Source organism: Mytilus galloprovincialis, chromosome 5, assembly GCF_965363235.1.
Source record: "Mytilus galloprovincialis chromosome 5, xbMytGall1.hap1.1, whole genome shotgun sequence".
Taxonomy (NCBI): Eukaryota; Metazoa; Mollusca; class Bivalvia; order Mytilida; family Mytilidae; genus Mytilus; species Mytilus galloprovincialis.
The window spans coordinates 49,147,789-49,250,129 of record NC_134842.1 but is presented as its reverse complement, the minus strand read 5'-3'; the positions used below and the strand labels follow the sequence as shown (position 1 = coordinate 49,250,129).

At 32.3% G+C, this 102,341-nt stretch overlaps 2 protein-coding genes across 3 annotated transcripts; both read right to left on the bottom strand.

Annotated features, from left to right (window-relative positions):
* Positions 1-3,542: 3,542 nt before the first annotated feature.
* On the bottom strand, positions 3,543-20,099 carry LOC143075960 (uncharacterized). 2 transcript variants are annotated; one of them, XM_076251566.1, is made up of 6 exons: positions 20,047-20,099; positions 17,692-17,771; positions 15,251-16,966; positions 14,170-14,297; positions 11,713-12,217; positions 3,543-11,164 (listed from the first exon to the last, which is right to left on the bottom strand). In XM_076251566.1, exons 2-6 carry the CDS (start codon positions 17,723-17,725, stop codon positions 10,731-10,733), a joined length of 2,817 nt encoding a protein of 938 aa, XP_076107681.1. In that variant the 5' UTR covers positions 17,726-17,771; positions 20,047-20,099; the 3' UTR covers positions 3,543-10,730. The 2 variants fall into 2 exon arrangements, with proteins under 2 accessions (XP_076107681.1, XP_076107682.1); XM_076251567.1 differs by having other exon boundaries at positions 17,696-17,771.
* Positions 20,100-28,672: 8,573 nt separating this feature from the next.
* Positions 28,673-70,772, bottom strand: LOC143074060 (collagen alpha-4(VI) chain-like). Its single transcript, XM_076249609.1, has 28 exons — positions 70,643-70,772; positions 64,874-65,089; positions 64,597-64,626; positions 64,135-64,161; positions 63,220-63,789; positions 62,200-62,241; positions 59,540-60,100; positions 58,513-58,542; positions 57,006-57,116; positions 56,401-56,433; positions 50,794-50,862; positions 47,401-47,625; positions 46,488-46,517; positions 45,348-45,374; positions 44,712-44,723; positions 43,544-44,104; positions 42,036-42,089; positions 41,094-41,198; positions 39,787-40,356; positions 38,637-38,663; positions 36,640-36,693; positions 35,654-35,701; positions 33,325-33,360; positions 32,158-32,223; positions 31,393-31,446; positions 30,591-30,707; positions 29,396-29,533; positions 28,673-28,791 (listed from the first exon to the last, which is right to left on the bottom strand). Exons 1-28 carry the CDS (start codon positions 70,701-70,703, stop codon positions 28,724-28,726), a joined length of 3,942 nt encoding a protein of 1,313 aa, XP_076105724.1. The 5' UTR covers positions 70,704-70,772; the 3' UTR covers positions 28,673-28,723.
* Positions 70,773-102,341: the final 31,569 nt, after the last annotated feature.

The window sequence follows — 102,341 nt, the reverse complement described above, 5'->3', positions numbered from 1 at the left end:
TTAGCCATAATGTTGCAATTTTGGTTGGTGATATATTTTATATTTCTAACAACAAACTAACAAAATTGGTCAAAAGAATTACTCTTTAATATTTTAATTTCGTTAATTGATTTATTTGTAGGTCTTATTTTGTTATGAATGTTTTCGTTCTACCTATCGTTGGTTCAAAAAAAAACCTAAAACTAATATTGTGCATTTAGACTAATTAATGGTGTAGTTAAAGCACACACATTGAAATTAATTTAATCTACAACATAAGGAAAGAAGAAATACATAAAGCTAAACACACGTTTCGATTAATTCTTGATGAATGATATGTCTGTGAACCTTTGTACAAAGTCTCAACCAATATTGTTCTTACTATTCGAGATAAAACAAATTTGTAACCCAACTGTATCACACTTAAGTGTACACAAAATGGCATTAGATAAAAAAAAAAAAACCCCCAGCTTAATCGCCTATGTTACCTTTTTTCAAGTGAGTTTCTATCTTCGTTTTTTTCACATTGCATTTATTTTTCAAAGGGTTGTCATCTCACTTAACTTACGACAAAAGCGTAGTCATAGGCATGCATGCTTCGGCCTAATGTAAACAAGTCTTTTAAATCTAGATAGCCTTCTAGGAGCTTTGATGATCTTCTTTCACATCTTCATCATCTACTAGGGTTACAGTGCATTAGAACTATTCTTTTTTCACAGCCTGTTAATTTTCTCAAATGTTTCAGAGATTATACACTGGACAAAGGAGGTATCAATACATGTTTTCCCATTTACAGACTTGTCAGTATAATTTGTCATGTAGATCTTTTCCGTCTTTTCAAACCAATAAGATCGGAACCTTTACATGAGGAAAACAGGAAATTCCTTCTTTTTCACTTTACCAATAGAAGAATTGATGCAATCAAATTATGCAACGTTCTACATCACAAAGAGGTAACATCTAAAACTCATATTTATTTTCAAAATCAGTCTGTTCCTACAGTTTCACCAAAACCATAGTACCTAAATTATTTAATTATAAGCAAGCGTTAAGGGACTTTGACTTAGAGCAATACCTGAAAAACCCTGACATGTGACTGTTTCCAATCGCCTTATAATTCTGGCTATTTCATTACTAGGGATCTTAGCATAATTCTACATGAAGCTCTCCGAAAGTTGATTACTCATGGTCCTAAGTTAAGAGAACACCAACAAATCAATTGGAACCATGACTTCAAAATAACTATGGAAACGAGAAAAGGCTAAACTGGACACTTTGTCAGAATGGGTCAAAACAATCAGGTCTAATAAAACGTCGCATTCATAAGTTGAAAAACTGTGTGAATGATTGACCAATGTCCGTCACCAGCCTCCTTTCTCTGGGTGATTCAAATTTACTATCTACAACCAATAGGCTTGAAGTTTTATTATACACCTCACCGTACAGACAAATGTATTAAACGAAAGTCCATTTTGAAAGCAATCAACGTTAAAACTATGTACCTGCAAAATATTATATTTTTCATTGAATGAAATCAAAATTTTTCTCTACCCGACTAAATAATGAATGATTTAAATTTTAAAACCAATCCTTCTATACAAATTATAAACAAAAAAATTCTGCATGATCAGATATTAACTATATATTATTGTTTTGTAGTAAGTAGACATTTACTCTCATTTAACCACGATTTCCGATGTTTAGCCATAATGTTGCAATTTTGGTTGGTGATTTATCTTATATTTCTGACAACAAACTAACAAATTTGGTCAAAAGAATTACTCTTTAATATTTTAATTTCGTTAATTGATTTATTTGTAGGTCTTATTTTGCTATGAATGTTTTCGTTCTACCTATCGTTGGTTCAGAAAAAAAACTAAAACTAATATTGTGCATTTAGACTAATTAATGGTGTAGCTAAAGTACACACACATTGAAATTAATTTAATCTACAACATAAGGAAAGAAGAAATACATAAAGCTAAACACATGTTTCGATTAATTTTTGATGAATGATATGTCTGTAAACCTTTGTACAAAGTCGCAATCAATATTGTTCTTACTATTCGAGATAAAACAAATTTGTAACCCAACTGTATCACACTTAAGTGTACACAAAATGGCATTAGATAGAAAAAAAAACAGCTTAATCGCCTATGTTACCTTTTTTCAAGTGAGTTTCTATCTTCGTTTTTTTCACATTGCATTTATTTTTCAAAGGGTTGTCATCTCACTTAACTTACGACAAAAGCGTAGTCATAGGCATGCATGCTTCGGCCTAATGTAAACAAGTCTTTTAAATCTAGATAGCCTTCTAGGAGCTTTGATGATCTTCTTTCACATCTTCATCATCTTCTAGGGTTACAGTGCATTAGAACTATTCTTTTTTCACAGCCTGTTTATTTTCTCAAATGTTTGAGAGATTATACACTGGACAAAGTATGTATCAATACATTTTTTCCTGTTTACAGACTTGTCAGTATAATTTGTGATGTAGCTCTTTTCCGTCTTTTCAAACCAATAAGATCGGAACCTTTACATGAGGAAAACAGGAAATTCCTTCTTTTTCACTTACCAATAGAAGAATTGATGCAATCAAATTATGCAACGTTCTACATCACAAAGAGGTAACATCTAAAACTCATATTTATTTTCAAAATCAGTCTGTTCCTACAGTTTCACCAAAACCATAGCACCTAAATTATTTAGTTTTAAGCAAGCGTTAAGGGACTTTGACTTAGAGCAATACCTGAAAAACCCTGACATGTGACTGTTTCCAATCGCCTTATAATTCTGGCTATTTCATTACTAGGGATCTTAACATAATTCTACATGAAGCTCTCCGAAAGTTGATTACTCATGGTCCTAAGTTAAGAGAACCCCAACAAATCAATTGGAACCATGACTTCAAAATAACTATGGAAACGAGAAAAGGCTAAACTGGATACTTTGTCAGATTGGGTCAAAACAATCAGGTCTCTAATAAAACGTCGCATTCATAAGTTGAAAAACTGTGTGAATGATTGACCAATGTCCGTTTTCAGAGACAAAGAGGTCTTGAAATGTCTATCATTTCTTCATGATCAGTATGTTGTTGTTCCAGTGGACAAAGCTTCAAATAATATTGTCTTTGTTTGAAACTCGTATTACTTTGAATGTCTTGTAAAAGAATTAGGAATAATTCAAATGAGCACTCAGGTAATCCAACATACAAAGACATATCGTTTGACAAGGATGAAATTTTCAAAGAACATTACACTGAACAACAAATCGGAGATTTTACCTTGTTTGTATTGGATACATAAGATTCACAAAGTTCTGTACAAACAATTTATAAAAGTAAACCATTAGAGGTCAAGGTGGTATGATTAACAATGAGACAACTTGGACTCCACAAGAGACCAAAATGAAACAGAAACTAACAACTTAATGACAACATATGGCCTTTTACATGAGCAAAGTCCATACTACTGCCCTTTTGATATGTAAGACATATTTGAATTATCAAACATATATAAAGCTGATTTAGTTTTTAAGACTGATAAAAAAACAGTTGGCAGCACTCTTATTAAAATACTTTATTCTATTCTAAATTATTGTAAAAATATCAATGTGCAATATGTAATGCTTTCAACTGACAATATATAAAAATATGTTTGAACACATTTTAAAAAAATACTATTTGTACTGCCTGCCAACAAATTATTTTTTTTATTTAAAGAGATTTTACAAAAATGTCTGTTTATATTTCATTGAGTTTTGTATAAAACTTTGAGATCAATTAATATATTATTCCTTATTATCTGGACAAACAATTTTCCCAAAATATGTATTCTGGAATGCGACATTTGAATGTGAATTATGTTCTAGAACTTGAAACAAAACTACTGTGGATTCAGTCACTTTCATGGGTACCAATTCTCGTGGATTAAGGAAAACTTACATGTATGTTCCGGGATGTTTAATTTCATGGTTTTGCTGATGTCTGCATACAAGCCTATAGAAAAAATCTTATTTGTTGAACAATTAATTTTGTGGTTAATCTGTACCCACAAAATCCACAAAGATTGGTATCCACAAATTATAGTGAACCTACTGTATATTTTGGTCATCTTATGAGGAGAGATTGTTTCTGTTCGAATATCAACATACAAAAGTTGGGTGTACACAGGAAGTAGTGGATGAATGAGTCTTAAAAAACATTTAATTATTCACAGAATATTTAAAGAGGTAGACCTTTGTTAAGGGAAATAACTCTTAAAATTTTCAGTATGTTTATGTTAACCATTTTCATAAGTATATTCTAAGCTTCTAGGTTACATAGATTATTTCCAATCTGTTTCAGGTAAATGCTTAAAATATATTGATGAAACTTGACTTAAACAAACGCATTACTGATTTAAATAGTTATCACCCTGAAATAAGGTCTACACCTTTAATAAGGGAGAAAAGTTGTGTTTTACGAATAATTCACATGGGAGACAACTCTATAAATGTCAGCAATTGTATCAATAAAAAGGAAATTATGTTACTTACAAAGTCTTGAGCTTAATAATAAGTAGTATTAAACTACTTGCTCATCATTGCATAGACATACATAAAAGCAATACTTGAACGAAAATAAATAAACAATACATGTATATGAGATTTGGAAAGAAATCAAACATATGTGCATAAATATCAATACATCTGTTAACTTATTTCAAGATAAAAAATCTCTATCTAAAGTTTGTAATTGTTTGAAAGTTCAGTTAAGATGGTACCCAACACCTTTACTAAAATTAATTTGGCTAGTTTAATTTTCTTAAAATTTTGACAAAGTATTTACTTTGACCCTTTGACAAAAATATAAAAAAATTTTAAAAATTGAACCAATCGTTTAATCAGAAAAATTACACTGGTTATATAGCAGTCTGACAAACACCAATTTTGATCATTGAGAAGCTTAATATTCCTTTTACAACACAATGTAATTAAAATGTTTAGCTGACTTTACAGAGTTGTCTCCCTGTAGTGTTAGGTACCACCTTAATATAAGGAATCATAACAAAAACTTAAATTCATCTATTGTTTCTTATTTTAATGTTCCAAAATCTATCAAAGTTTTGTGAACTATTCTAGTTTACTGTTCATTTAATGATATGTATACCTCTGTGAAAACAAATATTGTATAAATTTAGTGTTTTTCAGTTTATATCACAAAGTAAAATATATTGTTTATTCAATCACATGTTTTTAGTACACTTAATGTTTTCTCTTTTTTGCTAAAAGCCAAATAAATGCAATTTTAGAATGAAACTTTTCTTCAAAATGCATAAATTTAAACATTCTATTCAGACACACATGCATATTTCCCACAAACATAGCCATATTTTACATCTAGATGCAAATATAGAAAATTAATTATCAGTGTATGATTTTATAATGGGCTTCAGAATTATATGATTTTACCTTCAGATAGTTATGTAAATTTGACAGTAAAATATATATATTTCATTGCATTTTTTCAAAACATATGAATACAATATGTAAAATTATTAAAAAAAATATATATAAAATGGAAAATAAACATGTAAAATGTAACAGCTGTCATATAAAATGTACTTCTTCAAAGAAAATATATATGTTTTTCTATTACTGGTACCTCTTGGTTTGGCATCTAACTTGGTCTCAGTCACATAGCATATAAATCATACTCCTTTTTTAAATATATATACATGTGAAGATTTTAATATTATGCATAGTCAAAACAAAATGATAATACGATACATACAGTCAGCTTAACATGATGGCTAATTATTCCATTGAGTATGAGCTGTCTGTCAAATATTTTCTCTGACAAATTACATTTATTCAACATGGTGTCATTGTGTTATATAGTTAAACAAAAACAAAAAGAACAGAGTTCAAATGTCTACCAGGTTGCACATGTTTTATCTATCTAAGGGCAAAAAAATAAAAAATCTTTATTTGTTTTCCTTATAACTATTAACAAATATTTTGGATGCAATTACAGTGCAATTTCTAAAATAATTAATATTTCCGAGGAGCATTTTATTAAAAATATTTTGATTGGCTCTGATAAAATTTTGATACAAATGAATACAAGAATTATATACATTACAGTGCTAACAATTCAATTTTTCATATAAATAATATTTCCAAGGGACATTATGACAATTCTTTTGAAAATAATTGAATGTTACTGATTTTCTAACTTGTTTGAAACATTTCTGGTGTATACCTATGATTAAAGTTTTATAAAAATCTATACCTATGAGTAAAGTTTTATAAAAATCTATACCTATGATTAAAGTTTTATAAAAATCTATCAGGATTTGTACAGGTGGGTGCGCTAACAAGAACTGAGGGACAGAAACCCAGAATTTCTATGTCCCAAATAATGTGTTCCATGGAGGCTTAAATTGTCAGACACACATCTTCAGCAAAAAATGGCTAAACCAAACTGATTCTTTGTGTATTGAAAGGTTGGGTTCACATGTTATGATTATCACCTGAATAGTGTATCTTGTCTTGACTTTTGATTGATTGATCAGTATTGACTGTCACTTTCCAGCTGCAATGTTCTGCCATTTCCTGGCACTTAATTAATATTGGTTGAGAAAGCTGGGGTGCCTGGAAAGAACAATCAACCTACATTTCCACTTAGTCAAGAGGAAAATATATCTTTCAAATAAAATCTAGAGTGGTTACTGTATTTATAGTGGGTTATATTGGCTGGTTAAAAATGTTCGTGGATAGAACAAAATCGCAAAAATAAATTCGGCCAATTTAAAAGTGCAAATGAAAAGGTATTGATAAAAGTTTTGAATCCACTAAAACAATAACTGCCAAAATAGTTTGTATACCTTATTCAATGAAAATCTTCAAATTTTACACACGCAAAAATAACTTGCTATACAGTAATATATGAATTTTAATATTAAGTTAGTGTTGTTCCAAAAAAACACACACATGATTATTTATAGTTAATAACTATAATGCCATTTGGTCTCTGGTGGAGAGTTGTGTAATAGGCACCCATACCACATCTTCTTATTTTCACATGGAACGCAGGAAGCCACTTTGAAATCTCCAATACGGGTACATGGGAGACACAAAAAGTGTAAATTTAAGAGAAATTCGGGCTTAAGACTCTTTAAGATTACCCCTTTTTGAAGGTTCTTCATGTTTGAATGGAATAGCTCTAAGTATATTTTATGATATATAGTTTTTATACAAAATACTGAATTTAAATCAAATATAACACTATTTACATATGAGAAGTTCAGATTCAAGTAAAAGTGGATGATACAATTCAAATAAGTCATTTTGAAATTAAAAGTAAAAAATAAAGAAAAATATTTAAAAAACAGCACCACATAATATCTATCATTAATTATTTTTTGTGAAAAACTTAATATTTCTATTGCATAGTTGTTTTATAAATATATAAACAAAATAATGGTTCACAAATGACTTCTTCAATTACAATCATAGTTTTAAAATTCAAACAAATGCAATCTTCAAAAAAAAATATTTATAAAAATTATGTATTTATTGAAGAACAGTATAAAATATAATACTATATGGTCATGATGGTAACTTTCATCAAAAATAAAAATAGATCAAATCTTTGTAATTGTGAACAACAGCAATCAAACTGACTGCAACATGAACAGCACAATAGACAACATTTTAAGCATATGAATATTTTATCGGTATAAATAGATTTAGATTGAACATATTTAGCAAGATCTGGAATATAGTTGCCATGTTGGAGGTATAAGTACACAAAATCCTTCATAAATCAGCTGAACGCACAGACCACTAGACTTAAAGGTTTTTCTATACAATATATTAGCCTTGCCTAATTCATTACAACTTCATGTATCCAGTAAGGATCTCTATAAGAATTGTGTATTACAGTTTAAATTTGGTTAATCAAATGATTATCCATTCAAAATGGCACTCAAGGGAATTAACCCAAGCGCAAATTACATCATTAAAAGTCTATTAATTGACGATTCATATGTAAAGATTCATGTAAACTATGTAATCTTAAAGATCATAAATATTTATTATTGTTGTTAAGACTGACTTAAAAAATAAAGTCTGAATAAAACTGGAATGTAAGAGTAACACTCTTCATTTGCAATCGTTCATTTTGTTTAATGCTAATTTTCTTATTATTTATATTTTGTGCCTACTTTGATTAATGAATTATATTTTAGAAACTGATTATTTTCTTTTCTTTATTATATCCCCCCCCCCCCCCATTGTTTTCCATTCTATTGTTTTTTCTTCCATTATTCTTTAATTGGTTAAACCAATTCAGATCCCAAAGATCCTTTATTTCAAAATAAACAATCTTTTTTAGATGTTGTAGCATAAAGTAAATAGCCTTTATTAAAATTCAAAAATTTCTCTTACAACTACGTTTGACATAGTTGCATGTAACATTTGGAGGTAACAAGTGCATCAATTTTGATTTACTACTCTTCATTTTATAAATGTAAGGACTAAAGTTAAACCAGCATATTTGAGGCAATCACGAAGGCTTAATTATACAAATTATCATAATTTATACAGGTTTATGGTTTATATATTTAGTTATGTCAAATGGTTAGACATGAGACATCTACCAAATTGAATCACAGTTGATACAAGCAGCAATAGCTTGTCATATCAAGATGAGAATTTTTCTATAATCTGTAAACCTTGATCATGATAAATGTCAGGTGTCGATTTTACAAAAAAAACTTACGACTAAGATTGATCGTAAGTATACTGATTTGTTCATATCTTAAGACTAATCTTAGTCTTAATTTTTTTTTTGTGAAATTGGCTCCAGGTGTGTAATATACAAGAACAAAATAGCACTTATTTGCCTATGGCACAGAGAGAAAACAAAAATCTGACAATTTTTCTGTTGTCAAAGAAAAACAAGAATAAAAAACACCACTGCTAACAGATATTTGAAGATAAAAACTAACATAACAAACAAACTCTATTACAAAAGTGTAATAAAAAAAAACACTTTTTTCACCATACATAAATATATCATACATATACATATACTGGCATTTCTATGATTTCAAAAAATAATATGATATATTTGAAATAAGTATAAACAATATATTTATCTACATAGAAACAGATAATAACAGTAATAAACAAATATCTCTCACATTGCAATATCTAAAATATACTGACCTTGATAAATTGTGAAAAAAGTGAAAACTGGATGTAATATTATGTCACATAGTTCTGATTACCACATTATTTGTAATAAATTTACCTTATCAATAATTTATTACAATGAGCAAGTTAATTCTATGAGCTTTTTTATTGGCTTGATTTGCCAAAATAATCTAGACCCGTGATTTGACTCACAAAATATAAGAATATTGAAGAAAATACATTGAATTATCTCCCCTTGAACATGTAAAACTTGGAATCCATAAAAGTAGATATAGGTTACATGTACTAGTTAATGAGACAGCAACCAATTAATACAACAAATCAAAAGATTCTAAAGGGTAACATACAATCTTCAGCAAGAGACAAATGTCTAAACAAAAGGCATAGCTCTAAATTTTATTCTAAAGGAATGTCTCTTACAATTATAGGAAACAATACTTTTCTGAAACTTATTTGTAAATATTTATCTAATTTTATGGATACAAATACTGGCATTCAAAATAGCTAGAAAATTTTTCATTATTTTCAAAAGAAAATAAATCTTTTCAAAAAGAGGGAAAACAGCTGATGTCAAATACAAATTGACCACAGTGACTACAATTTTATACAAAAGTCATGTACATGCCACAGCTAAAAACATAAGGGCATATAAACATCACTTTTTAACTTTCCTCTTAACTGCAGGATTGATTTATTTTCCTTGATATTACTATCTGGGATTAAGGAAGCTGGCTTGTCATGTTTTGGATTTTTTGTCAGATTTTCGGAATTCTCTGGTTTTATCCATTTGAATGCCTTGAAAAAATTTGCCCAGTGACCCCCATTTTTCTTTTTGTAAATCTTTTACATGTATCATGATAAGCCATCTGTAAAAGTCTTATAAAATTTTGATTATTTTTTTTATAGTTTTTGAGAACTTAAACTTGTCAATGATAAAGCTATGAAAAGTCAAGAGAGAATATTTTCCCGCCAGAATTTCAATGGCTAATATCTCGAAAACAATCACAGTGACCTATATATTTTTTTTGCTCTTTGGATTCCTTTATTGATCCCCTATCAATATAAACTAATGTTTTGAAAAGTTAATTACTTTGAAACTGAGAAGCCAACTCCCTTAAATAAGGATTAGTTTTATGTTTGTTGATACTTGTTTTCGATGTTTTGACTAGGTCTGCATAAATGCCAATTAAAAGTGTACTTTTAAGTGAATTCATGGTTAACCTTTACCCATAAAATTTAATATCTGTCCAAAACAAGAATGTGTCCTCAGTACACGGTTGCCCCATTCGCACAATTATTTTCTATGTTCAATGGACTGCGAAATTTAGGTCAACACTCTTATTTGGCATTGAAATTAGAAAGATCATATAATAGGGAACATGTGTACTAAGTTAAAGTTGTTCGGACTTCAACTTCATCAAAAACTACCTTGACCAAAAACTTAAACACGAAACATGACAGACGGACGAACGAATGAAAGTATATACATTATATGGACATTATTAACCTTTCTACTTTTCCCCTGACCTCTTAAGCTTCATACAGATTTAATTAAACATTTTTAACTCCAGTCCTGAACTTGCATCGATCCCATCAGTTTCCAAGTCGGTAATATCTTGTACATCTGGTGTCATGTCAAACATTTCTAACCCCTCCCTTGAACTGTCATCGACCCCATCAGTTTCGATGTCAGTAATATCTTGTACATATGGTGTGATATCAAACTCCTCCACAATTTCTGCAACCCTCTTCAGTTCACAATTTTCTAAGGCTTTAATCAGCTTCTCCTTTGTGGCATCTTGACCTTTGGACTCTTGCCACTTTGTTAACATAGAGTAAGCTTTTTCTTTGACATCTTGATGGTTCTGATCGATAATACTTATATTGCCTTCTCCTAATTCTAGATGTCTCCCAACATTTTTCCAGTAGCTGATTATTTCATGGGAAACCTGAAGGAACAGCTTATTCCATGGACTATTTCCTACAAAAATTCAAACTTTAAAGACTTATTTCTTTTTTTTAAAATATCAATTAAACAGATTTTTTATTATTTGTTTATTTCAGAGCCTGTGAATTATGTGGTTGTCGTTTATTGTTGTTTCTCATATGTGTTTATTGTTTATTGTTTTGTATAGTTTGTTCTTGTGTTGTGGCTTCAATTAACTAGTTTACCACCACCACACTCTGTATGTGCCTTTTCAAAGTAAGGGACCTGTTTTTTTTTCGTTCATTTTTTCAAACATAAATTCCACCATTAGTTTTCTAGTTTGACTTGTTTTATATCTGTTATTTCAGGGCCATTTTAAGCTGACTATGCAGGATAGGGTTTGCTTATTGTTGAATGCTGCACTGTGACCTAAAGTTGTTTATTTATGTATCTTTTGGTCTCTTTGTAGAGAGTTGTCTCATTGGCAATAAAAGCACTTCACTTTATACTTCTGAGAGCTTGTTGTCAGATCAAAAAAAATATTATTTTTAATTTGGAAGTGTAGCCAGCAGCTGCTTTAGGAAAATAAATAGTTAATTTACCATTAGGCTGTTCCAAGGCATCTCTCATTTTGGTGAATGATGCAGATGATCCAATTATACTAGGAATATTTGGCAGGTTGCCCTCTGACCCAAACACAGTTAAGCTATATCCTACTTGACCAGAAAAATTGTTCCCTCTTTTGTCAGATAAACTAGAAAGGTTATTTGAGGAAACTGGTGGAGTTACACAAAGATAAAATTTCTCCTGTTCTGGCGAAGGGGAATTGCTCCGAATATCTAGGTTCAATTTTGGTGTAGGTGGTCTGTTGTTAGGTTCCTGGTTATATAATGGTGTGCTTGTTTTTAAATGTGAGCCATTTGGTCCTGGTGTAGACCTTAACTGGTGATATTCATGGTGTGTAAAGTTATAATGAGTGTCCAGTTGACTTTCTGATGATGATGCATTTGCTGCGTGCTTCTGTCTAAGTAAATCAGTATCAGATTTGTATCCATCCAACACATCAACTGTATGTGAAGATCTTGAGGATTTTATGGGCACTGATATCTGTAAAATGTTATAAAAACATAATTAGTCAGTGTGATACAAAATTTATCCCCTTGAGACATTTTAATTTTCCAAATTTAAAACGCGAGCTCAACAAGTGATTTAAATATTTAGAATTTAACTATCAAGTGTGGTTAAATATTGTAAAGCACAAAATTTGGTGGTAGAATCAGTTTCTCTAATCATGCTAACGGTTTTAACATAATATGCAGACAAATTTAATCCTTCTTTTGGAAAGTTCTGAAAAAATATGTGTTCTTTCTAAATGACATCATCAGGCCTGCATGGTTGCCTTTTCCAGAGGAAAGCAAGAAATAGGAATTTCAGAGGAAAGCAAGAAAATTTTTATGTCGTAATTGAATATTGACAAATGAACAATTGAGATCCCAGGAACCACACAGTGATTAAATAAAAATAATCAACAGGTCAGGAAATAGATAAATCGGGGAGGGATAAGATAGATCTGTATACCAAGTATATTCATGGATTGTTATTATTGTTGTAATATGATTATATTTATATATTTGGTATTTTAAACACATTTACATGTGTGAATAAAGTATATATCTACTATACATGCTATATATATATATATTACGGATTACAAATGTGTCGAGGTTTGTGATTGGATAACAACACAGAGATGTCAGTATATATTCAGGAAACTGCCGGGGTATATACGACGTTTTTATCCCCAATTGGAACCTCAAAAACGTCATCATAACACTGGTTACTATGTGACGTAGTCAAAAGCTATCAGACTGTCAGAGGCTCACAGAGGGAAAATAATAACGTGCTTCAGTCAATAATACATGTTTGATACAAAATCAGGAATTTACGCTTTTAATACTTAAATTTAATGTTAAAAGTGTTTTTATAAATTATTACATACACGATAAAATTATGTTCACAGGAAATTAGAAAATCCTTCACGTATGCCGAACATATCAGTTTGGGGTTTTTAATATATGTGTTGTCAACAAATACCTGCACTAAAAAATAACATTAAGTCAGGGGTAATCCGTAATATATGTGTAATTCAGGTCTCAGAAAGGGTATATACTGTGACATTCCCGGCTTAGAGCTTATATCCCCTTCGCCTTCGGCTCAGGGGATATAAACTCTAAGCCGGGAATGTCACAGTATATACCCTGTCTGAGGCCTGAATAACATATAATATTTATTATATACTTAGTGGTAAATACAGATAAATTGTATGTGTAATACAATCAATGGCAAGCGTGCTGTATCAGCCACCCGTGATGATATCGATATCAGCACGGTTGCAAAAGCTTTATCACACCTTTAATCTGTATGACGTCACGTCATCGATTGCAGTCACTGTTCAAATCCCTAATCTGTATGACGTCATGTCAAACAGACTCAAACCTATATTCTGTATGACGTCATTTCAAAACTCCTTATCTCCTTGGTGTAAATGTATATAATAAAGTGTATATGATATGGATTTTTCAATATCACACACCGTATCAACCCTCAACCAATATAATCCCTCGAGCAGAGCTCTTGGGATTATATTGGTGTCTCAGGTTGATACGGATGCGATATTGAAAAAGCCATATGATATTCTCTATATATCATCATTGACAAGACATTTTTATTTTTAAAAAAATCATTTGACTGAATTAATGATATAATGTATTAAATATTGAAGCCAAAAAACAATATCCTGATATCTATGGATTTTCTCATTGACAAATATATGCCAAATGGCTATAAATTCACTAGCTGTACATGATACCCTTGCTCTTTTGGTCCATGTGATATTTTTTTTATCATAAATCTAAATGTAAAAATTTCCTTGTGATCTGTTCGGTGAATTTTCAAAACCACTAGGTCAAGTATCCACGCAAATATTCTTTTTTCCATCAATTCACATAAACTGGTATTTACAAGCATGACACCTATAAATGCATCTAAAGCTAACATACCATTCTATTGAATATTTTCCTGTTATGTGCATCTCTAGAGATAATCTTAAACTTTGGATCCTTCTTACTGTGCTGCAGTTCTAGTTTTTTCAATTTCATTTGTAATGCTGCCATTGAAAGTTCCGTTACTAGAAAAATCATTAAATACAGACATTTAATATCATGATTATGGTTATAGACAATATAAGAATTTAAATTGGATTTATATTCAACAAGTGACATTAATTCTCTATTTTATAAATGTGTAACACTGTTGATCATGAGTAATGAGTTGGTTATTTAATTTCCATATTTTAATACTTCTATTATATTTCAAAATAACAAGATTTTTACGACCGTTTTTAAATCATAGTATAAAAATAAAAGAATGAAAAAAGTAGAAAAATAAAGGGTCTGTGTGCTTGTTTACGAGATATAAGCAATGGAAAATTTGTTAGGAAATGATTCTCTCTAGATTTTTTCAGACTTTAATCATCGGTTACTTTTTTGTTGCAAAACTATCATACTATGAAAAAATAACAAAAATTTTAAAAGATTTTCATCCATGGCTTTTTTTTAAAACTAGTCTATCCAAATTATTTTAGAAAAGAATTCCACTCAAGCCAGTGCTAGGGGTTGTCATAACCTTGCAGTGAGGTGACAGTTTTTTGGCTCCATGTTGAAGGCCTCACTGTGATTTTGAGATGAAGAAAAGCAATAAAAGTGCTGTTCCTTTGCTTTTGTGTGTTTTGTTGTTGATCATGTACTAATTTTGTGTCATGGACCCCATATCCTCATGTTTTTCCATTGTGTCATAAAATAATGAAAATAAAAGTCGGGGTTAGCAGACAAACTTTTTTTAATGACAATACATCATGTACATGGTTAAAAGATATGAAGATTATGAAAATTTGGCAAAAATTTAAAAACAAAGAGGAGCTTAATTATTCAATTAAGACTTTTAACGTTTAATTGTAAATTAAGAATAAGAATCAGCTAAAAAAAAATCTAGCGTGTTGTTTGGTGTAAACATGATAATGCCATTGACAATGCCTTGACAAACCAAATATTCCACAATGTTCCAGAGATGTAAAATACTTACCTTTTTCAACTGATCCTGTAGATGATGCCTGGAAAACAGTTTCCATGGTACCAGTCTGTGAGCCAGGACCTTTGGTAGGATTTTCACAATGACATAAGCAGAGGATCGACCCATCTATGACATTTACATCTTTGTAAGACCTGTGTTTTTCTACATAAAATCCTTTATGTACTAAATGAAGTTCACTTTCTTCCATCCTCAGTTTTTCAGCAAAAGAAGAAGTGATTTCTCCTATTTGATCATCTGGGTTATCAACTTTGACATGAATAAAATTTTCATTCAATTCATTATCTGTCCTATGTGGTAATGTTTTGTGGAGATATAGACGGAATATAATCCTACTTTCATTAAAAAGCATCTCTAAATTTGCTTTCTTTTCGATAATATCTTCTAAAAGAATAGATTCTTCTAAAGCTTTGTTCTTGTAGAGCAAGTCAAACTGCTTTGGCACTATATCACATCTTTTAGAGATCTTGTTCTTTAACTCTTCAACTGAACACATTGGATATTCTTGCAAGGTAAAACTGTCCATATCAGGTAACCCGGATTTAATTGTCAAGACTATTTTCTTAGTTCTACGAACAGTGAGCACAGAATTTGAGCTAATTTTTATGGGCAGGTTTCGTATATTTTCAACTTCGTCAATGACATTTGAACTACTAGGAAGGAAAACTTCAAAAGATTTTGGGTTCCAATGACAATGTTTTGAGATCTCATGCCTAAGTTCGACTGTTGAGCAATCAGATCTAACAAACACAGTGAATGGATGCATGTGTCCTCTATCTTCACCAATAATTCGGACCCTTAACTGAATATAAGAACATGGCTTAGGAGTAAAATGAACAATAAATGTTGGGTAAGAATGATCAATATTGGTGTCTCTCATTAACTGTTTTTCATTGAAGAGTAAACAAATGATGGCCTTCATATTGTAATCAACTCTTTTTCCCATGTCATCTGTGACAGAAAAATTTGCAATGTCTTTACCACGAAATTCCTTCACTTCTTTAGCTGCTCTCTTTAAATAAGCTTTAAAAAACTGCTCGATAGTATCTGTTGATAACTGCTCTATATGTAAAACTAAAGAAGACTGGTAGGATTGGTGGTAGGAAAATTTTACTATGTTTGTTTTAATTTTCACTACATCAAAATAGAAAGCATTTCTCTGTATCTGGTTCAAAATTTCTATTTTCAATGTGGTTTCTCCATTTTCATTGTCATAGCACAGTTGAAGTAATTCTTCTGATAACTGTTGCTTAAGGAACTGAATGTTGTCCAGTGTGATTGGCTTAGGAAGTGATACACAAAAAAAGGGAACTGGACTTTCTAAAAGCATTGCATCGTTGCTCACATGAATTGGTGTGTTTGCAAAACTTTTAGAAATGAAAAATGTTAATTGTTTTGTTCTTTCATTCGGAAGCAATACAAAGATAGATTGAATAGAAGAAAGGAAATCTTTATGGTTGGTACCAAAAATTTCAGGATATCTGTCATTGTTGAGAACATTTGAAAATGGTCTGCCATGTTTAAGAATTATGTCTCGCTGGACCAGCTCAAGGTTCAACCTAGCATTTACTGGTACGATAACAATTTTGCCAGGCACAAGGAAACAACTGGTTGAATCACAATCAAAGATCAAGAAACGATATACTGGCTTATCTGATGACAATGAATACCTTTTATAACTGTTACTGCCTTCCTCAGAGTTCAGTGACTCTGAAAAACATATAAAATCATGAAATGTAATTGTAACATGTGTAATGTTTGCATAAATTTTAATTAGTAAACAATGGTAAAACATTAAAATAAATCATCCTTGAAAAAAATGTTGATGCACCTCATTATTTATTTATTTTTTTATTTTGTTTTTTTGGGGGGGGGGTAAAATAAGGACTTAGAAAACATCACATCTTCTAATTTTCTTTTTGACAATGACAAGGCAGGAACCCAGCTTGGTATATTTCCTTAATCTGCTGGAAAGCTTATTAATTCTGTATCAAAGTTGAGATCTATTTTCCCATGATTGATTGATCTATGCTTTAAACCTCTTTCTGCCAGTATTTTTTAAAGGTTTAATTTGTGTGCCAAAAAATATGACAGTTGACTGTGTGTGATCATTGATGTCATATGCCCAACAATGACATTTTTGATATATGATGACACGCCATAATGACTGTTACAATGTACATGTTTAAGCCATTGGTGAATAATATACCCAGTTCATCTTAAGTTTTTTAATTTGAAAGAGATACTGCAATGATGAGAAGCTTGCGTAAATCAAAACATGGACATATGTGTACATCTGACATAGCTGGTGTGTACACATGTGTATCTCCATCAGCAAGAGGGTTTATGTCCAATGATAAATATTCTAAGCATGATCTGGATGATGTGTATTACCAAATTTATGATGTTTTTTTTAAATAATAAATATAACCTACCTACATCTGCGTCAGTACTGTTATAAGATGCCATTCTAAGACCTCAATTTATGTTTTCTCATGTCTTTAAGTTTTATAATCTGTAATGAAAAAATGTATACACATATGACAATATTCCTATTATAACAGACAATCTGTACTTTAACCTATAATGCCGTACTTTAACCTATAAAGCCGTACTTTAACCTATAATGGTTTACTTTTTAAATTGTTATTTGTATGGAGAGTTGTCTCATTGGCACTCACACCACATCTTCCTATATCTAATCACTTGTTAACCCCACACCAGACATTTAATGCCTTTAATGATATGGTTATTTGTGTATATTTGTATGTGTAGACTTTCTTCTTATGTCTGGTGTTGTGTATACTAGAAGATATAGCATTGAAACTAAAGAGTTTTGTTATGGGCAGTCATGGCATTACAGTGACTGAGCATGCCTGAAAGCCTATAAGACACGAACAGATGACAGCTGAAAAAAGGAGGGGGTGGGGAGGGGGACTTTCAATGTAATGAGTTGAAGGGATAAGCTGCTCGAATAGGTAACATTTTAATACTTCACGATATACAGAATTATATGAAAAGGAGAGAAATTCAGATTAATTATATATCAATACATGTATAAATCATACCATTTTTTACATTTGCACCTAATTAATATTCAATGATTTGTATACATGAAACATGATAACAATTTTTAAAAGAAATTCCTTAGTGTTAGCAATTACATGTATTAAAAGTTGGAACCTCAATGTAACTTTTTATCAGTATTTCAATCTCTTAACTAACATGAATAATGGACATGATGTACCAGAAGATGAAAAATATCAAAATCTTTTTATAGGTCTGTTTTTTGATAATTAATATACATATATATATTTGAAAGTAAATATTTTTTTATGAACAAAATATATCAAAAGGGTGGGGGTACTTGATGTCTCAGCTGCTGATCACCAATACAAAAAAAAAGGTTGAAAGTGCCCCCGAGAATTAAACATTCTCTGAAATGGAATAGTTTCTCATAAATTGATGTATTCTTTGGAAAAAAAAACAAATTAACTAAGTACAAAACACTAAATCTATAGTTATCTATATTACAAATCTTTTATGATTTTGAATATTTACATACCATGCATTATACATGACAGAGGAGTTGCTGCTCAATGTTAATTTAATTGATGAATGATTGATTGTTGTTTGCTTTTCAGTGCATTAGTACCAAAAAGCTATATCGCAGCTTTGCAGATGAAATCTGTCTCTTTATTTAGTTAGTATAGATTTATAATGTATCTAGTTTTCAAAAGCTCTACACCTGTGTTGTATCATTTGTTTAACTTTTTCTGTTTTATTATTTGAAATCCCAATGTCAAATTCGAATTAAGAATTCCCTGATCTTTGAAATCCCTAGCTTAAAAACACTCATTCCCCATGTCCCGAAAAATGTCCTGCATCCTCTTTATATCCATAACCACATGATAACAGGTAAACCTCATCTTCATGTCGATGTGTACATACAGAATAAACAAAGGACAAACTTGGCACCCTAAGGCCTTAGACATGTTAGAAGGTTGTGATAAAACTAATATTTTAAGATAGGACTTCATTTAATCAAAATGCTTTTAACACCATTAAAACAAAATTTACAATAATTTGTGCTATAAATCATATTCAATTTCCAATTATATCATGTATATTATCTATTGGCCCCACAAGATTTATCTTATCGCCTGCTATTATTCATTTTTTATACCTAGATATACATACATAAATGTCGGTTAAAACGACTACAGAGTTTATGTTCCATTTGTATATACCGTTTGGCTTTAAACCTGAGAATAGTGTGAGTTTAACTGTTTAAACCAATAATCAGGTTCATCTGTTCAGACCGTGCCATTCCAGTAAAAACAGCTGATTGCATATTTTTTTCCTATTCTAACTCTGTTACTATTTATTTTTTTAAATTCTAACCAGCAATAACACCTTTTTAAAAATAGACAAATTTTTAAATGCGCTGACCCTGCAAATAGGGTGGACTTCCTGTATAAACATCAACATTTTCCATCAGTCTTCACGCCGAGTGACAGCCCAGACAGCCCAGGCTGGTAAAATTGGTCTCGGGCCTGTAAAAATTAGACCTACAGGCCAACAGAATCTAACTAAAAATTTTCAAAAATTGAGCTGCGGGCCTGTAGATTTAGCAGTTCAGCGTGAAGACTGTTCCATGTGTACATACAGAATAAACGAATGACAAACTTGACAACCTAATGAGATGGTGAAAAATTAAGATTCTAAGAGAGAAATTCATTCAAATCACTACAAAAATAACTTTCAACACCATTTGAAACACGATTTACCCAAAACTTGAAAAGAAATTCGTCACAAAACAGAACACTTGTTGATTTCCGGATTAAGTGCGTGTGTAATCAAAGACCAATACCGGAGGCAATTCTGTAAGAATTGACGGATAGTTTATCAGAATATTTGAGGGTCTGAATGCATAGGGGTTTTTCAATTTTGTAGTCTTTTTAAAATTATGAAGCTATAGTTCTTTTTCTTTCTGATTTCATTACTCTCAAAGTTTTTACTTGTATTAATGGTACATGTAGAAATATTTTATGAAATGTCGGACATAATTATATATACTCGGAGTATGCATGTATAGTTAAAGTAACATGTACACATGATTGTATGTATGTATGGAAATGTACACCTTTTGAGTTTTGTCGTGACACTCAAACATATATATAATTTGGCACATGCTTAATATAAAGTGCTAGAGTTAAATTCATGGAAGACACAAGAGAAATTTGAAATAAAGTATTTGTCTAGAACAGGATCGCTTATATATTTAACTGTTTAAGATATAGTCTAGAACCCGGGTCTAGAACTGCATCTATTTTACACGGTCTAGAACAGGGTATACATTTTCTGAGCGTGTATAGCCGACAGGGTATGATTTTCAATATTTTTGTCAGAACGGGGTATGTTTTTCAATGTTTTCTTGTTAGAACAGGGTATGATTTGGCAAGTGCTGTCGGCACAGTTATATCCGAAAGGATAGTCAGAACCCCCCCCCCCCCCCCCCCCCCCGGGCCTTAGTCCTGTTTCTAAACTGAGCTCATACAAATATGATCAAATATTTTATATTTTCCGATAAGGGGACGGCCATTTGATATTCTGGGGGAAGGAGGACTTTGAAAATAAATAACTCAGCCTTGATAATAACAAAAAAAAAATCGGTTTGTTCTAGGGTAGTTTGAAAAAAAAAATAACCTGACGATGTATTGAAAATAAATAACTTGGCAGGTTTTTTTAAGCAATGTCATAATACCGGTAAGTGGCTATAATTCTTAAGTATGAGACATTCAGCAGACCCAAATCCCTAAAACTATTTTTTTAGGCAATGGCTTTTTGACCGGCACCGGCAAAATATCAAATTTGCTATTTAGACGGCTCTGATTAAAGGGGCAATAGCTACGAGATGTATAAAAATTTGAAGTATGATTGGTTTTTGTTCATTCAATAATGGGAGTGAAATAGTGAAATAATAATTCACGTTTAGCAGCCAAAAAGGTTCAATTTTGTCAAATAAAGCTAAATAATATTGATAATGAATTATTCACTTGCAAGTGAATAAATCGACCTCATTAAATCCGTATTCATGTGAACTTCAATTTAATCCCTTTACTAGAGATGGACAACGCATGCTTAGTACGTGTACTGTTTATTTAAAGAAAAGGAATGTCAACATTGAAAGTGAAACAAAGGTAAATTATTTGATGACTGATTCGATCCACTAAAAATCTTTCTTCTACATGTAAAAACGATGAGAAACATACATGTATTTTTAATCTATAAAATAAAATTAAACCGACCTATAAAAATCCAACTGCACGTGTTGGCTAAATCTATTTATATTTAATCATTAGTATATGTATGTTTACATCGCATATGGTCATCTGAGGTCAACTCGATATTTAATTAGATGGAGTCTAGACTAAAATACACACGAAACGAAACTACATATTATTGACCCTATGCTCTGTAAACTGTTTACTTCACACTTCTGATAGTTTGGATAAATGTTTTCAGGGGCGGATGCAGGAATTTTCGAAAGGGGGGGTGCTAACCCAGGGCACCCAGGGCAAAGGGGGGGGGTGCAAAACATATGTCCCGATACAAATGCATTGATCGGCAAAAATAAAGGGGGGTGCGCACCCCCGGACCCCCCCCCCTGGATCCGCCACTGGTTTTACATTGTTATAAATAAAATATGAGAATTTGAGTCAGATCGGTGACCATGAATTTGACAGCTAAGTGCCCCTGTAAATTATATCACATTGGAATTAAAATTTAAGAATACTAATTAAATATAATTTTTTTTTATTTAAAAACGTTTGTTATTGTTGCTCATATAAACACTTAAACTTCTTATCTAAAAAAAATTTAAAAAGACTATGTTGCGGACACATCTAAAATTTGACAAAAATAAAAATATGGTGAACACGGTGAAGTGAAGTACAATGTAATAAGATAAATCAAAAAGTAAAATACAAATATGATAATAGTCTTTTTGTAGCTATACAACATTCCGGAAACCAGTATACTCTTTTCATTTACGGAACCAGCATTTTGTATATATTTAGTTTCAAAAGTTGATTTTTAACTGCTGAAAAAATGATTTTGTGAGGTCATGTTAATCAGTTAATTAAGTCCCAGGAAATTGCGAAAATGCAGGATTTTTCACTATTAACACCAGAGCTTCTGGGGACCTTAATTGAGCGGCCCCAAGACCCGGCTTTGAGTACACAACGTTTTGGCCTAGCTACACCCCTGTCTATAAGTTAAAGCGTATAGAAAGAGAAGTAAAAGAACCCTATCTACATATGTAACATCATCACACATGATGTGGATTCAAAGGAAGCCAGTGTAATGTGTAGTTCCTGTTTCGAGTGGCAACATTTATCTTGTTCAATTACTTTTGTTTTAGTGGATCTCTATACTTTTTTACCAGAAGGTTCAATACCACTAAAGGAAGATTGGGATTGATTTTTTGGGGGGTTATGGTCACAATAGTTTAGGAATTAGTGCGCCAAAAAGGGGGCCCAAAATAAGCATTTTTGTAGTTTTCAAACAATAACTTGTGTTTAAGTGTATGCATCTCTTTGAAATTTTACCACAAGTTTCCATATCATGAAGGGATGGTTAGTATTGACTTTGTGGATTATCGCTCAACATTGTTTAGAATTAGGAGCAAAAGGACCAAAAAAAGGGAAAAAACTAGGTTTTTCTGGTCAATGTACAATTAAGACAATTTAAAAGCAGTGCTAAATTGGTAACTCAAAAACATTTAACATTACAATGTTGGGTATGTTCTGATTTACCTCCTTTACACTTCTTGTAAATTGTGTATAAAGAAATGTCAAGTTTTGGACTAATTGCAAAAAAAAAAGGGGAGGGGTAGTTTTTTTTCAAATTTTTACCCAAATTTCTCAAATTCCAAATTTTTGAAAAGTTTGAAGAAGAAATCTTCAATTGCACAATATTGCACAATCCAAATTCAGAGCTGTATCAAGCTTAAATGTTGTGTACATACTTGCCCTAACTGTTCTGGGTTCGACCTCTGCGGTCGTATCATATAATGCTGCGCCCTGCGGTGCACCTGGTTATCACTGGCAGGATATTTAAACCATAGATTTTACACAGATCAGATTTGAAAATCAGCTTTATTATAAATCTTTAGAAAAAAACATATATTTGATTATGTATTTACAAATGTGCTTTCGTGCTTTTAATTAATACTATAAAGTTATAAATTATTTATTTTTGAAAATCTTCCAATATTTTATTTTTGATTTGATTTATTAATGCTTGATATTGTGATAAAATGGTTTTGAATTATAATTATTTAAGCTTTTTTTTATTCTCTACAGTAACTAATCGCATCAATGAACAGTTAACTTTTAATCAGTGCCGGCTAAATAGCAAATTTGCTATTTTGCCGGTGCCGGTCAAATAGCCACTGCCTTTTTTTTTTATATGTTTGAAATTACTTTTAAAAGAGGCTTTTTAAAATACCTTATATTTGTATATATATGCAATATCTCATACTTGAAAATAACATTTATTATAAGTATCTCATACTTAAGATGCTTCCAAATTTCCTGGGTTTTTTTCTCCTCATATTATATTGCTTAAGGTAAATTGTCTCAGGAACAGTTACCTCCCTTTTATTACTGTAACTACATTATTAATAAGATAAACGCCTCATGCAGGAAATTTCATTAACAAAAGCCTGTCTTCATATCAAATTGTTTTCAATGCAAGTGTCTTGCAAGAAACAAGTTTTGTTCACCCTATGACATGGACCCTGTTTTTCGGGATCCATACTAGTTATTAGTTTTCAGTGTTATTCATCTATAATTGTTTGTTGTTAGTTGTTTTGTGTTTTATTTGTTCCCAGGTTTGTTTTTTGTTCGTTGATTGGCCTCCGTTATTCACTTAGTTTTGCGTTCCATTTGGAATTTAGTAATTATATGTTTTCAGTTTGATTTTATACATTCTTTAAAAGAACTTTTTATTTAATTTTACAAACTTTTCTAAACTGTATCCCAGTTATGAACTACATCAAGTTATTAAAAAGTGTTATAAAACTTACCTGACATAGATGTTCTCAATAAAGGTAGTCGGGAATCTGATGTATATTAGTTGTCGTCTGTTGATGTAGTTCATACGTGTTTCTCCTTTTTATATAGATTAGACCGTTGGTTTTCCCGTTTGAATTGTTTTACACCAGTAATTTTTGGACCCCTTAATAGCTTGCTGTTCGATGTGAGCCAAGGCTCCGTGTTGAAGGCCGTACCTTGATCTATAATTGTTTACTTTTATAAATTGTTATTTGGAATGAGAGTTGTCTCATTGGCACTCATACCATATCTTCCTATATCTATAGATCCAGAAAAGCCATTAGAATGCACGAAATTTCTAAAGTAATATTTCATTTTATAGCATATATAGGATAGGAATATATCTATGTATGCACATCTTATAGGCACTTGACTTGGAAATTTGTTTCTCTATATACCTGATCATGAATATAACATTATATATTAAGGTGTATAGGAAAAAAATCCGAGACAAGTGCAAATATCTTCTACTTTCCGAATCCTTCTTATACCGAGAGGTCGGCTAATCTTATAAAAGTATACTGTTCAATTGTACATTATAATAGTTATATACATGTGTAGGTCCTACACTGATTCATAATATAATTGGCGTAATGCCTGTTGGATTTTACAAAGATATAACGAAATATTCAAATCAAATTAGTATATATGTTCCGGACCATATGAGTATTTGGACCATACGCGTATGGTCATGACCATATGGGTATATACTCATATTGTCTGACCATACGCGTATGGTCGGGGTAATTAACACGTTTACTGTTAAGACTTTACTTTTAATAAGGTATGATCCTTCTATAGCTAGTACTATAGTAAACACATTTTATACCAGTCCTATGGTCATTACCGATTTATTATTACAAGTGAATGGGAATATGTCGTCTTGGGAAGATAACTTTCAAATATATCTGAATAAATTTTTACAAAAGAGGTCAACTGTTTTACTAACTAATGAAAAGGTTGAAAGAATAAAGAATCTTATAATTGACAATAAAGACGGACAGAAAACAGATACACCCAGATTTCGACAATATGTGAAAGACAAAGGATATCAACTTGTAACTTGTGCCGTTTTAGGTTTAGAGAATGAGCTGTGTGTTCCAACAAAGGAGGTTAGAATTCTACATATTATGGCTTTGCTTAATTTTTAATCTTTATATTAATCAGCATTAGCAGGCATGTAGGCAGTTGCCTCCTATTGCAGGTTGACAAAAAAAATTAAATAAAAAAAAATGGTTTACATCATGCTTTATTGTAAAAGCACTGGTTGTTATAGTTTAACCAACAAGGTGATTAATCATAATGACAGGGTGAGTTCGATATATAAAACTGGTAAATATCTCTAAACGGTAATCAACTCCTCTGCACACGTAGTTCTATCCAAATATAAAACAAATACTATTGCTTATGTTAGCCTTGTCAGTTGTGTCTTGCAGTTGTGAGATATCGTTTTCTGCGCTACGTCGACTTTAAACATAGCAGAGGTCAACAATAACGAAGTTGAAATAGCTCGATTTGGACTGCCAAAAAGCAGGATAAATCACAAAAAAAAAGATCAACTTCAGGGGGCCTTTCATTTTAAGTTCGCAAATTGTTTCCAACTAAGTAAAAATAGCTTGACGTGAAGAGTCATAAAGCAGGAAAAAGCGTAAAAAAATCTTACTTTAACGGCACACCCAATCTAATATAAATAAAAAAGAAGATGTGGTATAATAGCCAATGAGACAACTCTTCAAAAGAGACAAAATGACAAAGAAATTAACAACTATAGGTCACCGTACGGCCTTCAACAATGAACAAAGCCCATACCGCATATATAGTCAATTATAAAAGGCCCCGAAATGAGAAATGTAAAACAATTCAAACAGGAAAACTAACCAGCCTAATTTATGTGCAAAAAAATGAACGAAAAACAAATATGTTACACATCACCAAATCAAAACAACTGAATTACAGGCTCCTGACTTGGGACAGGCACATAGATGCATAATGTGGTGCGGTTAAACATATTAGCGGGATTCCAACCCTCCCCTAACTCTGCTTTATAACTGTATTCAATATTTTCCAGGTGCTTATTTATGAAATGTAACAAAAATCTAACAAGTGGTGGATTCTGTGGAGGTACATTGCATACAGGGAAAATGCCCGAAAAAATATCATTTTCTACATAAAATGGGTCAAAAAAAAAATTTAATTGTTTTCAATACAAATAGCATAAAGAACTTCAGGGTTAATATGGCTATCCTTCGAATTCTCCCGGCCTCTCTCAAAATGCTCAATACAACCATTGCTCAAATGGGGAATCTGTCTGACAGTGTTGGATGTATAAACACACACCCATGTTCAGTCGGAATGGGATCGTTATATTTGATATCTTGTGTTGAGCTAGTGTCACGTTTTTGCACATTACGAACCACTTTCAACAACTCTGAAAGGTCCATAGGTGACCTGTTGCTGAGTAAAAGATCTTCCCTTTTCCAAAATGTTCTCATTTCCAGAGGTCGGCTTATCTTATAGAAGTTATACGCATTATAGTTATAGGTCCTACACTGATTCATAATAATACAATTGGTGTAAAACGTGTTAATTTTTTAGCAGATGTAATGAAACATCAAAATTGATATAATAGAAAAACAAAGAATATGGGATATCCATCCATGACACAAAATCATTACATGCACAACAACAAAAAACATACAAAAAGCAAAGTAACAGCGCTTATATTGCTGTTCTTCATCTAAAAGTCACAGTGAGGTCTTCAACACGGAGAAAAAAAACTCTGCCCTCACTGCAAGTTTAAGACGGCCCCTAGCACCGGCTTGAGCGGAATTCTTTGCAAAAATAATTTGGATATACTTTGTAAGATGTAACACTACCTAATCGGGGTCGGTAAAAAAAACATACAGGAAAGTAGTACATACATTTGTATTTAAAACAAAATAGTTTCTACGCACAGCTGTAAAACTTAAAACCATGTAGCATACATTTTAGTAATTAAGGTATTAAATGAAAGGCGAAGGACTGGTGATCCTTGTAGAGCACCCAATTCACTAATAATTCTGAATAATACAAAAATGTCTGAATGAATTCTAAAATTGAGGGCATATATAGCCTGTTTCTCGGAAATGCATGAAGTGCTTGGTTTTAGTGTATCCAAAATTCCGGTAACCAGTGCAGTACGGTTTAATGTATAAATACATATATATGCTCTTTGGTCGGGTTATTGTCTCTTTGACACATTGCCCTTTCCGTTCTCAAGTTTTATGGTCAATTTCAGATTAAATTGTTCACAAAACCATGTTAAGTGTTCTTCCACGTTCTCTAAATGGTTTTTGCATTCTTTCCATTTTTAGTGGCTACTGTGTCATAGCTTTTGACTATAATTGTAATGTCAATGTTGACTTACGGAAGATGATCTAGAGATCTAGTAAACATGTATTTGTATGAGGCTTAGAAACGGGGGAAATGCGAGGTTCTACCGAGCATTTCCACTGTTTCGTGCCGAATACAAATAAATGTCATATTTCAAGACACTATACGTATATTGTTTTTTTTACTGAAATCGATAAAAAAAATTTCAAAAAATACAAAAAATATGTAACAAATATTGATAAAAAAAAAGTGTTTGGAATTTCCCTCTTGGGGTACCATTTTGGGATATATCCCTATGACCGTAGTCCAGGCGGTAAGACATTGACATTGTAATGAATTATACAGGGAAAATGAACTTTATTAATAACATTTAATAAACATGGTATATAAATTACCAATTTGAAGACATATAACAAGTTTTAAATTCATAAAAGTTTGACCATTGTTACTACACGTTGTCATGGTTGTGATGTGACTTTGTTGATGAAATACAGTAGTTCTGGTAAGTAGGGGGTAAAGGGGGGGGGGGGGGGCTTAAAGGTTAGTTGAGGTCATTGACGTATAAAGCTTACGTTTATACGTGTGGCTTTATCTGTATAGTAAAATAGCTGATTGCAGTATAAATATTGATATATACCGTGCCAAAATACTCTCTAGATTAGAAGTGGCATTGCTTAAATAAATTAGGATCTCTCGCGATCGGCTGTATTCAATGCAACTCTATTGGTCCTTATTATATTTTTTTTATTTGTACGGACATCTTTGGTCCGCAAATTGTCGAAAAATATCACAAAGACCAAGAGTACGGTTCTGTAGCTACACCGTTGTAACCACTATTCTCTTAACATGGTAAAAGTTTCAAAATTTTTGACCGAGAATTTATTTTTAGAAGTATGTGATTATGGCTTGCATTCAGACAATATTATGTTAATTCGAATTCTTTATTTACTATTAGCTAAATATTAGGTCAGCATCAAAGAAAAAAAATGTCTTTTTCTTCATCGTCTCGTCTGTTTGGTGGTGGTGGTGAAGCACCCGCATCTATAAAAAAAACAAAAACAAAATATATAATAAAATTATCGAATATATTCACATTAACATGTTTAGATAGTAAATTAGGTTGCTACGCTACCGTTCGGTATTTTTTTTTGAATAATTTGAAATTTTCTGAAGTCTTCTAATTAAATCGATGGCATTTATTATGTACACACCAAAGTCGGGAGCCTCTGCATGGCCTTTGTTAGTCTTGTATGATTTTTCATTTTAGTTTCTTGTGTATAATTCGGAGTTTAGTACATTGTATGACGTCCATTATCACTGTACTAGTATACATATTTTAGGGGCCAGCTGAAGGACACCTACGGGTGCGGGAATTCTCGCTACATTGAAGACCCATTGGTGGCCTTCGGCTGTTGTCTGCTCTATGGTCGGGTTGTTGTCGCTTTGACACATTCCCCATTTCCTTTCTCAATTTTACGTATACAAAAATGAAAATACACAAAACTAATAAAACGTCAGAAATCATATTTTCACATTTGATACTCTGACTTTCCGGGGAATAATCGAGAAAATACGCGTCGGCATCCCGAATAATAACAGAACAATTAGTTTGCCCTGAGTAAAGATATAATTATTATAATCTTACCTGCTGTTTTGCAAAGTCCACAAAACAGTTGACAATTGTCTTCTCTAAAGAGCCTGTATAATGGGTTTGTGCAAAGATCTGCATCATACTCATTACAGTTAGATATTTTGTTGACGCATGGTGGTGGTACTGTATTGACTGAAATATATATCAAGTCCTTATTATAATACATTTGTATATTTTGCATAAATATTTTTCCTTAGTATACAGCGTGCTCTTCACTCTTTTATTATATCACTCGATCCTTTAACAACATGTATTTTTTTTATCTTAAGATTTTATTTCTTGAGAAATAAAAGGTGATTTGACTTAAGACAGACGAAAAACCCCAGTACAATTAAACCCAACACAATATAAGCTATTACCCGAGTCTAGAAAAACCAATAATAGATATAACCAAAACACAAGCACAATCAAGATAGACAATAATAAAAAACGAACAAAATCATGTTCGCTGTTATTGAAACCAAGATCAAAGTATACATTGTATACTACTTTGTTTACTCATGCTGTCTGATATCTGTACACAATTTCAACACAATGAATATAAAAAATGCAAGTCTTGTTTCAAACTATAAATAGGAAATTGATGTGCATCCTCCTTATACATGTATATCAAAGTCTCTATAACTGAGCAATACGCTTAATTACTTGTAAGGGACGACATAAAAAGATCGATGTAGGATAAAAAAAAAACTTAAATCAAATAGTTTGGGGGTGGGGGAAGGGGGTGGGTTAAAATTCTGCAAGTTTTGTATATCTAAAATCTATTTTTACATATATCCCTATTGGTAAATAATTTTTTTCCCAAATTAAGTTAAGAGGAGGGGGGTGGGGGTCAGTGAAAAAACTATGTGAATTCAGTTTTTTATCCTACATTGAACTTTTGATGTCGTCCCTAACCTTGACCATGTATTCTTTTAAGCCAAATAGATTACAAGGATACATTCATGACATGGATGGAGAGTTGTCTCATTGGTACTCATACCACATCTTCTTATATCTATAGTTATAACTTTAAATCAATAATATTAAAACAGCAGTATCTCTTGCATAAAAATCGACAAGGGGTTTAATTTGTTGACCTTCAACCAAATCAATTGCTCGTGTTTTGTCTGTTTTCTTTCTTGTTTTGTTGTAATACGTCCGACCACGGTAGTGTTATTTCTATTGCTAATTTATACTGATAACTTACCAATGCAAATGCCACAATACGCCCTGCATCTAACATTTGCCCATGGAAAATAACTACTATTGGTTGGGCAAATCCTTTCTCTTGGATACGGGCGACAGTTGATTAAATCTCTACAATCTAAAACATGGAAACAGGGTTTAAAGTAAGTGCATGAATAATTCTAGAAGTGCACTGATTTCAATAAGACAATCCATCAATTAAGATAATAAAAACACTTCGAGCGGGGCAACATGCAGTATTAAACAGGAGACGGATGCCTATACAAAATTCCAATCTTGAGCAGGATGATCCTGAGTCTGTAAAAATTGAGATTTTTAAATTAGTCAGCACAGCGTTCTAAATGGGTTACCAGCAAAACGAGAAAAGTCCAGGTGGTCAGATAACTAAATGCTCTCTTTCAGAAGCCCCTTTATTCACTTCGTTATTGAATGGGGTTATCGTTGTTCAATCGATAGATTAATATTTCTGTGGAGTTAATGATTGTGTCGAAAGTGCATAATAATATTTTCTTGTGTTTGTAGCCGTTTCTTATCTGTCAGTCATTTGATTTGTCTATAGCTCTTTGGAAACTTTGTTGTTAGTGTATAATAACAATAGCAATATTACGTTAATTTTTCAGTTTTTGACATCGTACATCTACTTTCTTTTGCTTAGTTTATCCTGACTTTATTATACGTAAATTGTCATCCTGCTTTTTTTTTGGTAAAGTTGCTCATCCTTTTTTTTTACTCAAAACTCCTGTCCTGCATTTTGTTCACCCCCCTTTTTTACACAAATAATAGCTCCCTTTAAAATTACATACCTGTATGATTATAATCTGTGAAATTGTCTGGTGTTAATGTGTCGGGTGTTAATCCTAAAAAATAACAGATGGAAATAAGACATTATTAAAGCAATTATTTAATAACAGTAATACAAACTTGCAGTTTATATTATATAGGTTTTTTTTCAAAGTGAAATTACTTTTTTCTATTATCTTTGATAAAGTATTTTGTTAATCAAAACCAGAAGTGTTTAAGGAGCGTCTGGATGTTTTGTTCTATATTTATTGGGTTTTTTTTGGGGGGGGGGGGGGTGGCAATTTCTTTCTTTTTTTATTTTCACCAACTATTTTCTTTTCTGTGAACCACTATATAGACTCTTATGTAAGGATCTTCATGTCTCGCACAAAAAGCAGCATCGGAAAGATTTTTGCCATGAGGCGTATACCCCATTGCAAAGCACACCAATATGAAGCATTTTGGCGGAATAAAAGCAATAATAAATAAAAAAAAACAACGTTTTACCATTTTCATTTTTTCTAGTCATATCAATTTCATGAATTGACGAAGCCATTTGCAATTAAAGCTTAATAAAGATCAAAGCTTATAAAAGCACGATGAAATATTACCTTTCTGCTATCTTTAAATGGTAGAAATATCATCTGCAAAGTTAATCCAGTGAGCAAAACTCACTGATAAGTGTAATATGAATTATGTTTAAAAATAAGTACAATGAATGATATTACAAATACAATGTATGCAGTATGCATTTTATAACATAGAATAGCTAAGCATTTATGATTTACCAGCTTGGGGAAGAGGAGTTTTACCTCCAGTTGTGGCAGTTACCGGAATGCTAGTAGATCCAGAACCTGGAAAGTAAAATATTTAAACTTTTAACAATACCTATTTATTGAATTATTATACGGAACAGTGGCGGATTCAGGTGGATGTTCTGGGGGTTAAAACCCTCCCTTTTTTCATCAACGCATTTGAATGGGGACATATGGTTGAACCATGAAGATCGTATATCTGTTTTGTGGAGGTTATTCCTTTTCATGTGTTTTCATTAAAATATAATTATATATGTTATTTATCGTTATTCGTCGACAAACTACTTTTTTTCTCCCGAATTGCGACACAATTGAATGAGACATATCACTCATAAATTCATTTATGTTAATGCATTGAACAACAAGATGGTTGCCACTGCTGGAGCATGAACAGCTTTTCCTTGGTATTATAAAGTCAACTCCTTTTAAAAGGGGTTCTTCGTGTTGCTTTTCTATAGTTTTCAGATTTTAATTCCGAGCAATATTTTTATCCAATGTATGTATTGTTTTAACGGGTACAGTCTTCTCTATCCTTTGTGCTTTTTAAACATTAATATTCTGTCAAAATTTAGGGTCAGAGAGTCTACATTTATCGATCGTTGATGGACTTGGCAATTCCTTAAGTTAGACAAGAGGCATTTGCCAATTAACTACCGTTAATGTGTTATCACATGAAATTACTCATTAACATAACATTTTTAAAACGGCGGGTGTCACTTGTGAACCAGAAATAATTGCTGACCTTTAAAGAGCGATTGACTGGGGTTTTTTTTGGGGGGGGGGGGGGGGGAGGGGGGACGGAGGGAGGTCCTTGTTGCTATCATTTTCATGACTGACGAACGTTTGTTTTTTTCTTTGTTAATCGATACTCGTATTTGACTACTATGTTATTGGTTAATCCTTGTTTTAAACCTCAGCCTAATTTCCAATTTTTGTTTATTGAAATAAATAAAAAAATATTTAATACCACAATTTTTTTTTTTTAAAGGTTTGAAAATTTTTTTTAAAAGAATTTAAGTAATGATAAACAGTGGAAAATTGGAAGATACATGTACCAAGCGGTGAATCAAAATCCTGAAGTCGAAAAAAACAAACAGACCATAGTGGTGCTCTTCATTTGTAATATTAGATAATATTTACCTGCTGTACCTGCTGTACTTCCGCCATTTGAAGGACCTACAAAAAATAATATAAAAAACAGGGGTTCTACGGGTGATAAGTCCATTGGCGAATCCAGGGGCGGGGGGGGGGGGTCCGGGGAATTGGAACCCCCTTTTTTGGCAGATCAATGCATTTGAATGGGGACATACAGTTGGAAACCCCCCCCCCCCTTTTTGTCCTGGGTTGGGACCCCCCTTTTTAAATTGGCTGGATCCGCCCCTGGTGTCGCTAAACGTTTTTTATTCGAGCGTTACTGATGAATCTTGCAGACGAATTGCGTGTCTTGTGTATAAAATTTTGGTATCTACAATTAGTTTATACACTCACCTTTGCTTTGTGAATGTGCCTATTACACAACGAAAAAACTAGAATAATTGATGACTAAGATGTCGTTTTTGTTGAAAATATCTTGCTGATCATCTTTGCTGTTTATCGTTATCTACTATTATAGTTCTGGTTAAACATGACAAAAAATTGTAAACTATGGCAAGCCGTTCTCGTCAAAACTATGTTTAAACCCTTTTTCCGAAAAAATTACAAAATGCGAATTAAAAAACACACACTGAGATTTAAAAACCTAAAATAACACACTGAGAAATCGAAATTACACACTGAGATTTTAAAAAGACACACTGTGAATAATATGCAAATTACTAATGAATATTCCTGAGATGAATAATTCAACAGATTAATATCTTGATCTCCCGAACTATTGTCATTATAAAGAAATACGATTCCTTCAACCAGCATTCGTAATAAATTTCAAGACTTAATATAACATCGTTTTTTGCTAACTCATATTCATGAAAGAGGGACGAAAGATACCAAAGGGACAGTCAAACTCATAAATCTAAAACAAACCGACAACGCCATGGCTAAAAAATGAAAAAGACAAACAAACAACAGCACACACGACACAAAATAGAAAACTAAAGAATAAACAACACGACCCCACCAAAAAACTAGGGGTGATCTCAGGTGTGTGTTCCCTCTTATTCAAATTATTACTACCAGTGTATCGTTTTTTTTTTTTTTGTTTTTTTTTTTTGTTTTTTTTTGTTTTTTGTTTTTTTTTGTTTTTTTTTTTATCTTTAAACAGTTTAAGCAAAACCCTTTTCAAAAGTCTTCCAACTGTTTAATACCCTGATTTTGCAAGGTAATCTTTTATATTTTTGTTACTTTTATATGCTATAATAGACACTTGAGTAAAAATTCCAATGCATTGTTTATCTTATTGCAGATTGTTCCAATGTTTTCTTATTATTTTGATAAAGTTTTTCACCATTTGGTTATATTTTGTAATATTAAAGAGCAAGTGGGTATTTTTCTTGTTCTTGTTTCTTAAGTTTTTTATAAATAATTTGGAACCAAATCAAAGGACTAACGAGTTCTGTCCCCTAGTTGTTTTCAGCTTGTCAAAGATTCAAATTAAGTATGCTAGTTAGATATGTGCGCATAAAAAGTGCGCACAAATCTTAGTGTGTAATTATATATTCTCAGTGTGTAATTTCAAATTCTCAGTGTGTGTTTTTCAGTTTATTTAATCTCAGTGGGTAATTTTCAATTCTAAGTGTGCAATTTTCAATTCTCAGTGTGTGTTTTTCATTTTTTGTAATCTCAGTGCATCTTTATGAAATCGCAGTGTGTAATTTTTATTTCTCAGTGTGTATTTTTAAGTTTTTTAATCTCAGTGTGTAAATTTTTCGGAAAATGGTTTAAGCATAGTTTTGACGAGAACAGCTTGCCATAGTAAACATTGTCATTTAGGGACCAGAATACCTACATGTATAGGGAGTCGACTGACAATTTCAGGCACTTTGATAAAATTTAAGATCATGTTCTGTTGATCATTTATCCTGTTTGTAAAAATAATAATTTAAGGACATGCAAGACCTACGATTTCTTATACTCGACTGATTTGTAGATCTTGTCTTGCTGAAAATATTTCTTCATTCAACGTTGTTATCTATCTTTTATAGTTTTCAAGATATTTAACATAAAATGCAACAAATTGGAGCCAAATAAAAACCCATAATTTAAGGACAATTACGCATATAAGAAGTGGATTGCTAAACGCCATACTTTAGATTTGCGTTTCGTCTAAGGTCTACAAAAGACTCATGAGTGTAGCAAAAACAAAAAAGTTATTTTACCAAATAAAATGCTTTGTTGAAGAGCACCGAGGACCCAACATCCTAAAAGGTTTGCCAAATACAGCTAAGGGAATCTATTCCGATTAGATAGGACTTGTATCGTACTCTATTCTGGGGAAGACAATAATTAAAATACCCATAATGCTTATACTCACCACCACCGGTTCCAGTACCAGTTCCGGAAGAAACGCCACCAGAGACACCTACAATGAAATTTTTTTTTCATATGAATGAAAACAGACAAGCGTCAAACATCGACAACAACAACAACCAATACTTTTGTAGATAGTTCATTACCAGTTCTATTTAAACTATGAAAACAAAAAATGACGAAAGTAAAATAATGAATTCGGATTGTCAATTTGAACTTTTGGAGAAATTCTTTGCGAATCAGGAACTGTACTTTTGTCTGTGTGCTGATCGCGTTTAATGGATTCGTACAGAAATGTTTTTTTATAAAAGAAAACAGTAACTCTGTTCTATTTTCTGAATTCGTCTTTGAAAACTGTTCCATTTGAGATTATATTGTTTCATTGCACAGATGTTTTACATTGGCAAATTAAGAATTAAAGCTACAGTATTTACAAAAACCCAAGGAACATAAACATGCATTATTACGGATAACATGTAAGAGTTTCATTTGCAATTTGATATGTTTTCGATGAAGTTTGGAAATGATGGAAGGTACCCATTTTGTAAATATACTTTTATATGTGGTGTACCTGGTCGTTGATTTCAACTATGGAAAATATACATAGGAAATCAAATGACTGAAACACATGTTTACGATCAAATTACCGGCGATGTTCGTTTACACATTACTTCAACTGAGTTCAAAGCCTGATTGTTGTTTAAGTTATTGTGTTAATACATTGAATCTGGTTAAAACATCTATCGGAAACACAGAAAATAAATAATTTGGCTCTTTTAACCAATGTATATGCTCTCGTGTACTTTTTTAACGTTTTTAAACAACAATACGTCAGCAATGAAACCATAGAGACATAATAAAGGTGTTCTGTTGGCGTCACAGCATACAGGAGACGTGTGAATTGAGTGAAACACTAGATATTGGCATTTACCAACGAATCATTAGTAATTTATGGTTATAGTTTTCTGATTAATAACTGGTTAAATTTACCCCCACTTGAAGAAGTTGTACCAGCGCCGCTGGGTTTAGCAGTTGTAACTTTGCCTAGAAATAAAACAACAAAGAATGATCCGACATACACAACATATGCAAATATTTTACAACATTACCTTTAATTTCCCGTTCATAAAGCATTATTCAGATGTATACGTAACATCTTGTTTGATCAATCGCATTCACAAACATACTATGATCGTTTTTATAAATTTCCTGATACAAAACTTTAAATTATTCGAAAAACTAAGGATTTTCTTGTCTAAGGAATAGATTGCCCTAGCCGTATTTGGCGCAACTTTTTGGAATTTTGGATCCTCTTTGCTCTTCAACTTTGTATTGTTTGGCTTTATAACTATTATGATATGAGCGTCTGGCTTTATCATACCTAACGTCGACTTCTTGTGAACTTTTTTTCATGCATACATTTGATTTTTTATAGAATATTTTTTAGCACTGTTCAGTTAATTTTAGAGAAGAAAAAAACAATATATAGTGATCATATCAATTTATGATACCCATAGTCGGAGAATGTTAGAATAAGAGAGTATTCGTTTTTTAAATGAGGATTACAACAACTGACATATAACAACTATACAATATGCTTTTTTTTTAATCGATATCATTCCGTGAAACTATGTGTTTTTATGCTCAATTGGTTTTCCTCATTATTGCGTTTGTTGAACATAAAATGAATGTCACTTTCATGACCAACGGGATAGACACCTTAAGTATAATATAACGCGTGTTTTACCCTTCCGGAGCACCTGAGATCACCCCTAGTTTTTGGTGGGGTTCGTCTTGTTTATTCTTTAGTTTTCTATGTTGGTTCATGTGTGCTGTTTTTTGTTTGTCTTTTTAATTTTTAGCTATGGCGTTGTCAGTTTGTTTTAGATTTATGAGTTTGACTGTCCCTTTGGTATCTTTCGCCCCCCCCCCCATTATTGATGATATTGACATGAAATAGACTGGTAGTGTACAACATTTATGAGTTGTTGTAGATGATAATTGAAACAAGTTCCATCATTAAAAAAAACATTTGAATTTTCAAGCGTGAATATAGCTTTTCTCGACAAAATTAGATGTGTAAAAAAAAAACAACAACAAAACACGGGGTCATGCCAATTGATATCAACACAAAGAAACGTCCCGCAATGGCATCTTGTTAAACATGACTGTTCCTGAAAATAATGTTTTCATATCCTCATGTCAATTCTTATCGTCGATCCAAACATCTCAAAGACATATTTGTTACATCTAAAATAACAAAAAAAGAAATCTCTGAAATCGGGAGTTACCGGCACAGTAAGAACGCAGCGATACAACATTTATGTAACATCTAATTGTAAAACGGAAAATAGTCATTATATTCTTACTTGTTGAATTTGCAAGATGCAATATGTTGGCTAAACAGAAACAAAATTCAACATCATACTTTTTAGTCATCGGTCATTTTATACTAAAGAATGAAACTGTGCAATCAATGGACACCTCTTAAGAACAGAACATACTTTTACTTTTGAAAATATCACCTTTCAAATAATAGAAGTCAACCAAAATTGGGACACCGAACGTAGAAAGCAGAGAGAGAGAGAGAGAGATGTTACATCAATTACGTACTCATGAACCTGATGGGCTGAATGGGATAGATGAAAATTAGTTTATCAAGGAATACATTATGAATTTTATGCTCTTTCACTAACACAATAAAATTGTTGATGTAATAATCGCAATGCACATTAAGCTGCTTTGAAGGACATGTACAATTAACTGCAGAAATTTCTTAACATCATTTAAATTTTTACCTGGATGGCTGCAAGCACCCGAAGAAGCTTATTTGTTTAGCGAAATTTCGAGACTATATAAAACAACAAATATTTTATAACACTCAATAGCGTGTTAAAGTTACATTTAATTTCTTAGGCATCCATATTTATTTATTAATACCAGTTTTGCCGGATGCTATATTATTAGTTTGAAAATTTAGTACATACCAACTGAAGATCCTGTTCCGGCACCAACTGAAGTAAAATGTTATAATTGGCCTCAATGTAATAACCGTAGTAAACATGCGTCAAGTACTTTATGTTTATTTATATGTCGGAATACATTCACATAAAATGATGGGTTGACAGAGAATCAAAAAATATTGTACAAATAATTGCACACAATGGTGTAAAAGAGACAGTCCATACGGAAAAAAACGAAATATGTTAGCATCTTATAATCATAATCATATAAATTATGTTATATTAGATTTTCGTATTTGTTTATTATTTTTGTCTTGTTGATTTAAACTATTGTTCTGATTAGAAAAAAAAACATAGATTCTGACTTTTGACATAAAGGAAAGAAATTTGACTACCTATATCTTTTTCATTTTCTCGTTTAACCAGAAAGTCAAGTCATCCTTATCATGTTAAAGCAAATGAGTATTATTTGATACTTTACTTTAGATAGCATAATTTAGTTTTATGATTATTAGGTTCTTATTTCAATTTGTTTATCGATATCGAAGTAATTCGCCGTTTCAGAATCTATTGCATTCTGGGTAATATTTTCAAAAATGTACACCGAAACGTCGTGATTGGTTGAAAACGTCCAAAACAATGGAAATTCAACCAATGTCGTGACGTTATTTTCATTTTGGGGTACGAACAATGAAATTACCCATAGTCCTTTAGATTCTGAAACGGCTAATTGCTTTTGAAACGAAACTTGACTTTGCATGTTCAAACGATGTTGCCTCTGTTTATTGTCTCACCTGTGAATGTAAGGGTTTACAATACATTTCATCAGACGATGTATTTTTAGGAATTTTGGATATCAATGATTTTCAGCTTCGTACTTTATAATGCCTTTTTAACTTTTTGGATTCGTGCGTCACAAATGAGTCTTTTATAGACGAAACGCGCGTCTGGCGTAAATACAAAATTTAATTCTAATATCTATGATGAGTTTATTTGTAGACTTTCCACGTATTTCGTATATAAAGTTAAACTGCGGAACTTTCTTTTACTTTTCAATGTCTATGTGTTACATATTATGTTATAAAGCATGCAAATATTTAGATAGCGCAGACAGACCAAAGCAAACACATATACATAAAATATATATCAACGTTATAGTGAATTTTATACTTACCATTATTAATAATTTTACATGCCAATTCGTGAACTGAACCATAAATCTTTCTCAATGCATCGAAATCATCAACATTTAAGACGTATTGAGGATCAGATGCAATAACATTGAGCTCATTCTTATCCACTCCGCTTCCTATGCCTACCGCTATGACAGATATATTCGTCCCATGTAGTGTTTTAGCCTCCTTGATAGTTTGTGCAGGATCAGTTGATTTTCCATCAGTAATTACAACCAATACATTACGTGCGTCTGACCTACCGCCAGCCTCTGATGAGAAACTGATATCTCTGACGAATGCGAGTGCTGAGCTGGTATAGGTACCCCCTGCTATATAGGTCATGTTATTGACTGCATTGACGATAGAAGCTTTGTCTTGGTAATCACTCAGGTTAAAAGCACTCACTGGTTCATTTGAAAACATTGCAACGCTAACTTGTGTGTCATTTGGTCCGATGACAAACCGAGACAATGACTGTGCGATAAAATTTTGCTCTTTCTGGAAATTACCAATTCCGACTGAACCCGATGAGTCTAGGAGGTAAACCAGATCTGCCTTGTCACGGCAAACTGAAAAAGTATTTTATATTGTAAAAAAATATAATCTTTCAAAATATATTGAATTAATTTGAAATTGGATGTATGTTGCAACAGCTTAAAAGCTACTGTCTTTTAAATTTTGTAGATAACTTATGATCAGCTTAATTATGAGCATGTAGTTCAATTAATGTCGTTCGTTGGTTGCTCATATATTTCCCTTTATGTTTGGTCATTAACAAGGACGACGATATTTTGTTTTAACTATTTCCCATTTTGTCATATCGAGACCTTTTATAGCTGACTATGAAATATGTGCTCAACATTGAAACCAGCACAGTGACAAACAGTTGATTAGATCCGCTACATTAAGACTTTGCTGGATAAGTGCCTATTGTCTATCCAACCATTTCTCCATTTATCTAAACAGCTTATAGAGGTAGTTGTATATGCTAAATATTCTAATGGAGTTTTTCAAAGCATTTTATTTTAATCTTACAAGTTCTAATGTGAACGCTGATTTATTATATATCATATATTATTCTGACGAACACACAGCAAATGAATAAATATCAATAAGTCAATCTTAACTTTTTGATAATAAGGCAAATGTAAGGCCAAACACAATTTTGTAACATGTCCTTTCAATCATAGTAAAGGAACTGAAACGAAAAGACTGTAAAAAGAACAAGCACCCTCCTACCATTAAATGTTTATGATTTCAGAGAAATGAGAATTCCTATAGGGTAATACTGACTGACGATACAGACCTACTGGTGTTGGTACTGGTGTAGATGGTTCTTGTGTAGCTGGCTCCATTGTAGTTGGTTCCATTGTAGTTGGCTCCTGAGTGGTAGGTTGCTGTGTCTTAGGCTCTAAAATACATAACTTATTTTCAAAATATATTGCAAAATTGCTTTTGGTAAGAATCACATCGAAGTGTAACATCTATTCACGTCTTTTTTGTTTAAGTATACTGATAAATTATGAATTACTTTTGATATTTCTTATAAAAGCATGCCGATTTGTTAGTACAATGTGTTCCCTGTCAATGACTAAGTCCTTGCTTCATGTGTATTTTTTTAAATGTGCGGGCTGTGGTTATTAGTTGGCATTATCAAATATGTTTAAGGATTCATTTTCTATTGATCTTATTCATTATTGTAACTCATACACATATTCACTTGTCGTAATTTTTTAATAAGCAATTGTCTAAAACTTCATGTTTTCTAATCGAACACCAGTTTAAAGTCTTGTGAATTTACAGAAAATGATGATTCGGTTATATTTAGATATAAAACATACTCAGAATGATTTAGAAATTATGAAAATATATTTTAATTTGGGGATTATTTTTCATGAGATCAACAATTCGTTGTATTAAATGTGGGAGTACATTCGTTAGGTTTGCAATTTCGTTGCTTTAGAGAAAAATATATTTTAAAAATTTTTGATAGTTGGGTCTCGTTTACTTCATGCTCCTTCAACTAGTTCACGAATAATATTGGCCCAAAAAGGAAAAGATTATCGTAGTTGTTTTATTGAAAAAAAAAAATTAGAGGGTTTTGGTTCTCAAAACTCTTCAACTTCGTCTTCGTACTTTTTCTTATTTGAGCGTCAATGATGAGTCGAAAACACGCGTCTTGCGTATAAATAGGACCCTGGTATCTTTTATCATTTTAATTTAACAAAAAAATTGATGGTTATTTTACCTTGTGTTGTTGTTGGAATGGGGGTAGTAGTTGGCATTGGAGTTGTTGTTTGATCTACAATGGAAAACAAATCACAAAATTATTTACATTAAAAAATACTGAACTCCAAGGGAATTTAAAACTAAAACTCCCTCACAAAACGGCAAAATTAAAAGCTTAACGAATATAACGATTGGAGAAAAATGTCATATTCCTGACTTGTTTTGCGCTAAAGAGACACGATTTTATTATTTACTTGGGCTTAATTGATAATGATGTTTTGATCTAATGAAACTAGATATCATTTAGATGGGAGCCATCTCTGTGGGCCCCGCTGTGAATAAAAAAAAATTGTATCTTTACCATAGGACATGGGTTTGTCAACTGAAATCAAAGTTTTTGACCTTGACCTTTGACCTAGGAAGTTGTAAATAAACTATGACACACCCTTTGGTGTTGGTTTATAAACATGTCAAGTATAAACTTTGAAATGATAACGGTTCTCAAGATGTAGAGCGGACACAATCTTTACCATAGGACATGGGGTTGTCAACTGAAACCAAAGTTTTTGACCTTGACCTTTGACCTAGGAAGTTGCACATAAATTATGACACACCCTTTGGTGTTGGTTTATATACATTTCAGGTATAAACATGTCAAGTATAAACTTTGAAATGATAACGGTTCTCAAGATGTGGAGCGGACACAATCTTTACCATAGGACATGGGGTTGTCAACTGAAACCAAAGTTTTTGACCTTGACCTTTGACCTAGGAAGTTGCACATAAATTATGACACACCCTTTGGTGTTGGTTTATATACATTTCAGGTATAAACTTTAAAATGATAACGGTTCTCAAGATATATAGCGGACACAATCTTTACCATAGGACATGGGGTTGTCAACTGAAACCAAAGTTATTGACCTTGAACTTTACCCTAGGCAGTCGTTCATAAATTATGACACACCCTCTGGTGTTGGTTCATATACATGTCAAGTATAAACTTTGAAATCATAACGGTTCTCAAGATATAGAGCGGACACGATCTTTACCATAGGACATGGGGTTATCAACTGAAACCAAAGTTTTTGACCTTGACCTTTGACCTAGGAAGTTGCACATAAATTATGACACACCCTTTGGTGTTGGTTTATATACATGTCAAGTATATACTTTGAAATGATAACGGTTCTCAAGATATAGAGCGGACACGATCTTCACAACAGGACACAGGGTTGTCAACTGAAACCAAAGTTTTTTTACCTTGACCTTTGACCTAGATATGGAGCGGACACAAAGTGTTACGGACGGACGGACGGACGGACGGACAGACTGATCACTATAGGGCGACCCGCCTTTGGCGGGGCCCTAATTATTGAGAAGAAATCTATTTCGTATATCATAATCTCATTTAACATAAAGTTTACAACAACTAAAAAATGACGATTTGATCTGAACACTCCGCAATCTTCAATATTTCATACTTTATAATCCAAAAAGAAAATAACAAAATATTAAGTTTCTCACCGATGATACATGATATTTCATGAATAGCGCCATACACTTGTCTGAGTGCATCAAAGTCGTCAACGTTCAATACATATGATGGTGCTGAGGCAATAGTGTTGAGCTCATTTTGATCGACCCCACTTCCTATTCCTAATACAATGGTGGTTATGTTTGATTGCTTTAATTTCGCTGCTTCGAGAACAGTTTGCATAGGATCAGTTGATTTCCCGTCTGTCATCACAACAAGAACATTGCGTGCATCTGGTCTGTCCCCTGCTCCTGGAGTAAAACTGTTTTCTCTGACGTAGGCTAACGCTGAGCTTGTATATGTTCCTCCGGCTACGTAAGGTATTTGATTGACTCCAGCAACGATTGACGCTTTGTTCTGGTATTGGTTTAAGTTGAAGGCATTTGCAGGTTGGTTGGAAAACGTAACAACACTAACCTGGGCATCCTTTGGGCTAATGAAGAATCGTGATATAGACTGAGCAATGAAATCTTTTTCTTTGTTGAAATTAGCCAATTCTACTGACCCGGAGGCATCCAACAGAAAAACTAAGTCCACTCTGTCATGGCAGGCTGTTCATAAAGAAATCAAGAATTTGAAGATCTTATCAATACATTTTGCACCTCTTACATTTAACTGACTACTAGTATTAATATATGTATATGAATGAATAAGACACATGTGCACATTAACATTTTATTTCTTTATTTTTTGGAAATTTCTCGATATATTTTGTTTTATATTATTCTGAGAAATGTTCCGAAAGATAACCGATTTTCATTCACCTTCATGATGTGAGTGACCTTAGAAAAACACCTGTGTCACAGCATACCATGCATATGCATGCTATGCTTTACTTGTCATTTCCAAAATCTTGTTCCTTTTTCATCACATATTTGTTTCCATGATCAACACGACAAACCCTACTTGTAGAATAGACTTTTGGTTTTATTTGGTTGAGTTGTCTTTAGTTTTAGTTTTAATTTATTTAGTTTTATGTGAAGTGGTCTGTTGACATTTTTTGTCATACCGTTGTTTTGTCGACTGAAAATGGGTGTTATATTTTTCTTCGACCGATTGTTTTTTATTTGCCCATTTTATCTTTTACATATTTTTTTTCAAAAGTGAGGAGAAGCTTAAATCAAAAATTCGATGTGTGATTTTCGAATTTGATCTTACCTGGTAAAAGAACTGAAAAGGAAAATAATGTAAATGTTAAATATTACAAATTATGAATGAAAGAGATAAACTGATCGAATTGAAAAAAATACAAAATGTAAAAGCAAATCTTAGTTGATATACGAAATGTACAGACACATGGACATTTTTACCTATGCAAGTGTAAAGCAGATAATTACTGTATCTGCTTTGTTGCATTTATGTAACTATCACGACTGAATAGCATTGTATATTTAACAACATTTCGAATATTGTTTCAAAATACTTATCATTAGATTAGTATAAGTTGTGGAATGGAAACGACAGAGCAAAACTTGTGTTTTCATGTATTGGAAATGTTGACGAGAAGCAAATGCTTATCTCAACAGACATGTTACACAACTAGATCTATTTCGATTTGATACAACATTGAAAAACTGAACGCCAGTCTGATCTATCATACTGTGTACCTGCGTACTATACCATTCTTGAATTATCCGTTAGCTTTGAAATTTCAGTACATCTTCCCATTATGCATTGATGCTTTAAACCTTCAGAAAATGAATTTGGTCATTAAAATGATTTTATGAACTAGACATGTACATGCAATTAGAATTGTATCGTTAGGAAATATCAAGAACTATATTTCTTACTCACCTGAACAATTTATTCTATGTTGCTCTCCTAAAATAAAAAAATGACATTAAATTATGTATATATTTTTGTTCTTGCTTGGAATAGTTTGTCATGTAGAGGTTACTGCATACAGTTTGTGTGTTTGTATGGAGTTATGTTAAGTTGTTTGTATGGTGAACTGTTAAGCTGTTTGTATGGCGTAATGTTTATTTGTTTGTATGGCGTAATGTTTAATTGTGTGTATGTCGTAATGTTTAGTTGTTTGTATGGCGTAATGTTTAGTTATGGGTATGACGTACTGTTTATTTGTTCGTCAAATATTTTATAGACTGATATTATTATTTTGCAAACATTTTCAAACAACATGTCTTTGTTAGTCCTACTTTTTTCTAAAAAAAAAGCAATTATTTATATTGCGCCTTGATATCATTTGTGTTGCCATTTCCTTATGGTGTTACAATTATACATGCATTATGTTATGTGCAAAGGCAACATCATAAAGTTTTGCCAGCTTGTAAAATGGTGAGTTATATAGACCAGATATTATTTGCATTGTGTTACAAAAGAGTAAGATAAGACACTACATTTTGTCATTTTTTTATTTACCTCGTTTGCCATAAATCAAATGAGAGATAATGCACTCACCTTGTTCAACAACTTTATAATTAACTGAATACAAAAGCAATTCAACTATAATGTTTTCATATTACCGACTTTTGACCCGGAATTAACCAATTTTCCTGCAGGTTAACTTTTCTGTGGTAGGACATTCTGGTACTAGACCAAGAAAGAGCAATTTTTTTTACTGTTTTCCGATGTTTTTGTCGTGTAAAGAAAATATACATAAGTTCATTTCAACCAAATGTGTACCAATTGAAACCTCGATTTTACTTCTTTATGATACTAATCTTGGTACCAGAACGTTTAACCAGAGCAGGTGATCCGTCGAAAAAAAAATATAAACTTCGGCGTCAAAAGTCGGAAATATGTAAATAGTCTTTAAGTCTATTAAGATTTTCTGGATCTACTCTGGACACTCTTTTCGACTATCTTTAAATAAATGTTAAACAGAGGCAAACGGTTCTCGAGGAACATTTAAACTCATAAGTCGAAAATAAAACAACCCATACCTAGAGAGGTTATATCTCAAGATAAACATACCTTGTGAAGATGGACTTCCGTTTTCAAAATCTAAAATTAAAAGTATGAGTTAGCAGAACACATCATACCTTGTACACGTTTTATGTGTCTTTAGATATAAGAAGATTTGGTATGAGTGCCAGTTAGACAACTCCCCATCCAAGTCACAATTTGAAAAAATAAACCTTTATACTAGTAGTTCAAAGTAAGGTCTTCAACACGGAGCCTTGGCTCACACAGAACAATAAGCTATAAAGGGCCCAAAAATTACTAGTGTTAAACCATTCAAACGGGAACTTGTTTACTTTACTTTACACAGTGTCAAATCACGATTTCAATTATTTTCACTCGAGGTAAAGCGTAGATTATCCTAAACAAGTTTTTAATCCGTGAAATGCAAGAAGGTAAAGTTCACATATCAAAAGAGGGTTCAAGAACTTTATTTCCCAACTACTTATATCTATTTTATTATCTCAATGTGTAACTTTGTTAAATACAATGTATACTTCAAGAATTAAAACTGAATCAAATGATGTATTTACAATTTTACTTATTACCCTTATTGAGAAATTGGGTTTCAAGAGTTCCTCTTAGATAAAAAGATATAACTATGAAAATCCCCTGAACATATATTGTTAGCCGCTAATAACATTAACGGTACCAATGTTCCTGCACCAGATGCGCATTTCGACAATACATGTCACTTCAGTGATACTGTACAAATTATAATTTGTACAACATAACAATATGTTTAAAACATATATTAAGGCAACAGTAGTATACTGATGTTATCATATATTACTTGATATAGTTCTCGATGATAATTACATTAACGGTACCAATTTTCCTGCACCAGATGCGCATTTCGACAATACATGTTTCTTCAGTGATGCTCGTGGCCAAAATATAACATGTTAAGTAACACGAATTTTACCTATATAGTTAATACTGTTATCATTAATTCCTGTAGCACTTGATCCTACATTCAGACATCCAAGTGCTTTATACAGTTCTGCCAATCTAGCTGGGTCTACATTTGTATTTGTATTTGGAGGATCTGTGGGTGCTGATGTAGTGGTAGCAGCTACTGGAGGGAACAACTCTTCTGATTTCTCACCAGCAGAGGCACCAGAACCAACCCCAGTGTTTCTGGGATTAACTGAAATATATTGAAAATAAAAGATAAGAGTTGGTATTTAAATAAAATATGCATGTATTTCATGTGTTTGAAATATGCAACACTCATTGTTGATAGTTGAGAATATGAAATAGTTAGTGATATTAAGTTACGTTTACAGAACTAGATAAGTGTTCAGTTGTATGATTGAAGTTCCATGCAAATCATTGATAAATTAACACAGATGAAATTGAGCATTTGACGTTGCTGCACTGATACATGACGTTATTGCATTATTTTTTTTTTTGAATATCATGATTTGAAAATATTAAGACTGCAATATCAAAGGTAAAATGTACAATTAGTCGATTACAAGATGATACTCTTAAAATCAATAGGCCATTACTCGTGTGATGCATACATTCTTTATTTCGATAGAATAGAGTTTTTTTATTCTACTTTATAGAAATGCATGAAGAAGGATAATGCGCTCAATTTATTAAACAATTAAGCAATTATATCTTGTGCAATACCACGCATAGTTTTGATAGCATAAAAAAACTGCACATTTATACAATCTTCTTTTAACGAGTGTGTTGATTTCTATGCAGTTAATACTCCTGAATTTCATTTGATAGTTTCAATGATTTAATAAACGGATGACACATCTGTCACTTAACAAGATGCATATTTAAAATTAAGCATTTCTTCACTTGATGTAGAAACAAATGTGAACTACTATACATGAGTCAAATTTCATTGTTTATATTAATTTTAGTGAGAATCCGTTTTCCAGTCAAGTCAAGTTTCTTAAACCAATTAAGATCATATACTTATATATCTTTCCGATTTACTATCAAACTTTTCTTTTCATTCAATACTTGAATTATAAAAGGCTTTGCAATACACATGTTCATAAACTGTACAAAAAGGCCGGAGAGATACTCAAAATACACTAGTTCTAAAAATTCATTTGGATGAACATTGTGACAATGCAATATTGGTTAGAAACATTTATTGGTTGTCTCTCTTTTTCTAATGTATATTAAGGAAGCTCGCTTGCCAAGCAAGCTCCCTTAAGGGAGTTGGCTTCTCAGTTTCAAAGTAATTAACTTTTCAAAAAACTAGTTTATATTGATAGGGAATTAATAAAGGAATCAAAAAAGCAAAAAATATATATAGGTCACCGTGCTTGTTTTCGAGATATTAGCCATTGAAATTTTGGCGGGAAAATGTTCTCTCTTGATTTTTCATAACTTTATCATTGACAAGTTTAAATCCTCAAAAACTATTAAAAAATAATTAAAATTTTATAAGACTTTAACAGACAGCTTATCATTATACATGTAAAAGAATAATAAAAAGAAAAATGGTGGTCACCGGGCAAAAAAATTTAAGCCATTCTAATGGATAAAACCAGAGGATTCCGAAAATCTGACCAAAATTCCAAAACATGACAAGCGAGCTTCCTTAATGTTGTAAGATCACTATATAGGTCGAGGTTGGATTAACACCCCAACCGGCAAAAACCATTGACAAACGAAATAGAGAAAAAAATTGGTAATACAATACGACTGTAGTTGAATTATATCATATTTTGACCTTTATTGATATCATTATCATCTACTGTCTCAGAGAATTTAGTACTTAAAGATATGACAATAAGCTTGTCTGCGTGGTATACACCACTATTTGATTAAAGAGATAAGATATAATGTTGAACTTATGACATAATTAAACATGTCAGATAGTTTTGACCTTTAAATATGTACTAACATTAGATTTGAATGACCCATTGCGAGGTTAAATGAATATAAAATCAAAAACATGTTGATTGATGAGAGTTAAATAGGTATTATGATAATATTGGTTTTAAAACATATCTACATAAGAAATACTAACAATGACAAGTTAAGATATTTGCATTAAAAGGAATTCCAATGAATAAATTATTAATTTTATCTTGTCAATATGATAGTTCATGGACTATCGAAGCACGGACAATCCAAACAATTCGGGTCCCTGTCCTTTGCTTCATAAATGGGTTGGAGGTTAGGAAATGTATACAGCACCGAATACGTGTATAGACAAATGAGTTGTCCAAAAGATATTATCATGAAACATGTCTTTACATTAGTCATGTTTAATTGGAATCTATTTTGAAATGTTTGCAATTACCAAGACATAAACAAACATGAAATATTAGTTCAGTGAATAGAAACGTGAGATGTACATCATTCAGAGATCAATCCAATGACAAATTACAATAATGGTCCGCTTGTACGATCTTCACAATTATCAGACCGAACCTCATAAAGAGACCCATTTCAATGTAATTATAAATTGATTGATTAATTGATTGAATGTTTGGTGTTAAAAGCCACTTTTAGCACTGTTGTGTTATTTTGTAGCTGTCAGTTTGTATAGCAATTTAAAACCACTAACGCAATATTATGTTCCAAATCTTAATCTTACTCATAGGCATATTTCGAGAAGCTTCGGTTGTTTTCGTATTTCAATAGAACGATTTGTATTGCTTGGCATGTACATCATTGATAGCTGGTCCAAGTAATTTGTTTCAACTGGACTTGTACTTGTACATTCGAAAATGTATTAAAAAGAAAATTATCAGTTGCATGGAAATTTTAAAATAATGCAGCTAGTTCTTGCATATATTTAGCGCCGAGCGCATCGTAGTATTTTTTACAAACAATTATACATCGTTTATCTAGAATATGGGATGACCATGAAGTAAATGACTGATACGTGAACTTAATCACATGTTATCAATATACAGCACACTTCAACTCAAGAGCTGATTAAATGAGATGTATTGGGTTTTTAAAACCAGCAAGTTACAATTTAAATAAAATATACAAATCTAGGTCCACACTAAGAGTCTTTAAAACAGTGTCTGCTCGTTAATGGCCATTGATGGTTTTTTTTTTTAATTCAACGTTACTAACTAAATGAAAACATAATTTGTATGTTATTTATCTCCTTTTAAAATGTTCCCACTAATGTTAGCAATAAGTATTTTCAAAATCTATATGTAAGTTATCGAATAATTTCAAAATCTTATGAATATCTCATCCCATACGGAAACACATGATCGTCAAATGAACATGGCAAAGACTGACCAAACTAAAATCAATTGCATTCTCCAAAATGTAGAATAGTGTATAAATGTATTAGTGTATAAGTATTTACCTGATTTACATCTCCCGTAAGAAAGAACTGTAGCTAACAGCAATAAAGAACACAACGTTTTCCCCATGTCTGGTTATGTAAGTGAAGATCTCTGCAATTCAAAAGTTTATCTATGAAGTCCAAGGTGATAGATAAGTGACGTATTGGAACTACTTCTGCAGAAATTTATACTGTGTGTTTTTTGTTTAAGCAATTGTCCGAATTCGTACACAAATCAAAAAGCGCATACGTATTGACCTGTTTTTAAATGGGCTTAGGTGCAACCAAAAGACTTCTAGTGCAGTTCAAGCAAGCACATCTGACTCCAAAAGTAAACAAATCAACCAAATGTTCTTACGCACGAACCATTGGACAGTAACCTGTACTTTCTTTCAACTTCGTACCTAATCACCTTTAAATATATTAGAGCAAAACAATTCATGGTTTAAAATAAAAGAACGCAGAAAAAATACAGACTGACAAACAAAATTGGGAAACAAACAAACAAATAAATACAAAAAACAAAAGAAGCAAATTGTGTTTAAAAATCTTGAAAGAGGGAAGTTCATGAGATTTTTTAACCTATTTTACTGTAGTGTCATAAATGCGTCTTTTGTATACAACATGAGCATCTGGAGAACAAAATTATAAGACAGGTATCTTTAAAAATTGTTTTAACTGAAGGACCAGTAGATAAGTTTTTATCAAGTGGCTGGTAATTCATTTCACACATTTTACTTATGGGATCATAATTTGTCATATAACATACACAGTCATATTTCCATTTCTCGACAATACTCTTCATGTACCCTATACGGCAGGTCTATAATTTCACTCATTTAACAATTTTTATGGTCGTAGAAGTTTATACGCAACAAAAGTCGTATACCCTGTAAGCTAAACATTTGTGATATTTTTTTTTTTAATTAGTGTGGTTTCGCATGGCGGTTGGTCTATAGCAGCAACTTCCAAGGAGCTGCTCATTTACTTGGCATCCAAACGCAGGACAAATTCGGAGAGCCGACAACATTGACTCGAAAGTTGATATAATAGGAAACGCTTACCTTGTCAACGGTTCTGATTTCCATCTTGTTGAGACTTTCTACTCTGTTTTTTACTTTGTTTAAATCGTCTAAATGGATTGATGAGAATAGAACTTCTTTAAACTAATGTTCATCTAACTTATTATTTTTTTTATGGAATTCATTTTAAACAAAAACTTTAAAAATATATGTATATTTAGTTCACATTACTATCTTTATATAAAATACATAATATTTTTTTAATATCTAGTTGCTAATGATAAGACAAAGATTCTAATATGACGTGCTTCTTTCGCTTTGTGATCAAACCCATGCTCTAAATCGAATAAAATTTGTTTGCACATGCGTATATTGACTTCTTCAGAATAATGAATTTTATTAAATTATCATGCACCTATTATATTTCATCAACTTTAAAACACTTCCAAACTCTTTAATGGTGCACACGATGCTACTAATTCATTTATTATGAATGACTGTAATGTCTTGCATTCCGAAATTGACATATTTGACCTAGATACGACAACCGTTCATCCTGGCTGTACAAACTCCTCGCTCTGAAAATTCACAGTGCCAACCGTTTGCTTCTTTACAAACAAAAAATGGAGGTTCATGGAAGAGCCTACACAAACGCTTTTACACTTATACTTATCGGACATAGAAATTACCGTATCTGTCCTATTCAGAATCGAAATAATTGATGCGTGTATCGCTCGGGCAAAAATAATCACGAATATAATGCCTACCCATGTTAAAACTACAACAAAGTATAGCTTCATCAATTATTTCTTAATAAATGTATGATGTAATTAGAACAGTTTTTGCAAAAACTATGACTGCCATACTCTTACTGTATTGTCTGGTCTGTATTTTAATTCAGAAACATAAAACATATACCAAAGTCAAATTTCCAAAATAGCTACTTATTATGTGCAAAGTCAACACTTGTTGTAGCAAACGTTGCCGGGCCCATATCCCTGAATAAGGACAACAATCTCGTGTTTTCATAACACGTTTTTGCTGCAAGAATATGCTTCTCCTAAAAAATATATATTTATGCATACAATTGAAACAAGTACGATAGAGTGACAGAAGGACATTAATGCTGTAAATATTCACATAATTTAAAAAACCATGCTGTAAAAGACTCTGAAAATTATTATCATTTCCATGGTTTTGATTACTTTTAAACTGTCCCTTTTAGTTTGGTGGTTCCTCGTGGAAATGATATAACTTTGTAAAGCTGTTGGCTCATTATATGCTTATCGTAATGAGAAAATCTACAACAGTCGGAAATATGATGTTTTTCTTGAAAACTACTATGCAATAACATGAATGGTAACAATTATCATGTACCAGATGCGCATTTCGACAATACATGTCTCTTCAGTGATGCTCGTGGCAAAAACATTTAAAATCCAAAGCTTATATAAAAGATGAAGAGCTATAATCCAAAAGGTTTAAAAAGTATAGCCAAATCCGTGAAATGAATCAGAGCTTTGCACGAGGGAGATACATTCCTTAATTTATAATAATAAAACTGAGGTGTTCGGTATTTAGTATTGTGTATTTTACTGGTTTATTGTTTATGGTTACGCAATATTACTTCATCTTTATTATAGAACTTGCTTTGTACAGTACAATGTGATGTACATTTTAACGAGTTCGGAATCTTCTTTCGTATATACCTTCTGAATTGCAGTATTCTTATAATATCTAATGGTATCATCTAAATGCAATAAAAAGATGAGGTTCATTTTCATATCACCTTTCTTATATGTATTTTGTTATGCATTTTATTCATTGTAAATTTGTTTGTTATACTCACTTTCGACAGATACTGGAATCATCATATCTATCCGACTGTTAAGTACATTTTTAGTTGAAAAAAAAATGTTTTAGATTTATAAAAATTGAAATGTTGTATTCAAGTTAAGATAGGTTAAGGTCGATTTTCGTCGTTTTCAGTTTTAATTTTCTAAAGTTATGGTACTTGATTGTTGTAAAAGTTCTAAACTTTCATCATAACAAAGGGAGAATACTTTTCGATAGTGTTTTCAAATAAACTGAGTATCAGTACTATATATGCACAAGACAGTAGTATGTTGCTGTGGAAAGAAAGGGTATGACAAGCTTATCAAAAGATACTGTGCTTATTTTATCTAATTATGTAAAGAGATTCACAAAATACTGATAACTTGTACAAAAATGTGTTTACAACATATATTAAGGCAACAGTAGTATACTGATGTTATCATATATTACTTGATATAGTTCTCGATGATAATAACATTATCGGTACCAATTTTTCCTGCACCAGATGAGCATTTCGACAATACATGTCTCTTTAGTGTTGCTCGTGGCCAAAATATTTGAAATCCAAAGTTTATATAAAAAATGAAGAGTCATAATCCAAAAGGTCCCAAAAGTACAGCCAAAACCGTGAAAGGAATCAGAGCTTTGCATGAGGGATATACATTCATTAATTTATAATAATTTCTAACATTTTGTAACAGCAAATTTTAATAACACAAAAAATCCGTATTTTCATGCCAGTACCAAAGTACTGGCTACTGGGCTGGTGATACCCTCGGGAACTTACAGTCCACCAGCAGAGGCATCAGACCAGTGGTAGTAATAACATTAACGGTATTAATTTTTCTGATAAATGAAGCAAGTGAATGAAATTTAAATGAAATGCTTTAGACTACGAAACAGACTTATTCATCCCATAACTTATGGTCACCATTTCCCTTCTCTCCTCTAAATCTCAGTTAGATTTAAAGTCTAGTTATGAATACAACATGTTGTTAAGCAGATATATGTCGCAAGTATTCTCAACTGTCGAAACTGTATGGTAACCTTTTAGCAGATTCTAAACCAGTGTCAACAGACACACTGTTCAAATTTGCAATCTAAACAAGACAACTGCAAAACATCAACCACCAATACAAGTGTTTATCAATTAGAGAGTATTTGGCATGAAATAAGCGTTTTTAAAAATATGGATAGATTTGTCCTTAATAGCTCTTTAATTTTGAATTTGTTTTGATAGTGCGTAAATTTGACGTATTATTGTCTATAAACTGTCATTAGTTTTACGGATTAGTATAGTCGGTCTTATCTTATTCAAACTAACAAAATTCGAATATGTGAAAAGACGAATAAAACATGGGGATATCAGTTTTAAACTCATAGTATCTAGTATGTTATCTAGTATGTATGCCCGAGTAAAAGTAGACGCATACGTTGAATCTAACACCGTTTTCCCGATTGTCCATGTTTTTGTATATAGACGACCACTAAATCTTATCTGGATAAGAAAACCTGGATAAGAAAACAGTAGGGACAGAATTGCATTATACAAAACAGATTTCTTTGTACTTCAATGCAATCCACCAGGCTGTTGATATATAATTGTTGATAAAAATTAAGTGCTATCTGTCGTGAAGCATTAAAAAGTAATTGTTCTTTGTATGAAAACGACAGGAATTTCATAAATGAGCATACTAAATAGTCATTGAATGTCTTTTTGGACTAACTATTCACTGAATATTTTTTTTCAATTAAATCTTAAAGGGGATTTGTAGATATATAGATTTCGCCACTGCAACAAGTGTATTACGACATTTCTTCACTGGCGACATATATGATAAATGATAACAGGTGCCACATGTGGAGCATGATTAGCTTTTATGTGTTTGTCTTTTTGTCATTTTTGGGGCTTCGACTTCGACTAACGAATTTGAATGTCCTTTTGGTATCTTTTACTTCATTTTAATTTAGATACAAATTCTTTAAAAAAACATCAATAACAAACTTTCATAGTAACAATGACCCGTTTGTGTTCTGTAATATTCTTGAGATGACATAATAGTTGTTTTACGGAAGCTTCTACAGGATTAGAAATGAAAAACACATTGCACATATTTGAAATTTTATTACAAATGCAATGTGCATGTCTGACATGTATTGACACATTTTGAAGTCGTTGCACTGTCCAAAAAAAAATATCTACATCGTTGGTCCTGGTCAAGGTGTCGCTGCAAGTAGAAATAAGACAAAGAGGTAATACATGTACCATTTAAAGATAATAAAACAGTAAATGTCATCTTTTAAAAATAGGAATATTTGGGCAACTCTTAAAATCTGTCAAGAAAGACACGACAATATCCGAATGCAAGGTTATATACAAACTATAAATTAAAATAAAAAAGGAACTTATGGGTATATTGATGCTAATGATAAGTTTTTGTGCATTTTAAAGCACATATTGAATCTTATAAACATTTGGACGTCAAATAAAGTTTCTACGTGCTTTGCATATGCCATATACAAAACTTATTCATTGTAGTAGGCAGTTAAAAAAAGAGACAGATGATTCATCTACAAAAATTGAAAATCCTAAGTTGAAGAAAAACAAACAATACAAAGACTAGAACGAAAAACTCACAAACTATATTTTACAAAATACAGTTTTACTGTAAAAAAATACTTAAACCTGAGCAAAACGAACACAACCGAAAACATAGCGGGAACCATGACATCTGATTAGTCTAATTTTGATATCATTTTTTTTGTTTACCTGTTACTCCAGATCCAGTGCCTACACCAGGTCCTGTAAAAACAAAATAAACAAACTCTGTATATGAATAACTATATATCACTGTTTCATCTTTTACGAACGCAATGGTAGGCAGTACGTTTCTTTTTTTTCATTTGTTAGAATCTTAAGGTGGTACCTAACAATACAGGGATATAACTCTGTAAAGTCAGCTCAATGTTTTAATTACGTTGTGTTGTAAAAGGAATATTAAGCTTCTAAATGATCAGAATTGGTGTTTGTCAAATTGCTATATAACTAGTGTAATTTTTCTGACAAAATGGTTGGTCCAAATTTTTAATTTTTTTTATATTTTTGTTAAAGTGTCAAAGTAAATACTTTGACAAAAATTTTAAGAAAATTAAACGAGCCAAATCAATTTTAGTTCAGGTGTTGGCTACCACCTTAAGCAGTATATTTACTCACGAGGAAAATGTATGTTGTCTGCTTCAGTATAGATATTTATTCCAATTCCAGTTTTCACAGGAGGTCGGTAATAGAAATTGTTAGAAAAAATCGTTTTAATGCAAACCTACTTTTGTCAACATTTGACCAACATTCAATATATTTTTGAAATTTGTACAAACCTGTTGACCCCCTTACTCTTCCTGGTCCTCCAGTGGTTGGTTCTGGAGTGGATCCTGTTGTAGTTGGTTCACCAGTGGTCGGTTCTGGGGTAGAGCCAGTTGTTGTCGGTTCTATAACATATTAAGACATGCAGTTATAGCTCAATTATGATTTAAGATCAAGTTTTAAGCATTTGATATATTCCAATCCCTCATAAAATATGGTCAGAAACTACCAACGGGGTATTCAATTTCATACATTGAAAAGAAACGGACAACACCTTGGCAAACTGCTAACCTATACATGTTATAAGATGATAATCATGTATGACAGAAATACGCAAGCTTTTTAAAATCATATCATCAAACAACCGTTCAGGTATACAGTTTTACCAATAGAAAGAAAACTGTCGACTTTTGAATTGTCTGTCATGATCTGTTACAGTCTCGAAAGATATATATATATATATATATATATATATATATATATATATATATATATCGAAACACTAAATGCATATCTAAGTTTTTAAGGGGTTTTACTCAAAACGGTTATTGTTTAAAGCCTTTTATTTTTAGGTTTTTTTGTTTTTGATCACTGATGTTTGGAGGATTGCATATGCAATTGCAATTACCCCTCCCCCAATACTTTTTTCAGAAAGAATAACAAATAAGAAAAACGAAACGAAAATGCAAACCATGTCTCAAAACATACAATTTCAGCAAATTGTTTCCTCTCAAAGACATTTTCATTATTAAAGTACGTATTAGGGTTTGTACAACATCATGAAGTATTATGATCTTACAATCACTAAGATAATGACTGAAATATCACATTTTATCTTAAAGAAACACGAGTCAAGTATCCAAATAAATATAATCAATTTTTCGAGTTGATAAATTCACACCTGATAAAAATCAACAAGATGATATTCAGAGGGAAATCATCACATAACAAATCAAATAGGTTCATGTAATTAATATGAGAAATTGTCATCAGTAAATATTTTCACATCGATATAAAAACATATTATACCTTGAAACGCATAAGAATGTTAAAGAGATTGAATGCGAAAGAAAATATTTAGCAAAAAGCTATATTGTTTAGTTAAACTAGAAATTTGTATGGCGTGAATCGATCTAAATTAAATGTTCATATCTTATTCTGTTTAAAATTGTTGTCATATAAATGCATAAGTCATCTTCGATTTCTTTTTTTTTTTCACCATAGCATCCCAAAGGCAAACTTTAAAATATCGATAATGCTATTAAAATAAATATTTACAACTATAGTATCAAACAAATAAGGTTATTATGATTTAAACTTTAAAAAGTGAATGCAAGTAACTTATTTTTAAATCAAACATGGATTTCAAGAAAAATAAATTGGGCTGATATACATAAGACTACTTGAGCTTAGATGTGTTCCAAACGGACGGATTTTTCAACTTGTCCTAGGATAAAAATGTAATACTATTGGATGTCTTAACTAGAGCGGTTTTATGCATAGCAGCCAAAAAATGTTTACCTGGTGTTGTTGGAGGTGGAGTAGTTTGATCTGAAAGTAAAATAATAGTTAATAACAGAGGCCCCTTATGGGCTGTAAAAGTAATCACATTATCACAATTCCATTGCCAATATAATCAATTAATCATTATTTTTTTTATAAAAATAATGTTAACTTTAACTGTTGTAACAACTAAAGGAACTACAATACTGTATAGCCGGTTATTTTTGCAGGGTGTACATTTTCGCTTATTTTCGCGGATAGAACAAAAGCGCCAAAATGAATTCCGCCAATTTAAAAGTGCGCATGCAAAGGTATTGATAGAAATATTAAATCCTCCGACATAATAACCGCCAAAATATTTCGTATACCTTATTCCATGAAAATCGGGAAATTTTACACCTGCGAAAATAATCCGCTATTCGGTTACACATAATTCTCTTTCTTTCGTTACTACAAAATATTATCATTATACTAAATCACAAAATTACAAAAGACACACGTAACCTTTGATGTCCCATGTCTCAGGTTTAAATATATGAGTTTTATGTCTCTATTTTTATTAACAAATGTGGTTAAGATTTAAACTGCCCTTTATATTATTAACAATGCTTAGCCTAGAAGTATGTCCTTATTTGTAATTTGTTGGGGGGGGGGGATGTAAAATTACTATCTATTTGCTGTTAATTATTTTCACCGGACACATATTAATGTCAATCTAATCACCAACTGATGCAATTGGTATATACAGATAGAAATTACGTTATAATCAGCAATGTCAGGGTGCTTTTTTTACTGTGTATTAGTAAAGGAGCATTATCGTTCAAATAATTTTAGTTACAAAAACTGCACACCTATTGAGATAGAAAAATGACAACAACTACTTTGACGATCTTTTTCATGTTTTACCTCAATCATTGAATTCAGTATCACAGTTTGATGATTTAAAGAAACTATTACAAATTTCTTAACCTCACTTGCAAAAAGAAAAATAATATATTGAAAGCTATTGTAAAGTTGAAATATCTCGTTGGTAAAGATTTCTTACCAGCAATGCATGCAAGTTGGTGAATGTCGCCATAAAACTGGCTGAGTGAGTTGAAATTATCCACATGCAAAACATATTGTGAGCCACTGGCAATCGCCGAGAGTTCAGTTCTATCAACTCCGCTACCTATTCCTACCCCAATTATAACTATTTGATTTTGCTTTAAGTTAGCTGCTTCAACTAATGTCTGTGTAGGGTCTGTCGACTTTCCATCAGTTATAACAATCAGAAAGTTCCTGGCATCTGGTCTGTCACCTGATGGTGCTGTAAAACTATAGTCCCTGGTAAAAGCCAAGGCAGAGCTAGTGTAAGTACCTCCAGCTTGATAGGGAATTGAATTGGTCTCGTTTACTATCGACTCACGGTCTTGGTACTCGCTCAAATTGAATTGACTGACAGGTTGATTAGAAAACATTACAACACTGACTTGAGTATCATTAGGACCTATGATGAATCGAGATAATGAATTGGAGATGAATTCTTTTTCTTTGTTGAAATTATCAATTCCAACAGATCCAGATGCATCCAGTAGAAAAACGAGATCTGCCTTGTCGTGACAATCTGAAATTAAAAACAAAACATCTTCTATTAAAGACTATATTGCTGATTATTAATAAATTTGTTATATCGCAAAAAGTAAGTTAAAATCTGTTTGAAATCGGTTTTTTTTTCGTAAAAACGGACAACAGTTATATACGTTAAACAATTTCTAAGCTTTACATATCCTTCAATACCTGAGGTTTTATTTATAATTGTGTTGATCAAACATCAGTTCCAATATAATTACTGTTGATTCTCCGATGGCCTTTTCCATGTGTTTATCCTTTTTGCCTAGATATTGTCCTTCCTCTGCGTGTAATTTTCAAATGCTTACCTTAATCTGTTAGGTCAGGAGTATGACAGTTGTGTCCATCTGTTTGATATGTTTGAGCTTGTTGTCGCCATTTGATCATGGACGTTTGTTTTGAATATTCCAGAATTTAGTATTTTTTTGATTTTACCATTTAATTGGTTCTTTATGATAAAATAACGCCTTCGCCTTTATTATGACTAGGCTGTCAATTCTATTTGCAGACTGCAATCTATCACAACCACTACGGTACACGTACAGGGGTACAAGTATTTCAATTGATTCAATGTTTTCCGTTTGAGATTTCCCCAATACGAGTCTGTTTTAATTTGTACTAGTATATACATAATATTACGAAACAAGGTCTAAAAGGTCTCTGGAGTTCCTGTGGTTGTACGTTATAAACTCTTACGAATTATGATTAAAGGATTCATGAGTATATGACCTGTTACTTGATAATATGCTTCCTATTTGCATTCTAGAAGAAACATCCACGCTTCGTCCCACTAGACGAAACCTACCTTTTTGATTGGTTGTAGTGTTCTTCTGGTGCAGAATATTCATGACTAGTTGCTAACAGGTTGTCGTCAAACATCAATCAATCAGTCAGTCCTAATGCTATTAATACTGCAGGGGATTCAAACTTAGATTTGATCTTCTGATTTATGATGTCTGAGAGAACTTGTTAAAAGCTCTATATGAACAATTGTTTTATTAAGGTAGCACAATACAAAGATTTTTTTACTTCCAATGACTAACCTTTGAAATGCTGTAACTTTCTTATGAATGCATAGAAAATAACAAAAGAGGTATATATAGATAGATAAAAGATAATTCTTTTAAATGAATGCAATATTTTTATTATGCAATCATTATGTAATCAATTATTATGTAATTAGTGGCAAAATGTGGAGAAGTTCACTTGAATGAATTTAGCTCTATCATCTTTTTAACTATACAGAAAATTTTAACGAAATCTTAATCAACACATCATGGGCTTCAAAAGGGTGTCTCAGATTGTCTCTATGGTATTCCATTCTCTCATAAATCTCTAATTAGTGTAAACATCCTAACCACATAAAAGAAGATAATGTTTTATTAGGTGTAAAATTTGTTCTATACATTCTATCTGAAATCTGAGACACCCTTTTGTAGATAATGGCCATAAGAACAACATATAATAAAATCGACCCTCTAGGGATACCTATGAAGAAGCTAATTTCATTTGAAAGTGGAAATTTGGTGAAAAATATTTTAGACACAGTTAATATTATAATTGGTTACATAATTGTTGCATAATAATAACATTGCATTAATTTGAAAGAGTAATCTGTTAGCTATCCAAAACTACCACTTTTATAAATTTTCAAGCATTATTAAGAAAGTTACAGCATTTTAAAACTTGTGAGTTGGAGTTATAAAATCTTTGTATTGTGCTACCTTAAGATTATCAGAAATTTTAAAAACTGTGCATTAATCAAAAAATAATACAGTATGGGTGTAATTCCATTTTCAGTTTACCAATCAAATTGTCACCCCCTTCTTCATGTTTACAAGATTTAGTAAACATGTTACCTCAAGTTTCCTAACTATTCTACAGATACATCAAATAACAAAAATTAATAGTGCTTTGAAACACCCAGGGTATAATTTTTTTACTTAGGTTTTTCTTCTTCAATCAAATGTAGGATTAATCTCCTATATCAGTCTGTCTAATTCAAGGGAACTTTTTTTCTACCCTTTTTCGTATACTATGATTTGTTGGTATCACACCTGAAGATTTTGAAGAAACAAATCATATTAAGATTACCTAAGTTAGGTCTTGTAGGCTCTGGTGTTGTCACCACAGGTTCTGCAATGCAAATGAGAAATGATTATAAGTTACTGTAGAGGTTTTATCCCATTATATAAACTATATATGTTAATTCTAACGCACGAAATTTGATCGTTATAACATATCTTTTAATTGACAGAATATGATACTCTAATTGCGGTATTCACTATCCGTTCATATTTGTTCTTATTTATGTTCATCAGATGAGACTTATCACCGAATTTGTGCATCTATTTGAAAGACGACGGTTGTTATATGTAGAACAGGATGAGTTTTCCCGATTTCGATAACCCTTAAGTAGTCTCCGGATTATTTTTTTTTCTAGTTCGTTTTATCCTTTTTTTTTGTTTATTCGACTAATGAGTTTGGATATTCTGTTGGTATCTTCTCTCTTTTATAACGTACTAGTTTTGTTGTTCAATATATATCTCATTCTTTTAGTCGAATGTTATACTGAATAAACAACTTTGAAATAAATATAAAAATTTATTTTACATAAACGTATGTCGCACAATCCCATGGCATGAATAGTTCATAATTGCAAATCGACCTGATTATGCATGCAACATTGACACTGGAAGTTATAAAACAGCTATCAACCAAATTAATTCTGAAACATCTTAAATATGCAAGAATTTATCAGAGATGATTTCATGGTTTTTTTTAACTGATTTCATTTATTCTTTTTTTTAACCAATTTTAAAAGTTTCTTGTCTTTGAAAATAAAACTGTTAAAAGGTTGAGAGGTGTCTTCGGGTAAATTTTAATGAGAATGGTTTTTGCCGTTTCAGAATATAATGCATTCTGGGTAATATTTTCAAAAAGCAAACATCCAAACGTTGTGATTGGATTATAAGGTACTAAAAAATGGAAGTTCAACCAAAGAAGTAACGTTGTTTTCAGTTTTGTGTATGGACAATAAAATTACCCATAGTCCTTTCGATTCTTAAGAGATGAATTTAGAGAAGATACTTCTTGATTGTTATCTTTACTTACCAATGATGCAAGAAATATCATGAATATCTCTGTAAAAATGTCTTAGTGCATCAAAGTCATTAGCATACATGACATACAGAGGACTTGTCGCAATACCATTGAGTTCTTGCGCATCAACCGCGCTTCCTATACCTACACCAACAATTACGATGTTTCTTTGTTTTAAAGCTGATGCTTCCCTAAGAGTCTGCGCATGATCAGTAGATTTGCCATCTGTGACAACCACCAGAACATCGATTGCATCCGGTCTGTTGCCAGCTTCAGCAGTGAAACTATTATCACTAGCAAATTGAAGAGCTAAACTAGTGTAGGTACCTCCCGCTTCATAGGGAATAGCGTTGATTTGATTTGTGATGGATGAAATGTTGTCGAACTCGCTCAAATTGAACTGGTTGTGTGGTTGGTTAGAAAACATAACAACACTAACTTGAGCGTCATTAGGCCCTATAATGAATTGGTTGGATGACTCGATAATGAATTGTTTCTCCTTCTCAAAATTTTCTATTCCAACAGAACCAGAAGCATCCAAGAGGAACACTAAATCAACTTTCTCGTGGCAGTTATAGTTAACTGAAATGAAATTCAGAAAGAAAAAAATATATGTGTCTATTAGGAGCTCAATTCAAAACATGCTACTATTTTTAACAACCTCTTTATATACGTTGAATGAATTGTCTTCTGACAGATATTAAAATTTGTTTGTTATAGCATTGTACAAGATAAATGCAATAAGATTATTAAAAGCAAATCTACAAGAGAGCATTGCAAAGCATTATAGAAAGGTGAATGAAAATAAATTAAAAAAATAAAATCACACATTTAAAATGGCAGGAGTATAACATTTCAACAAATTTAAACAATACAGATAAAATGGATGGTAGCGATGTATGAATATGTATTAATGTGTCTACTCACAGAAACAGTCCTTTATATGTGTAGGATCTGAAGAAGAAAAACAAAAATTTTTCAACTTTAAAAATATAAGCACAACTTGGCTCAAGATATTCATCCACTTTGCAGAACAAACGACCTACCCAGGGTAATTCTCTCTCTAAAAAGAGTTTTAGTGGCATGATCTAATTGGCTTATTGACGGTCCGAGTTGTCTCCGGGCCGAGTTATCTCACACTCCGATTCATTACATTTTAATTGATTCGGTTGGTTTGTCCGACCAACGAGAGGCTGCCTTATACATGTATAGCACGGTAACTATGTCTCTTGATGGCAAGGAGAGTTATTCATATAAAATTCAAACTCATATGCTGTTGCAACTGGAAAATTTTAAAATGTTGAAAACAATGTGTATATTTATTTGTGAAGATTGAGAATATAATGTGTAAAACGGTTTTTTTTTAAATTAAAGTAATTTAAAACTTACATGTTGGGAGCATGCTGTTCTTGCCAAAGTCTACAAACAGATATAATTTGTGATTATTAAAATGTGCCCTTATATATATTTTGTCATCAAATAGTCATTTATGCCTGAAGTACATGGACATAATTTTTGCCTTTGAAATAAAAAAACATAAAGTATCATAAATTTATGAATACTTTTAGTAAGTAGTACATAAATGTATTCATTTCTTTCATGTCTTGTTTTTAAATAAGGGGCTAAAATGCAAAAAAAAAATGATTAAATTCAAATTCATATTTACCTATTTTTTTGTCGGGATCGTTACCGTTTGCACTTGACCCAACATTTAAACAGACTAATGTTTTGTAAAGTTCCTGCAGTCTCGCTGATTGTATGTTGTTGTTAGGAGTCACAGCTGTGACAGGCGCCATAGTTGTAGTCTCATTTACCATAGGAAATAGTAAGTCTGGGTTTTTACCGTACGCCGACGCCCCAGCTCCAACTGATCTACGATTGACTACAATGGAATGAAGGAAAATAATAATCATAAACAGTGTCAACTATCAACTTATATATCAAAACATGTTGTTAAGTGGTTCATGTGGTTATCGTTTGCTGATGGTTTGTTGTTGGTTGTTTGTTGATTGCTGCTGGTTTGTTGTTTCAATAAATTGAGAAGTTTTGGTAAATCCTTGTATAACACCTATGTAATTTGATAACCTAGTTTCATGAAAAGAAAAGGGAAGATGGCAATATTATATAAAGTGAACAAAGAACATGTGTAAGTCCCTTTCCCCGGTACTACCTTTAGATGTACAGAGTATCCTCACACTGTACATGTACTTATTAAATTTGTAGATCCTCTGACCTTTCCTAATTCCGTTAATTATTAAAACAAATATAGTTTTTCTACCAAACACCCTCTTCAGGTATCAGAGGAGGATTAGGGGGAGGTGCCCATGATCCCCTTTTGTGGGAAAACATGTGCTGATTATATAGGGAATCACTGAAGCATGACTGAAGCGGTCCCTTCTATGCAGTCAGTGCTCACCTCTCATTCACCTTTCTGGTTCTGTCATTTAATATTATGGTAATAAGTTATGTTCTATATATAGATTTCACTTGATTTTATAGGTTGCACTTTGTAAATACAGCTGTTCTCAAACCACGCCTCTTTTGAGGAGATCTTGAATATGCATAGAAAATTAATTTTGTTTACATACTGGTACCCAGTTATGGTCTCTGTGTTCCATCTCAAAGAGACATAACTTGGGAATGTTACCAGTAAATAAACATGTGCATATTGTTTATATTGAAAACTGTGGTAACCCTTCGTTCGAGGTAGGGGTAGTTAACAAAATTAGTGTTAGTTTAAACTCTGAGATGTTCAGGGCATATAAACGTTGAAAATATGCCGCACAGCCCTATATTTTGACCTTTGAAAAAAAATTGTAGTGCATATGAACTTTCAATTCTAGGATAATATTTTTTCAAAACTTCATAGTAAACGTGGTACAGTTTTAGCCGTAAAAGGAGTTCCTATGGGAAATTGCGTTGTAAATATTTACAGAAATGCAACCTATATTGGGTGAAAAAAAGAGAACATTCAGAATTTAATTAAATTTGCTCTCACAGATTTTATACAAATTAACTCAAATATAAATGTTTTATAAATATTTCATGAAGATTGATAGAATCCTGGGCCTTAAATATAATGAATCAGCATAAATTCACAGTTTACAGTATGCATAGTTTACTTAAAGTCCTGAATAAAAAAATAATTCATAATATTTGCATATATGTAAGTTAAATTGTTAAGAAGTGCTTATATTTTCTCTTCGCAGTCATTGAAACTCATAGATCGAGCCTGAATATTATTTATTGGGTGTTTGTGTCCTGTCGATAACCCAAAAGTAAGCCGTAACACCTAAATCTGCATTTTATTCACCACGGCATAAAAAATACAAGCTAGAAGTACAAAAAATTTCTCAACAAAACTTACAATAGTATGTTATATCCTGAATATGTACTAAATATTCCAAATTGCTAGAAACAGCAGAATAATTTTGGAAATTTGAGACCCCAGGGGCAAAAAACATAGAAAATTGCCTACCCCATGGTCATGAAACAAATAGTTTAACTTGTAAATGCTATTATTTTATGATTTTAAAGTTCTTGATATAGAAAACAATAGCTATGCTTGGAAGTTATGCAATAATCAGATGTTAGCAGACATCTCTATAACATTTTAAGTGAATTTATATCTCAGACTGGTATCTTCATATATACAACTATTGCAAATATGGCTTTGTTTGAACACTTCAAGTATATGTTAACTTTAATTGACAAATAGGCATACAGTAATATGTGGACTGGAGACATAGGCAGGATTGGATACTTTATATAATCTTGAATGTTGCAATGATTGACTGCTGAACATTACGTTTATAGTGTTCTGACATGCTTTCAATATGTTATCAAAACAGTTTTCAACAGGTTCTAATCATTTAATATCAGAAAATATGCAAAAAGGGTAAGCTGGCAATAATTAAAGTATTGTTTTCAAATTGTTTAAAAAATTGAAACAGGGGATGGTGTATAAAATGTACAGTTAAGAAAAACTTAAGAGTATACACAGGGATTTCTTTAAGGCTATAATTCCGATAAATGAGTATTAATGTGAGAAACACTGATTTTAGATAGTTTTCTCCTTGAATAAATGTGTGTATAAGTCCGACTTGAGAGTAACACAAGTGGCCAACATGTGTAACTTTCCCTAACATTCAAACATATAGCTCCTCTTCTCCTTAAACCAAAGTTATATTGTCCTTGCAGCACATAAACACATTTGACCCTCCCCCTCTTTACCCCCAAATAAATGACAAAGAATGGGTGATAGAAAATCGCCATTGGAAATCGATAAATTCGATAGCAAGGAAATTAGGACAAATTTGCAATATACTAGTATAGTATCCAATATAACAAACTGACAAAAACAATGATAAGAAAATTAAACAGAAAAAGTCAACAATCAACATTCGTGAAAAAAATACAATAATACAAAAAGCAGCCAACAAAATATTACACAAAAACATAGAACATGATAAAATTTATGTTTGCTTTATATGAAGATAAAGAAAAAAAGTTTAGTCAAAACAAATTTTTCTAATATAATTCATGATTTATTAGCAAAAGATTATCGAAATTTTATACTTTATATAAATGAAGAAATTTGGTATTATTGACAACGACTTAACAGTCTGATCTGGGTACTCTACTTTTCTTTTCCATAATTTGTTTTCATTTTGATTTCTACTCTGGAAGAATGGCCTTGGTGGCCTGCAAATGTGTATGGCACGCCGTTTTTATATTTATTCAAATTTGAAGATATCTTATTTATTTAACAAGATATCTTATTAAGTATTAAGATATCTTTAATTTTTATAAGATATCTTATTTAATTTGAAAGTAAATAAGATATCTCTATTAGTTTATAAGATATCTCTATAAGTTAATAAGATATCTCTATTAATTAATAAGATATCTTATAAAGTATATAAGATATCTTACTTCTTTATAAAGATATCTTTTAAATGCATACTTTATAAGATATCTTATTAATTAATAGAGATATCTTATAAACTAATAGAGATATCTTATTAACTTATGGAGATATCTTATTAAGTAAATAAGATATCTCTATTATTAACTATATAAAAGATATCTTATATAGTTAATAAGATATCTTATAAATTAATAGAGATATCTTATATTTTAAATAAGATATCTTATATATTTAATAAGATATCTTTATAAACATTTTAATAAGATATCTTATTTAATATATAAGATATCTTATTTAATAAATCAGATATCTCAATTAATATATAAGATATCTCATTTTGTTATTAAGATATCTCAATTAGTTTATAAGATATCTTATTTAACTAAATAAGATATCTCGAAATTGAATAAATATAATAACGGCGTGCCATAAATGTGTGTCCTTTTCCAGACCAAAAACCGATAGGAGAAACTAGTTTAATGCTACAGATAATTGTGTCATGGTCCGGATTACATATTATTTGTTATGACCTTCACCTTGAATGACCTTGCTGATAAGACAATTCAGACATGTAATATTGGGTTATCTGAGCAAACGTTCCCCGTGGGAAGCAGACATGCCTTGTCATCTATAAGTCACTGCGTGATCTATCAAAGCACTGTTCGCACTTTTGATTGTAAAGCAAAACAACATGTTTGATAGCTGCTCTAGTGCACAGTCTAAACTCTTTGCACCAATAAGTATGTTGCAAACGGAAAACATATTCTGCACTGGTCAATGCGTAGAATTTCGGTTCAAATAAGTGCCTCAATATCTTCTGTCTTTTAAAGAGTTATATAAAGCAAATTATATACAAAAAGTCATGTATCTCGTTTGAAAAAATAAAAATGAAAAACAAATTGTATAACTCTCTGTAAGAAATATATCAACATTGATAAAGATAGAAACTTCATAAAAGACTCGTCAGCGGCGCTCGAATCAAAACATTTAGAAAACCAAACCATATAAATTCGAAGTTGTTTGCCCATGTTTTTGAGACCCTTGGTATCTGATAACCGTAAACCTTATATATATATATCAATAATACGGACAAAACAACTAAAGCAATAAATACAGTAACATTTTAACATAATAATTGATGTAAAAATGCGATGATGATCAATAAAAAAAAAACCCAACCAAGTAATAAGTTAGTTTAAAAATGTTTTGTTTGAAAAGAGTTTGTCAAAATCCTTCTTTGAATCTTATTTTCATGTTATCTTCTTCATTCGTAAATTTATGGTCAGAGTACTAGTGAACCTGATAAGTGTTCTATCAGAAACACATATTGAGTGCGAAGTAATTACTTAATATACTTTTTTATACGTTGATTAGCGTTGTGCATTTGCAATTGATATTTGCTATATTTGCTTTAAAGAGTTACACTTAGATGTTACATCTATGAAATAACATTTGCTTCAATAATGATAAAATCATTAAAATCATTAAAATCAGATTATAAACGTCATGTGATTCTTAAAGAAATGTATTGATATCTTAATTACTGTTATAAATCTGCGTATTCAGAATGAATTGGCAAATAATGTACTACAATAAAATAGTGAATACGGGATGTACAACAATGTATAATATGTTCGGATTTCCATGTATAAACTTTCAATTAAAAGAAAAATTTGTTTTTGAGGACTCAAGAGCATAGTTATTGTGTAATGCATTTCTTTAAAACAAAACAATTATTTTTTTAAAAAATCGCACCGGCTCTTTCTCGAAAGAGTTTGACAGTGTAGCGTAGGACTTTTGGAACAAATTATATCAAAATTATAGAAAAGAGCACCAGCTCTTACTAAAACAACATAGACTGTTTATTTGAAAGGGTTCACAATATAGTTGAACTACTTCAGATATACAATGTACTAATTTTGTTAATCTTATCAAATGACTTAAACCACTATTTTACCAAAAAGACCATATTTCATTTTTAACATGTTATTTTACATTCTTTCTTACTATTGTGCATAAAATATTAAGATATAGTTTCAAAAAGTGAAAGAACAAATTTGCACGAAATGAAATGTTTACACTACACGTGTAGGTACTGGTGAAAATCAAAGAACGATAACTGTGTAGCCGGACCAGTTATTTAAAAACATCTTAAAACTTTTATTACTTAACAACAGTTGTCGACAGTTTATTGGTTTGAAGAAAAGTATATAAAGCATATTTTGAATAGTTGGAAAAGCCATTGATAGTATGTAGGAATACCCAACAGATTTAGCAACACCGAATATCTTCTCGTTTTTTCCTAAATAGAAGGATTTTTAAATTCACATAACTATCTCTTCATTGAAAGAAAGTGGCAAAAGTTTAAACAGAATCTATTCATTAGCACTAATACGATTCAAAATGTAGCAAGATATATGTGATAGTGCTTTTTTCTCCCCAAAATTGTAATAAATATAGATAAGTAATATATGTATGAATGTTGATATAAAAAATATAAATTACCTGCTTTACATGTCGTTGAATGTAGAAGAGAAACAAACAAAATACATGCTACGACTTTCATGATGTCTGATTGAGTTGTGCAATACAGTGCAAAATGCAGATAACCTTTTAATCAATTTTTGACTTTTGTAGTCTAGTTCAAAAGTTATTACTCCACACATTGTTTCTGTTTGTTTGTATTAAGCTGACAAATGCACTATTAGTAAATTTATCAATATTCACATACATAAAATTGAGAATGGAAATGGGGAAAATGGTAAAAGAGACAACAACCCGACAATAGAAAAACAACAGCAGAAGGTCACCAACAGGTCTTCAATGTAGCGAGAAATTCCCGCACCCGGAGGCGTCCCTCAGCTTGCCCCTAAACAAATATATACTAGTTCAGTGATAATGAACGCCATACTAATTTCAAAATAGTACACAAGAAACTAAAATTAAATAATACAAGACTAACAAAGGCCAGAGGCTCCTGACTTGGGACAGACGCAAAAATGCGGCGGGGTTAAACATGTTTATGAGATCTCAACCCCCCCCCCCTCCCCCCACTAGACCTCTAGCCAATGTAGAAAAGTAAACGCATAACACTACGCACATTTAAAATTCTGCATTTCATCTTTATTTTTTCAGTCTAACATATATATATGCATGTTTTTATCATATAGCAATACTAATTTATGCATAACTTTTCTTGAATTTTACGTCTTTCAATAATTGGTTCAAGAATGCATTTTGAAGAAAAACATTCACATTCACCTTTCACCATATTCTGTAAATTAACAAATAATTAGCGATTTTTGAAGAATTGACAAAAATGCTTGATTACATATTGCCATTTCAAGAAAATCTGAATACAGATACGTATCAGATATTATAATGTTACCTTTTTTATAGTGATACTCACCCAGTGGCATTATTTGTAATAGTTTTTAAATTTACAGTATCAATTTAACTTTATAGGAGCCGTGGTGTAGTGGTTAGTGCTTCGGACTACTAACACAAAAGTTCCTGTTTCGATTCCCGTTCGGGATGAAAATTTCAGGAATTCAATTTTCGTCTCTCCCTCGACACCATTTGCGAGTATTGTCTTGAGGAAAGGATGTTAGTCCGTCAGAAGAGGACGATAAAAGCTGACTCGTGTTAAGAGAGAACCATATTTCTTGCACGTTAAAGACACCCTTGTAGATTTCGAAAAAGAGTAGGCTAATACCGCTACAAGGCAGCACTCGCACCCGCAAAGTGGAAAGGGATTAATATAAGTTGCAAAACTTGTTTCCCAATCCACTATTATATAAAAATTATATATAAATATACTAAATAAATAAATGATTTGGAAAATACGTTGAAGGTATAAAAAGTCATGAGAATTCCGAATGAAATTAGGTTATATCCGGGCACTTTGGTTTTAAACCTTGGTTCCATCTGGGTTTTCTGGTTCTGAACCTTGGTTCTTTGGTTCGAAACCATGGTAACTGGTTCAACATCCGGGTTGTTTGGTTAATGCAACCCAACTTCTTGGTTCCATCTGGGTTCTATTCTAGATCATTCTAATGTTCCCGTTGAACATAACGGAAGATAACCGCAAGTCTCCGAATAAAAAGGTAAAGTAGGTCAAAGACGCTTAAATTGTTTTATTACATTAAACCTTTTAGCATCGACGGTAAAGGAAGCTTATAAGGTATTTATCTTCTCAATTTAATTATTTTGATAAGGAAACTAGATAAAAATAAAGCATCGTATAGATTTTTAAAATAAACCGAAGTATAAAGTACATCGAACATCCTTTATTTAATTCAGTCGTTCTGTTTTCATTTATTTTCCTTTACTCATCCCTTATTTACGTAAATATGTCTAGAAGTTTTAAAACCACCCAATTAGGACATGTCGTTTATATGGCTGACGATATGTGCATCTAGCCACTTGACCAGTTGACGACTTGCATATATATTTGATTGCACATTTATTTTCAAGTTCGACTGAATTTTATTTAATGGCTTTGTAATAATAATGTCAGATTTGAAAGAAATACATGTGAAGTATATGTAACAAATCTTTTTGTTCAAAACAAAATGTTAAAAGACATATAAAAAGAAAGAGATGATCAATTTAAGTTTGTAAGCTTTAAAATTAGTTGAAAAATAAGCTAAAATATTACAAAAATGTATATGTACAATAAATTTGTCAAATTTGAGACTCCTTGTGAAGGGGATGCATATAATCATTCGGCCCAAAAAAAATAAATCAAAATTAAGATTAAATATTTTTATGTGTGTGTGTTAATGACAGTGCTAGTGGGATGAGTATTACCAGCACAATAGTCAGAACTTGTGTGTTGGTGCAATAGTGGAGAGGCATAAGGTGTTACCCTAGTCCGTCCTTCCCGAACATCCCAAAAAAATTAGTCCCGTTCGCCTAACTTTAGTTTGCCTCAACCAATATTGGGAAATACTGCAAAACTTATACACAATATAAAAAAGAAAATGTGGCATGAGTGTCAATGAGAACTCTCCACAAGAGACCAAATGACTCAGAAATTAACAACTATAGGTCACCATACGGCCTTAAACAATGAGCAAGGTCCATACAAAATAGTCAGCTATAAAAGGCTACGAAATGACAATGTAAAACAATTAAAACGAGAACTAACGGCCTAATGTATGTACAAAAGACAAATATGTAACACATAAACAAACGACAATCACTGAATTACAGGCTCCTGACTTGGGACAGGCACATACATACAGAATACGGCGGGGTTAACTTTGTTAACGGGACCCCCACCCTTTACCTAATATGGCTTGAGTGCCAATGAGAACTCTCCGAAAGAGATCAGATGACACAGGAATTAACAACTATAGGTCACAATACGGTCTTCAACAATGAGCAAAGGTCATACCTCATAGACACCTATAAAAGACACCGAAATGACAATGTAAAGCAATTCAAACGAGAATAGAAACGGACAAATTTATGAACAAAAAATGAACGAAAAACAAATATATAACACATAAACAAACGACAAACACTGAATTACAGGTTCCTGACATGCGACAGGCACATAAACACCGAAGAAGGCGGGATCCCCACCACCCCCTAACTAGTGGGAGATATTATGGACATAATTGTGCAAATCGTGATACAAGCATGAAATTTGGTATAAAGGTTGACTAAATGATACCTAGAAAAAATCCGCTGCTGGCCAGAAAAAAAAATCATTTTTTTCAAAATGGCCACCACACATTTTGGAAATGGCGTCATTACAAATTGGCAATAATTCGTTAATCCTTTGAAAGGTGTGTTTTATGTAAAATCCAATGTTAGATTTGATAAAAAAGTAAATGACAGTTCATAAATTACGACTAGACAACACATTAATGAAACTAAAGGTGACTTCCGGTTTCAAAATGCCGACAAAAAAGTAAAAAATTTCAATTTTTATACTTTCAAGCAACTTCACAAGGGATGTAAATCCTTGAAAGATTCGTTATAGGTATACTCCAATGTAAGTTATGATGAAACGTTAAAAGCAGTTCCTAAGTACGACAAAACAACACACAAATGAAAAAAATAGTGACTTCCGGTTAAAAAATGGCGACAAATACGTAGAAAATATTTTTATAATTTCCATCAATTTAACAAGTGATAACACTCTTTGTTAAGTTTAAATGCCTAATTTGGTTAGAAAGACAGGTTGTTTATCTTATAATTATCTGATAGTTGCCTATACAACAACCCGTACAAGGAAGGCCAGAACGGTAGCATCTACAGTTACCAACACAGCTGGATTTTCGCCTCCGCATTTCAAAATATCCTGACACGAGGATGCAACAGCAGTCAAAGAAGTCCATTTTGGTTTCCATAAGTCATTGATTCTTTCTTTCATCCAATCCAAATGTTTATGACTTGGCACATGTACCTGTCGAATACATGAATCAGGCTGAGCCCAAAGAACTCCTCCTTAATATACTTCTCTTTTGATGTGTTCTGGAAAAAAACCTCTTGTAGGCGGAATTCCATCAAAATGCCGCTGCCTCCTGGCAAACAATTCACATCGTGACTCGCTTCATAAGCAAAAAAAAAAAAACGACCTTTACATCTGACAAACTTCCATTGTTAGCCAAGCTGACCTCTTCCCTTTCTTACGACAATTTGACAAAGCGCCACATCCACTGAATGCATGGACGAAAGTAAGAACAGCTACACAAGAACCAAACGCATTTAATATGCAATTCAGAAAACCATCAACAGTCATTATTCCTTCCATAACCTATCAACAATTTGTTCTACCTAATTTTCCGATTGCTGTAATTATTTATACTACATATGTGTCAGTACTACCTAAAATTACATTTAACAACACTTTTCATAATCATGCTGAACATGGACAAACATTCGTGTATCTGTTTCTTCATGATTACAAGGGGATATATGGGAAGTATCTTTATTAAAATTGCAAAGAATATTTTCACCATGAGTAACATACATATTTGTATAAATCTCTCAAGAAGCAATTTTGTCATCAAGAAACTTGAACAATTTCGTTTCGTTGTCATCTTCTCAGAGAAAACTACTACAAACCCTACCATACCAGAACCAACACATTTCCATCTGCTACAAGAACCTTTAGTAAACATCAAATACAATGTTTACTTTTGAATATTTATCGATGCAAGATTTTATATAAGGCAGTATGACATCATTCATTAGTATAATCGTCAAATATTTTGCCCAACTTTGTGACCTGAAATTAACCATTGCTATCCCACCAATGATAAATGCGTCCGAATTTGGATCAGCAAATCGCAGAATGTTTCAAGTAAACCCATTTTCAGCGATTTAATACCACTATTTCTAGTGACATCCTGAGATAAAGACGGAAGAGCAGTATAGTTATTATGGATAAAGAAATATTCCAAGTAAAACTGTCAACTGTGACAAGAAATGAAAAGTCTAGAAAAGATATCGCAATCACTTTAAAGGTTCTCTAGCTTTGTTATTGACAAAGACGTTTTGCATTTACTTCAAAAGATCTTCGTATTGTTTGAACCAATATCTTGGAGTTTATTTACATATCTTATCTGTTTCCGAATCAACAATTTCCTAAATGGAGTATTTTTGTTTACAAATCTGACGACTGTTCTAGAAATAAATTTCCAGACTCGTTCATCACTTTGCAAAGCTGTTTAACGAAATCTTTTTGTGTTTTCGTAGAGTCTTCATTATGTCGTTCGTCTGTTGTAGGATGACCCAAACACTAGATCTTTCAAATTCATAAACCATTATACTGACTCCAGGTCCAGCTACCATCCATTTGTCTAAAAGTGATCTTTGGATAATCCTATAGCACCAACATTGCCCTTTACAATTGCATTATTCTGTTTTTGTGCCTGATCAATTGTGTAGTAAGAAAGAAATTTGCTGGTCTTAAGTACAGTGAAATTATCATTTTTGAATTCCATCGCCACCTTTGCGTGATGTTCGGGAAGGGAAGTCATATCTCGGAGACGGGTCGGTAACGATCGAGCATAATTCACACGATTAAGACCTAAAACAATCTGCTATCATGCTTTATATGGACTGTTTGAAAAGGACAAAGTCTCACTCATGAAATGAGCATAATATCAATATCAAAAGAAGTTCTTAATTTATAATTGAACGCCAGGAATTAAACTGTGGTCGAGATGACTCTATTTCCTTACACCAGTCTTTTAAATCACTGAACGCCACAGATTCATGACATAATTATATATTCTGAGTTTAGCTTACATAATCTGAAATTAACAATTCAAGCAAACTACATGCGGTTGTCTGATGGGCCTGTCTAGTTTTAGATACATCTGAACATACTTAAAAAGAATCTGCCGTTCTTGGTGTTGCAATAATGGCTTCAGTAAGACAACATGTCCATCCCCTATCACGAAATATATCACCCAGAGTTTTATAACAAGTCATTTCAATGTGCAATTCACCAAACATGACGACACACTTATCTTTTCCGTACATATCAGGCCATTCCCACTGAATTTCAAAAAGTGGCTGATCTGCAGTTACAATTGATGTTTTTCCGGGATTAACCACATTTTCACCTTAACCATCGAATACATGAGACTTGCCTGGTATGCAAACAAATCGCTCATGATGTCTATAAATAGTTTGCACATGCGCAAAAGTGTTAAAGACATGTGTATCATAACCTTGAAAAATGTTATTAAACCAATTCATATTATTAGAAATCCCAAAACACTAAATATATGGTAAATAGTTCAAATGTTTTTGGAAGAATTTTGTTACATTTTAGCGCATGCACAAATACTGGATATGTCAAATATTCATTTTTTATAAATATGTGATGTAAGGAATGTATCCATCAAACCTGGTAATTGTGTTTTACTAAAAAAAGAAGTTCAACGAAATGTTTTCCAGAAAAATCAGTATTTTCAAACTAAAGAAATCAGCCATTTTAGAAAATGGCCGTGGCCATCTTGAAAAAATCATTTTTTTAATGGCCAGCAGTTAATTCTTAAAAAGTATATAATAATTATGCTTTGTGGTAATTTTCATGCTTGTATCATCATTTGCACAATTCCCTCGATTTTGCTTGCTAATATCTCTCGCTAAACCTGGGACAATGCTTAGTACCACACAGCACAAAATAAAGTTTGAAATTTGGTAGCGTCACTTTTACCGTTTATGAGAATTCGTGTCCCTATAAAAACATAGAAAATGCTGAATTTTTCGTTTCCGTTCTCTTAAAAAAGTTTTACTCAATCAAACGTTATAAACCTTACACTCAATTCTTATTACCCTATAACACAGATCTATGAAGTCCGATATTGGGTGGCGTCACTTTTACTGTTCATGAGTCATTATATGTAAGAAGATGTGGTATGAGTACAAATGATACAAATGTCAACACAGAGCGTTAAGATAGGAAAATGTTAAATATGTTGTTACCGTTCTTCAACTTCAGTTTGCCTTAACCAAATATTTTGAAACTTATACATAATGCTTATGGTCACAAAACGGTCAAAATAACGTGAATCCTGCATCTATATGTGGAAGTTTACTGATGTTTTTTTCACAAGCAGGGGCATCTGTGGCCCATTGACATATTTTACATTTATTTAAGTAAACATCTTATTTACCTCCATTGAATTCTACTTCTAGAATTAACTTGTATATTTTTCAGGATATCGGTGCAATTTGGTAACAGACAACGATATTTCAACGATGTGACCAACATATCAAAGTGTTTCACTAGATTGAGCTCTCTGTCTAAGTGTACTTTAAAGGTTCTTTGCATTGAGTTCTGTTTATTGAAATGCGTATCCCTACTGTGTGAAATTTTAAGATGTAAAAACAGACTATCCATATCTGCATGTCCATGAAATGAAATGAAATCTAAGGTAAAATGATTAAAACATTTTGCATTACCTATCACAACTGTACTAAAGCAGTAAATGATCTCTCGAATGGGGGTCTTGTTGAGGGTTCTGATCCCGGATCCCGCTTACTGTTTTGTAAGATTCCCGTATCCCGCTTACACTATGTACGTAAGCAATTCTCATTTTTTTGTAAATTCCCGTGTCCCGCTAGACTTCAATTCCCGTTTTCACGGCACAATAATTTGACTTTCACGTGTAATGCTTACAAAAAGTCAGCAATCCCGCGTCACGCTTAGACCCCAATGAGACCCACCCAAATTGTTCACGGAAATTAAAGGATTTAGTTTTCATTTGAACCTAACATTCTTAAAAATTGAGAATGAAAATGTGGAATGTGTAAAAGAGACAGTAACATGACAAAGAACAGAAAGCAGTCGAAGGCCCCTAATGGGTCAACAAAGCGTGAAAATCCCTCGACCGAAGGCGGGCTTCAGATGGCCCTAAACAAAGTGTGTACTAGTCCAAAACATAAAACTGAACTTACAATTAAAACATACAAAATCCACAAAAAAACAGAGATTCATGACTTGTCGTCAATGTAATCATATCAAGAGACACAGCCAATATGCAGAGGTCAAGAGTCAAAAAGACATAGTCTGGTCAAGAGTTCCTTAATTATCAAAAAAACACAAAGCAGATTTTGAGGTAAGGGTTATCGTGCTACACAAAACTAACAAATATATCTTTATATCTTTATGAGTTCCAATCAGACAATTCCTCATTTAATTCAAGCAAAATAATTATACAAGTTGTACATTGAGGCCAAAGGTCAAGCTCACATGAAGTTTCTATTGCCACTAGACTCACCATCTTATGACAATACATCTACATGTCATATATTCAGAAGCAAGGTCAATTGAAAATTATATTTTGAGGTGAAGGTAATATACACACTGTATCCCGATGACATACACAACGTGCATAGGTCAAGAGTCTAAAAGTAATATTCTGGTCATGTCAAAAATATACACAGCAATCATGCTCGAAAGTTCATCGTGGTACACGTAACAATCATATCTTATGTCATGATGCCGCCTACAAATGCCAAATACAGAAAACCTAGGTAAGAGACAGAAACACAAGACATATACCTAAACTCAATGGAACGGTACTTGTATTGCAGTTCACTACAATTGCCTTCAAAATAGAACATAAACTCTCGCAACACTGCAAAATTAAAACCGTCTTTCACAAAAGTTTAGCAGGATTCTTTGCAACGATTATCTTACCACTATCAATTGAGAATCAAGTCGTGCAGTTATGTCAATAAATTAAAAAGGTAAGCACTAAAAACTAGGGTTTACCATTAATTTCAAACCTAACCATGTGATAGTTCTATGGTAAACTGATTGAAACACATGATACAGTCATGAAATTTAATATTTGAAATAGTACGACCAGAACAATACAAGACAGAGTTGTAAACAAATGAAAGTAATGATACATACGAGTTTTTAATCACAATTCACAAATAAGGAACCGTAGTTTTAATTCAATTTATTTATCTAAAATGAACGCTTGCGTTAAACAATGGAAATTAACACTGTATATATTTATATAAACGATCAATCTTGTAAATAAGTATGTTTAAATAAATTTTATAGGATTATTTTTTTTTATGAATGCAATATCTTTTGTTTCTTGTTTACCAAATTGAATGCCATATACCTTAAGTATATATTAACCGATGGATTGGTTTTTGTTCGTTAAACATCCAGTGGCAAAAATTCCATGAATTTTCAAAACGACTCTATATGAACTGAAGAATCCTGCGACACGACCCCACATTTTATCATATACGCATTCAAATACTACAATTTTGATGGTTTCGAGAATTGTTTTATTTAGTTATTGAATTTCTACTGGAAACCTTTCATGCAAACAGAATTTATGAGGAGAAAACATTTACAATTAATCATATTGCTAGAATCTGTAATGAGGGTTTAACGGGCAAAGGATTGGTACTTGAAAGAAAGTGTATGTCGGAAAGAGGCGGAAATATATTGCTACGGAACACTAATTACCATTTCGACAATTATTCGGAAGGATATTTTAACATGAACTCTCCCTACACCAGACAATAGATTTAACATCATTCAAAACGAGGCTGCGTATTTATCAAGCAGCCTACATATCCAAACGGAAGCCCCTCTTTTAGTGTGTGTTGGTATTATTTCGAGGAACATTAATTAACTGCAATTATTTATTTTCTGATAGGACGAATTTGAGTTAAAACTGTATTGTCTTACATGCAAAAGATAGTTAAACAGCAAACAAACGACAAATAAATACACAGAAAAAAAAACACATTTCGTCTAGGTCAACACAGAAATAATCAAGTAACTATTACTAAGGTTCTTTACAATATATACATACTTGGTGGAAATCGTCCGGCGTGTAGAAAAAGGTAGTAAGTTTATCATAATATTACATTTAGTATAGTCCTTTTGCGTTTTTTTTTCTTCATTTACGTAGCAAAGGGGTTTTAATTTGTGAATCAATTACGAATTCACCATAAACATTTTGTAGTTTTAAATAATGGTATTAAAGCAAGTAATTTACTTTCGGGAAATTTACTCCAAACGCTATGGTAATATCATTTTTGAAAAACAAAAATCGATCTTTTTTTCAAATATTAACGTGCACGTATCATATAAAAAGGAAGATGTGGTATGATTGCCAATGAGACAACTATCCACAAGAGACCAAAATGGCACAGACATTAACAACTATAGGTCACCGTACGACCTTCAACAATGAATGAACAAAGCTATAAAAGGCCCCGATTTGACAATGTAAAACTATTCAAACGAGAAAACTAACGGCCTTATTTGTATAAAAAAAATGAAAGAAAAACAAATATGTGACACATAAACAAACGACAACCACTGAATTACATACTCCTGACTTGGGACAGGCACATACATAAATAATGTGGCGGGGTTAAACATGTTAGCGGGATCCCAAACCCTCCCCTAACATGGGACAGTGGTATAACAGTACAATATAAGAACGAACTATAAAAATCGGTTGAAAAAGGCGTAACTCATCAGATGGACAAAAATACAAATGGACGTGGCCGGGTACTTGTACATCCCGACAACAAAAAGACAGTAGGAACAGATCTAAGAGTGTATGCTGATTTAAATGCACAAGACAATGGTTTATAACTTTAAATCAAGGCACTAGAAGTATACTGTTGATCAATAGTCATAAATCGATTGTGAGAAAACAAATCCGGGTTACAAACCAGAACCGAGGGAATCCACATCAACTTCTGTTCTGTTCTGTTCAGGTAGTTTCCTCCGTTATATATCGGAGCACTCCCACTTGGGAATATATGGTTTAAAATATTTACAGATATTTACAGTGTGGTGTGGTACTCAGGTTTAAAAACCTTATACTATAAGTGGAAAACAACGAAATATCAGAAACACTGAACTGCAACACAAAAATAACCGCACACGTACATAAAAACAGACTATTTGATAACAACTGCAATATTCCATATAAAAACGGTGAAGAGTATGATAATTGTTTTGGAGTATCCAATGATGTATACATGTGTTTTGCCAACATGCAATGAGTCAGTAGAATTTTAATCTTTGTCCTTACGTGCATTATAATATCGTCTTCCCTCCAAAAAATTTGGAAATTAAAGCCGAACTGTATTCTTACTTTGTATACCAGAATCAACTCATATCAAGATAAGAAGATGTGGTATAATTGACAACAATACAACTCTCTACAAGATGCAATGTTGTGTACATGTTTGGTGATGGAGCATGTTTTAATTCTGAACGTTGATATATAATAGTTATCAAAGGTACCAGGATTATAATTTAGTACTCCAGACGCGCGTTTCGTCTACATAAGACTCTTCAGTGACGCTCAGATCAAAAAAGTTATAAAGCCAAACAAGTATAAAGTTGAAGAGCATTGAGGACCCAAAATATAATATAGGAAGCCATATTAACCGTATAAGCAAGATATAACATTAATAATTACTTAGTGAATAGTGTTTTTTTTTTAATATTTCACAGACCAGTTATGTTTTGCATATAGATAATTCTATAGTAATCTTCTTTTGTGTTATTAATGCAGATTTGAATTTTTATATACTAGTAGCTATAATTGTGAACATGCTCTACAGGCCGATTTAGGGACCGCCACTAACAGCGGGACATATCGCTTCCCTTTGTTGAGTTTCATTTATTATAAATCCACACTTTACTGCTTCCACTAATATATTGTCTAGTTTTTGAGTCCACGGGTTTTCCCCATTTTCTAGATCCGCATCTCTACTTTCATATAAAATCAAACACGTAACATGTAACAGTTTCTTCAAACTCAAGAAAGCTGTTCACACAATGAAACTCGTATTGTGCCTAGGTGGTTTTTTATGTGAACACTGCCCGAGTCGTTGCTTTTATAATATTCTACCGATAAAGCAATGACTAAATGAAATTTTATATCATTTATTATAAATCCAGACTTTACTGGTTTCAATAAAATGTTGTCTAGTTTTTGAGTCAACGGGTTTTCTCCATTTTCTAGATCCGCATCTGTACTTTCATACAGAATCTTATTAAGGTGAAAACACGTAACGTGTAACAGTTTCTTCAAACTCAAGAAAGCTGTTCACATAATGAAACTCGTACTGCGCCTAGGTGGGTTTTTTTTATGTGAACGCTGGACCCGAGTCGTTGCTTTTATAATATTCTACCGGTAAAGCAACGACAAAATGATGTTTTGTATAAAATTAAATATTATATAATCATTCTACTGTTAGTTGTGACAGATAACTACTCGCTGGGCATAAGGATGTTCGTATTTGTCATTTGTACGGCCGGATCCTCTAGTTCAATCCAATTGCAAGTATTGCTATTGTATATCATATAATAAAGACGTATATTTTGACCACTAACCTCTACTTTTCTTTTCGTAACTTTATTGTACATAGTTAAAACAAAACATTTTTCTAATATTTTATCAAATTCTTTATGTATTGAAAGAAGAAAGAGAAATTGATACATAAAAATTATATATATGAAAAAACTAGAGAGAATCGTTTCAGACCAAAAGTTGCTTATATCTTAAAAAACAACAACCAAGGACACAAACCTGTCCTTTTTTATGTTTTTTAATTTTCTTTTATTTTTATATATATATATATATATATATATATACTAACTAATTGCTACCAAAGTCCCGATGCGTTAAAACAGCTACTAAAGTAAGCATGATTCAGCATTTTCAAAGAATTTAAGAAATCGGTTATTATCGAAAATCTTGATGTTATATTAATATTGTTTGGACGTACAATATGTTTTTTATAACAATTTAAGATAAATATGTTACTTTAAACTCAATAAAAAATCGGGAAATGTGTAAACTCGGCCTCCAAAATGTATACGTGCCTACTTTAAATTTTGTGCCTTCTTATACAATTTTAAAAAAAAAATATTGTTAAATTACTACTTAAGTCGCAATCACCGGAACATCTCTTGATTTTGTATTTAAACAAGTATAAGGTCGTTAAAGTCAGCGTATATATTAAGGATAAGAATAACATTTCTTTTCGGAAGTCTTTGTTAATAAACAAACAAAACGGCAGTTCTGTTGGCAAGGAAGTTATATTAAAATTTTGTAGAAAAAAATGAAATGTAATTAAAAATTTTCAAGAAATTACGAGTAGTTTGTCTGAAATTGAATTAATACATAAGGAATATCAAAATAATATGTTAAATTCGAATTGATAATGCTGCAAAAAAAAGTGCACTGGTATATAAAAGAAAAACTTGATCCAACTTTTTGTTTTGTCTTATTAGCATAGAAATATAGTTTTAAGAAATGAATGCGTCTTTATGTATATTTTTTGGACGGGAAAAGAGAAGGGGGATTTTATATTGTTGATCGTGTGAATATTTTTCGAACGAACCGCTTCGTACAAGTTATGCTCCAGTCAACACTTTTACAACTCAATCAAATTATTAAAATAAGCATTAATTTCTTAATCATACAATCTTGTTCTACATATGATACGTGTTTAAAAACCTAGACGGCTATATTATAAAAATATTTGCATTGTAACAAACGTTATACATAATGTACATTTATATATTATAACTGACTAAGCGGTATGGGCTTTGCTCATTGTTAAATGCTGCTCGGGGTGACCTTTAGTTGTTTATTTCTAGGTCATCTGGTCTCTTGTGGAGAATTGTCTCATTTCTACATAATGTAGATGTAATTTAAACCCGTCCCCTTACATCTATAGTCTTCTATTTTCTAAAGCATGCATATATTCTTGGTTTCTTTTATACAATTGAATGTTATTAATTGACAGGTAATGTTGAAGAGTTTTAAATTCTTCCCCACATGTGATCATATCAATGTTTTCGTACTTTATATATGCATGCTTGCGTGCGTGCACTCTTAAGTTATATGTTTGAAGCAAGCGCATAGGTCATCATATATATATATACATCTTCAAATTTCGAAGTGTCGGCATTTCACTAAAATAAACGCAATTGAGCTAATTTTGGTGCATCTGAAAGATAATGTAAAAAGCCTTTTAGAATAATACCATAATTTAATGAACAAATAAGTTTTTCATAGAAAAATACATCGTTAAAGTTTATGTATGCAGGGAAATGCATACTTAAACCCCGTGCCTACTTTGGTGAAATGCTGACTTGTACGGAATTTATAAATAGTGCTCTTCTGTGTATTGGTTGTTCTAAAAATAGAATAATCTAAAAATACGCAACTCTACTTTCTATTTACAATAGAGTAACTGCGTAAGACGATGATAATATGAAACTTTAGTTTAATTAAGTCAATCAAAAACTATGTGTTTATTATAAAAAAAAATCATATATTTATAAATTAACTGCTTACAAAATCACTGAACCAAACATGTCAAAAATAATAAATATTTTGCAGTCTTTCTTGGCCTAACACCCTTTAAAACTAATATGATATGTTATATGCCTCATTTCTTTCTTTTTTTTAAATACTCCTAAAATTTAAAATTGCTGGAAAATACTTTATCTTTATGTAAGACACCCTTTTATTGGAAAACCTTAATTTTAAACCACAGGCTCATATAAATTTGACTTTTGAATAATTGTGCTACCTCTGATTACTCAAATGAGTCCTTTTTTGCTTTTGATATTTGATATATTATATATTAAGCATTTAAGAAGTATTTTTTTTGCAACATTTTAATTTTTAAACTCCCAAATGTTGATAGTTGAAATTTTCCAATTTAACGTCTAAATTTAACACGCAAATTAAATTTAAAATTTAGCATATTGTATGTAATATATATCCTATTGTCATGAAATTTGTAAGCAGTCTCATAAGTAACTAAGCTTTGGTCATAACTAGTTTTATAAAGATTGGTCAATTTTTTCTTTTTAAGAGGTGAAATCAGTAAATATAGAATCTGTACTTTGGCAACTTCCCTGAATGATTTGACGGTGTCAATTTGTCAAATAGAAAGAAACTAAAGGATTTAAACTTTCACTTATTAGAAATTCTGCACAAATTACCAATTTTGAAATTATATGGTCAAAATAAGCATTACAGACCTTTTTTTCAATTTGATGACTAAGTGGCATTCTGACTTTCTATCTGACAGGTTTTCATGTGGACATATTACTGTTTCTATGTGTTAATCCAGTTGTTTGACTCTTATGTAAACCAATTTTAATATCAAGACGCCAATATTGACAATACTTACCCTGGATCTTTTTACCCTAAGGACAAAACTGAGCATATTTTTGGTCTATACAATGTGTCATTTTCATCGTAAAGGCCTTGGCTAACTTTAACATGTGTTTTTCAATATAAATAGGTGCTTCATTAAGCGGATAACACGATAAACCGTCATAAAAGCCTGTAAAACCAAAATAAAGGCAACTACCCATAAGAGTGAAAATCTTCCCCCAGCACCGCCTAGGCATTCCATTGGGCTATATTCTAGCTCAAACTAATGCTTAGGGTGTCTACTTCATGCCTGAATCTTTATATATACTAAAATATGTGGCCGTAGGCCAACAAAATCTTTAATCGACCCTTACCCCCAAATTCGATAGCCTGACGCCATTATTGATCATACTTACCCTGGATCTTTTCACCCTAGGGACGAAACTAAGCATATTATTGGAATATACAAGGTGTCATTTTCATCGTAAAGGCCTTGACTAACTTTAACATGTGTTTTTCAATAAAAATAGGTGCTTCATTAAGCGGAAAACACGATAAACCATCAAAAAAAGCCTAGAAAACCAAAAGAAAGGCAACTACACATAAGAATTCAAATCTTCCCCCAGCACCGCCCAGGCATGCCGTTGGGGTATTTTCTAGCTCAAACTAATATTTAGGGTGTCTACTACATGCCTGAATCTTTATTTATACTAAAATGTGTGGACGTAGGCCAACAAAATGTTTATTCGACCCTTACCCCCAATTTGGATAGCCTGGCGCAATTATTGACCATACCAACCCCGGATCTTTTCACCCTAGGGACCAAACTGAACATATTATTGGTCTATACAAGGTGTTATTTTCATCGTAAAGGCCTTGGCTAACTTTAACATGTCTTTTTCAATAAAAATAGGTGCTTCATTAAGCGGAAAACACGATAAACCATCAAAAAAGCCTAGAAAACCGAAAGAAAGGCAACTACACATAAGAATTCAAATCTTCCCCCAGCACCGCCCAGGCATGCCATTGGGGTATATTCTAGCTCAAACTAATATTTAGGGTGTCTACTACATGCCTGAGTCTTTATTTTTACTAAAATATGTGGACGTAGGCCAACAAAATGTTTATTCGACCCTTACCCCAATTTGGATAGCCTGACGCCATTATTGACCATACCAACCCCGGATCTTTTCACCCTAGGGACCAAACTGATCATATTATTGGTCTGTACAAGATGTCATTTTCATCGTAAAGGCCTTCGCCAACTCTAAGATGTGTTTCCAACATAAATAGGTGCTGTGCTTCATTTAGCGGAAAACACATTAAACCATCATAAAAGCCTGGAAAACCAACATAAAGGCAACTACCCATAGAGTGAAAACTTTCCCCTAGCACCGCCCAGGCATGCCATTTGGGATTATTTTAGCGTAAAACTAAGGTTTAGGGTGTCCACTACATGCCTGAATCTGTATTTATGCGAAAATATGTGAACGTAAGCCAACAAAATGTTTATTCGACCCTTACCCCCAATTTGAATAGCCTGACACCAATATTGACCATACGAAACCTGGATTTTTTCACCCTAGGGACCAAACTGAGAATATAATTGGTCTATACAAGGTGTCATTTTCATCGTTAAGGCCTTGGCTGATTTTAACATGTGTTTTTCAATATAAATAGGTGCTTCATTTAGCTGAAAACACGATAAACCATCAAAAAAAGCCTAGAAAACCAAAAGAAAGGCAACTACACATAAGAATTCAAATCTTCCCCCAGCACCGCCCAGGCATGCCATTGGGGTATTTTCTAGCTCAAACTAATGCTTAGGGTGTCTACTACATGCCTGAATCTTTATTTATACTAAAATGTGTGGACGTAGGCCAACAAAATGTTTATTCGACCCTTACCCCCAATTTGGATAGCCTGGCGCAATTATTGACCATACCAACCCCGGATCTTTTCACCCTAGGGACCAAACTGAACATATTATTGGTCTATACAAGGTGTTATTTTCATCGTAAAGGCCTTGGCTAACTTTAACATGTCTTTTTCAATAAAAATAGGTGCTTCATTAAGCGGAAAACACGATAAACCATCAAAAAGCCTAGAAAACCGAAAGAAAGGCAACTACACATAAGAATTCAAATCTTCCCCCAGCACCGCCCAGGCATGCCATTGGGGTATATTCTAGCTCAAACTAATATTTAGGGTGTCTACTACATGCCTGAGTCTTTATTTTTACTAAAATATGTGGACGTAGGCCAACAAAATGTTTATTCGACCCTTACCCCAATTTGGATAGCCTGACACCATTATTGACCATACCAATCCCGGATCTTTTCACCCTAGGGACCAAACTGATCATATTATTGGTCTGTACAAGATGTCATTTTCATCGTAAAGGCCTTCGCCAACTCTAAAATGTGTTTCCAACATAAATAGGTGCTTCATTTAGCGGAAAACACATTAAACCATCATGAAAGCCTGGAAAACCAACATTAAGGCAACTACCCATAGAGTGAAAACTTTCCCCTAGCACCGCCCAGGCATGCCATTTGGGATTATTTCAGCGTAAAACTAAGGTTTAGGGTGTCTACTACATGCCTGAATCTGTATTTATACGAAAATATGTGAACGTAAGCCAGCAAAATGTTTATTCGACCCTTACCCCCAATTTGAATAGCCTGACACCAATATTGACCATACGAAACCTGGATTTTTTCACCCTAGGGACCAAACTGAGAATATAATTGGTCTATACAAGGTGTCATTTTCATCGTAAAGGCCTTGGCTGATTTTAACATGTGTTTTTCAATATAAATGTTGCTTCATTTAGCGGAAAACACGATAAACCATCATAAAAGCCTGGAAAACCAACATAAAGGCAACTACCCATAAGAGTGAAAATCTTCCCCCAGCACCGCCCAGGCATGCCATTTGGGTATATTCTTGCTCAAACTACTGCTCAGGGTGTCTACTTCATGCCTGAATCTTTATATATACTAAGATATGTGGCCGTAGGCTAACAAAATGTTAAATCGACCCTTACCCCCAATTTGGACAGCCTGATGCCATTATTGACAATATTGACCCTGGATCTTTTCACCCTAGGAACCAAACTGAGCATATCATTGGTATATACAAGGTGTCATTTTCATCGTAAAGGTCCTGGGTAACTTTGACATGTGTTTTTTTTTTTTAATTTAAATAGGTGCTTCATTAAGCCAAAAAGACGATAAACCATTGTAAAAGCCTAGAAAACCAAGAGAAAGGCAACTACCCATAAGAGTGAAAATCTCCCCCCAGCACCGCCCAGGCATGCCATTTGGGTATATTATAGCTCAAACTACTGCTAAGGGTGTCTACTACATGCTCGAATCTTTACTTATAACAAAATATGTGAACGTAAGCCAAAAAATTATTTAATCGACCCCTACCCCAAATTTGGATAGCCAGACGCCAATATTGACTATATCAATCCAGGATCGTTTCACCCTAGGGACCAAACTGAGGATATTATTGGTCTATACAAGGTGTTGTTTTCATTGCGAAGGCCTTGGCTAACTTTAACATGTGTATTTCAATATAAATAGGTGCTTCATTAAGCGGAAATCACGATAAAGCATCATAAAAGTCTAGAAAACCAACATAAAGGCAACTATCCATAAGAGTGAAAATCTTCCCCAGCGCCGCCCAGGCATGCCATAGGGTTATATTCTAGCTCAAACTAATGCTTAGGGTGTCTACTTCATGCCTGAATCTGTATTTATACTAAAATATCGGAACATAGGCCAAACAAATATTTAATCGACCCCTTACCCCCAATTTGGATAGCCAGACGCCAATATTGACCATATCAACCCCGGAACTTTTCACCCTAGGGACCAAACTGATCATATTATTGGTTTATACAAGGTGTCATTTTCATCATAAAGGCCTTGGCTAACTTTAAGATGTGTTTCCCAACATATATAGGTGCTTCATTAAGCAAAAAACACGATAAATCATCATAAAAGCCAAGAAAACCAACATAAAGGCAACTACCCATCAGAGTAAAAATCTCTTTCCCCAGGCACCACACAGGCATGCCATTGGGGTATATTATAGCTCAAACGAATGCTAAGAGTGTCTACTACATGCCTGAACCTTTACTTATAATAAAATATCACTACAAACTGCTCAGAGTCTGAATTGACCAGTTTTTTGTGCTCGACCAGTAGAATAGAGCACACATTTTACTTGACTAGTCTCGACATCGTCTCGACTGTACTTAACTGTACTTAAGTGTACTCGACTAGGTCTCGACTTTACTTAATTAGTCTGATTCAGTACTTGATGATCTTTGTGTAGTCTGAAATTGTCTTGACCAAGGCTCAACCTGTCTCGACCTGTCTCGACAAGTCTTGACCTTCAAATTTAGTTTTGACTGGTGTAAATCAGCCCATCTAACTTAATTAAATATTGATCTTACAAAATTCAAGCTTATAAGGTAGTTTGATTTATTGCTGTCAAATGAAAGAATTTAATTTTACAATAGGTAAAAATAAAAATTATTATATAAATTCAGATAGGCATCTTTAATTTTTTTTATAACTTTTTCAAATCAACTTGGATTTTCATCAAACTATGCAGCTATTTCAGATATATATCAAGCTAACTGAATCCCATGTAATTTAGTTTTTTGTTGTATTGCTATAAAATTTAAAAATTAAATTAATCCAGGTAAAAAAAATAGAACACTTTAATTTTTTTCACAACTTTTTCAATTCAACTTGGATGTTCATCAAACTCTACAACTATCTTTGCCATATATTGATCTTACTGATTCATAGGTTTTTATTTAGTTTTGTGTACTTCTGTCAAATTTAAGAATTTAATTGATCTAGGTCAAAAAGCTACGGTATTAGAAATATATCTTTCCTGATATATTAAATGATATTAAATTTTTGTTTTAACAACAAAAAAAAGTGTCTTTTTTAAGACTTCATAATTTTTTTCAAATCAGCTTAAACCAAATAAACACCTTTTTTTTGTTAAAACAAAAATTTAATATCATGAACTTTCATAACAATCCTTGATAACCTTTTAAAAAAAGAAATGTGTTTCAAAGTTACAGTAAAACTTTATTTAAATCAAATCTTAAAATATTATTTTGGTCAAATTTAATGACATGGCACTATACATGGTTTAATTACATCAGTACATGTGAGTTTTACAGGTAAAAAGAAAGCCCTTCTTTTCTTAAACTCGTGTATTACTTATCTAGTAAATTAAAAAAGCCTTGCGATTTAGTTTTAACAGGATGTTGCAACTTTGATTAATGTTATTTAGAATTTAAAACACTGGTAGATGTGATCTTTTTAATAAGTTTGCCCCAAGCAAAAGGTATTGCTTTTTAAATCACCACAAATCAGAAAAACTATTTTAATAATTTCTTTAATGTTTCATCACTATTTGATATATTTATAAAATATATATTAAAAGGAATAAATTATTAAATAATTATATATACTTTTTCCCAAATAATGAGGAAAGATGTATTTCTAATATCGCAGCTTTTTTACCTAGATTAATTAAATTTGACAGAAATACACAAAACTGAATAACAACCTATGATTCAGTAAGATCAATATATTGCAAAGATAGTTGTAGAGTTTGATGAAAATCCAAGTTGATTTGAAAAAGTTATTAAAAAAATTAAAGTGTACTATCTCTATTTTGACCGAATTGCAAATCCTAGCTTTTTTTTTACCAAGATAACTTTAATTCTTAAATTTTACAGCAATACAACCAATAACTAATTGATACAGGATTCAGTAAGCTTAATATATATCTAAGATAGCTACATAGTTTGATAAAAATCCAAGTTGATTTGAAAAAGTTATTAAAAAAATAAAAGTGTATTATCTCTATTTTGTCCATACTGCAAATTCTATTTTTTTTTACCTAGATTAATATAATTCTTGATTTTGACAGCAAGACAAAAACAAAATGACCAGGGATTAAGTAAGCTTAATATATATCTAAGATAGCTACATAATTTGATGAAAATCCAAGTTGATTTGAAAAAGTTATTAAAAAAATTAAAGTGTACTATCTCTATTTTGACCGAATTGCAAATCCTAGCTTTTTTTTTACCAAGATAACTTTAATTCTTGAATTTGACAGCAATACAACAAAAAATAAAATGACCTGGGAATCAGTAAGCTTAATATATATCTAAATTAGCTACATGGTTTGATGAAAATCCAAGTTGATTTGAAAAAGTTATTAAAAAAATTAAAGTGTATTATCTCTATTTTGTCCGAAATGCAAATTCTATTTTTTTTTACCTAGATTAATTTAATTCTTGATTTTGACAGCAATACAAAAAAAAAATGACCAGGGATTTAGTAAGCTTAATATATATCTAAGATAGTTACATAATTTGATGAAAATCCAAGTTGATTTGAAAAAGTTATTAAAAAAATTAAAGTGTACTATCTCTATTTTGACCGAATTGCAAATCCTAGCTTTTTTTTACCAAGATAACTTTAATTGTTAAATTTTACAGATATACAACAAATAACTAATTGATACAGGATTCAGTAAGCTTAATATATATGTAAGACAGCTGTATAGTTTGATGAACATCCAAGTTGATTTGAAAAAGTTATTAAAAAAATTAAAGTGTACGATCTCTATTTCATCCGAACTGCAAATTCTAGCTATTTTTACCTAGATTAATTTAATTCTTGAATTTGACAGCAATACAACAAAAAATAAAATGACCTGGGATTCAGTAAGCTTAATATATATGTAAGATAGCTACATAGTTTGATGGAAATCCAAGTTGATTTGAAAAAGTTATTAAAAAAATTAAAGTGTACTATCTCTATTTTGTCCGAACTGAAAATTCTATTTTTTTTTACCTAGATTAATTTGATTCTTGATTTTGACAGCAATACAAAAAAAAAAAAATGACCAGGGATTTAGTAAGCTTAATATATATCTAAGATAGCTACATAGTTTGATGAAAATCCAAGTTGATTTGAAAAAAGTTATTAAAAAAATTAAAGTGTACTATCTCTATTTTGTCTGAATTGCAAATCCTAGCTTTTTTTACCAAGATTACTTTAATTCTTAAATTTTACAGCAATACAACAAAAAAGTAAATGACATGGGATTCAGTAAGCTTAATATATCTCTGAAATAGCTGCATAGTTTGATGAAAATCCAAGATGATTTGAAAAAGCTAAAAAAAAAAAAATAAAGATGCCTATCTGAATTTATATAATAATTTTTATTTTTACCTATTGTAAAATTAAATTCTTTCATTTGACAGCAATAAATCAAACTACCTAATAAGCTTGAATTTTGTAAGATCAATATTTAATTTAGTTAGATGGGCTGATTTTCACCAGTCAAAACTAAATTTGAAGGTCAAGACTAGTCGAGACAGGTCGAGACTATTCAAGACAGGTCGAGACAGGTCGAGCCTTGGTCAAGACCATTTCAGACTACACAAAGATCATCAAGTACTGAATCAGACTAATTAAGTAAAGTCGAGACCTAGTCGAGTAGACTTAAGTATAGTTAAGTACAGTCGAGACAATGTCGAGACTAGTCAATTAAAATGTGTGCTCGATTTTACTGGTCGAGCACAAAAACTGGTCAATTCAGACTCTGAGCAGTTTGTAGTGTATGTCAATGTAAGCCAACAAAAATATTTAATCGAACCCTACCAACCAATTTTAATATTAAGACGCCAATATTGACCATACTTACCCGCGGATCGTTTCACCCTAGGGACCAAACTGAGCATATTATTGGTCTATACAAGGTGTTGTTTTCATTGCAAAGGCCTTGGCTAACCTTAACATGTGTTTTTCAATATAAATCGGTGCTTCATTAAGCGGAAATCACGATAAAGCATCATAAAAGCCTAGAAAACCAAAATAAAGGCAACTACCCATAAGAGTGAAAATCTTCCCCCAGCACCGCCCAGGCATTCCATTGGAGTATATTCTAGCTCAAACTAATGCTTAGGGTGTCTACTACATGCCAGAATCTGTATTTATACTAAGATATGTGGACAGAGGCCAACAAAATGTTTAATCGACCCTTATCCTCAATTTGGACAGCCTGACGCCATTATTGGCAATATTTACCCGGGATCTTTTCACCCTAGGGACCAAACTGAGCATATTTTTGATCTATTCAAGGTGTCATTTTCATTTTAAAAGCCTTTGCTAACTTTAACATGTGTTTTTCAATATAAGTAGGTGCTTCATTAAGCGGAAAACACGATAAACCATCATAAAAGCTTAGAAAACCAACATAAAGGCAACTACCCATAAGAGTGAAAATCTTCCACAAGCACCGCCCAGGCATGCTGTTGGGTATATATTATAACTCAAACTAATGCTAAGGGAGTCTTCTACATGCCAGAATCTTTATTTACACTAAAATATGTGGACGGAGGCCAACAAAATGTTTAATCGACCCTTGCCCTTATTTGGAAGGCCAGACGCCATTATTGACCATACTAACCCGGATCTTTTAACCCTAGGGACCAAACTGATCATATTATTGGTTTATACAAGGTGTCCTTTTCATCAAAAAGGCCTTGGCTAACTTTAAGATGTGTTTTCCAACATAAATAGGTGCTTCATTAAGCGAAAAACACGATAAATCATTATAAAAGCCAAGAAAAGCAACATAAAGGCAACTACCCATCAGAGTAAAAATCTCCCCCAGCACCGCACAGGCATGCCATTGGGGTATATTATAGCTCAAACGAATGCTAAGAGTGTTTACTAAATTCCTGAACCTTTACTTATAAGAAAATATGTCAATGTAAGCCAACAAAAATATTTAATCGAACCCTACCAACCAATTTTAATATTAAGACGCCAATATTGACCATACTTACCGCGGATCGTTTCACCCTAGGGACCAAATTGAGCATATTATTGGTCGTTTCAAAGTGTCATTTCCACCGTAAAGGCCTTGGCTAACTTTCACATGTGTTTTCCAACATAAATAGGTGTTTCATTAAGCGGAAATCACGATAAAGCATCATAAAAGTCTAGAAAACCAACATAAAGGCAACTATCCATCAGAGTGTAAACCTTCCCTTAGCACCGCCCAGGCATGCCATTTGGGAATATTTTAGCTCAAACTAATGCTTAGGGTGTCTACTACATGCCTGAATCTGTATTTATACTAAAATATGGGAACATAGGCCAACCAAATGTTTAATCGACCCGTATCCCCAATTTTAAAATCCAGACTCCAGTATTGACCATACCAACCCCGGATTTTTTCACCCTAGGGACTAAACTGACTATATAATTGGTCTTTACAAGGTGTCATTTTTATCGTTAAAAGCTTTGCTAATTATAACATGTGTTTCCAACATAAATAGGTGCTTCGTTTAGCCAAAAACACATTAAACCATCATAAAAGCCTAAAAAAACAACATAAAGGCAACTACCCACAAGAGTTAAAATCTCCCCCCAGCACCGCTTAGGCAAGGCATAGGGGTATAGTATAGCTCAGACTAAAGCTTAGGGTGTCTACTACATACTGGAATCTTTACCTATACTCAAATATGTGACCGTAAGCCAAAAAAATATTTAATCGACCCTTACGCCAAATTTTGATAGCCAGACGCCAATATTGACCGTACCAACCCCGGAACTTTTCACCCTAGGGACCAAACTGAGAATATTATTGGTCTATTCAAGGTGTCATTTTCATCGTAAAGGCCTTGGCTAGCTTCATCATGTTTTTTTTCAATATAAAGAGGTGCTTCATTAAGCGGAAAACCCGATAAACCATCATAAAATCCTAGAAAACCAACATAGAGGCAACCACCCATAGGAGTTAAAATTTTCCACCAGCACCGCCCAGGTGTGCCATTGGGGTATATTCTAGTTCAAACTAATGTTCAGGGTGTCTACTACATGCCTGTATCTTTCTTTATACTAAAAAATGTGGACATAGGCCAACAAAATGTTTAATCGACCCTTACCCCCAATTTTAAAATCCAGACGCAAATATTGACCATACCAACCCCGGATCTTTTCACCCTAGGGACCAAAGTGAGCATATTATTGGTCTATACAAGGTGTCATTTCCATCGTACAGGCCTTGGCTAAATTTAACATGTGTTTTTCAATATTAATACGTGCTTCATTCAGCGAAAAACACGATAAACCATCATAAAAGCCTAGAAGACCAACGTAAAGGCAACTACCCATAAGAGTAAAAATCTTCCCCCAGCACCGCCCAGGCATGCCATTTGGGGTATATTATAGCTCAAACTAATGCTAAGGGTGTCTACTACATGCCTAAATCTCTATTTATACTAAAATATGTGGACGTAGGCCAACAAAATATTTATTCGACCTTTACCCCCAATTTGGATAGCTTGACGCCAATATTGATCATACCAACCCAGGAATTTTTCACCCTAGGGACCAAACTGAGCATATTATTGGTCTATACAAGGTGTCATTTTCATCGTGAAGGCCTTGGCTATCTATAACATGTGTTTCCAAAATAAATAGGTGCTTCATTTAGCCGAAAACACATTAAACCATCATAAAAGCTTAGAAAACCAACATAAAGGCAACTACCGACAAGAGTTAAAATCTCCCTCCAGCACCGCTTAGGTAAGGCATAGGGGAATAGTATAGTTCAGACTAAAGCTAAGGGTGTCTACTACATGATTGAATCTTTACCTATACTCAAATATGTGACCGTAAGCCAAAAAAATATTTAATCGACCCTTACCCCCAATTTTGATAGCCAGACGCCAATATTGACCGTTCCAACCCCGGATCTTTTCACCCTAGGGACCAAACAGAACATATTATTGGTCTATTCAAGGTGTCATTTTCATCGCAAAGGCCTTGGCTAACTTTCACATGTTTTTTTTTCAATATAAATAGGTGCTTCATTAAGCGGAAAACACGGTAAACCATCATAAAGGTCTAGAAAACCAACATAAAGGCAACTACCCATAAGAGTGAAAATCTTCCCCCAGCGCCGCCCAGGCATGCCATTGGAGTATATTCTAGCTCAAACTAATGCTTAGGGTGTCTACTACATGCCTGAATCTGTATTTATACTAAAATATGGGAACATAGGCCAACCAAATGTTTAATCGCCCCGTATCCCCAATTTTAAAATCCAGACTCCAGTATTGACCATACCAACCCCGGATCTTTTCACCCTAGGGACCAAACTGACTATATTATTGGTCTTTACAAGGTGTCATTTCCATCGTAAAGGCCTTGGCTAACTTTAACATGTGTTACTCAATATAAATACGTGCTTCATTAAGCGGAAAACACGATAAACCATCATAAAAGCCTAGAAGACCAACATAAAGGTAACTACCCATAAAGTTAGCCAAGGCCTTTACGATGAAAATGACACCTTGTATAGACCAATAATATGCTCAGTTTGGTCCCTAGGGCGAAAAGATGTTGGATTATCATCGTCTTACACAGATACTATATTGTAAGTAGAAAGTAGAATTGCAAATTTTTAGATTATTCTATTTTTAGAACAACCGATACATTTCTTAATTACGTATAAGTCAGCATTTCACCAAAGTAGGCACGGGGTTTAAGTATGCATTTCCCTGCATACATAAACTTTAATGATATATTTTTCTATGAAAAAAACTTATTTGTTCATTGAATTATGGTATTATCCTTAAAGGCTTTTACATTATCTTTCAGATGCACCAAAAATTAGCTCAATTGCGTTAATTTTTGTGAAATGCCGACACTTTGAAATTTTAAGACGTATATATGATGACCTATGCTTGCTTCAAACATCTAGATTAAGAGTGCACGGTCTTTAATCATTTATATTATATCTCAATTAAACTTTTTTTTTTAAATCTGGCATCAAGAGGGTTAACATTATAGTAAAGTTCCATCATAATTGGTCCATACAGTTCCGAGAAATAGTCTGGACAAAAACGTGTTCAATAATAAAAATTAAAAAAAGAATCGTACAATAACAATTTTTTCCGTCAGGGTGACATAAAAAAATAAAAAGAAACGTTGAATAACAATACGTCACCTGTTGGGATGCAATAATAAAAGTTATTATATCTTTATTTAATTTCAATTTTTAAAACAAAAAATTTGCAAATATGTCCCAATTAATGTGGATTTACATGGGAAGTATATTGTTACAGCCATTATTATGAATATCATAAGTATAGATTTTTTGTATACAAAGTGAAAGAAACACGTCATATTAGAATTAGTAATATATTTTTGTACATATCGATTTTAGTAAAATGGTAAAACAGTTTTGGAATGAGAACTCACTTTTGTCCTATGAGTGTACAAAATTAAAAATCATTTTACAGCGTAATAAGCGAGAATAAGGGACAAGCTTTTTGAGAAAAGCTATTACTTGTACCGAAATTTTGCAGTTTTTAGCTATTATCTTAGATATTATTATATCTAATACTATAAACTATGATTTTAACCTTATTTTACATGATTTCCAAAGCATCAGTCAATACAGGTGAGAGACACAGGCTCTTTAGAGCTTCTAGCTGTTTATGTTGTAAAAAACTAAGCTTATACTGTTATTGACCAACCGACAGACACTATAACCATGATAACTATTAAATGAAATTAAATATAATAACTTAATTGATATAGATAAATTAAAACATATCCTCAATCCTGAAACAAAACAGGACACTTGCAAATTAGGCTCCTTCTTAAAAAAGTCACTAAGACCGAGGACAGGGAGTCCTTGATATAATTTGAATCTCTTATATATATATATATATTGATTTAAAGAAAGACAAGGAGTATAGTTCAAAGTGTTTACATTGTTTATTTTCATTGTTTTATATATGTACATTGTCTATTATGTATCATGTTTTAAGCCATTGGCCCATATGGGTGTAAAGTGCTTTTCAATAAAGAATTAAAAAAATAACAAAAGTATGCTCTCCAAAAAAAGCGAAAATAACCCCCACCCCAAAAAAATAAAATAAACAGCTATAGGGTATCTTTTGATTGTAAGAAGTTTGGTAAAAATTCAGGATAGATTTTGAATCAAATAAATGTTTTAAAAACTTTTAACTGAAGACTGTATGTAATGCTAACTGGAAGAAAAACTAAGTCAATTTATAAGTAAAATACAGCAAACCAGGAACAAAAATGTTCTGCTAGGTAATAGCTACGGATCATAAACAAGCTTTTGGCCAAGTCCGGTATAATTACAAGTTAGTTTTAGGAAATTATTAAAAGTTTAAAGACTTTAAACGCAGAGTGAATGTTATGTTTCCTAGGAGAAAAACTTAGTCGATTTATAAGGAAAAAAATACGGAAAAAATGAAAAAAATTTACAAAATTTTATTTTTGATATTTTTATGATCCTAAACAGGTGAGTGAATGAAATGCTTCGTGGCAGAAAAATATATGTTCACTTTAGTTAAATATGAAAAAAAACAGGATATTTGTTTTTCAAATTTACTCCTAGATACTATCTTATGGTCATTAACAAGTTTCTGTCCCAGTTTGGCAGAAATTCAGGACAGTTTAAGAAAGTCATTATAATTTTAAAAACTTTAACCACATGGTCAGTAGTTGTGGATGACAACGTCAGAATGTAGGATCCCTATGTCTCTTTTTTAGCTCACCTAAAGGGCCAAGTGAGCTTTTCCCATCACTTGGCGTCCGTCGTCCGTCGTTGTCGTCGTCCGTCGTCGTTAACTTTTACAAAAATCTTCTCCTCTGAAACTACTGGGCCGAATTAAACCAAACTTGACCACAATCATCATTGGGGTATCTAGTTTAAAATATGATAAAACACCCTAGTCTGGCATTTGTGACATCCTAGTCATACACAAACAACTTGATAATCCATAAAGACATCATATCTTTGTAATAACTGTTCTATTGTATCTATCACACCTTCATTTATAATGTCTTCATCTAACACCCCAGTCATGCCCTCATAGCACCCTAGTAAGGCATTTGGGACATCCCAGTCATATACAATCAACCATTTAATACATACAGACATCATATCTTTGTAATAATTGTTCTATTGTATCTATCACACCTTCATTTATGATGTCTTCATCTAACACCCCAGTCATCCCTTACAACACCCTAATCAGGCATTTGGGACATCCCAGTCGTACACAATCAACCATATAAAACATTCAGACAATCATATCTTTGTAATAATTGTTCTTTTGTATCTATCACACCTTCATTTATAATGTCTTCATCTAACACCCCAGTCATACCATTGTAACACCCTAATCAGGCATTTGGGACATCCAAGTCATAGACAATCATTATATAATACATACAGACATCATATCGTTATAATAATTGTTCTATTGTATCTATCACACATTTTTTTTTATAATGTCCTATCTAACACCCCACTCATGCCCTTTTTACACCCTAGTCAGGCATTTGTGACTTCTAGTCGTACACAATCAACTATATAATACATACATACATCATATCTTTGTAATAATTGTTCTATTGTATCGATCACACCTTAATTTATAATGTCTTCATCTAACACCCCAGTCATGCCCTCATAGCACCCTAGTCAGGCATTTAGGACATCCCAGTCATACACAATCAACTATATAATACATATAGACATCATATCTTTGTAATAATTGTTCTATTGTATCTATCAAACATTTTTTTTATAATGTCCTATCTAACACCCCACTCATGCCCTTTTAACACCCTAGTCAGGCATTTGTGAATCCTAGTCGTACACAAGCAACTATATAATACATACAGACATCATATCTTTGTAATAATTGTTCTATTGTATCTATCACACCTTCATTTATAATGTCTTCATCTAACACCCCAGTCATGCCCTTGTTACACCCTAATCAGGCATTTGGGACATCCCAGTCATACACAATCAACTATATAATACATACAGACATCATATTTTTGTAATAATTGTTCTATTGTATCTATCATGATCACACCTTCATTTATAATGTCTTCATCTAACACCCCAGTCATGCCCTTGTAACAACCTAATCAGGCATTTGGGATATCCCAGTCATACACAATCAACTATATAAAACATACAGACATCATATCTTTGTACAATTGTTCTATTGTATCGATCACACCTTCATTGATAATGTCTTCAACTAACACCCCAGTCATGCCCTCATAGCACCCTAGTCAGGCATTTGGGACATCCCAGTCATACACAATCAACTATATAATACATACAGACATCATATCTTTGTAATAATTGTTCTATTGTATCTATCACACAGTTTTTTTTTTATAATGTCCTATCTAACACCCCACTCATGCCCTTTTAACACCCTAGTCAGGCATTTGTGACTCCTAGTCGTACACATTCAACTATATAATACATACAGACATCATATCTTTGTATTAATTGTTCTATTGTATCGATCACACCTTCATTTATAATGTCTTCATCTAACACCCCAGTCATGCCTTCATAGCACCCTAGTCAGGCATTTGGGACATCCCAGTCATACACAATCAACTATATAATACATACAGACATTATATCTTTGTAATAATTGTTCTATTGTATCTATCACACCTCCTTTTATAATGTATTCATATAACACCCCAGTCATGCCATTGTAACACCCTAGTCAGGAATTTGTGACATCCTAGTCGTATACAATCAACTATATAATACATTCAGACATCATACCTTTGTAATAATTGTTCTATTGTATCTATCACACCTTCATTTATAATGTCTTCATCTAACATCCCAGTCATGCCCTTGTAAAACCCTAATCAGGCATTTGGGACATCCCATTCATACACAATCAACTATATAATACATATAGACATCATATCTTTGTAATAATTGTTCTATTGTATCTATCAAACATTTTTTGATAATGTCCTATCTAACACCCCACTCATGCCCTTTTAACACCCTAGTCAGGCATTTGTGAATCCTAGTCGTACACAAGCAACTATATAATACATACAGACATCATATCTTTGTAATAATTGTTCTATTGTATCTATCACACCTTCATTTATAATGTCTTCATCTAACACCCCAGTCATGCCCTTGTTACACCCTAATCAGGCATTTGGGACATCCCAGTCATACACAATCAACTATATAATACATACAGACATCATATCTTTGTAATAATTGTTCTATTGTATCTATCACACCTTCATTTATAATGTCTTCATCTAACACCCCAGTCATGCCCTTGTAACACCCTAATCAGGCATTTGGGATATCCCAGTCATACACAATCAACTATATAATACATACAGACATCATATCTTTGTAAAAGTGTTCTATTGTATCGATCACACCTTCATTGATAATGTCTTCAACTAACACCCCAGTCATGCCCTCATAGCACCCTAGTCAGGCATTTGGGACATCCCAGTCATACACAATCAACTATATAATACATACAGACATCATATCTTTGTAATAATTGTTCTATTGTATCTATCACACAGTTTTTTTTATAATGTCCT

What these genes read in the sequence shown, in the direction of transcription:
- LOC143075960 (XM_076251566.1), bottom strand. Translation starts at nt 17,725, where the DNA reads ATGGCATCTTATAACAGTACTGACGCAGATGTAG. An exon ending in TACAGGATCAGTTGAAAAAG is followed by an intron (nt 14,298 to 15,250) that starts GTAAGTATTTTA and finishes TGATTTTTCTAG; the next exon opens with TAACGGAACTTTCAATGGCA. An exon ending in TGCCTTGGAACAGCCTAATG is followed by an intron (nt 11,165 to 11,712) that starts GTAAATTAACTA and finishes GAATTTTTGTAG; the next exon opens with GAAATAGTCCATGGAATAAG.
- LOC143074060 (XM_076249609.1), bottom strand. Translation starts at nt 70,703, where the DNA reads ATGAAAGTCGTAGCATGTATTTTGTTTGTTTCTCTTCTACATTCAACG. An exon ending in TTACGGGAGATGTAAATCAG is followed by an intron (nt 47,626 to 50,793) that starts GTAAATACTTAT and finishes AATATATTTCAG; the next exon opens with TTAATCCCAGAAACACTGGG. An exon ending in AACTCCTCTTCCCCAAGCTG is followed by an intron (nt 31,447 to 32,157) that starts GTAAATCATAAA and finishes GTTATTTTTTAG; the next exon opens with GATTAACACCCGACACATTA.